Source organism: Leptopilina boulardi, unplaced genomic scaffold, assembly GCF_019393585.1.
Source record: "Leptopilina boulardi isolate dan_hultmark-lab unplaced genomic scaffold, ZJU_Lbou_2.1 LbouV2_368, whole genome shotgun sequence".
Classification (NCBI taxonomy): Eukaryota; Metazoa; Arthropoda; class Insecta; order Hymenoptera; family Figitidae; genus Leptopilina; species Leptopilina boulardi.
In genome coordinates this window covers 614,436-758,614 of record NW_026137938.1, presented here as the reverse complement: position 1 = coordinate 758,614, position 144,179 = coordinate 614,436, and the positions used below count along the sequence as shown (strand labels likewise).

Sequence of the window (144,179 nt, the reverse complement as noted above, 5' to 3'; positions counted from 1 at the left end):
TGCCACTACCAACAAAAGCATGTGGACCAGTTTTGGAATCAGTGGTAAGCTGGACAAACTGAAGTTTTGTTTTGACAATCCGTATGATGAGAATCGCGTTATATACGCAATGTCCGATGTTCCACACTTAATAAAAAATATTAGGAATAGGCTGCTTGAAAAAAGAATACTGAAGGTAAAAAACTTACTAGCTGCTAATTTTATTGTATTTGTTGAAAATAATTTCTTATAATTAGATCTTTTAATAATACTTCTTAATTTTAGGTCAGAGGTGAAGTTGTCAAATGGGAATACTATGAATCCTTATATTATAGGGATTCTCAAAATTCTTTGAGAGTATGTCCAAAATTGACGGCTCATCACATTAGAGTTACCAACGCAATGAAAATGAAAGTCTCTTATGCCACTCAGGTAAAACTTTTAGAAAATTTTGTTTCATTCTTAATTACTATTTTATTACATTATTGTTAGAATATTAATATAATGAGAATAATTTAAATTTCAATTTACCTTATTTAGTTTATTTTTTCGTAATTTTTAGATATTTAGTAAGTCCGTTGCTGATGGTTTGGAATTCTATCGACAACAAGAAATGCGAGAGAATGTTGAAAGAAAACATTTTGAAGGTTGTGAAGGCACCATAGCTTTCACACTTCAAATAAATAATTTGTTCGACTCATTAAATAGATCATTTCCAAAAGAAGGAATTAGAATTGGTAGTTCAGATTTAGAGGTGAATTAACAATATAACAATTATAAGAAGTTCATTTTTCTGTTTTTATATCTTCAATATATAAATTTTTATTTTTTCTGTAGGTGATGACAAATTCAATTACTTGGTTGGATGAGTGGGAAAAAAATGTTCAATCTCCAAATGACTTTCTCACAAGTCAAACTGGACATGGCTTACGTGTAACGTTGCATTCAGCTTTAAATCTAACAAAACTCTTACTTGATAAGTATGAATTTCGTTATATTTTAACTGCGAAAATGAATCAAGATTGCTTAGAGGTAAATTGTTATTTTTAAAATTTTCTTATATAAAAAGACAATTTTTAAGGAATATATTTTTTTAGCAATTCTTTGGCATTATCCGACAAGCAGGGTGCCAAAACGACCATCCAACTTTTGTCTCATTCAAACAACTGTACCACTTACTGTCGGTTTATAAAATATTAAAACCACAAAAATTTGGAAATTGTACAGTAAGAGAAAAGGCCGAAGAACGCCAAGAAATCACGTTGCAAGATTTTAAAGAAATATTTAAAAACGATTGTAAATCGTATAAACAAGTACATTTACAAAACTTAAAAGAGAAAATTGATCATCTCATAGAATCATCAGATTGGGAATGCGATGAAGTTATTGAGAGTGATTACTCGATGAGCGAAATTACAGACTGTATAATTTATTATGTTACGGGTTTTATATGCCGAAAATATTTGAAGAAAACAAAATGTGAACGATGTCGAAAAGCCTTCTCTACTAGATACGAAAACGTAATTTCCGGTTGTCAAGAATCACAATTAGTTGCGTTAAAATCACTAGGTGGCTTGATTCATCCAAATCTGCATTTAGTGAGATTATTTCAAAAAATTGAAAACCATTTTCAAAATCATCTCGATTCAGGCAATATTTATCATGAAGTACTATCAGAACTAAGTGAAGGTTTAGAGCGTTTGACATTTCCCTGTGAAGAACACATGGACACGATGGTACCTTCTTTAATTCATTATTACTTACTAGTAAGAATGCGTCAATTTTCAAAATTGAAAAATAAGGAAGAAAAGAAGCAGAGCAGAAACAAAAAAAAATTGCAAAATTATATGACTGTTAGCTGTTACAAAATGTTTAAAACATAAGTAATATATATTTAAGAAATAATTTTTTTTAAATAATGGAAAGAACATGTAGAAAATATAAATTTATTCTACGAATATTATACCTATGTTATAAATGTAAATTAATGATGTTTTACGTTTTACATATTTATATTTTCATGTTATTGATTAAAAAAAGCACCAATTTTTAATATTAGAGGATATAAAAGAAACGTTAAGAATTTAAAACCAAAAAAGTTGCAAAATTAAAGACTGCGTCATAAAATTGTTAGTCATTTTAAGCAATTTATTTATGAGATAAATATGTTTTGTAAATAATTCTTATATATATATTTAGGAAAATAAACATATATTATATATACATTTGTATGAATATATTACAAATGTACATTAATAATAAGAGTGTTCAAAAATTTTCTTACTTTATTATTATTAAAATAATATATTTTATTTCACGAATATATTTGTATAATTGATATTTAATAAAGTGCTAACCAAAAAATTGTATTCATAATAAGAAAAATTTAATGTATAAAGTAATATTATTGGTATTATTTGCATATAGTTAAAATTTTTATACATGTATAATATTACTATATAAATTATTATTACTAGATATACTAAATATAGTTGAATTCTGATAGAAAAATATCATATTCATGTTGATCTGCCTATTTTCTGTAAAATTTGAAGTTTTATTTATTTTCAAATGTGGCGGTATTAGGCGTCACACCATCTACACTTCGCCATCTAGCGGATTTTTGAAAAAGGAAATCTGTAATAATACAGTAGTATGAGTTCAGTCGATTCACCTTTCTTTCTTACACCGTGGCTATGATATTAAAAATTCACGGGATCCAGGTCGTTTGCTATCGGATTTCCTTAAAAATGAATTTCCTAATGGAATATACATATATACAGATGGTTCAGTTAACACCGAACATGAACGTGCAGGGTCGGGATTTTTCGTATCACAAACCAAAATAAGATATGGAGTTCCAATCTCTAAATATTCCTCTACACTAACTGCCGAATTATATGCAATTTATATCGCTATTAAATATGTGATCGCAGAAGGAATTCAAAGATCAATAATCCTTACGGATTCATTGGACTCCATTAATGCAATCGTAAACCGAAGAAATCTTAAACATAATGATTCTAATATCCCGCATAAAATAGCTGAAATACTTGCAAACAATCCTACCAACTATGAATTTTCCTTAATCTGGATTCCTTCCCATCACAAAATATATGGTAACGTAATGGCAGATAAAGTTGCCAAAGACGCCTCATCTCTCATGCTTAATCCGAAAAATGTAACTTCTCTTAATGATATGTATACATATTTTAAAAAATTGAACAAGAATGAGGCAAAAAGAATGTGGCCCTACAAAAAACATTCACATGCTGCCAATAGAATTTTGTACGAATTAAAGTTTGAATCACGAAGACCTTGGTTCAAGGGATTGGAATTGCCAAGAGGTCCAACTAATTTAATCACGCTCTTAAGATCGGCACATACATGCACAGCTGAACACTTCATGAGGATGGGGTGGAACATACCAACGGAATGCGCGTGTGGAAGAGATGATGATAAAACATTATCACATCTCCTTAATGATTGCTCCTTATTGTCCCCAGGACGCCCTCAATTATTTAGTTTTTTAAACACCCAAATAAGGGATTTTGTGACCCCTATATATAACCTGGATAAATTTGTTTTTAAACCAACAAAAGAACTTGCAAATGAACTATTCCATCATCTTAATAATTACTCGAGATGAAAGCCTGTGAAGTTCTTAATTTCAACGAGATTTTTGGTGCAATATGTGATCTGGGGATACAATTTTGATAACACTAACCTCTCTGCCCCACAACTCGGGTCAGCCCCCACCATCACACCGAACTTACCTCTGTATGTGTACATATATAGTGCATGTAAAGTTCATAGCTGACTCGACAAATCCATGAAAACTTGCCGTTCTTGCTTACTTAAGAATAAAGCAACATTCACATGGTATATGCGTGGCGGAGTAGTGAAGTGTTAATTTCCAAATTAATCATTTTTAATAAACGAGTAATAATGACGACTAATAAATGTATAAAATGCAAAAACTTCTAAATAAAAATTAACATTTATACCAACAAATAAATGAATAAGTGAATTCGTGATAATATTCTGGATACATAACTGGAACAAAAAGTGAAACTCTATAAAAATACGTGTAATCTATGGCCCAGTGACTTTGTCAAAAGGCCACTAAAGCAAAGAAGAAGAAGAAGATCCAATTTTGATTCGCTCTGCGACCGTCACAAAGTATAGAGCTCAAGCATCATATCGTGAGGCCTTTCCTCACACGACCCATGTGCTCAATCGCTACATCATAATTTGATTGCCTACATAGTGCTTTGAACGATTAATGTGGATAAAAGGATAGACCGTACTAGACATTTTTCTCTTTCTTCTGTGATAAAGTTGACTCATTTTCATCAACCAATTGTCAGCATCATTCAAATATATATACTCGAGGACTGTTTTATCTGGAATCTAACTTGGTATCATTCACCTAAACTATTTAATCATTTTGGAGGAGTAATTGATTCGATTTTCAACTGACGCTCTGGATCTTCTTTTAAAAAATATTCAAATCTCAAAATTTTATTGCTGTTACAAGGTAAAGTCGTTCCTTTTATTTCCACATCAAGTTTATAAACACACCCTAACACTAATCCTTGTCACCTCACCTTGGGTTGTAATTCAAAACAATAACATTTTCGCTCAATTCTATTTCAAATAATATAACAATTAAAACTTTGATTTTATTCTGTTTTAAACACAAAATTTGTAGCTTCAATATTTAATCTTATTTTATCGATAATTAATTATAATAATTATTTATACAGTTTATTTAAATATTGGACTCCCAGCTCCAATATTCATCTCGTTTTAATATATGGGAATTATTTGCTCGCAATTGACTGACATAATTTGACATCTAACTATTCAATCTTATAATTTAATCTTATAAATAAACAATATAAACCAATTATCTTTACAATTTTACTAATATCCTTCAATTAAATAAAATAATACCAATTACATTTGAACCTATTTTAAATACCACAAAGATTAAAGTTTTGATTTTATTTTATTATAAATACAAACTCACAATTCAACACTTAACCAATTCAATTCCGTGTCGGTTAATTGCTTGCAACAGTCTCACTAAAATTTTATTTCAAATATAAAACTTATAGTTTCAACTTTAATTCTATTCAAATCCTTGATAATTAATTATTTGCTACTGTTTACATGTTCGATATTCATTCTGTTTTACATAGTTAAATTTAATCCTACTCACTCACATTATAAATTAATTATTTTTTAATATTTTGTTTAATATCCTTTTCTTTGCTTACCCAAGGCAGAGGATTTTATTTTATATTTTGTTTTTCTTACACTTACAGTAATTTTATGAACATGTTTTAAATATTATATAAGGTACTATTTAATATAGACGACATCTGGGACCATCTTCGGTTTCATTTTTGCCTCTTATTTCTTTTCATTTTATTTGCTTTCAGATTCTATATATTTGCTCATTTTTTATTTTATTTATTTATTTATTTTTTTACATTAATGGCTCCCTCCCCCCACCGAAAACTCACGTGCTTGCAGTCATCACCCGCACCGGGTTCTGCCGCTGCCTCATATCTGCCATCTCGTGGCAGATCGTCAAATAAACTTAAAAATACTAAAAAAAACCCTGGATCAGCTTAATAAAAAACCAGGATTTTCCAACTCGATAATAAATACAATTGTCGCCCTGGCACAGTCTGAATTTCTCGATTCGCCTCTTCCCTCACCCCTACCATCAACATCATTATCAAACATGGAATCCACCTATGTTGCTGGTTCCTCACCACCCGTCACAAATCCAACTCAGTCAAATCCAATATCCTCTCCCTTACCTAGCTCAACACTTCAACCATCCATAGATAACTTTATTCCACCAACATCTGCTCCAATAACATATGGTCTCCTCTGGCTTAACGAAAATTTTCAAGATGAACCGAGATTTTCATCAACCTCACCCCCACCGTTTACTATCTTAATAGAATCCATACATGAAAATAGAAGAATAGGCAAATATAATCGTATTGCTTTTGCAGATTGTCTGGAATCCCTGGTGAGCGATCCTGCTCGCTCAATCGTGTCCAACGGTCTCAACCAACTTCGTGTTTCCTCTTCATCTTGGAACTTGGCTAACGATCTTCTCAACTCTGCTATTCTTCGATCTAAGGGTTACAAATTGTTTATCCCTACATCTTTAGTTAGCAGAAAGGCCCTGGCTCACGACGTCGACCTGGATCTGTCACCTCAATCCATAAGCACCAAACTCCTACCTGAAACTCTTGATAAAATTATCTCAATCCGTAGGAGAACCCTGAACCCGAGAGAAATATCCGGCTTGGTTGAGTTTGTCTTTTCAGGAGTTACTATTCCTGATTCAATCTCCATTTCGAGAGCCATCTTCAAGCTCACTTTATGTGTCCCTCCACCCAAGCGTTGTCATAAATGCCAACGCTTCAGACACATTAAGGACCAATGCAGATCCACACACTTTACGTGTGAATTTTGCGGCGACCCACACGAGGCCAAAGAATGCCCCAAGAGAAACTACATTTCACACTGTTCTAACTGCTCCGGCAAACATGCGGCCTCTGCTCATGTGTGTCCCCTATACAAATTCGAATTTTTGGTAATGAAACGCAGACTTGAGCGCAATATAAGCTATGAAGAGGCTGAACTCCTTCTATTGAATGAAGGTATTCCAAGACCTGGTTATGAAATAGTGTGGGATAGTGAGGTGAACTGTATGGGCACCAATGTCGTTCCCCCCAACGGTAACGATTTCACACCCTCACCCCACCCTGATAACAACTCTCAATCTCAACCGTCTAACTCATCCTCTAAGGATGACAATGAACTCTCTAGCGCAAATTCATCTTTAAATAACAATAGCGCTACAAAGATGGAAGAAGATGTCGTCCTTACTAATTAATAATAGATTTTTCCATCTTACTATCTTAAAACTATATTAAAATTTGATTTATCTGTATTATTTATTTATTTGTCTGTCTGTCTTGTCGATTTTATTCCATTTGTTCCATTTATGTTATTGATCATAGATCTCTCCTATCTAAAATTTTAATCTCTGACAATCCTGGTTTTCTATTTCTAAACAGACTGTCTTTTAATTGATTACCCAATTTAAGGCTTATAAATCAATCAAAATCCTCAATTTTATCTATTTACCGTCCATAACTCTTTAACTAACATGACTTACAATCAACCAGGATCATTACACAAATCTTTTAAACTTCTTTTATGGAATTCGAGAAGCATCATACCCAAAAGACCCGAACTTGAGGTCCTACTGTGGACCCATAATCCTGATATTGTTTGCATTACAAAGACCTGGCTTTACGCTCACTCTCATTTCGAGATACCAGGTTTCATTACCGTCAGACAGGATCGTGTCAATGGTAGAGGGGGCGGTGTTTTGATCCTCGTTCGCAGGGAAATATCTTTTCTTATATCTAATACTTTCTCCCACCATTTACCGAATCTGGAGATGAATCTCGTTTCCATAACCGTTCCAACCCTATACGGCAAAACCCAAATAACCTGCATCTATGCCCCACCCGGGGGTGATATCTCCCCTAATACTTGGGATAATATCTTTGATATTCTCCCTCCCGCCACTAACCACATATTTTGTGGTGATTTCAATGCGCGTAATACTTGCTGGGGAGATACCTGCAACAATATAAGAGGTTCATCTCTTTTAACCTTTTCCCTATCTAGAGACTTGTATGCAGCTAATTCTTTTTTTCCAACAAGATGCCTAGATCCTAATGTTCTAGGTAGCAATCTCGACCTTATCTTCTGCTCCGCCACCATTTTGCAGACATCGTCTACTGATGTCATTTCGGATTCTAGCTCTTCTGATCATTATCCTGTCCTCTTGACCGCTGATATTGTACCCAAAAAGATCACACCCTCGAGCTCCATTTTTAACGTTAAAGAACTTAATTGGCTCGAATTCCGTACCTCTATGGAACAAGCTGCCTTGGACCTGTCTCTATCTCTGGGCACCTCGGATTCACCATCTACAATCTACGACGAATTTATGTCCACCATGAAGCAATGTTTGTTGTCTAATGGCGCGTTCATTCCTCAAGATAGCACTTATAAACCATTTGCCAAACCCCTATGGTGGAACTCTATTTGCGACAAAGCTTTGTCCGAACGCAGAGAAAACTATAGGTGGTATCAGGCGAACCAATCAGCTTCCAATAGGTCCGAATTCAGAAGGAGAGATACAATCATAAAACAGACACTTAGATCGCAGAAGACTCTTGCTTTTAGAAACTTCTGCGAATCTATGTCTCCAGAGCGTGGCTCCTCCGCCTTAAGGTACGGTCACACGACTTTTGGAAACACCATTCTTGTCTTTCTCTCTCCTATTACAGACGCATAAGTTTGTCTCACTCTGCATTTTCCGTCTTTGGGAAATGTAAGAAAATGCAGAGTGAGACAATCTTATGCCTCTGTCTTAGGAGAGAGAAAGACATGAATGGTTTTTCCAAAAGTCGTGTGACCGTACCTTTATGGCGTACTCTTAAAGCACTTTCTACTCGCTCATGTCAGTTATCCACTAATATATCCACTGATTCGCAATCTCCCAGCTTCACAAAATTCTGTAATGATCTTATATGCAAGGACATTCCACCTGTCAATGTTCTTTACATCGTCACACCCAGAACTTACGGTGATTCCAATTTTATTCCTTTTACCAGTTTAGAATTCAAAGCGGCAATTTCTTCTTGCAAACCCAAAACTGCTCCCGGTCTTGATGGCATCACTGGCGAAGTGATTAAGGGTCTCAGTCCCACTACGCACGAATTTTTATCCACTCTGTTCAGTCGCATGGCATTGCTGAACTCCTTTCCAGCTTCATGGCTTTTGACTCGCGTGATTCTCTTGCCCAAGCCTGGTGGTCGGGGCTACCGTCCCATCGCCCTCACCTCGGTTTTTTCGAAAATATTCGAAAAACTCATCCAACTGAGATGGTTTCCGTAAGAGGAGGTCCGGCGTCGATTCGGTGGCAACATTTGTTACCGATATCTACAATGGCTTCGCGAAATCCCAGGGCACGCTCGCTATTTCAATAGACATTAAGGGAGCCTTCAACAATGTACGTCCCAATATCTTAATCGATCAATTAAAAAACTTAAACATTAATGCCCACACAATTAATTTTATCAACTTTATGACCACCAAGAGATACATCTCCTTCAGACCTGACGGTTCCGACTTACAGGTCTGTGGTGTGGGTGTTCCCCAGGGAGGTGTTCTCTCTCCGATTCTTTTTAATTTATATTTCCGTAACATTCTTAACATTCTCCCGCCTGACATGAAGTTCACAATGTATGCAGATGACCTCCTTTTATACATCAGATTTAATAAGGATGAGGACATCTCGGGTAAGGTCAATACTATTCTCCGAGACCTTGTGGATTGGCTTAAGACCCTAGGAATGGATGTGTCCCCTTCGAATACTACTGCTTGTGTCTTCTCCAGATCGAGGGCAACTTTCGACCACCTTCATATTAACATCTCTGACGTGGATATCCCACAGACGTCTCACCTGGAGGGACCACATCCACATGTTGGCCGACAAGGCTTCGAGGGCTCTCGGTATTCTCAAGATTGTATCAAGAGCTACCTGGGGCACCTCCCCCAGTATTGCTTTACTTGCCTACCGCAACCTAATCAGAGCTATCATGGATTGAAGTGCTCCCCTTTTCGCAGACGCATCTGCCTCAAATTTGAAAATTCTGGACAGAGACCAGTCGGCTGCCCTGAGAACTGTTTTGGGAGCAATAAAATCAACCCCTACCTATTTGCTATTATTGGAAACCGATGAGGTCCCTTTGTACATCAGACGCTCACATCTTTCTAACACCTTTTTTGTTCGCAACCTGTCTTGGAGCGAGAACCCGCTTATTCCCAAAATCCGTTTGTTGGATGAAAGGGAGTCGTCGGGCTCCTTCTCCTTTAAAACTGGTAACATATCCCTGCTTAACTCTTTTCTCCGCATTGCCCCCATTGCGATATCATTATTTAAAACTAAAAAACCGTTTTATTTTGATTGGAGCTGGCTTTCCTTGTCTGCTCCAGTCCCTTGTGATACTCAGGCTGGCCTTCTGCTTCAGACCTCTTCCAACCCTGAAAAACAATTTCGTGATCTCATATCCACCAACTTCTCAGACTTTCATATTATTTTTACTGATGCAACCCTTAATCCAAACACCAATTGCGCTGCTTCCGCCTTTGTGGATGAGAGCCGCGATTTTTCGTGTGGAACTCCACTCCGACCTTTCGTTACCATTCTTACAGCAGAGCTGTATGCAATCTTTAGAGCTATTTTATACTCTCAAAAACTTCGCTCTTCTAAAACTCTGATTGTCTCGAACTCTCTTTCAGCGATCAACAGAATCAGGGACTGTCTCCTTTTTAAAGACAACCCTGAACTTGTTTATAAAATCCGCGATCGAATCTTTCTCGATTTACCCTCTATTAGGGATCTCCGGTTCTCTTTTATGTGGGTTCCCTCACACATGGGCATTTCGGGAAATGAAAAAGCTGACGCGACTTGTCGAGAGGCTAACCTTCATGGTAATAGAATCAGCTTTGGTGCCCCCTTGAGCGATATCAACAAGACCGTCCTGATTCCTGATCGGCTCTCATGGTCCTCCCACCTCTGGCCTTTCACTGAGGTTGATCGAAGTAACCATCGATACCTGTCTAGGGTGACAATCAAATCGGTTAAGCCTTGGTTTGGCGATCTCTCCTTACCAAGAAATTGGATCAACACTATAACGCGTCTCAGATTTTTTCACATGTATACTGTCGACCATTTTGAACGAATAGGCTGGGAGGTGGCCGCAGGATGCCTGTGCGGCGTCGAAAGACGGACCCTCCATCATATTTTACACGACTGCCCTAGATTGGGCCCTTATAGGCCTAATTTCTATTGCTTTCTCAATAAAAAATACCCCAACACAAACCCGCGCGATGTCTCAGTTGTCGATCTTGTCTTTAACCCTAACGACGAAGTGGTAAGGGAGCTGGGAGGCTTTATATGCAGGGACAATCAAATAGTTTAAAATTATCTTATAATTAACTTTGTCTCAGGGGAGTTACTTCCCATTCTCCCTTTTCTTTTTGTCTTCCCTCACGGCTATACTTGCAGCCTGGTTTGAATTTGGCGCCATTGAGACCCATACGTACTCAACGGTGCACCGCCTTGCTGTTGGAAGTGTCAGCATTTTAAACTTGCCTTAATGCATCTACTGCAGCACTCAATTTATGTACGAAGCTTGATACTCATTCTAACCCTCTTCTTCATTTTATGGTTGTTCTGACAGTTGGCTATGCCTCAAGTCATTTAAGAAGAAGAAGATCCAATTTTCGTGTCATTTTTGTGTGCTGTTTAAACTTACTTACTTTCACAGACCAACTTTGAAAACATATTTTATCTATTATTTTCATTTTTTTACTTAATTAACAAACCCCCACAAAAAAAATTTTGTCCGTCAAAATAGACTAGTCATTCTTACGTATTTTGGGTGAAAAAATTTTTGTATGATACTGCGATAGTGTAATTCCATGTATTTTTAGCCAGTGATTCTGAATCCAAAGTTAGAATTGTTATATTTGCTGAAATGTTTTGAGATAATTGCAAAAAACTCAATAAACAAAACATTCAAAAAAACTCAATCAGTTTTTTGGCATTATCTCCAAAATTTAAGCTAATCTCTCAATTCTGACTTTGAATTCGAATTCAGTGGAAAAAAGTACAATGTACATGGAAATACAATATAGTAGTGTTTCGGCAAAAAATTATCTTTGTCCCTAATTCAGGATTTTTATCAGATATTTCCGATTATCTCTAAGAACTAACAATAAGACGTAAGAATGACTACCCTACCGAAAGAGTGGTACTGGATTGGTACTGGGAAATTGGAACTGAGGGCTCAGTACCAACTCAGTACTAATTTGGTGCATTTTGGTACTGAAATGGAACTGGGAAATTTACCTGCGAAAAGGGTCGAGTTACCGTTAAAACCCTCATAAAAGTGAAAAGCGACTAGCTTTTTCAATATGTTTAAACTAATACTTTATATTTATTTCAATATTTTATTTGTTATTCCTGAATTTATATTATTTTCATACATTATTATGCATATGATATGTCCTTTGGCAGCTAAATTCAAAAATGATGTCCATTTTTTTGTCAAACTTAAGGTATACGAGATAAATTATAACTTTTTTAAATGTAATTATTTTTTGATAAATTTTAGATATTCATAATCTGGAAATATTAACGAATCTCAATATATATTTTTTAAAGTTGAGTTATTAAAATTATAAATTTTTTAAGCAATAAAACTCGGGTTAAAATGTTAATCCTTCAACAAAGGACCTAGGGGTCTATTGTTCAAAGAGGGATGGCAATATAATTTCCAAACTTAACAGAAATTTTCTACGAACTATTATGTTTTTTTTGCTGTTTTACACGTATATCGTGAGAGACGGTTTGTTGATCTTATATACCTTTAAAACTATTGTTAAAGTACTTTAAAAATGTCTTCTTATGGGTAATCAGGTAGTGGTACTGAAGTGGAACTCAAGCCAAGTCCAATTCAGTACCATTCCAGTACCACTCTTTCGGTAGGGTAGTCTATTTCGCCGGACAAAATTAATATTTTTTCTGAGGCTGTGTAATCAATAAAAGATAATAAATAAATTAATTCTGAACAAGAGTCAGTAATACATTGTACATTTTAAAAGAGTTGTCTATATTTTTAATAATTTTTCTAATTGCTGAAAAAGTGAGTTTTCCATATCTTCTCCATTTTAAACTCATATTTCAAGATAAATAATAAAAATTTTGACTTAATTGTTTTTATTTCGTTCTCTAAATATCATCCAGAATCATTTCGGAAAGTATCTATTTTTTAAAAAATTAGGCCTTAACGACTTTTGATATAAAATATAATGATTGAGCCAAAAATTTGTAATTACCTCTATTGCCATTTAAATGTTCGAAAATTCTTTACTTTTATGGTATAATTTTAATTTTAACTAGCGATGTATTCCTCGCTCGACAACGCTTGCTCGGTTATAGTTGTACTTATTGTTGTTTACTTATTGTAGTTTATGAATATTATATATATAATTTATGTTTTAAATTAATATCTTATTAATATTGTATAAAATTTATCTTAATTTTGATCAGTATCATTGAAGAATGAAATGACAATATTGTTAAATATTAGATGTTTTTGCTTCCTCGTGGAGGAAGCTATGTAGTCCTTTCGTTTATAAACTTTTTAAAAATGGTGAAAACAAATTTTCCTCTATATAGAAACATGTTATATGAGATCCTGATCAATTGTCCGGATGTATGTATGTGTGTGTGTGTGTATGTGTGTGTGGATCGTTTGTGTGAACACGATATCTTTAACAGGTTTTAATGGATTTGGATAAAATTTGGTAGGCTTATTTAACACATTAATCTCTCAAAAATGACGAGAGGATTTTTAAAAATACCCCAAAAAAAAAATTTTATCGTCTTTTTTCCAAAAATTTTTTTTTAATTGAAAAAATTTTTAAATCGAAAAATTTAAGGTAATATATAATATAATCGTCTTCTTTATGTCAAGATGAATCGATTGATATATATAAAGTATAGATTTGATTGAAATTTAAAGAATTAAAGAAAGTTAAAAAATCAAAAATTCTCATTTTAGCTAAAAAATGATGTGTTTATTTAAATTCATGTTTATATATGAAATAATTTTATTCTCTGCATTGAAACGAATTGGTTGGTATATATAAAGTATAGATTTGATTTAAAATTTGAGAATTAATAAAAATTGAAAAATCGAAAATTCATATTTTAGCTAAAAAATTTTGTGTTTTTTTTAAATTCAAGTTGATGAATAAAATAATTGTATTTCTTGCATTAAAACGAATCGATTCGTATATATAAAGTTTATGTTACACTCAAAATTAATTAAAATTTTCTTTATTTTTCAAAAAATTTAATTAATTTAAAACATTTTTAACTCGAAATTTTTTAAATCAATCAATTGAATTGGACAAATTCATTGCTTCCTTCACGAGGAAACGAATTTTTTGCTTCACACAATGAGGAAGCATAATGTTTATGAAATAAACATAAAGGACCCCCTCCTTGTTTTTATTTTAATTATGACAACAATATTAATTATATTATATTATAATATATTATATTATATAATAATATATCATATTATATTATAATATATTTTTTTATCTTAAATTATATTATATTATATTATATTGCTGTAAATTGCCCCACAAACACATGGAGATTTTGCAAATTTTTTAGAGAAATGTTCGTTATAAATCGAAAAACCTTTTAAAATATCGGTTTTTATTTTTATTATCCAGCGTAAACCTTTATAAAGAGATTCTTGTTTGATTTTACATATATTACTTGTTGTCCGGAATTAAGTGCACCAAAAAAGGTTCCTTTTGGAAGACATCATCTACACCTACAAAATTAAACTAAATACTCTCCAACAGTTTTATAAAAAATTGTCTACATAATTTGCAACAATATTTAAAAGAATTTTTTATTTTTTTGGCACAATTACAATATGACAGATGATTGTAGTCAATGTAAAAGCGATAATTGTGCTATGTGATACAGGATGCAGGTGTCCATCTATATTTTGAGAATAATTTCAATTCTATGAAAAAAAATAGAAAAGCAGATAATAGATTTGTTGTGCCGTATAATCCTTATTTGCTATTACTTATAGAGGCACATGGCAAAGTATTTTGATTTATTTGAAAATAAGTGAAAATAGATTTTCCAAGGACGGTGTCGAGGTCACGGGGTCGGTGTCGTTTTTGGAAATTTGTTAACTTAATATAATAGAAGATGTTTCGGTTTAAAATAAGAAATGTTAAAATTATTAATTTAAAAACAATTGATTTCAATGACACTTAAAATTAGGCACAATATTATAGGTTCCTAACTAAAAATTTGAAAAACAACAATAAATAATTTAAAAAATTGCATAAAATTGCAAAATAACCCTTTATTTGGGATGAAAATTCAAAATAACCCTTTTTCGGGTTAAAATTAAAAAAACATGTTACAAAAAAAAGTATGTAAGATTTTCTAAAAGCATATGGCAAAGTATTTTGATTTATTTGAAAATAGATTTTCCAAGGACGGTGTCGAGGTCACGGGGTCGGTGTCGTTTTTGGAAATTTGCGAGAAATTTGTTAACTTAATATAATAGAAGATACCCTAAAAACTAAGTATTATGCAAATTATTATGTAAATTAAGTGTTGAAATTTAATTTTTTAAAATTAAATACAATTTAATATATAAACTACACATATTTTTAATTTTTTCCGTAGGCTACTTTTTTACTTTTCAGGCTACTTTTTGCTACTATTTTTTTACTGACTAATGAGTGCGAAGCCTGCTATGTCTATTAGAATCAAAACATTCAATAATAACTTATTTTTATTTTACATAATTAAAAATGAACAATAATAGTTCAAGCTATTCAAAATGGCGATTTTAAAACAGTGACGTTTTTAGGTCGGTGAAGTTCACATCGATTACGATCATCGAAATTTTAAAAACCAAGATACTGCATAAACACAACAAAAAATTACAAAAAAATTCAAAAAAACATTATACTTAACAAAAAAAATTAAGTTCAACCCTAAATTCATTAGAAAAACTCCCCTACTATAAATTTATGCAGTATCTTGATTTTTAAAATTTCGATGATCGTAATCGATGTGAACTTCACCAACCTACGTTTTTTCGTACTTAAATCTCGCGAGGGTAGAAGGGTTCATCCATGTCATGGATAAGGGATCTTGGTAGTTGTCATTTTAATTATCATTATTATTGTCGTTATCACCGTCATTGTCTGTCAAGTTATAAAAATCATTATTGCTATATCTGATGCTATATTATTATTACTTTTATCCACTAAAATGTTGTCATCTCCGTTTCCACCGAGACATACATATATATATCCTCTACTTTTTCATCATCTTTTTGTAGAATCACTCTAAAAAAACACAAACATAACCTAAAAGCTGTTTGCAGCTAAGGTCCCTTTCACCGTGGAGCGACACATATATTTTAACTTGTTATATATTTAAAAATATTATCATAATTAAAAGTTGCAATTAAGCAATTTTTTTGTATTTTTTGCCAAATTTTTAAAACATTTGTAAAATTTCCCTGCACTGCATATATATATATACCCAGATAACCAAGCGTACTAATCGTTATTTACGAGTACGGCGTACTAGTATTATACTAGTTTTATACAAGTACAAAATAATTATATATGTCGTACCAGTACGGTTCTAGTACAATAAAAGTATGTCGTACTGTTAGAATTGTAAAATATGATTACTCGATAAAAGTATAGTACTAGTACAATATCAGTACGTCGTACTTCTGAAATAAGAAGCACAACATACTTGTACGATACAAGTATAATACTGGTACGTCGTACTGGGAATCTTTGCTGGTAATGCCAACCCAACCTCACTTTCTTGACAATTGTCAAATATGAACGCGTCACTGAAAACGGTGCATTAAATGTTGGTGAAAAAAGTCGTTTATGATGCAGCAAAAGAGTTTTAACGTTTGTAACTTGTGCTTCTGTACTCATCTTGAATATCCGAGATTAAATTTATATTAAATTATCGATCTTTATAAGATTTATATTCTTTTACTTTGACATGGTGCCATGGTGTTATTTCATTGAAAAACATCAAAATCTTTTACATTTATAATGAGAAAAATTCATAAATTCGGTCTTGATCATATTGATATATTTTTAAATTCAATTGTGTGTTATTTCGTTATAGTTTTTCTTATACATATAACATATTTATAGGTTAGGATGTGATAATATGTTTTTCAAAGCAAATTTCAAAGCAATTTATAACATCAAGTTTAAAATTCTTTTGAAATAATGTTTAAATGTAAAGAAATAATCAATTAATATTTGATAAAGTTAAGTAATTAAAATAATATAAAATACCAGATATTTTAAGATAAGTGAGAATACAAGTTACATATATGATGTAAATAAAAAAAATGATTCAATAAAAATGAATTATTATTATTTCAGTTCTCCCACAGATTTTCTTTTGAATAATAAATGAAAATAATGAAAATACTATTGTGGGAAGAGAAAGGGGAGGGTATATAATATTTTATATTGTACATCATACTAGTATTGTACCAGTACAATAACAGTACGTTATACTAAGTCACAAAAGTTTTCAGTACGTCGTACTCGTATAGTACTCGTATTCTACCGATATTGCATACCGGTACGCCGTACTAGTACAGTACCTGGTACCGTGCGAAGGTACATGGCTGGTACAGTACTAGTACGTCTAGTACGTCGTACTAGTATTATACTACTACCGTACTAGTACGTCTAGTACGTCGTACTAGTATTATACTACTACATACTTTTATTGTACTAGTACCGTACTGGTACGACATATATAATTATTTTGTACTTGTATAAAACTAGTATAATACTAGTACGCCGTACTCGTAAATAACGATTAGTACGCTTGGTTATCTGGGTATATATATTATAGTCGCAATGCAGACGAATTAATTTTCTCCTGTATTTTAATAGAATTTTTTAATAAACATCCCATAACATGAAAAATCGATTAGTAAAGAATCCGATAATTTGTAGAATAGGAAAAATTTGTTTAATTAGATGAGATTGAATTGCGTTCTTGCTATTATTGTATAAATGTCTTTTCAGTTTTTTTATTTGATATTTTTTTATCGGAGTTTCACATCTGGTAACATCGAAAGAAAATGTATATTGTGATGTGATCTGAAGAAAGGGACCTAAGAAGAAAAAAATTAAAGGTTAAATTTTAAATTTTTTAAGTGAAAATACCCAAAGACGTTCAACTTGTTATGCAAACTTATGATATTTAGGTCTTCATTACATCCAAAATATTCAATAAAAACTGATTTCAGTTTTACAAAAACAAAAATAAACTTTTAGTTCAAGTAAAATTGTCGTAAACATAACCTATAATTCATTTGCTTCTAAGGTCCCTTTCTTCAGATCGCGACGTCGCATGTATGTAAATAGTAATAACCCATTTTAATTCTAAATAAAATTACAATTAAAATAAACCTTCCAAATTTTTAAAAACATTAATCCATTTAAAGAAAAACCGTGAAAATTAATATAAATTAGTTTCTATAATAATTATTATTTTGTAAAAAGGAATTATACAATACATACATCTGATGGAATAGAAATCCGACATTATGAATTTCTTATACACATTATTAGTTTATTGTGAAAATAATTTTTCATTAATTAGAATTTTCATTTTCCAAACTAAAATTTGCTAGATTTTCTTTATATACGAATTTTTACATAACAAAATTTTAAGCTATCAAATTTTTGTTTTGCATAATTTTAATTTTATAGTCATTTTCTTTGCATAAGTATTTATTTAAGAGAATTTTAATTTAACAGAATTCTCATTCAATCGAATTTTTAAATGACAAAAATTCAAATTTGTTCGAATTTTTAATTTGTACGAATTTTTAATTGTTAGAATTTTAAAGACGCCGAATTTTCATTTGTCCGAAATTACAAATGACCGAACAAACAATTGACACAAAGATTTCGGCGTAATTTTTAAAATTGACCAATCACGATTTTCTTGATCATTTCTAATTGGTTAATTTAAAAAATTGCGCCGAAATCTTTCTGTCGATTGTTTGTTCGGTCATTTGTAATTTCGGACAAATGAAAATTCGACGTCTTTAAAATTTTACCAATTAAAAATTCGTCCGAAAAAAATTGGGACAAATTTGGAATTCAGTGAATTGGAATTTCTGTTATTTAAAAATTCAAATCAAATAAAATTCGTTTAAATGAGAATTGTGTTAAATTAAAATCCGTTTAAATTAAAATTCCTTGGAATAAAAAGTTATGTAAAGAAAATGATTACAAAATAAAAATTCTGCCAAATAAATATTCGATAGTTAAAAATTTTATTATGTAAAAATTTGGATAAAAAAATCCTGTGAAAAGCTAATTCAAGAAATTAAAAATTTTGAAATTATTCATTTTTTAATAAATTGCTTCTAAACTTATTGTAACTGGGTATTTAATGCTCAAAAAAATTAAAAAATCAATGTTTTAAGTTCTCAAAAAATTGAATGCTTAATAATTGTAATCGAATACTGAAAAAAAATTTATTTGATTTAAATACTCGATTACTTGAGTATTATCAAATAAATATTTCTTTGAGCCAAATAATTTTTCTTTGAATTAAATAAATTGTATTTGAATCAATAATTTCTGTATTTGAAATAAATACTATTTAATTGATTCAAATAATAATTATTTGATACAAATAAATATTCATTTCATAATAGTCAAGTAATTGAGTATTTAAATCAAATAAATTTTATTTTCAGTATAATATTAACTTTATTTCTTATGATTTATTCCCCCATTAAGAAGGCAATGGTAAATTCCATGAATATCTGAATTAAAATTTTAAGACCGCTTCTTTGATTTTAAAAAGAAAAAAATCTATTTTTATGATTTTAGAACAATTTTTGGAGGATCAAAGTAGAACTATAAAACAAATATTATTTCATGTATAATTTTGATGAAGCTGAAGTACGCAACGTTTATAATAAACGATTTTTAAAAAAATAATTTTTTAAAATTAAAAATTCTATAATTTTTTGCCTAAAAGATATTTTATGTAGTTTTCATTAATCAACAAATTATAAAAAATATTTTTTAGGCAAAAAATTATAGAATTTTTCATTTTAAAAAATTATTTCTTTAAAAATCGTTTATCATAAACGTTAGGTATACTTTAACTTCGTTATTTTTAACTATAACCTAATATACATTAAATAATCAAAAAATTTAGGAATTTCAAAAAAAAATTCAGAAAATAAAGAAAAAATAGAAAAATAAAGGAAATAATAACAATTTTGAGAGAAAAAAAATCAAGAATTCCAAAAATTTACAAAATATAAATGAGATAATTTATCAGAATTTTTTTTTAAATGTTAACAGGCCTCGGATCGACTTAAAGGCACAAAAAAGTCGTTTTAGTCGATTTATATTTAAAAAAAAGTCGAAAAAGTCGATTTTTTTTATTTTAACTAAAATATTTTACAGATTTTTAAATAAATCTTTTTTTAAATAATAATACTTTTGGAAGGGTTAAAGTTGAAATTTTTAGAAATAATTGAATTTCAAAAGATTTTGTTAATTTTCAGACAATTATTAAACTTTACAGAACTAAAAATAATTTATCAAATAATTTTAGATAACATTTTTTAAATGTAATTAAATATTCAAAGATTTACAATTGAGATTTTTTAAATTAATTGAACTTCAAGTGATTTTAAATAAAAAATTTTGGATGATTTCAATAAAAAATTTATTAGAAATTGCGGACAAAAATACAATAATTTAAAAACCATTTTTAATTGAAAAATGGTTTCAGATAATTGAATTTCCTTAGAGTTATAATTGAAATTATAAAATTTCAAAAAATTAAAAAAAAATTAAATTTTAGAAGCTTTTAAATTCAAATTTTTGAAAATAATTGAAATTGTGGATAATAATTTAATTTTAGTTGGTTTTTGATTTAAAATTTTGATAATAATTAATTTTGAATTGAAATTTTTAAAAATAATTGATTTTCGTTGATTTTGAATTAAAATTTTGAAAATAATTGAATTTTAATTGAAATTTTGGATAATAATTCAATTTTAGTTGGTTTTTGATTGAAAATTTTGATAATTATTAATTTTGAATTGAAATTTTTAAAAATAATTGAATTATTTTTGATTTTAAATTAAAAATTTTAAAACTAATTGAATTTTAGTTGATTTTGAATTTAAAATTTTGAAAATAATTGAATTTTTCCAATTATTTTAAGAAATAATTGAATTTTAATTGAAATTTTGGATAATAATTTAATTTTAATTGATTTTTTATTGACAATTTTGATAATAATTAATTTTGAATTGAAAATTTGGAAAATAATTGAATTTCAATTGAAATTTTGGATAATAATTCAATTTTGGTTTGTTTTTGATTGAAAATTTTGATGATAATTAATTATTAATTGAAATTTTTAAAAATAATTGAATTTTTTTGATTTTAAATTGGAATTTTGAAAAAGTAATTGAATTCTAGTTGATTTTGAATTTAAAATTTTGAAAATAATTAATTTTTCCAATTATTTTGGGAAATAATTGAATTTTAATTGAAATTTTAGATAATAATTTAATTTTAATTGATTTTTTATTGAAAATTTTGATAATAATTAATTTTAAATTGAAATTTTGGAAAATAATTGAATTTTATTTGATATTGAATTGATTTGATTTTGAATTAAAAATTTTTGGTAATTTTATCTGATATTTTTTTAAAATTATAAACAATTGTTAAATTTCATAAAAATTTTAATTGAAAAATAATTTTAAATAATTGAATTTCATTTCATTAAAATTATTAAAAATAATTAATTTAGTGAAAAATTTGTTAAATCATTGAAATAAAGAAAATCTGAAGATCTGCATTTTATACTAAAAAAAATATATTTTATTTACAAATTTTTTTTTAAAAAATGTAAAAAAAGTCGAAATAGTCGCATTTTATTAAAATAAGTCGAAAAAAGTCGTATTTTTGAAAAAAAGTCGGAAATAGTCGAAAAAGTCGTATAATCCGAGGCCTGTGTTAACAATTTTAGGAATTCCCAAAGAATTCAAACAAATTTAAAAATAGTTTTCAATAAGAACATTGTGCGCTTGTAAAAGTAAATAATTTAAAAAATTTTCAAAAAAGTAATTTTAATTAACTAGAAATTCTCGAAAATTGTTCTCTATAATTATACTTCGCGAATTATTTGACGTAAAAACATTAGAATTCATAAAATCTAATATAACAATAATAGATCATGCTCTATACTTAAAAATAAAAAATTATTTCGCGCATCAATTAATTTTGAGATATTTAAAATTGCCATACAATATTTATATTTAATAACACTAATTTATAAATAAATAAATCGTACTTACTTTTACTTAAAGAAACACGAAGCTCAAGATAATTCAATCTTATCTTGCATTTTGCGTTACCATAAGACAGAATTTTATCGATTAATAAATCATTTAAAATTGTACAATTTTGAATTTGATCATAAATTTCGTTAACAATAATACAAGACAAATATTTATTTTCTATGTCCATAATTGCTTGACATCAACTACGAATTCTAGTGATTTCTAAAATATGCAGTGATGGGTCACTACCACTAGCGATGGAGTTACTGTTACGTATTTTACGTACGTAATTTACCTTGTGAAGGCTGTGTTTACAACTTGAGAATTCGAATTTAATCAAATCAAAGCAACGATTGTGAATTTAGCCTAACTATCAGTTATATTAATTAAAATTTGGTGGAATTGGAAAACGTTTTAATTTGAATTTTTTCTAATTGTTTATTTCTTGTACAAGTTTAAAACTTTTGTAAAAATTTTCCAGCCCTATCGGTTGTTATGGTAACGTACAAGAGTAAAAGAGAAAGACAAATTCACTGTCCCTTTTACGTTACTATGATAACTTACCTTATAGAGCTGGGAAACTTGTACAAAAAATAAACAATTAGAAAAAAATCCAAATTTAGGACGTTTTCTAATTCCGGCAAATTTAAATTTGGAAAACTGAAAGTTAGGCTAAATTTACAATCGTTCCTTTGAAAATTCGATCAAATTCGAATTGGCGACTATAAAATTTTGTTCAACATAAAATTCAAATAAATTCAAATTTATACAAGGTTAAATTATATTCATTCAGTTATTTTAAAATTATGGAAAAAATATTCATTCGCAAAAAATTTGAATTATATATACTTAACTGCACAATTCTGCTTCCTCCCAAAAGTGTCACATTTCGGATGTTCCTTCTTACTCTATTACCTGTTTATTACCGACTTTGGTCAAAGTCTATAACCTCTATTTTGCAAATGAAGAATATCAAGAATGAACCTGGTATTATTTATTGTTTGTAAACAAAAAGCGGCATTCACTGTAACTTCCTTAAAGTTATTGATTTAATTAATTTTATTTTTTTTATAATTAAACATTATTTAAGTTGCCAGGATATGCCCGATAACGAGAAACACTTGTTTACTTGCAAAGTAAGTGTTTATTTTATATATCTAAAAAAGCTTGGAGAATAACCTTCTTACATACATAAATATTTAATAAAACGCACTTTCAGTAAATAAAAAACAAATTTTGTTGCATTTATTTATTTATAAAATAATTTTAAAGCAAAAAAATTTCTAAAATTGTTTTACAATATTTCATTTTCGTAAAACTTTTCTTCTTTGTTTAAATTTAGTTATAATAAAATTTGCCTTTTTTGGATGTTAGTTATGGTTGAAATATAAATTTTACAGGGTATTGAAAGTGAAATTAAATATGGAAATGACTCGCAAAACAATATTTTTCCATGTGACACAATCAAGTACTTAGAAACCTCTGAAAGTAAGTTTTTATCAAATTTTATTTTATTTGTTAATTTCTATTGCTACCTATATTGATTATTTGGAGATAATTTCCAATATTTCTTTTCTAATTTTTAGATAATTTCAATTATTTGATTAAATATTTGAAAATAATTTTATTTATTTTATTCATTATTTGTAAATAATTTCAATTATTTGTTTAAATAGTTAGAGATTATTTTAAATATTTTGTAATTATTTCAATATTATTTGATTCAATATTTGAAGTTAATTTCAAGTATTTGCTAGAATAATTCAATATTTATATTTTTTATTATTATCCTATTTACATTATTTATTAATAAAGATTTTTTAAAATTTATTTTGTATTATAAGTATTTTTAAAAAATTTTATATGCTCAAATCCCTCAAAAAGTTTATTTATAAAATTTAACTTTTTTAAAATTTAATTCAATTGAATTTTATTTATTGAAAATTGTAATTGGAATCCAAAAGTAGAATAATTTTCATTAAACAAAACATTTATTATTTAACAAAATTAATATTTAAAAAAAAGCAATTAAAACATTTATTAATTGAAATTTTAATCGTTCCTATATTGTATTTTTTCAAAATTTTACACGATATAAAGTACAATTTATTTTTATTTTAATCAACTACAAATTGAAACAACCTCTAATTATAAAAATTTTAATCTATTTAAAAATTTTAATCCATTTAAATTTCAATGAATTTAAATTTTTTATTGATAGAGATTTTGATAGTTTCTTAATTGAATTCAAAGAAATTTCAATTAATTCGATTAAAGATTCAATTAAGACTAATTTTAATAAATTGATATTGATTAGATTTCGAAACATTTGAGTAAATATATTTTTATTTTTTGTCCGAATGTTTTCGTTTTTATTCATCTAATTTTATAAAAGATCTCGGTCGTTAAAGATTAATTTTACACTTATAAATTAGTTATTTTGAATGTCAATTGCAGATTTTGCAAAATTTAATTATTAACAAATTTTTAACTAAAATTCTTCCCTAAATTAATTTTTTTTCAATAATTTAAATAAAATTCTTCAAAAATCTCAATTTCAAATCTTTTAAAATTCATTTATTTTTAAAAATTTTAATTTAAAACCTAAAATTTAATTATTACTTCTAAAATTTTCGGTAAAAACTTTCTGAAATTCAATTATTTATAAAAATTTTAATTACAACTCTTCCAAAATTCAATTATTTTAAAAAAATGTTATTTTTAATTTTATTAATTGTTAAATTACTCTTAACTAATAATTTTCATAAAATTCTTCGAAAATCGATTTATTTAAAATATTTTTAATAAAAAATTCTGTATAATTTAATTATTGTCCGATATTTAAAAAAAATCTTAAAAAATTAAAATTTTCGAAAACTTGAAATCTGTTGAAATTCAATTATTTCTCAAAATTTCAACTGTATCTCTAACAAAATTAAATAATTTTTATTTATTATTTTTTTTTAAATTTAATTATCTAAAAAAAAGTTTCAAATAAAGAAATTTTTTTAGACATCTGTCCTACTGAATTAAAATCTTGAAAGTTTGTCTTAGTTCTATTCTGAAATATTTGAAATAAATTTTTTTGATAATATTCCTATAGAATTATTGTTATTAAGAGAATTAATAAAATTAATTTAATATCTAGTTACTTAAAAAAAATAATTATTAACTAATTAATTTTATTAGAAATAAAAAATTGATTTTCTCGACTTTTCATGGATTAAAACGCCTTTTTTTGAACTTTAAAGTCGATCCGAGGCCTGCTTTTTTAATTTATTTTAAGTAAATAATTAATATTCAATAATAAAATATTTATTAACTTATAAAATTTACTGAAAATTAAAAATATCGACTTTTTGGGACGCATGAATTTCTAAGAAAAAATCAGTAATTAAAATTTTAACTTTAAAGAATTTTATTAGATAAAATTATTCATTGGACAAAAAATTGTCAAATTAACGTTTGACAGAATTTTTTTTTAAACAAATTTTTACTTGACAAAATTTTTATTTACCCAATTTTTATTTGTCAGAATTTTCATATTAGAGAATTTCTCATTACCGAACTTTTTATTTAAAAAATTCTAATTTAACCAAATATTAATTTAGCAGAATTCTCTCATTCAACAGAATTTTTAAATGACTTGAATTTTCAATTCATCAAAAACTTAATTTGTCCGAATTTTTATTTGCACGAATTGTTATTTGATAGAATTCTTAAATCGCCAAATTTCCATTTGTTCGAAATTGTAAATGGACGAACAAGCAACGAACAAAATGATTTCGGATCAAATTTTAAAATTAACTGATCACAATTTTCTTTATAATTACTGGTTGGTTAATTTTAAAATTTGATCCGAAATCTTTTTGTCCATTGTTTGTTCGTCCATTTACAATTTCGGACAAATAAAAATTTAGTGGTTTAAGAATTCTATCAAATAACAATTCATGCAAATAAAGATTCGGACAAATAAAAATTCAGTGATTTAAAAATTCCTATCAATAAAAATTCTGTTGAATGAAAATTCTGCTAAATTAATAATCGGTTAAATTAGAATTTTTTAAATAAAAAGTTAGGTAAAGAAAAATTCGGTACTTAAAAATGGTGGTGTTTAGTAAAAATTAGTTTAAAAGAATTTTTTTTAAATGCTATTACGAAAAATGAAAATTCGTCTAAAAAATATAATTATATCTATAGTTAAATTGTTTAAAATGAAAATTTTAGTTAATGATTTTTATGGAAAATTCATGCGTCCCTACTATTATCTACTTTTACTTATAATGTAATGCAATTAAATTTTTAAATAATATTACAATAAAAATTTAATATTTATTATTCAGATACTACTGACCAAGATATTGAAGGTATTCTGGAAGCAATGAGTAAATTAGCCGATTCAGTGAGTGTTAGTTCAATGTCAGAACCTATTAATTTAGAATCTACACAAAAATCTTCTATTCAAAAGGAAAAATCATTAGAAGAATTATTAGAAGAAGCTACTGAATTAGTAAGAATAAATGCCTATTGTCTATCCGAAAGAATGTTAAAATCAGATTCAGAATCTGAATCAACTGAATATTTTAATGCAAAAAAATATGATGCAAGTATTTTTGAAAAAATTGAAGAGGAAATTCATAGAGGTTTACAAAATCATAATGATAGTGTATTTAATGAAAATAAAAAACAACAAAGCCAAAGAGAACAATCACCAAATATTAGTAATTTATCAATGAGAAATTTATTTGAAAATATTGAAATTTTAGATATTCCAAATAATAATTTACAAAAGGAACTCATCGATGTTGATGAAAACTTTTTTGATCATGCGCTGAATAATTATGTAGCCGATATTGAAAATGTAAAATTAGATGCTTTTCATTTTGATGAAGATAAAACTATTGTGTCTTCCAAGCCGCTTCAATTAACATTAGAAGATAATGAAAATATTTCATGTAAATTAATGTCTACTTTAAACGAAAGTCCAAAAATGCTTGATGATAATTTTCATAAATTGTCCATATTAAAAGATGATTACAGTGAAAATTTAATGCAAAATGTTCCAAGTACTTCCTATGAAAATACAAAATCAGTTAATTTAGATGTCGCACCTTCAGAGTCGATTATATTTTCCCAAAATGATTCCGAGCCAATAAGAGCAAGTTCCAGTGAATTTGATAGATTAGAAAAAGAAACTATAAATAATGAAAATATTTCATCAATTTCAGAAAATGGAATTAATAATAATGTAATTTTATCAACGAATTCTGTAAATAATGAAAATTGTTCCAGCACAAATGAAATCTTCCCAAATTGGATTTCTTCCGAAAATTGTAAAACAAATTTTACATTTCAAAAATCACCAAAAGAAATAATTGAGCACAAAAAATCTTCCACAAAAACAAAAGGAAATATTATTAATAAAGTGAAAATACCATTAAAGCCAAGAAAAGAATTATTTTCCCTAAAGAAACATAATATTGTTTTAAAAGAGAAAAAAGATGAATTATTCCTTAAGAAAAAGTCTGATTTAATAAAAAATAAATCACCAAATAAAACAATTGATATTAAAAAATTAACTGATTCCTATGAAGAAGAGAAAAGGGAATTTATAAAAAACGCCGATATTTTAAATCAAGAAATTAAAAATTTACAAGAAAAAATTCTACCAGAAAAAATTGAACAATTACAACGACAAACAAAAGAAATAAAAGAATTACATAAAGAAATTAATGAACTAAATATTGAAATGTCAGAATTAAAACAACAAAATTTGGATTATTTACTAAATTACGATGATATGAAACAACAAAATTGTCTATTAAACGACGAATTAAAAATATTTAAAGAACAATTGACGGAGAAAAATAATTTTATCACCGAACGTCTTCAAATATTAACAACAAGTGAATTGAATCTTCGAAAAGAAATGGAAACTATACAAAAAGAATTGAACATAAAAACTGAATCATTAAAAATAACAAAATTAAATTACGAAAAACTTGAAGAAACAATTTTACCACTTGAAAAAGAACTTTTGGAATTACGAATTAAAGAGGGAAATTTTCAAGAGCAATTAAAAATTTCCAAAAGTCATATAGAAAGAGAAAAACAACTTTCACATAAATTAAAAAATCAAGTAATATTAGACAGTAAAAAAATAATGGATTTAATGCGACAATTACGTGAAATGGAAAGAATAATGATGAAAAAAAATCCCGATTCTGTTTCTGCATTACTATTATCGGCAAATAAAGAAACAGATAATATAAATTTGGAAAAAATTAAATTACTTGAACTAAGAAATGCATCATTGGAAAATGAAATTAAACTAAAAGAAGAAAATGCACAACAAAGACTTTCAATATTTCGTAAAGATTTCGATGAAATGATTAAGAAATATGCGACACAAATTCTTGATTTAGAAGATAAATTATCAACTAAAACAATAAAAGAAAATGAAAATTACATCGACAATAGTACACAAACAACTTTTACTAATACAGAAGAAAAAACATCAATTGAAACAACAATTCCAAACGATGATCACACAAAACAATTAAAAAACAAATCACAAAGCAAAAAAAATGACGTTCATTTAATAGCAACTATTTGTAAATTAAAATTTGAATTATCAAATAAAACAAAATCATTGTCAAAATTATCGAAAGAATATATGGAATTACAAAAAACAAATAGAAGACTACAAACGGAACGTGAAAAACAATTAAATGAAGCGCGTTGTTCTGTAACGAAGAATATTGGTCTTAAAAAAAGTAACAGTAGTTCAAGTATTTTAAAATCTAAATCATCTGATATTAATTATAATAATTGTGCAACACAATGTGATTGTAAGGATAATATTCAAAATCGACAATCAAAAACATATAATCCACTTCAATATCATGAGAATACGGGAAATAGTAGTACGGTGAAAAATTTAACAACCGAAAATAATATTCTCCGTGAGGAACTTTTTAAAATGAAAAAAGATTTTATGGCATTGAAAAATAAAAGATTACACGATTTAAATTTATTACAAGAGGAACATGAAAGAGAATTAAAGGAATTTGTGTATAAATGCAATGCGAAAGAAGAACAAATAAATATGCTGAAATTAGAGGTGAGTTTAAATTTTCTTTTTTTCTGGTTTAATAATTATTTATTTATTTAGACAAATAATAATAATTAATGTTGTCTCAGTGCTAGACTAAATTGTTTCTACGGTGTTTAAAGATCCACCTTATTATATACTCTCTCGCTCGACAAAATAATTAATAATTAATATTCCAACAAAAACATCATTGATGCAAAAAGTTTCGCCAAATAAAAGTTATCTCAAATGACAAAAAAATTTGTGAAATGAAAATTTGCCTAGTAAAAATAACTAAGTTGAATGAGGAGCATGAATTTCCCATAAAAAACAATTACAAATTTTTTTAAAAAGTATTTTATTAGAAAAAATTCATTTTTTCGACGAATTTTAAATTTTTAAATTAAAATTTAACAGAATTTCTTTTCATACGAATTTTTACATAAAATTCTTAGCTACTGAATTTTTGTTTGGCATCAGTTTTATTTTACAGTCATTTTCTTTACATGACTTTTTGTAAAAAAAAGAATTTTAATTTAAGCGAATTTTAATTTTAACACAATTCTCATTCAGTTATTTTTAATAATTTAAATATTTCATTATTAAAAATTCAATTATTTAAAAAAGTTTCAAATAAAAACTCTAAAATTTAATTGTTGTCAAAAATTTAGGAAAACAATACAGCAGCATTTTAATAAATTAGTTATTTAAAGTAAAATATTCATTAACTAATGAAATTGGGGCGCATGAATTTACCATAAAAATCATTCATTATAATTTTAAAGTATTTTTTAGAAATGATAATTTTTTAGACGAATTTTAATTAAGCAGAATTCTCAATTTTTCAAATTTTATGTGATTCGAATTTTTAAATGACATAAATCCCAATTTATCGAATTTTAATTTGTCCGAATTTGTATTTGAACGAATTTTTGAGATGCTGAATTTTCATTTGTCCGAAATTACAAATGACCAAAAAAACAATCGACAAAAAGATTTTAGCACAATTTTTAAAATTGACCAGTCACGATTTTCTTGACAATTTCTAATTGGTTAATTTTAAAATACCCGTCGAAATCTTTCTGTCCATTATTTGTTAGGTCATTTGTAATTTCGGATAAATGAAAATTCGGTGAATTGGCATTTCGGTCATTTAAAAATTCGAATCACATAAAATTCGATTGAATCAGAATTTTGTTAAATTAAAATTCGATTGAATTTAAATTTTCTTAAATAAAAAGTCATGTAAATTAAATGACTATAAAATAAAAATTCTGCCAAATAAATATTCGATAGCTAAAAATTTAGATAAAGAATTCTGTGAAATAAATAAAAAGAATTTCTGTTAAATTCTAATTCGAAAAATGAAAATTCTTCAAAAAAATAATTAGTTCTATTAAAATTCTTTAAAATGAAAATTCTAATGAATGATTTTTATGGAATAATCGTGCGCCCTGGTTGAATTTTTAATAATTTCTCCAATATAACAATTTTATTGGTAAAAATGAGTTTAACTAAATAAGTTTAATGAAAAATAAGTATTTTATTAGAGATAATTATTTTTGTATCAATTTTTAATTTTTCAATTAAAATTTGACAATTCTTTTTTATAAGAATTTTTACATAAAATTTTTAGATATCAAATTTTTGTTTGACAGAATTTTTAAATAACAAAAATTACAATTCATCAAGTTTTAATTTATAGAATTTTTGAGATGCTGAAATTTCATTTGTCCGAAATTACAAATGACCAAAAAAAAAAATCAACAAAGATTTGGGCGCGATTTTTAAAATTGACTAATCACGATTTTCTTGATAATTTATAATTGGTTAATTTTAAAAATCGCGCCGAAATCTTTCTGCCGATTATCTTTTTGGTCATTTGTAATTTCGGACAAATGAAAATTTGGCGTCTTAAAAATTCAAACAAATTAAAATTCGGTGAATTGGAATTTCTCTTATTTAAAAATTCGAATCACATAAAATTCGATTGAATGAGAATTCTGTTAAATTAAAATTAAGCAAAATTCGATAGCTAAAAATTTTTTTGTTTTAAAATTCGTAAAAAAAAATTTGTCAAATGCTAATTCGGAAAATGAAAATTCGTCTGAAAAATAGTTATTTCAAATAAATTTATTGTAGGTATAAAAAAACAGAAATAAAAAATTTTTAATTGTCTAATTGATAAGTGGGTAGACCCCTTAACAAATTATCAAAACATAAGTAATCCATTTTCGAATTTTTCTTTTTGTTACTAATAAGAGAAAAACATTTATCAAATTTATATGGTTTTTAATAATTAATATTGTTCATACTGCAAAAGAAATAATTTTATTTTATTTAGGTAAAAAAAGTCATCGCAGTTCATTCTAATTCACATCCAGGATCTAATGTTGAATTGTCTAGTTCAAGACAAAGACTCCAAAAGTTATAACGATTATTTACCTGAAATTCCTATACTAAAAGAAAAAGAAGATTAGAATTTTAATCTCTTATCAATCGAATCGAATTGTACAAAATAGATTTATGACTAAAAAATTATTTATTTGCACAATTAAACTAATTGATTTAAGATGATATTAAACGTTTTTTACAGAGCATTTTAACGAACAAGACACATTTAAAAAAAATAAGATATTTTATTGTCTATTTCAATTTCTCTGTTTCCTTTTAATTCTATATTTTCTAAAAAGATGAAAATAAATTTTAACCTTTATTCCTTTAATATTCTTTTCTTAGTTCTTAGATCTTTTTATTTTTCCGTTGAAAAGCCCTGTAAAACAACGTTAAATAAGATAAAACGGATGTAAAAAATATCATCATTAATCTACTTTTTATTCACTTGAAATCATCATTTTATATCTCACTTTTTATATTTATTATTATTATTATTACGATTTTTGTTAGTTATTATTTTTTATACATATTTTTAATTTTACCCAATAAAGCACTTATACATATACATATTATTTATTTAAGAATAAAAATTATTCAAATATGTTTTTTTTTATATTTAAAAAAATGATAATTTAACAGTAATACTGTTTTTTAAAGAAACTTCGTTATAAAAAATTATTTATTTGAATGTGAAATTTTAAGTTGCTGAGTGTATTTCTTAAAATGGGACGCATGAATATTCGCCACATTAAATTTGTTGTAATTTTAACATTTAAAAATTGTTATTTAACTGTATTCATCTTTAGAATTGAGAGAAAAATTATAGATAAACATTAATATGTCATTAGAAAATGTTGATTTTTTAAATAAGAATTACTGCACAATTTTTTTGTTTTAATTGCATAATTATCGCATAATTATATGCGATTTTAGCGCATAATCAAGATGTTTAGATCCGTGAAATACAAAAATTAATTAACCATAATATAAAATAATATAAAGAAAAACTAATAACAAGGAAAACATTGTATTGTGTTAAATTTCTCGATCTATCTGGTCGATACGACGTATTTTATTAGTGCGTCCTTATAGGAAGATAAGGACATATGAAAAAAAATCCAAATCAACGTTACGATGTGAAAATTATGTGAAAATTAATTATGAAAATTTTGCAAAATAGAAATAATATTAATTAAAAATTCGATCAACTAGAGAATCTTTTGCATAAAAGTTCGACTAAATAAAAATGCCTTTAAATATGAATTCAGTTAAATAATAAAAATTCTTAAATATCAAAATTCAATTAAATATTAATTCTAACTTTATAAAATTTGGTAACGTAGAAATTCGAACTTATTAATTTCGAAACCGTAGAAATTCCAACAAATTCAAGTGTGGGGAATATTCATGCGTTTCCTTAAAATAATATAATGTTACTGGAATTATTAATAAAATACATGTATGTTTGTTTGTAAAAATCAGGAATTTATTTTAATAGCTTAAAAAATCTGTCATTTGTGCACTAATTTAATTGTACATTTTCTTCATGTCATTCTAGCGCTCATTATGGAAAAAAAACAATTATCTTTTAACATTGTACATAAACAACAATACATATATAATATGCGAAGCAAGGAATAATTTTTTTTAAGCATCAAGCATTTTTAAAATAAAATATATTTAATCTCATATTTTATAAAACTAAAAATACTTTTAAAAAGTCTTTTTTTTAAAAAAAAACTTATCCTAATTTATACAGATAAAAATCTGAGCAATAAATTGTTGTTTTTTTTTAAATTCTATTTTTCTAATTTAAAGTCATATTTGCGTTTGACTGCCCCAGATTCTCGATTTTTCAGTTCTCATTACTTTTTTGCCAATAGTCTGTACAATAAATCCAATTTTTTGTAATTCATCATGATTTAAAATCTTTCGTCCATCAAAAATATGTGCTGGTTTCATCATATTTGAGTATATTCGTTTATAATCTAATTCCTGGAAATAAATAAAAAAAAAAATGAAGGGAAAATTAATTTTCTTTCAATTTAATTTTGAGTTGATAAAATTTTTAAAAATCGTTTCTCTAAAAACAAAAAATTTTTTTTACAAAATTATTAATGCATTTTTCACAACAATAAAAGTTTTAGAAATTATATTTGTTAATTGTTAATTAGTTTGAATTAAAAAAATAAAAATTACCAAAAATTCATCCCATTCTGTGCATACAACTATTGCGTGTACATTTTTCGTTGCTTCATAAGCATTATTGTAAATACTGATTTTTTGTTTCACCAATTCTGGTTCAACTGTTATATATGGATGAGTTAAGTCTTCTATTATTTGCGCCTCTTCAACCTAAAATGCAAACAAAAAGTTTACATACAAATTTGTTAAAACTATTGGTCAATCGACGATTCTAGAAATATCAAGGTTGACACAAAAATATTATTTTTTTTTCCTTGACTTTTCCCTGACCCTAATGAAAATATTTCAAGAGGTTTTCAATAACAAGCCTCTGATTGCACGAATTTTTCAAATTTTTTTGTTATTTTTTAAAATTGAATTATTAAAAAAATATATTAACATGAATTGTTTGCAAAATCAATTATTTTCAATAATTTCAAACAATTTCTTCGAAAATTACATAATTTAAAACAGTTTTCAATTGAAAATTCTCTGAAATTCAATTATTGTCTAAAGTTTTTAAAAAAATTTCACCAATTCAAAATGAAAGTTTCAATTAATAATCTCCTGATATTCAATTATTATTTCTTAAAATTGTTGAATAATTTAATTTTAATAATTTTAATCAACATATTCGAAAATTCAATTATTTTAAACATTTTTCAATTCAAAATTCTCCAAAGTTTAATTATTGTTTAAAGCTTATAAAATATCTACAGAAATTCCAATTTACGAAAATTTTAATTAAAAATCTACTGAAATTAAATTAGTTTCAAAAACTTGAACTATTGCTCTTCCAAAACTCAATTATTTACCAAATTTTTAACTTCAATTTCCTTTTCAATTAATTATTTCTAATAACATTAATCAAGTTTTTCAAAAATTCAAACACATAAAACGTTTTTTAATTATTAATTCTTTAAAATGAAATTTTTGTTTATATAATTTTTAAAAAATTTCAATAATTCAAGTTTTTAAAAATTTTAATTGAAAATTTCAAAAATCGAATAATTAATTGAATGTTAATTCCATTGAAAATTTTTTTCTTTTTTTTTTTGCTTTTAGTAGCATTTTTAGAAATTTAATATTTTTCCAGTACTTTTCATAAAATTCCCTGATATCCCTGACCCGTGGCAACCTTAAATATTATATATTAACTAGCAAAATTAAACGCGCGCAAGCTCGCCAAATTGAGTATTTAATTGTTTGTTATAAAGAAATTAAAGATTAATATTATCAATAATAATTTAATTTATTAGAATATTATTACATATTAAATGATAATAATGAAAATTATATGTTTACAGGCCTTGGATTATACGACTTTTTCAGACTTTTTTCAAAAATACCACTTTTATCGACTTATTTTAATAAAATGCGACATTTTTTTTACATTTGAAAAAAAAATGTAAATAAAATACATTTTTTAGTATAAAATGTAGATTTTCTTCAGATCTTCTTCAATTCAATTATTTAATAAATTTTGAACTAAAATGATTCTTCACTAAATTAATTTTTTTTAATAAATTTAATGAAATACATCACAAATTCAATTATATCAAAATTATTTTTCAATTAAAATTTTTATGAAATTTAACAATTGTTTATAATTTTAAAAAAAATATCACAATAAAATTGAATTATTTTTTAAAAATTTCAATTCAAAATAAACTAAAATTCAATTATTACAAGAAATTTTAATTCAAAATCAATTAAAAATCCAATAATTATCCAAAATTTTCAATTTAAAATTTAATTATTTACCAAGTTTTCAATTTAAAATGAAATAAAATTCAATTATTTTCTAAAATTTCTATTCAAAATTAATTATCCAAATTTTCAATCAAAAATGAACTTAAACTAAATTATTATCCAAAATTTCTATTAAAATTTAATTATTTCCCAAAATTTTCAATTCAAAATGAACGGAAATTCAATTATTTTCCAAATTTAAAATCAAATAAAATTTCATTATTCTCAAAAATTTGAATTCAAAATTAATTGAATTTTCAATAATTTGAATTTAATTATTTCTAAAATTTTCCATCGAAAATTTTTTTTTTGAATTTTAATAATTTCAATTATAACTCTAAGGAAATTCAATTATTTTGAACTATTTTTATAATATTCTTTGAAATTTCAACTATCTGAAACCATTTTTTAATTAAAAATGATTTTCAAATTATTGTATTTTGTCCGCATTTTCTAATAAATTTTTAGTGAAATCATCTAAAATTTTAATTAAAAATCACTTAAAGTTTCAATTAATTTTAAAAAATCTCAATTTTAAATCTTTGAAAATTCAATTAAATTTAAAAAATTTTTTCCAAAAATTGTTTGATAAATTATTTTCAGTTCTGTAAAATTTAATAATTGTTTTTTTTTGCTTTTAGTTGCATTTTTAGAAATTTGATATTTTTCCAGTACTTTTCATAAAATTCCCTGATTTCCCTGACCCGTGGCAACCCTGAAGATTATATATTAATATTAATATTAGATATATGGGTGAATCTCTCGAAAAGGACAAATGCTGAATTAAGAAAAAAAAAAAAAAAAAGTTCAAAACCACTGTTATGACTATTGCTATGTGAAGAGAAGGACCTAAATAAGTCTCTAAAATACGTTGTTACGATCTTTATGAACATTATTGTTTAAAAAATAATTGTTTAATATAAAATAATTGTTTAATATTTTGTCACCGATACAATGATCGAATCCGTTTAAATCTTGTTACTCGAGGGTTTTTGGGGTCGCTAAACACGAATCCGGTGTTAGTTTTTCAAAATTCAAAATGACAGATCCAATATGGCGGACGACAATTTCAAAAATCAGTCCAATTTACTTGAAAATGGTTATTCGGGGGTTTTCGGGGTCGCTGATTACGAATTTAAGATCCGTTTTTAAAAATTCAAAATGGCGGACGACAGATTTAAACATCCATCCAATTTACTTGAAAATAGTTACTCAGGGGTTTTTGGGGTCGCTGATTACGAATCTGGAATCAGTTTTAAAAAATTCAAAATGTCGGACAATTATCTTTTAAATCTATTTAATTGGCTTCAATATCGTTAATTAGGGGGTTTCAATAACGGTGAACACAAATCTGAAGGTAACCCAAGTAACCATTTTCAAGTAAATTGGATTGATTTTTGAAATTGTAGTCCGCCATATTGGATCCGCCATTTTGAATTTTGAAAAACGGACCTCAGATTCGTAATCAGCGACCCCAAAAACCTCCGAGTAACCATTTTCAGGTCAATCGGATCGATTTTTTAAATTGTTGTCCACCATATAGGTTCCGCCATTTTGAATTTTTGAAAACGGACTTCAAATTCGTAATCAGCAGACGAAAATCTTGAAGGAACGATTTCGTTTGATTTTTTTAACATTATTATTCGATAATATTACATGTTCTTTTTTTTTTGACATGGACCCCTTTGACCCCCTGTAATTCCGAAAGGGGGCATATGCTCATCTTGAAATTTTGCAGGGATTATTGGGTCATCATATGTTACCATTTGGCATAAAGAAAGTTTCAAAATTCGAGGTACGAAAAAGGTGTATTTTTTTGCATGAGGCTTTATAATCGATGGATGTGACTAGCGATCACGAACATTGCGAAACTGAAAATCTTTCTGACACTTATTGTTTTCATTTCTTTCATGATGTTGTGTACTGACCAAAACAACATCGTCACTGTAAACACTTTTGAATTCTTCATTTCTCAATTATCATTTTTTTTTTCATTTACTCATTATATTTGTAATTGGTCACGGAGGGGAGTTTACTTTGCGAACAAAACTTATTTAATTCTAGGAAAAAATATTTTACAAATATTCTGTTTTACACTTTATAAATCAATTATAAATAATGTAATTAGTAGATGTTACTAGACAAAAGATGTTTTCCTATTGCAGTATGAATGCAATAATTCTTCTTTAAATAAAACTTACTTCGCGAACGGTAACGGAGGGGAGTTTTTACACTATATAAACATGATTATATTCAATTATTTAAAATTGTCAATTTTTTTTTATAAAATCTTATTAAATTCTGTTGACTTCTATAATAAGGCCCGCAACATTTTCAATTATTATAATTATTTATTAAAAATAATGTCATGAACGTGTCATTTGTCCTTTTTGTGAGAATGACCCATATATATTAATATAGCAACCCCTAAAATAGTCGAATAATTCTATTTAAGAAAATAAAAATGAAATACCTTTGGATCGTATATGTGCAATTTTGCACCTTCATCCAATAGTGCCTTTGCCACATGAATTGCCGCAGATTCACGAGTATCACCAGTATTTTTTTTAAATGCGAAACCTAAGAGTGCAATTTCCTTATCCGTAACTGTATTAAATAGAGATTCAATGATTTTAGCGGAAAATCTCAATTTTTGATATTCATTCATGTCAATAACTTGCTGCCAATAGGCCGCAACTTCAGGTAAATTTAAACATTCACAAATATAAACTAAATTGAGAATATCTTTTTGGAAGCATGAACCACCAAAGCCAACTGAGGCTTGTAAAAATTTTGAACCTATTCGTGAATCAAGACCAACAGCACGTGCCACTTCTGAAACATCAGCGCCAGTAGCTTCACATACTGCTGATAATGAATTAATACTGGAAATTCGTTGTGCTAAAAATGCATTTGCAGCCTGAAAATAAATTTATTAATTAAGAAAAAGGGATGCATGATTATCCTTTAAAAATCATTTGTTATAATTTTGATTTTAAAGAATTTTATTATTATTTTTTAGCCGAATTTTCATTCTTCGAATTAAAATTTGATAGAATATTTTTTTAAACAAATTTTTACTTAACAGGATTTTTATGAATTGAATTTTAAATTGTCCGAAATTGTAAATGACCGATTTCGGCGCCATTTTTAAAAATAACCAATCACAATTCGGACAATGAAAAATTCGGCATTTTAAGAATTCTGATGAATAAAAATTACCTAAAAATTCGTTTAAAAAGAGATTCTGTCAAATTTTAATTCGAAAAATAAAAATTCAACGAAAAAATAATTATATCTAATAAAATTCTTTAAAATGTAAGAAAAATAAAAAAAAATTTTGCTTTCTGTAACTAACCAATTTTGAAAGTTCAGAACTCCAAGTGTTCATCGTTATAATATTTTTTCGCGGTAGCCAATGCTCGTAAACTTTGCTTAATTTCTCAATTGCTGCTTTACCCTCAACAGAATCTTCACCTCCAATTAATACTCGATCGGCATTAATTAAATCATTAATAGCAGTTCCTTCAGCTAAAAATTCTGGATTAGAAAGTATCTGTAAATATTTTAAATTATCACTTATCCTGATGCGATTAAATTTTTTTAAAAAAATTTTTTGTTTAAAAATACTAAAAATATTTAATTTTTTTTTCTTTTTCACCTGATATGAAACGCCTGGTTTATGATTGGCACGTAATATTTTCATAATACTTTCAGCAGCACGTACAGGAACAGTACTTTTTTCCACAACAATTTTATGATCTGTTGCAATTTCAGCAATCATTCTTGCAGCACTTTCAACATATTTTAAATCGGCTGCTCTTCCTTTACCAATGCCAAATGTTTTTGTTGGTGTATTAACGGAAATAAAAATAATATCAGCTTCTTTAATTGCAGTTTCAATGTCAGTTGAAAAAAATAAATTTCGACCACGACAATTTTTTACCACTTCATCTAAACCGGGTTCATAAATTGGTAATTTATCCGAATTCCATTGTGCTATTCTATCTTTACTTTTATCAACGACAGTAACTTGAATTTCGGGACATTTTAATGCAATAACACTACACGTTGGTCCACCTACATAACCAGCCCCGATACCACAAATTTTTTTTGTTGTCATATTGTCTATTTTTCTGAAAATGTAAATTACAGTTTACTTGTTTTTTTAAACAAAAAGTATTATAATTTTTGTTCTACTAAATCTAAATTAATGCAGGCATCGGATTATACAACTTTCGACATTTTTAACAAAATTAAAATATACAATGTAAATCTTCTTCAGATCTTCTTTATTTCAATTATTTAACAAATTTTTAATTAAAATTCTTTTCTAAATTGAATATTTTTAATTTTCATGAAATTCTTCACAAATTCAATTATCGTTAACTATTTTTCAATTCAAAATTTAATAAAATTCAGTAACTGTTTAAAATTTAAAAAAAAATCAGCAAATAAAATTTCCAAATATTCTTCAAAAATTTAATTATCTGAAAGCATTTTTCAATTTAAAACATTTGAAATGCAATTTTTGTCCTTAATTTATAATAGGGTCAGCCGGGGTAAATCCGAACGCTTTTAGTAAGTTTCAACAATAACATAAGTTTTCTCTTTTAAAAGACAATACAATACGAACGCCACTGTATTTCAGAAAAATCTTAGGGAAAATAAATTTAAAGTATTGCAATTGTTAAACTTATATAAAAACTCAAAAAAAATACGATAATAAACCTATTATGTAATAATGCATCATATATAAATACAAAAATCAAACAGGTTAAAAATTAAAATGCATTACACAATTAAAACCTTCAATAACTTTATCAAATCATAACGGATTTTTGCAAAACTTGGTACAGAAAGTATTTTGGAGTGATTGAATGTAAATACAAAAATAAAAGTGAAATTTTTTAAATTCAAAATGGCGGACTTTCCTAAAACTTATTTTTAAAAATGATCAAATTTGCTAACCCTGAAACCCCCCGAGTAACAATTTTCGAGCGAATCCAATGAATTTTTTAATTCTCGTCCGCCATTTTGAATTTTGAAAAACTGACTTCAAATTGGTAATTAGCGACCCCAAAAACCGTAGAATACCAAATTTTATTAAGATCCTGAAAAACTTTTTTCAACAAACCATTTGGCAAAAAAATTGAAACACTCCTTCGAGAGAACAGAGATTAAGTTTCTGCTTATTAATTACTAACGAGGATACGTATAGAAAGAAAAACTTTTTTCTATGTACTTTTATAATGTTAAAATAATAGTGTAATCAAATAAAAACAGTTTTGTGTGGCTCTGATATAAGAAAAAATTATTGAAAATACCGTTCGGATTTACCCCGGTTTTCCAATTTTCCGGGGTGAATACGAACGGTCTGATATTATTAATAAAATTTTACAGAAGGCAAAAATCAAAAATAGTTTCTGTTCTAATATTCATAACAAACAATTATAAATAATAAAATGAATTTTTAGCTTCTTTTTCTTCAAATACGAGACAAAATACTGAAAGAGTGTCATCTTTGATTTTCAATCTTTTTTGCAATACTTGTTATCTTTGTTTATGCTGTTGCTAATTAACAAACAAAAAATGGGATAATACTTAGAATCTCTTGAAGAGGATCTGAGGTAAAAATTCTCATGTCTAACTTATTTTTTTAAATTTTAATTAAGCTGAAATAATTAGCGTTCGGATTTACCCCGACTGACCCTACATTCTTCAGCCACTGAAATAAGCAAAAATTTTAATTAAAAATCACTTAAAGTTCAATTATTTTCAAACATCTGAATTATAAACCTTTGAAAAGTCAATTACTTAAAAAAAATGTTATCTACAATTATTTGATAAATAATAAATTACTTTTAATTCTGTAAAATTTAATTTTTATCTGAAATTTAACAAAATCTATTGACATTGAATTATATTTCTAAAAATTTCAACTATTTCCAAAATTCAATTATTTTTAATAATTTAAATATTTATTTAAAAATTCAATTATTTGAAAAAGTTTCAAATAAAAACTCTAAAATTAAATTGTTATCAGAAATTAAAAAAAAACTACAGCATTTTTTTGGAGAAAATTTATTTAAAATTTAAAATCTTCTGTAATTCAATTATTTTAAAAAAATTTAATTTAAAATTCTGTAAAACTTACCGTAAAATGAGGTAAAGTCGGCCGGCGCTTTAAACACTTAAATATTGTATTTCATTTATTAATTTACATTAATTCTAACTACATTTTTAATAAAACTCGGATTTCTTCTGGAAAAAAGTAATAGTTAAACTTTAAAATGATTTAAAGCGCCGGCCGACTTTACCTCATTTTACGGTAATTATTATTCAAAATTTTTTTGACTATAACTAAAAACTATGACAAAATTTTTAATTTGAATAAATTGCTTAAATCAGACTTTAAAAAATGTTTTAATTTGAACTTTATGAATTTTTTTTTAGTAATAATTTATCTTAATTAAAATTTGAAAAATTTGACTTGGATTCTGAAATATTTGAATTAAATTTTCTTAATAATATTCTTATATAGAATTATTCTTATTAAGGAATTAATTAAATGAATTTATTATCTAATAACATTAGTTATATTTAAAGTAAAATATTCAGTAACTAATTAAATGGGGGCACATAAATTTACCATAAAAATCATTAATTAGATTTTTTATTTTAAATTATTTTTTTAGAAATAATTATGTTTTAGACGAATTTTAAATTTTCGAATTAAAATTTGACAGATTTTCTTTTTATACGAATTTTAACATAATAAAATTTTTAGCTACCGAATTTTTGTTTGGCAGAATTTTTATTTTACAGTCAATTTGCATTTACATGACTTTTTATTTAAAATAATTTTAATTTAACAGAATTCTCAATCTATAAAATTTTATGTGATTCGAATGTTTAAATGGCAGAAATTTCAATTCACTGAATAATAATTTTTCCGAATTTTTATTTGTACGAATTTTTAATTGATAGAATATTTAAGACGCCAAATTTTCAAATAGCCGAACAAACAATCGACAGAAAAATTTCAGCGCAATTTTTAAAATTAACCAATCACGATTTTCTTGATAATTTATAATTTGTTAATTTTAAAAATCATGCCGAAATCTTTCTCTCGATTGTCTTTTCGGTCATTTGTAATTTCAGAAAAATGAAAATTCAGTGTCTTAAAAATTCAAACAAATTGAAATTCGGTGAATTGGAATTTCTCTTATTTAAAAATTCGATTGGATCAGAATTTTGTTAAATTAAAATTAAATTAAATTAAAATTTTTTTAAATAAAAAGTCATGTAAACTAAATGACTAGAAAATTACAAGTTCTGACAAACAAAACTTCGGTAGCTAAAAATTTTGTTAAATAAAAATTCGAACAAAAAAAAAGTATATCAAATGCTAATTCGAAAAATGAAAATTTGTATAGAAAATAATTATTTCTAATGAAATCCTTTAAATTGAAAATTTTAATTAACGATTTTTATAGGATAATCATGCGTCCTTTTAAATATATTTAAAATAAAAAAATCAACTAAAACAACTTTTTGCGCCTTAAAGTCGATCCAAGTCCTGTTAGTAAAAATAGTGTGACACTAATTCACATTAGTAAGAATTTTAACTACTTTTTCGGCACTTTTTCATAACAACTTTAATAAATAAAAAAATTTTTACTAACAAAAAAATAGCGTAATTTTTTATTAGTCTGACTTAGTGGTTCACTTTTAACTAAATTCAATTTAGAGAATGTAATTCTTTCGTTAACAGAATCGATTTGCGTTTTTCGATAGCTTTGAATTTATCAAAAGAACAGATTAGCATGAAATTGCACGTGATTGCAAAGTAAACAATAAAGCTAAGAGTAAATTATATTTTTCTTTGGTACATAAATATTGGTTTCAATAATTTTCTGTTTATCTGAACTTCTTTATTAATAAATATTTTTTAAAAAAAGAAATTTTTTTTTTTTTTTTTTAATAATTTAATTTAAATTAATGATTTTGAGAAAAATGAATTAAAAACAAAAATTAAAGGGAGCGACCAGTGAAATTTTAACACTTTAAAATTTACGTTTTTTAATAAAAATAGTTTAAATAATTCTTGATATATTAAAATTATGAAATAATAAATAAATCTAAAAAAAGTAATGGTCAAATCTGAATCATTTAAAATCTTTAAATAAGAGTCTTTATCACTCTCACAATAATCAATCTAAAAAGAATTAAGATCATATCATGTTGTTAATCACCAAAATAAATTAAAGCCTATTTTTACATTGTTTTTTAATTGCTTCACGTTTCTGATAAGGTCATATCATATCAAAACTTGTAAACTTAGTGTATTATTCAAATTAAATTTTATAAACATTTACTTTGAAAAAAGAAATTAAACAATGTTTTAAAATTTCAATTTAAATATTATAAAATAAATATCATTTGATGAAGAATTTATTAGAAATTACATTCAAAAATTGAATTTTAAAAGTTTTTAATTGAAAATATTAATAAAAATATATTATCTTCTTACATGAGGTTTTTCGAAGAATATTATAAAAATCATTAAAAATAATTGGAATTTTTGCAAATAATTAAATTTCAAGTGATTTTGAATTAAAATTTTTTGGTAATTTTATTTGCTAATATTTTTAAAATTATTAATAATTATTGAATTTCATAAATTCTGTAATTCAACAAATAGTTAAGGATAATTGAGTTTGTGAAGAATTTCATTAAATTTATTAAAAATAATTGATTTAGTAAAGAATTTTAGTTAAAAATTTATTAAATAACTAGCAAAATTAAACGCGCGCAAGTGCGCCAAATTGAGTATTTAATTGTTTGTTATAAATAAATTAAAGATTAATATTATCAATAATAATTTAATTTATTAGAATATTATTACATATTAAATGATAATAATGAAAATTATATGTTTACAGAATTATTTTTTAAAACATTCAATTGAAAATAAACTAAAATTCAATTATTAGCCGACTTTTTAATTCAAAATCAATTAAAAATCCAATAATTATCCAAAATTTTCAATTTAAAATTTAATTATTTACCAAGTTTTCAATTTAAAATGAAATAAAATTAAATTATTTTCTAAAATTTCTATTCAAAATTGATTATCCAAATTTTCAATGAAAAATGAACTTAAACTAAATTATTATCCAAAATTTCTATTAAAATTCAATTATTTCCCAAAATTTTCAATTCAAAATCAAATAAAATTCAATTATTTTCAAAAATCTCAATTCAAAATCAACTCAAATTCAATTATTACCAAAAATTTAAATTCAAAATCAATTAAAATTCAATTATTATCCAAAATTAATTATTATCAAAATTTTCAATCAAAAATCAACTAAAATTAAATTATTATCCAAAATTTCAATTCAAAATCAAAGAAAATTCAATTATTTTTAAAAGTTTCAATTTAAAATCAATTAAAATTCAATCATTTTCCAAATTTGCAATTTCAAATCAAATAAAATTCAAATTATTTTCCAAATTTTTAATTCAAAATCTTTTAAAATTTAATTATTTTCCAAATTTTCAATTCAAAATCTTATAAAATTTAATTATTTTCTAAATTTTCAATTTAAAAGCATCCAAAATTTAATTATTTCTTAAATTTTCCATCGTAATTTTTTTTTTTTGAATTTTAATAATTTCAATTATAACTCTAAGGAAATTCAATTATTTTTAACTATTTTAAAAATATTCTTTGAAAATTCAACTATCTGAAACGATTTTTCAATTAAAAATGATTTTCAAATTATTGTATTTTGTCCGCATTTTCTAATAAATTTTTAGTGAAATCATCTGAAATTTTAATTACAAAACACTTAAAGTTTCAATTAATTTCAAAAATCTTAATTTTAAATCTTTGAAAATTCAATTAAATTTAAAAAATGTTTTCCAAAAATTGTTTGATAAATTATTTTTAGTTCTGTAAAATTTGATAATTGTTTGAAAATTAACAATATCTTTTGAAATTTAATTATTTCTAAAAATTTAAACTTTAACCCTTCGAAAAGGATTATTATTAAAAAAAATAATTTTTATTTAAAAATCTGTAAAATATTTTTGTTAAAATAAAAAACAAATCGACTTTTTTTTGGAATATAAATCGACTAAAACGACTTTTTGTGTCTTTAAGTTGATTCGAGGCCTGTGTTTTTATAATTAATATTTGTTGGCCCCTGATACCTTAAAAATTAATTTTAAAAAATAAAGTTTTTTCAAATTACTATCTTGTACGAAATTTCCTGGCGCATCTTTTTTCTCATCATAAATTTTTTGTATTTGTATACAATTTTTGAATGAATATACAACTTTAAAAAAAATTTCGTTGGTAAACGAATTTTGGAATTTGGAATTTTAAAAAAACTTATTCCGAAATTTGGAAACACAATTATACAACTTTGGCAAAAATGAGAAAAAGAATTGTCAAAATTTGACACGTCATAAGATTACTATTCAAAAAAACACGTGAAATCAGAAAAGGCCAACTTCAAGTTAGGACAGAAGGACAGACCAAGCATTTTATTATTATTATTATTATAATGTAACATAGATATATATTATCTTTTTACATGAGGTTTTTCGAAGAATATTATAAAAATCATTAAAAATAATCATTGAAATTTTTGCAAATAAGTAAATTTCAAGTGATTTTAAATTAAAAAATTTTTGGTAATTTTATTTGCTATTTTTTTTTAATTATAAACAACTATTAAATTTCATAAAAATTTTAATTGAAAAATAGTTCCAGATAATTGAATTTGTGAAGAATTTCATTAAATTTATTAAAAATAATTAATTTAGTGAAGAATTTTAGTTAAAAATTTATTAAATAATTGAAATAAAGAAGATCTGAAGAAGATCTGCATTGTATACTAAAATAACATATTTGGTTTAAATATTTTTTTAAAAATGTAAAAAAAAGTCGAAAAAGTCGCATATTATTAAAATAAGTCGAAAAAAGTAGTATTTTTGAAAAAAAGTCATATAATCTGAGGCCTGAAAATTTTTGCAAAAAAAAAATACTTGTGACTGTAATAGATTTTATTTAAAAAATAAAATAAATGAAGTTTTAAAAATATGTATGTAATAAATTTAATCTTTTTACTTGAAAAAGACGTAAATAAAATTTTTAAAAATTACATAGTATTCATTAATTTTTAAGGCACAGTTTGTAAAATTTCTATAATTTTTTCGTTTATGAAAAACAAGCCAGAAGCCTTTTTTTTTCTAGAAACAAAATCATTTTATGGGATTAAAAGCATATGATGCTTAAATTAAAATGAAAAGAAAGAAAAAAGAAAAGAAATAAATGAATTATGAATAAAAAAAATTTAGTGAAATTAAAATTTGAAAACAATCCACGTAGACAATTTACTTGCGGTTAACTAAGATGTTAGTAAATTTAAGAAAAAAAATGTAATACTTTTTTGATCGTGTGCTTCAATTGATTTTTATTTTTTTTAAATTACTTATTTTAAAAATGATTTTAATTGAGTTACTTACGTTATAAATCACTGCTTGCATTTATAAAAACATGAATGATTTTTCTAAGGGTGGATGTAAAAGTCTTTATATTCCTTCGAGTAACTTATACAATATTTAAAATAAGAAAAATTGAAACGTGGTATGTATTACAAAAATGAAACGTGGTATATTTATATTTACAATATAATATAATAGATTAATATCAAGACTATTTACTAAAAAATTATCATTTTAACCGGAACTTCGTTGGTTGATTGACAGCGAGGTATATCCACAATGAATTAATCAGTTTTAAATAGTGTTTTGACGTACATCGAAAAAACCTCCCACATGTGACACTTCTGATAAGGGCTCTGTAAAGGTGGTTCCACAACTACTTGCTCAAAGTTTTGCTTCGCATTTGACTTGCTTTATTATGTCAAAATGGTGCTCGTGCTCATTTTCCAGTTGTCGAAAATAAATTAAAAACGAGTTAATTAGTAATTAATTAAGTAGTCTTTAATTAATTATAAATTAAAATTAATTAATGTCAAGTGCAAAGCAAAAGCTTAAGCAACTAGTGACAAAACGCAACGCAAAACGCTGCCATGGGACTGAAGCCTAAGGCTGCAGTCCCATGGCAGCGTTTTGCGTTGCGTTTTGTCACTAGACCCTGAGTGTAAACATAGCAAACATATATCTGCATCTCTTTTACACTCATGGTCTAGTGACAAAACGCAACGCAAAACGCTGCCATGGGACTGCAGCCTAAGGTTATTTTATAATTATGGAAAAAGTATGTAGGGGAAGTGTCACATATGGGGGGTTTCTACTTATGTTTTCTTATCATTCCCAACACTGAATTCAGTTGACTATTCCTTCTATACTCAATGTCTATGGATTAGTCACATGTGTATGTAGTTTTTTTTTATTATAAAGAAAAGAAAAATTTTTCTCATGGATTGTTGTTTTGTACTTATTTATTTTTTTTTATTTAAAAATTCACTAAAATTTTAAAAAAATTTCTGTAACAATAAAAATTAAGACATTTAAAATTGTAAACTTTTTTAAAAAAATTTTTACACAATATATATATATATTAAACATTGGAGTATGGAGCAAGTGCCATGATTATTCTTAAATAGAGAAGATTTTAAAGAAATTTAATAAAAAAGTGTTTATAAAATTGAATTATTCCAGTATTTTTTTATTTAAAAAGAAAAATTACTCGCTAATTATTTGCGAAGATGACTTCTTCTAGTTGGGCGAGTAGTATCAGTAACCCAATTCCGAAATGGCAACTTGCTTTAGTTGTTGGTGCACCGGTTGCACTTGGACTTGGTTATGTGTATTACAAGAATAATTCAAAATCATCATTAAAATCACCGAGAGATAAATCAAAAGATGGTCTTAATGAACATTTAACAAAATCAGATAAGCAAATATCCATTGATGGTGATGTCACTTCTAATTTAGCGGAACATCCAAGTGAGGTTAAGTTTTTATTTTCGCAAATATTTTATATTATAATACTTTTAATTTTAATTTTGTTTATTGCTTTAAATTACTATTTTTTATTCACTATTTTTATCTTTATTCATTTTTTTAAGTTTGCGGGGAAAAAATTGTAAAATTTTTTAATAACTAAATGGAGAAAATATAAATTCTAATCTAATCTAATATTTTAAAATATTCTTCTTCTTCTTCTTTTAAAATGACGTTATTTATTTTTTTCTTTACAAAATTTGTTCGAAGTTTTACTTTTTCTATATTTATTACAGTATTAATAATTTAATTACAATATTAATATAAAAATCTGATGTAATATAAATTTCGTCTGGATAAACAGAAATGATGCGCAATTTATTCAAATTGAAATTGCAGGTAGCGGCTTTATAACATTTTTTCCCAGATCTTTTGATTTATTTTGTATTTTAATCAGATCAATTTTTATTTATTTATTTGTAAAAACACAAGTATAATTTTCTATAATATAAAAATTATTATTATATAATAATAAAATGCTTGGTTGCTTGGTCGGAATAAGTTTCTTTAAAATTCCAAATTCGAAAATTCAATTCACGAAGCTGAAGTACACAACGTTTACCAACGAAATTTTTTTTAAAGTTGTATATTCATTCAAAAATTGTATACAAATACAAAAAATTTATGATGAGAAAAAAGATGCGCCAGGAAATTTCGTACAAGATAGTAATTTGAAAAAACTTTATTTTTTAAAATTAATTTTTAAGGTACCAGGGGCCAACGAATACCTATTAAATATTAATTATAAAAACACAGGCCTCGAATCAACTTAAAGACACAAAAAGTCCGTTTAGTCGATTTATATTCCAAAAAAAGTGGATTTGTTTTTTATTTTAACAAAAATATTTTACAGATTTTTAAATAAAAAATTTTTTTTTTTTAATAATCCTTTTCGAAGGGTTAAAGTTTAAATTTTTAGAAATAATTAAATTTCAAAAGATATTGTTAATTTTCAAACAATCATTAAATTTTACAGAACTAAAAATAATTTATTAAATTTATTTTAATTTATTTATTAAAAAATGCGGACAAAATACAATAATTTGAAAATCATTTTTAATTGAAAAATGGTTTCAGATAGTTGAATTTTAAAAGAATATTATTAAAATAGTTAAAAATAATTGAATTTCCTTAGAGTTATAATTGAAATTATTAAATTTCAAAAAAAAATTTTCGATGGAAAATTTTAGAAATAATTAAATTTTAGATGCTTTTAAATTCAAATTATTGAAAATTCAATTAATTTTGAATTCAAATTTTTGAGAATAATTAAATTTTATTTGATTTTAAATTTGGAAAATAATTAAATTTCAGTTCATTTTGAATTGAAAATTTTGGGAAATAATTGAATTATAATTGAAATTTTGGATAATAATTTAATTTAAGTTCATTTTTAATTAAAAATTTGGATAATTAATTTTGAATAGAAATTTTAGAAAATAATTTAATTTTATTTGATTTGAAATTGAAAACTTGGTAAATAATTAAATTTTAAATTGAAAATTTTGGATAATTATTGGATTTTCTTTGATTTTGAATTGAAATTTTGGATAATAATTTAATTTTAGTTGATTTTTGATTGAAAATTTTGATAATAATTAATTTTGAATCGAAATTTTGGATAATAATTGAATTTTAATTGATTTTAAATTAAAATTTTTGGTAATAAGTGAATTTGAGTTGATTTTGAATTGAAATTTTGGATAATAATTTAATTTAATTTCATTTATGATTGAAAATTTGGATAATTAATTTTGAATAGAAATTTTAGAAAATAATTGAATTTTATTTGATTTTAAATTCAAAACTTGGTAAATAATTAAATTTAAATTGAAAATTTTGGATAATTATTGGATTTTTAATTGATTTTGAATTAAAATTTCGGGTAATAATTATTATAATTATAAACAATTGTTAAATTTCATAAAAATTTTAATTGAAAAATAATTTTGATATAATTGAGGTTTTGATGTTTTTAATTAAAATTATTAAAAATAATTAATTTAGTGAAGAATCATTTTAGTTAAAAATTTGTTAAATAATTGAATTGAAGAAGATCTGAAGAAGGTCTACATTTTATACTAAAAAAATGTATTTTATTTACATTTTTTTTCAAATGTAAAAAAAAATGTCGCATTTTATTAAAATAAGTCCATAAAAGTCGGAAAAGGTCATATAATCCAAGGCCTGTAAACATATAATTTTCATTATTATTATTTAATATGTAATAATATTCTAATAAATTAAATTATTATTGATAATATTAATCTTTAATTTCTTTATAACAAACAATTAAATACTCCACTTGGCGTGCTTGCGCGCGTTTAATTTTGCTAGTGATAATTAATCTTTGTGTTTAAAATAAAAAGAATTTTTTTAGAGGAATTTTTATTTTTCGAATTATCAATTAACATAATTTTTTTTTAATTGAACAGTGTGTCTAACGGTCACGGAAGTCAGGGAATTTCTTTAATTTTCTGGAATTTTTTATAAATAAATTAAAGTAATTATTAGTTTCAAAATTTTTTTTACTTTTTTCCCAAAGCAAATGCAAATTAAAAAGTTGGCCTTCACACTCAATTATTAAGCATATGATATTGTTTATATTCATTAAGTAATTAATTAGTCACTAATTAATTAATTATTTCAGTGAAATATTTGGTTATTTAATATAAATAAAAATTATTTGATACAATTTTATTTTATCGGTTCAACTTCAAATAAAGTAAATTATTCATTAATACGAATAATTTATTATTTACTGCTAATACCCACATTTAACTTATAAAAATTTATACGGCGTCGAATATTAAATTATCGAATTTATATTTAGCAAAATGGTATAAAGTGGATTTTATATTATGCCATATTTTCATATCGAAGAATTTACATTCAATTAAAATTCGATTTAAAAGAATTTCTATTTAGCAAAACTCTTATAAAGCATTTTTTCTAATACTTTTTTAAAATTTTAAATTACTATAATTTCAATTTAATGAAATTTATATCTATAAAAATTGACAAAAAAAGAACTAAGTTGAATTTTTCTTAAATGATAATTCTGTTAAATAAGATTTAGTTCGAATTAAATTTTCTTTAATAAAAACTTTGTTAAATAGAAATTCTGTTAAATTTATTCAATGACAATTCTGTTAAGTAAATATGTTGATAAATCAAAATTTACTAAAATAACAATCCTGTTAAAAAAAATTTTCTTTATTTTTTACGAAACATTATTTATTTGGCACAAATACATATTAAATTAGTGAATAATAGACAGGTAAATGATTTTATTGTATCAAAATAAATTTTATTTGATCAAAATAAAAATTTTTTAGTGTAATTTAGGTCAGGGAAAAGTCAGGGAATTTTTTTCCTAGCAGTTGTTAGACACCCTGTTGAATTTTTAAACATAATTTTTATATACAGAATTTTTAAATGCAGAATTTTTATTTCACTGAATTTCTCTTTATCTAACTTTTTGTATAAAAGAATTCTAATTTTACCGAATTTTAATTTAACATGATTCTCATTTAACAGAATTTTAATACTGAGTCGAATTTTTAAATATCAGAAATTCCAATTCATCGGAATCTTCATTTATCCGAAATTGCAAAAGAATAAAAAATCTATAGATTTGAAAATTAGCGCCTAAATTATTCTACCAGATATTTATTCTGTAAAAATTCTAAAAATTCTGTAAAAATGTATTACAATAAAATTTCTGTCAAATAATTAGAAAAATGAAATTTCTAATTCATGATTTTTATGGAATAATCATGTTTTATTTGAAAATAAAATTTTAAAAAAGGCCAAATTGATCAAACTGAAAAATAAAAGTTAATTTCGTTAAAAAGGAGTGAATTTCGTCAAAATTTTATTACTACAATTTTTTTTAAAATAAGTTAATATTTTGGATATTAACCGTAAAAGATAATTTAAATTATTATTATTTTTTATTTCAGGATCCTATGGAAAAGGCTCAAAGGTTTAAACAAATGGGAAACAAGTACTTCAGTGATGGAAAATATGACGAAGCGATTTTACATTATACCAAAGCAATTGAAATCTGCTTAGAGGAAAATCCATCAGTGCTTTCAATTTTTTATCAAAACAGAGCAGCAGCATATGATAAATTGGTAAATAATTTTAATATATTCATTAATTAATTTCTTTATAGCATTAAAAATTTACTATATATTTAAAACGAAAGTTACAATGAATAAGCGAATATATAAAACAAATAATAAATAACATAATAAAGATTATATTGTAGAAATTTTTTTCAACTGTTACAAAAAATTATTATTTTAAAGAATAAATATAGTGCAGTAAAGGCGGATTGTAGTAAAGCTTTAGAGCTAAATCCCAGATATGTAAAAGCCTTAATACGTAGAGCACGTGCTCTTGAAAAATGTAAAGACTTGGAAACAGCATTAGAAGACATCACTGCTGCTTGTATACTCGAGCAGTTTACAAATGAATCTTCATTAATATTGGCTGATAAATTATTAAAAGAACTTGGTAAACATTCAAATTTATTCCTATTTAATTAGTGGAGAGGATCCCAAGATGGACATAGTTTTGATTTTGTGCTCTAGAATTTAATTAAAAGAAATTCCTTTTAATCAAATTTTTATAATTTAGAATTCTAAAAATTAATTTTTGGAGCTTATTCATACGTCTTAGAAAAAACAGTAAATTTTTCATTGTACATGTTACAATTTTACAGGTAGACAACATGCTCAAGAATTTATGGCCACAAAAGAATCGGTCATGCCTAGTAAACATTTTATTAAAACATATTTTGAAGCTTTACGTGATGATCCAATTCTAAAAGAATATGATCTCATATCTCAGAATCTTACATCGTAAGCATTTTTCAATAATATTTTAAAAATCATTCAAATTGTAAATTTAAATTGACTTTTATATATGAGAAATTAATTTTATACTTTTTAGTGAGTACGCAAAGGCTGTTCAATGTGTTAAAAATCAAAATTATGAAAATGTTATTCCACATTGCAATAAGGAATTAGAAAGTTCACAAGCAGATGATGATCTTCAAATGAAAGTTCATCTTCTTCGTGGTACATTTCATCTATTACTTGGAGAACACGATAAAGCAATTTCCGATCTTGATAAGGTTATAACGAGTGATTGTGCGAATAATGATTTAAAAGTAAATGCATTAATTAAAAGAGCTAGTATGCATGTTCAACTTGAGAATCCAGAAAAAAGTTTTTGCGACTTTACCATGGCAGTTGAACTTAATCCCAATTGTGGTGACATATATCATAATCGAGCACAAGTATGTGAATTTCTTTTTTTTTTAATTTTTAAACTATTTAAGGTACTATGTACTTAATATAAATGTAATATTATAAATTAATTACACTCTGTTACAAAAAAGAAGTTGAAAAAAAACTTTTTATCGGACCTACTGGAGTTTGTAGGGAACAAAAAACTAAGAAGAATGGTATATTAAAAATTTCCCTAACACCCTCTAATTTTGAATTTAGAACCAAAAAACCGTTTTCACGTATGTTTATGAAAAACCCTTGTAATTAAAAATTTTTTTTTTTATTTTGAAACTGAAAAGCAGGGCTTTTCAATCCATATTTGTTATGTTTTTTGTTAAAAGTAATATTTACAAAAGAAAAGTCCAAAGAAAGTTCGGAAATTGTCATTTTTTCCTTATTTTCCTTTATGGCTCTGAAATCAAAATTGGGGGGTGTTTTTTTGTAACACTGTGTCATTATAATATTATAAATATATAAAATAATATAATATTAATAGGCCTCGGATCGACTTTAAGGTGCAAAAAAGTCGAATTTTTAATTTAAATTAAAAATTAGTTAAAAGTATTTTACTTTAAATAACTAATGTTATTAGACATCAAATCAATTTTATTAATTCCTTAATAAGAATAATTCTATAGGAATATTATCAAGAAAATTTATTTCGATTATTTCAGAATCGAACTAAGACGCAAATTTTTAAAATTTTAATGAAGTAGGAAAAATTTCTAAAAACAAATTCTGAAAACAATTCAATTTTAGAGTTTTTATTTGAATCTTTTTTAAATAATTGGATTTTTAAAGAAATATTAAAATTATGAAAAATAATTGAACTTTGGAAGAGTTATATAGTTAAATTTTTTAGAAATAATTAAATTTCAAAAGATTTTGTTAAATTTCAGACAATTTTAATTAAATTTTACAGAATTAAAAATAATTTATCAAACAATTGAACCGCCGGCGACAAAAAGGGCTTACGCGAGGTTTTCATTGGCCCCCAGAATAGCTGGAGACTCGCTGAACGCGGGGCCAACGAAAGTCACGCTTAAGCAATTTTGGTCGCCGGCGGTTCAATTTTAGATTACATTTTTTAAAAAAAAATTAAATTTTTTAAAGATTTACAATTCATATTTTTGAAATTAATTCAACTTCTAGTGATTTTTAATTCAAATTTTTGGTGATTTCTGTTGATGAAAAATTTATTAGAAAGTACAGACAAAAATGGTTCTTTAAAATTTTTTAATTTAAAAAATGCTTTCAAAGAATTGAATTTTTGAAGAATATTATAAAAATCATAAAAAATAATTGAATTTCGGAAGAGTTGTGGTTAAAATTATTAAATTTCGGAAAGTTTTAGATGGAAACTTTTAAAAATAATTAAATTTTTTTTGGTAAAGAATTTGATTAAAATTATTAAAAATAATTAATTTAGAGAAAAATTTTACTTAAAAATTTGTTAAATAATTGAAATAAGAAAGATTTATACTAAAAAAAGACATATTTTGTTTAAAATTTTTGTAAAAAAAAATTAGAAAAAGTCTCATTTTATGAAAATAAGTCGAAAAAAGTCGTATTTTCAAAAAAAAAAAAAAAAAGTCGAAAAAGTAATATAATCCGAGGCCTGTATTAATAATTAATAAATATAATATAATGTTCTTCTCAAACGCAGGTTAATCTTCTATTGGAGAGAATAGATGAGGCTAAAGCTGATTTTGAAAAAGCTTCACAACTCCATCCAAACTCTGGTCTTATTTATGTACAAAAATGTTATGCAGATTATCGTTACGCAGCTACAAAAAAAGATCAATATTTATTGGCATCAGCAATGTCAGATTTTCAAAAGGCATTTGAAAAATTCCCGGATTGCTCAGAATGTTACACATTATATGCACAGGTATTTATCATTCTTTTATTTTCTTATATTTTAATTTTACTCCCTTCCCTTCTTTAATTCTGTATCATTCTTATTTTAGATTTTATGCGATTCCCAAGAATATGAAAAAGCAGATGAATACTTTACTAAAGCTATGGAAAAAGATCCACAAAATGCAACAATTTATGTTCACAAAGGTTTATTACAACTTCATTGGAATACAAATATAGATAAAGCTGTGGAATATATAAAAAAGGCCTTAGAATTAGATGATAAGTGTGAATTTGGATATGAAACTTTAGGAAGTATTGAAGTACAAAGGTACAAGAAATCTAAATTACTAATTATAGCATATTTTTTTCTAAATATATTTCTTTGTTTAATATATAAAAATTCTTTTTTATTAATAGGGGTAATCTTAAAGAAGCTATTAATCTTTTTGATAAGGCTCTCATGTTAGGACGAACAACAATGGAAGTGACACATATTTTTAGTCTAAAAGATGCTGCAAAAACTCAATTAACTGTTTTTGAAAGACCAGGAATGAATCTTGTTTCAAACATCCATTGAATGTCTCCAAAAGAAGAAATTTTTTATTTATATTGTTGATATTTGTTGTTTTAAACATTAAATACAAAAAAAAAAAACTTCATATAATGCACTCAATAGATGAAAATATAATTTTTATGCATTTATTTAGACTGACATGCAAGTTTCGCATCGGAAGATTCACAATAATAATTGTACTTGTAAATTGTAATTATAATTTTTCAATAGACTATAATCAAATCTAATTAATGAAATTTATTCTAGGTGCCGTTTGCATTTAAATAAGATCACGATATCTTTGCATTGTTATGTATATACGATGATATTGTTTATTTTTTAAATTGTAAGCTAAAACCAAAAAAAAAAAAAGAAAAAAAAATATACACCAGTTTCTCTAAATTTATAGTTATTACATTTCTAAATTTATTTATTATTTGTAAGTTAAAAAGAATTATTAAAAAATTTATCAAAATTTTTATTATAGTTATTTTAAATCTGAACATATTCTAAATCTAAAATTCATCAAATTATCGTTGCAACTACTACAAAAAAACAAAATTATGAAATGGTATTTCAATAGTAAAAAATTTATATTTAAAAAATTATAAATTTATAAAAATTATAATAAGAATTGAGATTTGACTAATTTTAAACGGAATATAATTTCAAAAATAATAGAAAAAGAAGGAAGATTCAGGATTGCCACGGGTCAGGAAAATCAGGGAATTTTATGGAAAGTACTGGAAAAATATCAAATTGACTAAAAAAAAATAAAGAAGCCTCGAAAAAGTGAGTGGAAGGTATAAAAAATATTTAACAAAATTGTAGATTAGTAACAAACTCATTTTATTTGAAATTTTCAAATTACAATATTCTTTGAAGCAAATCTTTCTTTTTTCTTTATTTATATATAAACAGTGTATTAAAAATTTTCCGACTGCATTGTGATATATATATATATTTTATAAAAAGAATTGAATCTGAAAATAAGTATACATACTTCGGATGTAGTTTCAATGCATTATGATTAAAATTATGATGAACGTGCATTATTATGCATGTGGTCCTATAAAATTAAATCCAAATAAACTTATTCGAATCAGGCAGTGTCATGAATACTTAGTCGAAAAATATCGTGTTGACAAAAGAATGTAGTGTCTAATGGTTTCAATACAAAAAGTTGAATAAAAGCATGTGGTCGATCTTCATCAGTCTGTAAAATAAATAAATTTTAAAACTTTATTTTCAGTAAATTTAACAATATATTTTTCAATTAATAATTTATTTAATGTTCTAATTCAATCATACTTTTTCTTAAATAACTAATTAAATTAAAATAATAAAGGCCAATATTTTTTTTTAATTTATCACAGTTATTCATAAAACATATAATGAGTAATTTTTCAAAAATTAATGACCTTTTTTTGTTTTTTTTTCAAAAATTAGTTTAGAAATTAGTTTCTTTTTAATTTAATGCTTCAGTAAAGTAAAAAAATAAGGAATAAAAAAATTGTAAATTTACAGGAAGTTTCTGAAATATTAAAGAATTTTATTTAAAACTGAATAGAATAAATAAAAATTAAAAATATTTGCAAAACAATAATTGCAATTATTTTCAATATTTTAATTTAATATTAATATTTAATAAACGGTTTAAACTTTTTAAAATATTAATATATATGGAATATTTTTGTGTCAAACATTTAAAAAATAAATTTTTTTAATGGGCTTTGCCCGTATATTTTCAATAAATAAATAAATTTTATAATTCTTTAACCTAAATATTTAGAGATAATTTGTATTATTTGATTGAATTTTTCAAAATAATTTAAATTTTATTAAATGTTTTTTATTTTTGCATTTAATGAGATTATTATTTAAGAAAATTTGCATTTCACCGTCTTTCATACGATTAAATTTTCCTTTAACGGATTTTTTATTTTGACAAACCTACTTTATTATATAAAATTCTATGTTCTATGTTTGTTAATTACAAATATTTGTTATATTAAAATATTAAAATTGTTATATTAAATATATTTATTCACAGTGTTATGTAAATAATTAGAATAATTACAGGCCTCGAACCGACTTTAAGGCTCAAAAATATCGTTTTAGCTTCTAAATAATTGTGTTATCTCCTTAAATTAAAAATCAAAGTCGGAGGATACTAAATACGTTTAGGATATGAAATACCCGATTTTCGTCATTATTGAAAATGAAAAATGAAATGAAATAAAAGTATGATTCACTGTTAATGAAACTAATATTATTTTTAATAATTTTTCATTGTTAATGTTAAATTCAAAGTCATAGTTATCTTTATTTGGAATCCTTGTTGTTTGAAATTACGATCTCCAAATAATTTGACATTAATGCAATTAGCATTGTGTTTTATTATTTCTTTAAATAATTGAAATTCTTGTCATTCCTGTTAAGTTCATTTTAACTATATAGCCAAATAGTTACTTTTTTTTAGTGTAATGTTTACAAAACCTAAGTGAATAAAATCAGGTTTCAAAAATTATGCGTATTGCCGGGAAATCGATTAATTTCACTTTTAAATAATTATAAAAATGAAAACGATACAATATCGATCATTCTATCACTATACTTTAACTCACAATTATCAATATAGTATCATTTTTATTAATGAAAATATTACCGAGTGATAAATTCAAAGTATTATGATAAATAGAATAATTTTCATATTTTTTGATTCAGTTGTTACAAAAATAAAATAATAATAATAATATTAATTGAAAATACTCACTTGCAACCTTCCTAAAACATTAATTAGTATCCCACCATCCAACATTGGTTGAGAATCAACGGTCGTGATCATTCGATTGATTTTTTGAAACCTCAAATTCTGAAATAAATCGCAATTTATTTTTCATTTTTTGCATTCTTAAAAGCTTCTGTATATTTGAAAAGAGAAAAATTATATTCAGAGAAAGTAAATAACAGGGATTACAGTAGATTTTGATTTTGATTTTAGATTTTTTGTTCAATTTTAGATTAAAAATAAGAATATTTAGCCAATTCAAAAAAAGAGATTTTAAAAAAAAGAAATAGTCTATTACATGTCAAGTTTAATTTAAAGAAATTATATTTTTTTATCAGCTGCACCTTTTTTACATAGTTCAGATTTGAACCCAATTTTTCTTTTTCTTTTTTACTTTTGGAATTTTCTATGTTTTTACTTGTTTGTTGAAATAAAAATTTTGTATTGAGCAAATTTTTGGGACCCATGAATAAGTTCTAAAACAAATCTGTTAGAAGTTACATTTGATAGAATTTTAATCAGCAGAATATTAATTTGACAGAAAGTCAATTTGATTGAATTTTAATTGTGCAGAAAATCATTTTGATTGAAATTAAATTTGGTCGAATTTTAATTTGCCAGAAATTAAATTTCACCGAATTTAAATTTTCCCGAAACTTTGTTTTATAGAATATTAATAGTACAGAAAAACAATTTGACAGAAATCTACTTTACCAGAATGTATATTTGTTCAAATATTAATTTCCCACAAGGTTAATTTGACCGAACATTAATTTGGTAGAATTCCAATTTGATAGAATTTTAATTTGCCAGAAAGTCAATTTGATCGAATTTTAATTTGCAGAAAAACAATTTGATCGAAATTTAATTTGTGCGAAACGTTTTTTCATAGAATTTTAATTTAGCAGAAAGGTAATTTAATAGAATCCTAATATAGCAGAATCAAAATTTGATAGAAATTTAGTTTACAAGAAAGTACATTTGTTCGAATATTAATTTGCCAGAAACTCAATTTCACCGAAAATCAATTTGACCGAAATATTTCGGCGCGAATTTTAAAATTAACCAATCACAATTTTCTTGATTATTTCCTATTGGTCAATTTTAAATTGATTTTCGATGAAATTGAGTTTCTGACAAATTAATGTTCGAACAAATATACTTTCTGGTAAGGTAAATTCATGTCAAATTTTGATTCTACTACATTAGGATTCTATTAAATTACCTTTCTGCTAAATTAAAATTCTATGAAAAAACGTTTCGCACAAATTAAATTTCGATCAAATTGTTTTTTTGCAAATTAAAATTCGATGAAATTGACTTTCTGGCAAATTAAAATTCTATCAAATTGACTTTCTGGCAAATTAATATTCTGTTGATTAAAATTCTATCAAATGTAACTTCTAACAGATTTGTTTTAGAGCTTATTCATGCGTCCCAAATTTTTATTATTATCCATTTATATTCTAAAAAAGTCGAAAAAGTCGATTTTTTTATTTTAACAAACTTTATTGGTTAATAAATATTTTACTTTAATTAACGAATGTTATTAGATATTAAATTAATTTTATTAATTCTGTAATGAGAATAATTCTATAAAAATATTATGAAGAAAATTTATTTCGAATATTTCAGAATCGAACTAAGACAAATTCTCAAAATTTTAATTAAGTAGGACAAATTCTAAAAAAATATTCTTAAAGTTCCATTTTTATAATTTTTTGAAGTCTGATGTAAGCAATTTATTCGAATTTAAAATTTTTTCAGTTTTTAGTTTTGATGGTCAAAAAAATTTGACGCAATACTTAATCAAGTGTTACAGATTTTTAAATAAAATTTTTTTTTAAAAATAATAATTTTGGAAGAGTTAAAGTTGAAATTTTTTAGCAATAATTGAATTTCAAAAGATTTTGTTAATTTTAAAACAATAATTAAATTTTACAGAACTAAAAATAATTTATCAAATAATTTTAGACAACATTTTTTAAAAGTAATTGAATTTTCATTGATTTACAATTTAGAGTTTTGAAATTAATTGAACTTTAAATGATTTTTAATTGATATTTTTTGATGATTTTACTAAAAATTTAATTAGAAAGTAGCAAAATTAAACGCGCGCAAGCGTGCCAAATTGAGTATTTAATTGTTTGTTATAAAGAAATTAAAGATTAATATTATCAATAATAATTTAATTTATTAGAATATTATTACATACTAAATGATAATAATGAAAATTATATGTTTACAGGCCTCGGATTATACGACTTTTTCCGACTTTTTTCAAAAATACGACTTTTATGGACTTATTTTAATAAAATGCGACATTTTTTTTAAATTTGAAAAAAAATTTAAATAAAATACATTTTTTTAGTATAAAATCTAGATCTTCTTCATATCTTCTTCAATTCAATTATTTAATAAATTTTGAACTAAAATGATTCTTCACTAAATTAATTTTTTTTAATAAATTTAATGAAATACATCACAAATTCAATTATATCAAAATTATTTTTCAATTAAAATTTTTATGAAATTTAACAATTGTTTATAATTTTAAAAAAAATATCACAATAAAATTGAATTATTTTTTAAAAATTTCAATTCAAAATAAACTAAAATTCAATTATTACCCGAAATTTTAATTCAAAATCAATTAAAAATCCAATAATTATCAAAAATTTTCAATTTAAAATGAAATAAAAGTCGTTTATTTTCTAAAATTTCTATTCAAAATTAATTATTTAAATTTTCAATCAAAAATGAACTTAAATTAAATTATTATTCAAAATTTCAATTCAAAATCAACTCAAATTCAATTATAACCAAAAATTTTAATTCCAAATCAATTAAAATTCAATTATTATCCAAAATTTCGATTCAAAATTAATTATTATCGAAATTTTCAATTAAAAATCAACTAAAATTAAATTATTATCCAAAATTTCAATTGAAATTCAATTATTTTAAAAAATTTCAATACAAAATCTTTTAAAATTCAATTATTTTCCATATTTTCAATTTAAAATCAAATAAAATTCAATTACTTTCAAAAATCTCAATTAAAAATCAACTAAAATTAAATTATTATCCAAAACTTCAATTCAAATTCAATTATTTCCCAAAATTTTCAATTCAAAATGAACTAAAATTCAATTATTTTCCAAATTTAAAATCAAATAAAGTTTAATTATTCTCAAAAATTTGAATTCAAAATTAATTGAATTTTCAATAACTTGAATTTAAAAGCATCTAAAATTTTCCATCGAAATTTCTTTTTTTGAAATTTAATAATTTCAATTATAACTGTAAGGAAATTAAATTATTTTTAACTATTATAATAATATTCTTTGAAATTTCAACTATCTGAAACCATTTTTCAATTAAAAATGATTTTCAAATTATTGTATTTTGTCCGCATTTTCTAATAAATTTTTAGTGAAATCATCTGAAATTTTAATTACAAAACATTTAAAGTTTCAATTAATTTCAAAAATCTCAATTTTAAATCTTTGAAAATTCAATTAAATTTAAAAAATGTTTTCCAAAAATTGTTTGATAAATTATTTTTAGTTCTGTAAAATTTTATAATTCTTTGAAAATTAACAATATCTTTTGAAATTTAATTATTTCTAAAAATTTCAACTTTAACCCTTCGAAAAGGATTATTATTAAAAAAAAAAAAATTATTTAAAAATCTGTAAAATATTTTTGTTAAAATAAAAAACAAATCCACTTTTTTTTGGAATAAATATCGACTAAAACGACTTTTTGTGTCTTTAAGTTGATTCGAGGCCTGTGTTTTTATAATTAATATTTAATAGGTATTCGTTGGCCCCTGGTACCTAAAAAATAAATTTTTTTCAAATTACTATCTTGTACTATTAAAAAAAAACACGTGAAATCAGAAAAGGCCAACTTCAAGTTAGGACAGAAGGACAGATCAGGCATTTTATTATTATACTAGCAAAATTACACGCGCGCAAGCGCGCGTCCAACTTTAATTGCAATGGTTATTTTAAAATAATAATATTAATAATAATAATAATAATTCTGCATCAGTGGAGTATTAAATTAATAATAGGTATATTTCTAATTTTCACGTTATCATTTATTTATACACAGAAAAAAATGAGTTTGATGTTATATAAATAAATAAATTTAAGTAAAAATTTTAAAATATAAATATTAAAATTTTAGAAATAAATATTTTTGATAAAGTCAATGTTCGATGAATTTTTTATAATCTTTTAAATTACAAAAAATTAATTATGCTAAATATTTTTTTGTATTTTCTATAAATATTTCGTTGCAAATGAAAATTTTAAATTTATGTTTTTTTTCAAAAAATTTAATTAACTGATAATTAATAAATATTAAAAAATTATGTAATCAAAAAGAAGTTTAAATTAACTGAAAATTATTAATTATATTTTAAAAAGTATTAAGCAATTAAAAAATATTTAAAAATTTTGAAAAAATAAAACCTAAAAAAAATTTGTAATGTTTTAAACTTTAAACTTAAATTAAAAATTAAAATCAAATAGAAATTTTTTTAAAAAAGCAAACTATTTTTATATTGTTTATAGATAAAAAAATATAACAATTTAATAATTAATAATAATAAATTTATGAATAATAATATATAATAAATAATAATGAATAATGAAAAAATAATGAAAGATAAATAATAATTATAAGTTAAAATGTTCTAATTATCTGTAATAATCATTATATTTAAAAAAATGTATATATAATATAATAAATTTATAAATAATAATAAAAATTATATTATAATTGAAACTTTTTTTTCTATAAATACCAAGTAGGAAATATACTGGTGCTGCACGCAATGAACAATATTTTTTTTTACTTTAAACTGTCACTTAGTATATGACTTAATTAATGACGATGAATAAAAATATCCGTCGTGTTAACCATAAAATATTACGAAATCAAGAATTGTCAAAATTTTAGAAAAACAAAAGGAACAAAATACGACTAACTTCAAGTGTGGACAGACGGAATGAATGAATGAATACGGAAATTATTATAGTTAATAATTAATAATATTATTATAGTTAATAATAATTGCAGACAAAAATAAAATAATTTGAAAATTTTTTAAGCGAAAAAATGTCGGTGAAGTTCACATCGATTACGATCATCGAAATTTTAAAAACCAAGATACTGCATAAACTTATACTAGGGGAGTTTTTCTAATGAATTTAGGGTTGAACTTAATTTTTTTTGTTAAGTATAATGTTTTTTTTGAATTTTTTTGTAATTTTTTGTTGTGTTTATGCAGTATCTTGGTTTTTAAAATTTCGATGATCGTAATCAATGTGAACTTCACCGACCTGCGAAAAATAGTTTCAGATAATTGAATTTTTGAAAAAGATTAAAAAAAATCATTAAAAGTAATTGAATTTTAGGAGAGTTATAATTAAAATGATTAAATTTAAAAAAATTTTAGAAGTAATTAAATTTTAGAAGCTTTAAAATTGGAAAGTTTGAATATAATTGAGTTTTTCAAAAGTAATGTTAAATTTCAGATAATAATTATGATAAGAGAAATTTCTAGTAATTTCTTTTAATGAAGAATTTATTAGAAATAACATACAAAAATTGAATTCTAAAAGTTTTTTATTGAAAAATGCTTTCAGATAATTGAATTGTCAAAGAATATTATAAACAAGTTGTAAATTCAGATGTTCATTACATGAACATTTTGCTTCCTCGTGGAGAAAGCAAAAATTCATTGCCAAAATGTGAATTTTTAATTTTTTAACTTTCATTAATTCTTTAAATTTAACTCAAATGTATACTTTATATATATTGATCGATTCGTCTTGACGTAAGGAATACAATTATTTCATATATAAACTTCAATTTAAAAAATCACAAAATTTTTTAGCCAAAATGTGAATTTTTGATTTTTTAACTTTCATTAATTCTTTAAATTTACCTCAAATGTATACTTTATATATCGATCGATTCGTCTTGAAGTAAGAAATACGATTTTATTATATATATAACCTTAAATTTTTCTATTTAAAAATTTTTTCGATTAAAAAAAAATTTTTGGAAATAAGACGATAAAATTTTTTTTTTTGGGTATTTTTTAAAATCTTTTGGTCAGATTTGAGATATTAATTTGATAAATAAGCATACCAAATTTTGTCTAAATCCATTAAAACCTGTTAAAGTTATCTTCTAAACAAAAAAGGGATCCACACACACATACATACATCCGGACAATTGATCAGGATCTCATATAACATGTTTCTATAAAGAAAAAAATTTGTTTCCGACACTTTGAAAAGTTTTATAAACGAAAGGACTACAAAGCTTCCTCCACGAGGAAGCAAAATCTTTAAAAATGATTGAAATTTTTGCAAATAATTAAATTTCAAGTGATTTTGTATTAAAATTTTTTGGTAATTATAATTTTAGTAGCATTTTTAGAAATTTGTTATTTTTTCAGTACTTTTATAAAATTCCCTTACCCGTGGTAAGACTGATATAAAATCTTTTATATTTTCTGAAAGCGTTTTTAAAAAAATGAACCGAAAAAAATTTAATATATTGTACGCTGGCTCTATACCTATGCTAACGTAAACTGATTTCCAAAACTATAGTTACGCGAAGTGTAAATACACTTCATCATTACACTAGCGTAGTAAAAAACATGTGAATGCAAAATAGTAAACACGTAAGGTACTGCTCGATTTTCTTTTTAAAAAAACCTTGGCGAGAGGGGGTGGATGTGGCCGAAAGTATTTTGCGAAATTCCTTGGATCCTGAATAATGGTGAATTTTTCTTTTTTTTACGATAAGTGAAAAGTGAAACTTACCCCACGGGTGTCACTTTTCGAAACTTTTTTCATTTCGCGTAGGTTTAGTTTTGGGAGATCGGTTTACGTTAATTTTTCATTTCCCTGTCACTTCGCGTAGGTTTAGTTTTGAAATATCAGCTTACGTTAGCGTAGAAATAGGCACTTCGTATATTGTATAGAAAGTAAATATTTAAAAAAAAATACTGAAAAAAATTTAATATATTAAATAGAAAGAAAAAATTTGAAAAAAATGTTAGTAGACAGTAATTAACAATAAAAAGAGGAAAATTTTAAAAATGAAAAATATCTTTTACAATGCTGTTCACAGAACATAACCTAACTTTTTTTTGTAACGAGTTTAATGACAGTTGTGTAAAACTTTTTTCACTGATATACAGACAATTTAGATTTCTATACTTACACTCAATTCTTCCATAATTTTTGTAACACCTTGGATTTGTTTGCCTTCAAATGTCATGAATGATTCATTCTAAAAATATTTTAAATATATATATATATATTTTTTTTTTCACCAATTTAATATATTTATAAGAATAAAATTTAAATAACATTGAGCTTACTCACGTTGTACATAATTCGTAAATTTCCTCTCTGGTTAGGATCATCAAACAATGCATAGTATTGTTGTACAAAACCTTTTCCAATTGCTTCATACTGCGGATTTAATGTCATTTTGCTAATTTATTTATTTTAACCTATATTATAAAGTATTTGTACAAATAATAATGACAAAATTCTTAAACTTATACAATCACTTCGGTTGCGTAGGTTGTGTCATTGTCACATAATATTATATATTTCCTTTTAATTCACGTGGTTTGACGCTTTAGGGTGCGTACACATGAATACGTATAATGGATCATTCACACGTCTGGATGCGGAAATTTTTTTTTTCTCAAACAAAATAGACAAAATTGATTGCATTTATTAATAGAAGATTTTTTTTATTCTCTTGAGCCTGAATGTGGAAAATAAATAAGATTTGTAGATTTTATTTGAAATTTTTTTGTGCCAACTGAGGTGTGAATGCTCCTTAAAGTAAGTAGGGTCGTCATGGTAACGTATAAGAGTAAGGGGAATAAAGAATGTTTTTTATTTCTCTCACTCTTATGTGTTACTATGGCGACCCTACTTAAGTAGCTAAGCAGTGGTCGTACCTTAAAGGTGCTTTTATACCTTCAGTATTTTGGTCAAACAATCGGCTGGATTCAATTTTCATGGAAAATATAATATTTGTCAGAGCCAATCAAATTCAGTGATTTGACCGGGAAAATTAATCGCTTTCCAAAAATCAATCATCTCTGGACTCCTTTCAGCATAGTGTCACATTTCGAACATTCCACCACTTTGGTTATGACGACGCGCTAATGCCCATCTCTGCCTAAATAAAGTTTCCAGTCTTGTTTTTAAATGGTTTTTAATATATATATAACCTTACCGGTGTTAGTAAATGAAATATTTGGAATTTGGTTGTTGTTTTAATGTATTATTATTTTTTGTTTTTAAAAAATGGAGTGTGTAGTTGCTAATGTTGATCACATGCGATTTGATATTGAAATAGCATTAGACGAACAATATGGGGCTCTTCCTTTACCATTCACAGGAATGGATAGTAAGTATTTTGATTAAATTTAAAAATTTATAGGTTATGATCATTTCATATTGTTCTACTCATTAGTTTTTATAACTTAGAAAGAATTTTTATATTAAAACCTAACTATTTTATGGAAAATTAATAAATTATTATCTGGAGAAATTTTAATTCATACTAACATGCACAGGGTATTTTTTTAATTATACAATAATTACTTGTACACTACAAAGTTAACATTGACAACCGAAATTGATGTTTATTATTACTTAATTTAATTTGAATGATTGTTTGACTCTTAGATGTAAATAGTTTTTTTAATTAATTTATACTATGAAAACTTATTACCGAATATTAGAATTTTTACGGAGAAAATTTTTTTATTCATAATATCAATATTTTTTGTAGATTGTAGATTTGATACGTCTAAAAACATAAATATTTTAATTAAAATACAGAATTTATCATATAATCATAAGAACGATTTTTAGGTTTCTTCATAAAGATTAATAATTTAAAATCTTTATAATTCAATAAATTCGTTGTAAATCGATTCTAAAGTTTGCAAAAACTTTTTTTTTTACATAAAACTAAAAAAAAAAAGATTCAAATAAAAACTCTAAAATTGAATTGTCAGAAATTTAATAAAACTACAGCAGTTTAAATTTTGCAGAAAATTTATTTCAAATTTAAAATCTTCTGGAATTCAATTATTTTAAAAAAATTTAATTTAAAAATCTGTAACTATTAATCATTGTCCGAAATTTTTTTCACCATTTAAACTAAAAACTATGCCAAAATTTTTAATTCGAATAAATTGCTTGAATTACTAATTGAATTTGGAAGAGTTCGAGTTACATTGTTTTTGGAAGTAATTAAATTTTAGAAGATTTTAAATTTAAACTTTCATAAATTTTAATTGATAAAATTTTTTCTACAAACTTTAAAGAATAATAGAATTTTGGAGTATTTTTAATTAAAAAACTTTTTATTTTCCTGAATTGTTGAAAAACTGTATTAAAGTAATTAAAAAATTAATTTAGCAAAGAATTTTAAATAAAATATTATATAATAATAAAATGCTTGGTCTGTCCTTCTGTCCTAATTTGAAGTTGGTCTTTTCTGATTTCAAGTGTTTTTTTTGAATAGTAATCTTATGACGTGTCAAATTTTGACAATTCTTTTTCTCATTTTTGCCAAAGTTGTGTAATTGTGTTTCCAAATTTCGGAATAAGTTTCTTTAAAATTCCAAATTCGAAAATTCAATTCACGAAGCTGAATTTTTTTTAAAGTTGTATATTGATTCAAAAATTGTATACAAATACAAAAAATTTATGATCCGCCAGGAAATTTCGTATAAGATAGTAATTTGAAAAAAATTTATTTTTAAAAATTTATTTTTAAGGTACCAGGGGCCAACAAATACCTATTAAATATTAATTATAAAACCACAGGCCTCGAATCAAAAACTTAAAATTGAGATTTTTGAAATTAATTGAAACTTTAAGTGATTTTTAATTAAAATTTTAGATGATTTCACTAAAAATTTATTAGAAAATGTGGACAAAATACAATAATTTGAAAATCATTTTTAATTGAAAAATGGTTTCAGATAGTTGATTTTGAAAATAATTGAATTTTAGTTGATTTTGAATTCAAAATTTTGAAAATAATTGAATTTTATTTGATTTTAAATTGAAAATTTGGAAAATAATTGAATTTCAATTAAAATTTTGTATAATAATTGAATTTTAATTAATTTTGAATTAAAATTTTGGGAAATAATTGAATTTTAATTGATTTTAAATTGAAATTTTTAAAATAATTGAATTTTATTTGATTTTAAATTGAAAATTTGGAAAATAATTGAATTTCAATTGAAATTTTGTATAATAATTGAATTTTAATTGATTTTGAATTGAAATTTTTGAAAATAATTTAATTTTATTTGATTTGAAATTGAAAATTTGGAAAAATATTGAATTTTAAAAGATTTTTAATTAAAAATTTTGAAAATAATAAAATTTTGTTTAATTTTGTATTGAAAATTTTAAAAATAATTGAATTTTCTTTGATTTTGAATTGAAATTTTGGATAATAATTTAATTTTAGTTGATTTTTGATTGAAAATTTTAATAATAATTAATTTTGGATAATAATTGAATTTTAATTGATTTTGAATTAAAATTTTTGGTAATAATTGAATTTCAATTGAAATTTTAGATAATAATTTAATTTTAGTTGATTTTTGATTGGAAATTTTGATAATAATTAATTTTGAATCGAAATTTTGGATAATCATTGAATTTTAATTGATTTTGAATTAAAATTTTTGGTAATAATTGAATTTTAATTGAAATTTTGGATAATAATTTGATTTTAGTTGATTTTCAATTGAAAATTGTGAAAAATAATTGGCTTTTAGTAAATTTTAAATAGAAATTTTGAAAAATTAATTGAATTTCAAATTGAAATTTTGGAAAATTATTGAATTCCACTTAAAATTGAAGAAAATAATTGTATTTTAAATTATTTTGAATGGAATGCTTTGAAAATAATTGAATTTTAGTTGATTTTGAATTGAAATTTCAATACACTGTCAATTGAAATTCAATTATATACAAAAGTTTCAATTCTAAATCACTAGAATTCAATTATTTTTCAAAATTTCAATTCACAATAAACTACAATTCAATTATTTACCAAATTTCAATTGAAATTCAAATATTTAAAAAATTTTCTATTCAAAATCAACTGAAATTCAATTATTTTCAAAATTTTCAATCCTAAATCAACTAAAATTCAATTCTTTTAAAAATTTTCAATTCAAAATAAACTTAAAATCAACTATTTTCAAAAATTTAAATTTGAAATTCAATTATTTTTCAAAATTTAAATTGAAATTCAATTATATTTAAAAATTTAAGTACAATTCAGTGAAAATTACATTTTTCAAAAATTTTAATACGAATTTGTAAAAAACGGACAAACATTTTAATTATTTTCAAAGATTTTGGTTCAAATTTTTCATAAATTTTATTATTTCTAAAATATATTTTGTTTTCTTTTAAAAATACCATTATTTTTTGAAAAATTTAATAAAAGCTCAAAGATTCAATTTTTTTTAATTGCTCCAATAATCAAAAATTGTTGTGATCACATCCCATGGAATTGCTCATGAACAAAAATATTTTGAAATTCAAAGTTCAAAATATTATAATAAATGAAACCATCCAGGAGCAAATTGTCGTCTCAAAATTTTCGAAGAAGAATCCATGTTGAATCTTTAATTTTCTACTTTAATTTGGTATATTTAAAATTTTGAATAAAACGACGTTAGAGAAATTTTTTTAAATAGTTAAAATTTTTTTTACATACCTGGGAAAAATATTTATTAGAAATATACAATTAGAAAAAACGTTGGTGACTAATACTGTATTTTATAATATTGTAAATTTTTGTATTTTAGAATCCATTGCGGCAGTTTGTCAGTTTTATCCACGTGGAACTTGTAATAAAGGTGCTTCTTGTCCCTTTAGACATGTTCGAGGAGATAGAACAATTGTGTGTAAACATTGGCTACGAGGACTTTGTAAAAAAGGAGATCAATGCGAATTTTTGCACGAATACGATATGACAAAAATGCCCGAATGTTATTTTTACTCACGTTTTAGTAAGTATTTTAAAACTTATATATATAATAATGATGATATTTATTACAAAGAGCTCGTTTTCATCGTGTGGATAAATTTAATCCAGAAGTTCAAGGCAGTAGATATATTCTGCGTCTGCGCAGAATATTTTGTTCTACGAAATCTATTCATATTCGATTTTCTAAAAATATCATTAATTTCTGAGATGAGAGTAAAATAATTCAGAATTTCTTTATTTGTACCAGAACATTTTTTTTTACAAAAAAAATTACTTTACGAGTTCTTGGGATAAATTAGTTTTTTTTTATTTTTTCGATTCGCTTGTGCATCTTTTTAGTTTGGATGGCAGAATCAGTGACCTTTAATTTTGTGTTCACGATATAAAATTTAATTGGGTATCTTTATTTTCAGATGCATGTCACAATAAGGAATGTCCCTTTTTACATATTGATCCAGAAACAAAAGTTCGAGATTGCCCCTGGTACGATAGAGGATTTTGTAGGCATGGACCTCTTTGTAGGCATCGTCATGTTAGAAGAGTTCTTTGTATGGCTTATTTAGCCGGCTTCTGTTCAGATGGAGGGACTTGCAAATTTATGCAGTAAGTACTAAATTATAGATGTTGCAGAAATTTAATACATCTAAAATTTTACATTATCTAAATTCTGGATTAACTTTTACTTTCTAGAATATTGAAAATAATTCGAAAATATAATAAATATAATAATTTTTTAGTCCACGCTTTGAATTACCAGCCATTCAAGATATGCAACCTAAAGAAGGCAAAAAGGTGATGATCACATGTCACTTTTGCGGTGAAACTGGACATAAAGCGATATATTGTAATAAAATGCCACCAGATATGCGAGAATCACAAGTCAGACAACAAGATATGGATAGTGGACTTTATCCTCAGCATCATGGACCAATGCATGGTAATATGCCACCATCTAGAGGTCCACAAAAACCACTTGAAGAAGTCACTTGTTACAAATGTGGTACAAAGGGACATTATGCCAATAAATGTCCAAAGGGACATTTAGCATTTTTAAGTCACGCTGGAACTGCAAATTCTGGAATGAATAGTGGATCAGGAGATAGGAGATAGAATTGTAAATAGTTGTATGAAATTGTAATTTACCAATTTATTTATAAATGTTGTCATACGATAATCATAAAAAAAAATCAATTTCCAATTATATCAAGTCTAGGTTTTACTAGAAAAATAATGATTTGTAAAATAAACATACAAATTTCTTTTTTCATTAGTTTTTTTTTCTCTATTAATTTTTTCAATAAATGTTTTACTTTATTATTATAAGTTGCTTCTCTATACCTTTACTTAACACTTTAAAACATTTCATCCATTCGTCTAATTTTACCTTCCTCCAAACCTCTTTTCTTCTCATACTTTCCCTGTTTATTGCCTTCTATTCTTTCCTTTCCTTGATCTTTTCCACCTCTTACGCTCTTACACAAACCTAGTCCTCCTTTCCTTACCATTTTTCCTGTGTCTCTTATTATACTTCTTCCTTCCTCTTCGATTCTTTTTTCACTCCTTTATACATTCTCTTAATAGTCTAAAAGGTGGCGACAGTTTTGGTGAAGCGTTTTTTATAAGGCATTTTTCCTCAATTGTACGTATCTCCGTTTCACGCTTACCCTAACCGCCCATTGAGAGACTACATCGACCACATCTATTCCTCCTGGTGAACCGGACTTTCTATGGGCGCTTCCGTGGAAGACTGGTGAACCAGGTTACCCACTCACTTCCACCAGGACCGTCCTTGTCGAGTAGAGTCGCTCCTCTCTTGACAAAGATGATGCACTAGGTCGATTCCCCATCTCGAGGCGCTTCTCAGGTGGAGGAGACACCTAGTGAATATTACTTTGCACTAGCTTCGCGTCGGGCATGAATATTGGAACCGAATCCAATATCTAGCTTCTTCCCGATTCTAGAAAGTACCCCACGCGAAAGTAATATACGTCGTCCTAATCAACATCTTCGCGAACGTGGTAAATATGTTTAAATCCATTTTATTCTGCATTAATGACGAGCGCGATCGGAGCTCAACGAATTCTCCTCTAGAATAGCTAATTCTTTCTTCCTTACGTTTTCTAGAGATTAGTATTTTATTTGCATTGTATAGATTCTTTCGTTCTTATATTATTTTATGTAATAATCCATTTTTGTATATTTTATTATTCTTTTATTTAAAAAATATATTCTCTTTCGAAGGTTTAAATAAAGACTCGTCAATGACTACGCCTCTCCTCTACATCATAATAAGAAATAGTTCCGAAATTAATCAAAACATAGATGGCGCTTTAAAGTAACTAGAGATTTAAGGGATCGTTCACATATTACGTCACACGCTTAGGGGGGGGAGGGGTCTGTTGAATGTGTGACGACCTGTAGAAAAAATGGCGCTAATGTATAGAATAGTGTGTGACGTGGGGGAGGGGGGGGGGGTTAAAAAATAATGAAAAATAGCGTGACGTAATATGTGAACGATCCCTAAAGTAACTAGTCAAAATAGGTATCCGGACTCCATCCGGCGAGCAAATCCTTTGGCAATAAAAGTCAGATCATTGCAGTAGATTTTAAGGCGGCTTTCCCGTCAGTAAATAGGGGAGTGTTATGGAGAGTGTTAATATGGACAAAGGGAAAGAATTACACAAGATGGTGTAGATGAGGGAGATGAGACCGAAGTAGTTGGAAAATTTTAGAAGAAAATTTAATTTTACCTCAATATTTTCTTACAAGTGAAATTCTATTTGTCACATACATATAAAGGAACGTTTAAAAAAATATTTTGATGTGCATTACAACATGAATTCGAACAATTTTTGTAGTCACAATGGTGTTTACGAAACATAATTCTGGTGGTTTACTTTAAATGTTCATAGTGCCATTTGTCAACTGAAAAAAGAGGATAGTACATATTAAAAAATTCAGAAATAAGTATATAATATTAATAAAAATCATTTCTAAATTTATAATTAAAAATTAATTAGATTTATAATTTCTACACAGAAAAAACTTGGTCTCAAAATAAGTATTAATAATATAATATAAGTATTAATAATATAATGAGTAGCGTTCGCTACTCATTTTGAAGTGCAACAAAAATAAGCTAGGTTGGTGGCACCACTGTCTATGTCGATTAGCATTGGCTCATTTTGAGATGCAACAAAAATGAGACTAGGTTTTTTCTGTGTAGATAATCGGAAAAACAGACAATTTTATAAGCGTAACTTACTTATAGCATCAAGTGGTTGAGGAGATTCATTCAATTCTGGTACTTTTTGCAAAATTTCCTTTGCTGATTCTGGACTGATTTTGAATGGACTTTCTTCTACTGTTACGTTAGAACTGTTAACAAGAAAGAAAATATTTAGTTATGATTTTTATGATATATTTAACTTTAAAAATCAAAATTTTAGAATATAAAACTATTGAAAATAATAAATTTGTAAGAAATTGTTAAAGAAAACAGATTTGGATGCTACATAAACCTTAAATCTAAACTACAAATTATCTGACCTATAAAACATTAGAATATTTATAATTTTAAAAATCCAAAAACTTATTTTTGAATAAATTCTTTATCACTAGAGAAATATTTCTCCAAATATTGTAAACTTTACTAACCACTCAATGCCTCCAGATGGTGTTTTGTTATTGACAAGATTTTGCCAATGTTGATTTACTTCTTCAATTATATTCAAAGCAAAATCTCTTGGTTTAGCTTCGCCATTAAAAGCAAATTGGTTTTCGGGTTTTCCGTCAGGGATTTTATAAATTTTAAACCATTCAACAGTAGCTTTCATCAAGCCTGGAAAATGCTTTTCAATATCGCTCACATCTAGACAAAAAAAAATGTTTTTCAACGTGCAATGAAGAATAGTTTTTTTAGGATCTTCAAAATATACAAATTTATAATCATAAAACAGAAACTTTCTGTGGCCATAAAAAATTTAATTTAGCCTTCTGCTTTTTATAATCATGTGCATAAATATTTCATTTAATTTTCCTGAAATTTTCTGTATTATCAAAAATTTTGAAGCATACCATGTCTAAAAGATTAAATAAATACGAAAAAAAATACTGTACCATTTAATTGGTCGGCTATTGGATCTTTTACATCAATAACAATAATTTTCCAATCAGTTTCACCTGAAATGTTAATAATATAATATTGGATATTTGTTGTGAAAAATAAAGATTAACTAATGAAATATATTTAATGGAAGCAATTAAAAGAATTTTTTTTTCATATTTAAATGTTACCTTCATCTATAAGAGCCAGGCAACCTAGAACTTTAACTTGCAGAACTTCGCCTTTCTTAGCAACCTGAAAAGAGAGCAATGTCACAAAATATAATTTTGCAAACTAATAAACAGTTTTTTTTATTAAAAATCAAAACGAAATAACAACCATTTAAATCATTTAGAACTACCGAAACGCTTGTCAATAAATAACTTATCTCATATAAATAAAATGCTACATAGTTCTAGATTAAAAATAAATATCTGTGAAATATAAGAATATCTTACCCTGTAACCGATCTCCAAAACATCAATTGGATCATTATCGCCTTTACATCCTGTAGCTTTATCAAGAACTTCTGGATTCTCCCACGTCTAATTTAAAAAAAATGATTTTAAGAAATCTTTATGAATATTTTATAAATATTTTTTTGTCCTACCTGCACGGAAAGTGTGTTATTTCGTGCACTTGAGGCGGTCACAAAGTAAGTGATTCCCGCCCAGAGATGGGGTGAGCGGGCGCAAAGTACATTCGCGCCGCACCATTAAAAAATGTATTGTTTTCATTTTTTGTGACATAATAAACATACGTAATATACGTAAACAACTACATGTAATTTACCTTAAGTATTATTATCTTCCCAACCCTGATGGAACATTGAAACAAGCGGACTTGCTTGCACTCAATAATACACTTTGGAGTTCTAACTTGGCAGCGGTATAGTGACCGGACAGAATATGTTCCGGCACTCCATGCATTTACCATCGATTTTGTTCTACCTTTGATTTGTTCAAACAAGTTTTAATTCATTTTTAGCCAAGTTCTGTGTTGTGAATACATATGATTTGTTCTACTTTTGAAAGCAACTATATAACCTTTTTTTATTAAACCATTCGTTCTAACACGTGCTCTCTGAAGTGTTCTTCGAAGTTTGTTCTAATCCCGATCCGTTCTGAGTTTTGTTCTATAAGCGAGTGTGACTTCTACCCTCGCCCATCGTAACCATTTTGTGAAATATCCAAATTTTTGTGTCACCCTGAGAATCCATTTTATTATTTTATTCTGTTCCGTCTGATTTTTCATAAATTTTACTGGTTTTATCTGAGTTTGAGATGACTCACTGTTATTGTGCTGTAACCTCTGCTGTTTATAATGATTTGTAGAACTATGTAAACATCTTTTGTATATCTGCGGTGTCACCTTGCAGTGTTGTGGTCTTCGACAGTTTAATATCTTAACTGTATACCCCTTGTTCAAGGTTTAAGTATATTTAAAGTGTTTGAAACCCGGTGTTGACATTTTCCCTCGTTACAAATACAATTGATGTTTCTCACTCAATTTGAGTTTGTTTCTCATTGTTTTGCCCAGAGGGAGCTTGACTACAGTAGTCTTACTTTAACCTTCCATTGTGTTATTTTTCTGATTGAAAGTTAGAAATTGTTATTGAGATCAATTATATATATCAATGTATGGCCTATACGCTTTGAATTCAATTCTCACATGTATTCTTCTCATGGGAGTTTATTATGATTCATGAACAGATTCAACGTATGGCAAATTCATTTTCCTTGTACTCGACTTGTCCGTTTCCAAAGTTTCTATAACTTTTTCGTCTTCTAAGTTTATTGTTCTGACAGTTGGCTGTGCCTCAAGTAATTTAAGAAGAAGAAGAAGAATAATACACTTTCCATGCAGACAGGACAAAAAATGTTGTTCGCAGCACGGGCGCAAAAGGTGATAGTGTCTCAGGCGAGATTATGAAGAAACCTCGGTGACCCTAGGCACCCTCGGCTTCGCCACAATCACCTATTTTGCGCCCTTTATACGAAAATAACTATTTTATCTGGATCTATTTTTGTCCTAGCAAGTAATAAATATTTTTTTTTTACTATAAAAAAAATCTTTGAAAAAAACCTCAAAATCACCGTAATCTCCCCTTAAAGTATATATTTAAAAAAAATTTGTGGACCTGTGTAATAATTGAAAAAAACATTGTTTCTTACTTGCGGTAGAGCACCATAATTCCAAATATATCCATGATGAGGAAAGCAATTCGCCACGAATCTTAATTTGCCCTTTTTTACATCTTGCTTTATTGGATTTAAAGTTTCCTTAACATTAATTTCCATTTTGGCATTTGTCCAACGTGGTATTTCAACAATCATATTGACAGTTTTATTCGCATTATCGACATAAAGTGGAATGTCATGAAAAGGTGAAATTGGAGATTCATCTTTTACTAAAAAAAAATATAAATTATCTAAATTTTATTTATTTAACAAACATATACGGGCAACAGCCCTTGAGATACATGAGTATAGTAACAAATAATAAGCGTGCTATGATAACATTATTCATTATTATTTAGTAACAAGCAACGTAATCTCGAGCAAAATATATTTTTGCTTGGTTCAAAAAAATCAATATCATTGGAAATATCATTCGCTTCAATACATATTCTACTAAAGACTGAATTTTTACCATAGTTTGTTTTGTGTATAGGTACACGAAATAATTGATAATGACGAAGCGCAACAGATGGAACATAAAGATTAATTTTAGACACAAGTTCAGAACTGTTTAGTAGGCCATGTAATAATTTGTAAAAGAATGCTAAATCAGAATACAGAAAGCGAGCAGAAATTTTCGGTATATTTAACTCATTTCTGATATTGGTATAATCATGACTGTGTCTGTCATAAGTATCAGTCATACCCAAGCAAAAAGATGCGAATCTAAGAAAGCGGTTTTTTACCCGTTCAAATGTAACCGTTGCAAATTCCAGAATTGGTCTCACCAATGAAAAAAACAATACTTTTAACACTAAAGAATTTTTAAATAAATTAGCGTTTCTGGTGATAAAGCCAAGAACTTTTAGAGCTTTAAATTCTTAAAAATATATAAAAAATTACTATACAAAGCATTTATTAATTGTTAGAAAATTATTTTGTATTATTTGTTTTATTATTATTTTGTTACGAGAGTTGACATATTTTAGACATTGTAAAAATTTTTGTCGGCGAAAAATTGATCTCAGTTTAATTCGGTTATTTAAAAAAAAAATTGTTGAAAATATTTTTGTGAAACATTCTTATTAAGAAATTAATAAATTTGATTTTATTTATAATAACAAATTGTTAATAATAATAAAATGTTTATGAACTAATTTAATTTATTGAAAATAAAAAAATGGACTTTTTAGACTTTTTTTGTACCTCCATAAATTTGGCGTTGTCGCTCGGCGTCGAAATTTATTTTTCACGGGACCAAAAATATCAAATCATTTTTAAAAAGGTTTTGAGTCCACATACCTTGAAAAGTATTTCCCAAGGCATTATTTGGATTGAAAATTTAAAAAAAAAAATGACACTTTTGGTCCTGTGAAAAACAATTACTTTTTTTCTTTTAAAAATCGATCCGAGGCCCACAATTATAAAAATGTAAGACAATAATTTTTAGAAGCAAAAGTTTGAATTAAAAATTTTTTAAATTATAATTTTAGTAGCATTTTTAGAAATTTAGAATTTTGATTCAAATTCCATCTTCCCACAGAAAGCAAAGTTTTCATTTGTAGCCATTAAGAAATAAGTGTTAGATCTTATCACTATTTTTTTTTTTAAGTTTGAATCTTTTTTCCATTTTGAAGGCTTCAAAATAAAACTTTACTTTTTGTGAAAAAGAGGAGTATAAATCTTGTTTTCATTTGTTTATTTTGTTGGTTTTATGAAATCCAAGGTAATGATTAATTGGTACAGATGGAGTATAAATTCGTATTGTGAAGTTAGAGATGAAATTCTTAGGCCATCGCAAGATGGACAGAAAAGAAAGCATTTGGCAACAATGTTTTCTTTAATCAAGAACGAAAGTTAGAAGACATTCTTAATTGGTGGGGCAATTTCTCTGGTTGTTTGTTAAATGAAAAAAAACATTACATAATATAATCCAAAGGTCGCGAAAATTGAACATTTATTAACATTAAGTGACAGACCACTAAAGTGCACTATCATAAGCTGATATAAATTTTAAAAATAGTTTTAAGTCTTTAGCAAATAGTAGAAAAGAACAATAATTCCTTTTTTTTATATATTTTTCTAATAAAATTCTTTTATATTTCTTTCAGATTATTTTAATGATTTTTCAATAAAATATTTTTTTATTAAATAAATAAACCTGAAGGTGATTCAAAAGGATCAAAACATGTTATTTATAAACATACTTAAAAAGTGGCACTTATTTTCACAACTTTATCAATAAAATGAACTTTAATCTTTACTTTTTGCGGTATGTATATTTTTATAACTTCTACATACATGGTTGTGAAAAAGTATAGCAACAGTCGAATATTTAGATTAGGAAATATGTAGAAAGTCGAAAATATAATTAGAATTTAATTCAATCAATTGAAAATTTTTCTTTTTTAAATTACTTTATAATGGTAACCTAATTTTGCAAAATGAACTTAATTAAGTTTTTCTGAATATCAAATTACGAGATAAAAATTTTTCTATTTTCTTTCGGGCAATTGTTCTATATTTAACTTATCTGATAAAGCAAGTTCCTTATCTGCATAATATATCTTAATGCAGTTTTTTTTATTTATATTAAAAAATTACAGTTTATTTTATTATATTGAGAATAATTATCAAAAAAAATTTATTTCGAATATATCAAAATCGAACTAACTGTAAGTCAAATTTTCAAAATTTTATTTAAGTAGGACAAAATTTCTAAACAAAATTGTTAAAGTTTCATTTTTATAATTTTTTGAAGTCTGATTTAAGCAATTTATTCGAATTAAAAATTTTGACATAGTTTTTAGTTTTGATGATCAATAAAATTTCAGGCAATACTTAATTAAGATTTATTGATTTTTAAATAACAATAATTTTGGAAGAGTTAAAATTTGAAATTTTCACAAATAAATGAATTTCAAAATATTTTGTTAATTTTCAGAAAATTATTAAATTTTACAGAACTAAAAATAATTTATCAAATAATTTTAGATAACGTTTTTTAAAAGTAATTGAATTTTCATAGATTTACAATTTAATTAAAATAATTATAATAATAATTAAAATTTAATTATTTCTAAAATTTTCCATCTAAAATTTTTTTTTTGAAATTTAATAATTTCAATTATACCTCTAATGAAATTCAATTTTTTTGAACTATTTTAATAATATTCTTTGAAAATTCAACTATCTGAAACCATTTTTCAATTAAAAATGATTTTCAAATTATTGTATTTTGTCCGCATTTTCTAATAAATTTTTAGTGAAATCATCTAAAATTTTAATTACAAAACACTTAAAGTTTCAATTAATTCCAAAAATCTCAATTTCAAATCTTTGAAAATTCAATTAAATTTAAAAAATGTTTTCCAAAAATTGTTTGATAAATTATTTTTAGTTCTGTAAAATTTAATAAATGTTTGAAAATTAACAATATCTTTTGAAATTTAATTATTTCTAAAAATTTCAACTTTAACCCTTCGAAAAGGATTATTATTAAAAAAAATAATTTTTTATTTAAAAATCTGTAAAATATTTTTGTTAAAATAAAAAACAAATCCACTTTTTTTTGGAATATAAATCGACTAAAACGACTTTTTTGTGTCTTTAAGTTGATTCGAGGCCTGTGTTTTTATAATTAATATTTGTTGGACCCTGGTACCTTAAAAATTAATTTTGAAAAATAAATTTTTTCAAATTACTATCTTGTATGATATTTCCTGGCGCATCTTTTTTCTCATCATAAATTTTTTGTATTTGTATACAATTTTTGAATCAATATACAACTTAAAAAAAAAATTTCGTTGATAAACGTTGTGTACCTCAGCTTCGTGAATTGAATTTTGGAATTTTAAAGAAACTTATTCCGAAATTTGGAAACACAATTATACAACTTTGGCAAAAATGAGAAAAAGAATTGTCAAAATTCGACACGTCATAAGATTACTATTCAAAAAAACACGTGAAATCAGAAAAGACCAACTTCAAATTAGGACAGAAGGACAGACCAAGCATTTTATTATTATATAATAATAATTTTATTTTATTAAATAAATTGAGAAAATCGTCTTTTTTTAACATAAGTCGAAAAAAGCGTATTTAAAAAAAAAGTCAGAAAAAGTCTTACAATTCGAGGTCTGATAATTTTAAAAATTATACATGTGCATAAAATTCTGCGTCTATTAATGTAAACCATCAATTAATATTTTCATGCGTGCAAGAAGCAAGTCATTCATTATAATGTTGTTGAGTAGTAAAGAATAAATATCTTCTAAAATTTTTTTATTTTTTTTGTAAACAGTAAATTTTTTAATTCAACTTTACAGATAAATTAGTTTAATTTAAGTATGTATGTTATATCCAATTAAACGAATTCTGTATTAGAAAATAATTTTTTTTTTGTAATATAAAAAAAAGGAAAAGTAGTGAAATCCTATAGATTAAATATATAAAAATTATATAAGTAAAATCTATTTGCCTTTGATAGTAGAACAAGCGAATTGAAAAAAAAAAATAAATTTCTTATCTCCGTTTCCTGTTTACAAAAAAAAAAAATTGCATATAACTTACACAATTTCACTCACATTAAACATTTAAAATTTATGTTTTCAAGAAATTTTCTTTATGAAATTAAAAATACACACTTTTTTCCAACTTATAAGTGAAAAAAAAGGAATTAACTAGTAAAATTTCTTTTAAAAAATGGTTAAGTTCAATAATACTTACAAAAATAAAGCCTATAATCCAGTGAATTAATAGAACCACGTTCAACTACAGAATATGACATTTTGTTTGGAATATTTTGCAGTAATGATAGAGATCGTTTAAAATTAAATACTTGATATGCTAACTTAGATCCAGACAGAACATTAATCCTGTTTAAAATCCTGTAAACCAGCATTTGCAACACACGTTGTACCCACGAGGCAGAGATAGGTAAGTAGAAAAAATTGGTTTTAATACTTGGAACGTCCCAAATGTTACATATTTGAAAAACGACCCCTATTCTAGTCCCAACGACTTAAAAGCGAATTTCCCTAGATTTCATTCACATTAGTCTAGTAATTTTTGAATTTTCTTAATTCACAAGTTACCAATAACATCACTAGAGGTGTGACATTCACATCTGTGAATTTTAATCTTTGACAGTTCCATGACAGTTCTGACTTTTGACTGTTGACCAAGCCTAAAAGTCATTTAAGGAACAAAAATAGATTTTTATGTTTTTTCAATTAAGAAAAAATAATAATTTAGAAATAAAATATTAAATTTGATAATTGTTATTAATGTTACTTTGATTTTAATATAAATAATTATGCCTGTAAGTATTAAAATTATTTTCTGTATTTTTTTTTTAATTTTATAAAAATGTTTTTATAAACGAAATAAAAAATCGGTGTGTAAAAAAAAATATTTAGCAATATTTCTATGGAAAAATCTAATTGTCATGATGACAAAAAAACTAAGTAAATGTCTTTTGACAGATAAATATAACCTTAAAAATATTTCATCTGTCGAGATAATAAATGAATTGCATTCTTTGAAAATTCTTTAAATTTTAATAAATTTGCACTAACAAAATCCAAAATTAAATACAAAAGTTCTGACATTTTTACACAATTAATAATAACAATAATTTCATAAAAACAAATGGCAAAAAAATAGAAAAAAAGTTATTTTAGATATAAATTTTTTGAACTTAAAATTTAATTATTTGCAAAAATTTCAATTTTTTAAAATGATTTTTATAATATTTTTCGAAAATTCAATTATCTAATAATAATAAATAAAAATAATAATTCTTTATCAACAAAAATCACTAAAAATTTATCTCATTGTAATTATTGTCTGTAATTTATTACAATCTTTTGAAATTCAATTATTTTCAAAAATTTCAATTTAAAAGCTTCTAAAATTTAATTATTTATAAGCCAAATGTTCTGAACGTTTAAATGAAAAAAAAATATTTTTTTTAATCTGTAAATTATTAAAAATTATAATATTAATTATTATTATTATTATATAATAATAAAATGCTTGGTCTGTCCTTCTGTCCTAACTTGAAGTTGGCCTTTTCTGATTTCACGTGTTTTTTTGAATAGTAATCTTATGACGTGTCAAATTTTGACAATTCTTTTTCTCATTTTTGCCAAAGTTGTATAATTGTGCTTCCAAATTTCGGAATAAGTTTCTTTAAAATTCCAAATTCGAAAATTCAATTCACGAAGCTGAGGTACACAACGTTTATCAACGAAATTTTTTTTTTAAGTTGTATATTGATTCAAAAATTGTATACAAATACAAAAAATTTATGATGAGAAAAAAGATGCGCCAGGAAATATCATACAAGATAGTAATTTGAAAAAATTTATTTTTAAAAATTAATTTTTAAGGTACTAGGGTCCAACAAATATTAATTATAAAAACACAGGCCTCGAATCAACTTAAAGACACAAAAAGTCGTTTTAGTCGATTTATATTCCAAAAAAAAGTGGATTTGTTTTTTATTTTAACAAAAATATTTTACAGATTTTTAAATAAAATTTTTTTTTTTTAATAATAATCCTTTTCGAAGGGTTAAAGTTGAAATTTTTAGAAATAATTAAATTTCAAAAGATATTGTTAATTTTCAAACATTTATTAAATTTTACAGAACTAAAAATAATTTATCAAACAATTTTTGGAAAACATTTTTTCAATTTAATTGAATTTTCAAAGATTTAAAATTGATATTTTTGAAATTAATTGAAACTTTAAGTGATTTTTAATTAAAATTTTAGATGATTTCACTAAAAATTTATTAGAAAATGCGGACAAAATACAATAATTTGAAAATCATTTTTAATTGAAAAATGGTTTCAGATTGTTGAATTTTAAAAGAATATTATTAAAATAGTTAAAAATAATTGAATTTCCTTAGAGTTATAATTGAAATTATTAAATTTCAAAAAAAAAAAATTTCGATGGAAAATTTAAGAAATAATTAAATTTTGGATGCTTTTAAATTCAAATTTTTAAAAATAATTGAATTTCCATTGAAATTTTGTATAATAATTTAATTTTAGTTGATTTTTGAATGTAAATTTTGATAATAATTATTTTTGAATAGAAATTTTGAATAATAATTGAATTTTAATTGATTTTTAATTAAAATTTTTGGTAATAATTGAATTTGAGTTGATTTTGAATTGAAATTTTGAATAATAATTTAATTGGAGTTCATTTTTGATTGAAAATTTGAATAATAAATTTTGAATAGAAATTTTAGAAAATAATTGAATTTTATTTCATTTTAAATTGAAAACTTGGTAAATAATTAAATTTTAAATTGAAAATTTTGGATAATTATTGGATTTTTAATTGATATTGAATTAAATTTTTGGGTAATGATCGAATTTTAGTTTATTTTGAATTGAAATTTTTAAAAAATAATTCAATTTTATTGTGATATTTTTTTTTAAATTATAAACAATTGTTAAATTTCATAAAATTTTAATTCAAAAATAATTTTCATATAATTGAATTTGTGATGTATTTCATTAAAATTATTAAAAATAATTAATTTAGTGAAGAATCATGTTAGTTCAAAATTTGTTAAATAATTGAATTGAAGAAGATCTACATTTTATACTAAAAAAATGTATTTTATTTACATTTTTTTTCAAATGTAAAAAAAATGTCGCATTTTATTAAAATAAGTCGATAAAAGTCGTATTTTTGAAAAAAGTCGGAAAAAGTCGTATAATCCGAGGCCTGTAAACATATAATTTTCATTATTATTATTTAATATGTAATAATATTCTAATAAATTAAATTATTATTGATAATATTAATCTTTAATTTCTTTATAACAAACAATTAAATACTCAATTTGGCGCGCTTGCGCGCGTTTAATTTTGCTAGTATAAGATAAAACAGTAAATTAAACAAATGTTAAATTAATAACTTCTTTTGAGATATTTAAAACAATATTTTGTAATAAATTTCGTACTTAAAGAAGTTGTAAAAAAAATGTTGTTTTTTTTTTGGCTCATAATTATTTCGAAAATTTTCCGTCTAAAATTTTTTGAAATTTAATAATTTCATTTATAACTCTTCTGAAATTCAATTATTTTTAATGAATTTTATAACATTCTTCGAAAATTCAACTATCTGTAGTCATTTTGCCTAAAATAATAATAGCTCCTATTATTATACAAAAATCAAAATTTTTTTGTTCTATGCTTAACCAAAATAACAAACATTTTTGTTTATTGAAATTGATTTTTTTTTTAAATTTCAAACAATTATTTAATTTAAATATTAATTTAAAAAACATTTTCAGATAATTGAATTTTTGAAGAATTTTATAATAAATAATTGAAAATAATTAATTTAGCCAAGAATATTAGTTAAAAATTTGTCTTAATTCGATTCTTGATAATATTCCTATATTGTTATTGAGGAATTAATAAAATTAATATCTAATAACAATAGTTATTTGAAATTAAATATTAATTAATTAAATTTATTATAAATAAAAAATCGACTTTTCTTAGTATGTAAATCGACTAAAACGATTTGTTTTACGCCTTAAAGTTGATCCAAGGCCTGAAAATAATAATTCGAATCATTTCTTAAAAAATTCACATAAATATTAATTTTAAAATAAATAAAAAAACTTTTTATTTTAAGGCATACCATTCTAGTTTTACAAACAATGACAAAGCAATTGGTAACTTAGCATTGTTGCCAATAAAAACGCAGTTTCGAGGTCCAGCTCCACCATTCGCCGGTGATGAATTAGATATTATTGATGAAGCATTATATTTTTTTCGAGCAAATGTTTTCTTCAGGACCTATGAAATTAAGGTACAATATTTTAATTCACATTTTTATTATTCTTATTATTATTATAATTTTTACGATGTTAAACATTTAATTTAAATAACACATAATAATAATAATAGAAAAATATTTATTAAAATATTCATTAAATTTATTAAGAATTATAAATATTTTAGGAAAAAAAGTTAAAGCCTGCAGGGATGAAAATATTTATTTGACTTTTTTGTATTTCAGAGTGATGCTGATCGAGTTCTCATATACATTACTCTTTACATTACAGAATGTTTAAAAAAATTGCAAAAATGTGGAAATCAAAATCAAGCTCTCACTGAATTATATTCATTGTCATTGTCAAGATTTGACATACCAGGAGATCCTGATTTCCCTTTAAATCTTGTTTATGCAAAACCAAATAATACTACAGAAGCAGGTATAAATAGTTTTTACTCTAGACAAAATGTCGCCGCCTATTAGAAAAAGAAACGAACTAAATTTTAAAAACTTGGAAATTGTTTTTTAAATTATATGTAAATTTTTCTACTTAAAATGTTCTTTAAATGCAAAATAAGAAAAAAATTATACTTTTGAAAGCACTTTTTCCAACTAGCAAAAAAGCAGAACTTAATATTCTATTTAACTAAATTATTCACAAGGTTTATAGTACATTTTTGTTTCAGAATTAATGAGACAGTACTTACAGCAAGTTAGACAAGAAGTTTCTCAACGTCTTATCAAAAAAGTATATGGACATGATGGAAAGCCAAGTAAATGGTGGTTGTGCTTTGCCAAAAAGAAGTTTATGGATAAATCATTGTCAGGACCTGGTCAATAATAAACTTTTCTTATTTTTCATTTACAAATAATTTATATTATCTTTTGTAATATTTGAAATATATTTGATATTCTTTATGTTCCTCGAACGAAGCGATCAACATAAAGAATAATGATTATCAAAGATTTATATATTCATTTACGATTCCAGATCTTGAATTAATAAACATTTTCAGTATTAACAACATTGAAAATAAACTATTATTTTATTAACTAAAAGGAACCGGAAATTAGTAATAATTTCGATTTTTGTTAATTGGTGTATAATAAATTTCAACTAAATTAAAATTGAATTATTAAAATTTATTAACATAAAATTAAATTGAATTATTAAACAATGTAAATATTCTCAAATCCATTATTTACAAATTCATTATTTTGTTAGTAATACCTTATTTCTATTGAACGAGTCACTGATAAAAATTTTTTTATAACAAAAATATTATTCAGTTAGTTGTTTTTTTGTGACATAACAATAAACATATTTTAATAATTTTTCCCGTGCACTGCACTCTTTGTTCATTTATACTATTATATATTTTTAATATCTTTAATTTATTTGTGGTAAATTCATTCTATTGGTAAATTGATTATTCTACAGATCTTGCATCGTTGATACTAGAAGGTACAAATACTTCAAGTCCATCAAGCTCTTTGGTCATTGTAATTTGACAACCAAGTCTGGATCTAAAATAAGAAAATATTACATTTTTTTTTGTTGAACTTAACAAGTCAAAATTTCTAAAATTCAATTATTATTTCAAAAAATTTTAACTCAAACTCTTCTAAAATACAATTATTTTTAAATTTTCTATATGAAATTGAAATTGAGGAATAATTAAATTTTAATAATTTTAATCAACATTTTAGAAAATTCATTTATTTAAAACATTTTTCAATTCAAAATTCTCCAAAGTTTAATTATTGTTTAAAGCTTATAAAATATCTACAGAAATTTCAATTTACGAAAATTTTCATTAAAAATCTGAAATTAAATTACTTTCAAAAAAATGTTATTTCCTTCCAAATTCAATTAGTAATTGAATGTTAATTTAATAGAAATTTTTTCCCCAAATTTTTATCTATTTCATTCTTTTTTTAATGTATTATTTAGAACTCATTTGTACAAACTCCATTGTATAGACTTCAATGTCATTGAGCAATTAAAATAAATAAATTCTTTTTTTAATTAATTATTTAAACAGTTTTAATCCAATTTTTCAAAAATTCAATTATTTAAATCGTTTTTCTAATTAATGTTTATATTTAGAACAAAATTATAATTTTTTAAATATCAAAAAAAGGCAGTTATTTCTAAAAATCCTAACTAGGTAACTACATCAAAATTCAATTATTTAGAACATATTTCAGTTGAAAATTCAATTATTCCTAAAAATTTCATTTAAAATTCTTCGCTAAATTAATTGTTTTAATTACATTAAAACAGTTTTTCAACAATTCATAGAAAATAAAAATTTTTTTAGTTTAAAATACTCTAAAATTTTATTATTCTTTAAAGTTTATAAAAAAATTTTTATCAATTAAAATTTATGAAAGTTTCAATTGAAAATTTTCTGAAATTTAACTATTTCCGAAAAAATATTAACCCGAACTTGTCCAAATTTAATTAGATATTGAATAATTAATTCAATGTTAGCTAATTCAATTGAAAATTTTTTTCGGTGATTTAAAAAGAAAAATTGTTGAAAATATTTCTGTGAAACAATCTTATTACGGAAATAATAAATTTGATTTAATTGCTAATAACAAATTATTGGATTGGCATTCTTTGCTAATAACAAATTATTAATAACTTTCAAAAATCGTTCCGAGGTCTATAATTATAAAAATGTGAGACAATAATTTTTAGAAGCAAAAGTTTGAATTGAAAATTTCAAAAATTATAAGTTTAGTAGCATTTTTAGAAATAAAATATTTCTCCAGTACTTTTCATAAAATTCGTTGACTTTTCCCTGATTTCTCTGACCAATCACCCTGTTATAATTGACCAATTTTCAATTTTTTTTTTTTTTTTTTTTTGATTGAAAATTTTAACCAGAATAAAAAAATGAAAACAGTACTTTAAAAATTACAACTTACGTGTCGGTTAAATCATGTACTAAATCTAACATGTCAATTTCATCGGTGGAAGGTTTTTCCGGCAAACTGTCATAAACGTCTTTTGGTATTATTAAGTGACACGTACTACATGTTACTGTCCCTTGACAAGCGCCTAATTAAAAAAAAAACAAAGAATAATTATTTTACTTAGGTCACATTTTTCAAAAGTTAATTTCAAAATTATTTGTTATTTATAATATTGAATTGAATTTTCATATTTACGTATTTTTATTTAACTGAATTCATAATTACAAGAATTTTTATTTAGTCCAATTTTTATAAAACAGATTCTCTAGTTCACTGAATTTTTATTTAATATATTATTACTATTTAATTAGAGAGATTTAATAGAATTTTTATTTTCCAAAATTTTCATAATTCACTTTCTAAATCTGAATTAGTAAAAATGTTTACTAATTTGAATTCGTGACTCTCTTTTTGCTTCGCAATTAGTAAAATTTTACTAATTATTACTAACTTTTACTAACAATTAGTAAAATTTTTCTAATTCTAAAGCAAAAAGTGAGTCACTAATTTAAATTAGTAAACATTTTTACTAATTCAGATTTAGAGAGCAAAGAATTCTTAATTTGCCGAAATTCTATTTGATAGAATTTTTATTTGTACGAATTCTCATTTGATAGAAATTTTGAAAACGCCGAATATTCATTTGATCAAAATTGCAAATGATCGAACAAATATCGGACATAAAAGTTTAAATATATATTCTTTTAACTAATTATAATAGTTTTGACATAATATAAAGATTTATAAACAAATATTTTAAAAAGTTATGTTTACAAAATTTTATAATTTCAAAATGTTAAATTATTGCAGTCCTGAAATTTACATTGATAATATGTTTCATATACATATTTCGTAACATGTTATACAAAAATAATATTAAAAATCTTTTACTAAAATAACTTACCAAATCCATCCAAATCTATTTCATTATTTATAACAATATCCAATAACGTATCACCAATTTTTCCATTGGCTTCAATTCGTTCTCCATTTGCCCTGACAAATACTACTTTGACTCTAGAAAAAAATATTAAACAATTTTTTAATACAGTTGATAGTAAAAAAAAATATGCGTAATATATTATTTTCTTAACCTTACGCATAAAAAATGCCATTTTTATTTATTTACAGTGATTTTCAATTAACTTTAATTAGCACATCTCGGTTTTATTTTTTAGTTTCGTTTCTGGAATACCTTCTGGTCTTTTTTTAGCCTAAAATCAAAATAATCAATTAGGCCGTTTTGAAAAAAACTTATTTTTTGAATTTTTTTTAAAAGTTAATCAATTTTTACGAAAATATAAGTGCAAATAGTAGTTACATCGACAGAAGTTATTAAAAATAACAGAAGAAAGTCGGCTCTTTAAAAAATTGAAAAAATAACAACAAGACTTTCCAGAAATGAAACAAAAAAAAAAAATTAACTTTGTACTTTTGTATTGAAGTTAATTGAGACCAATAGTGTATTATAACTGACTGTATTTTTTTGTTCACAATTAATAAAATAAAATTACAAAAATATATTTTAAAATTTTAAAATTTTCAATATTAATAATATAATAAGCTTCGTAAAAAATATTTATTCTTTTACTAAGTGTAGTACATTTAAATATTAAAATAAAAAAGAAAAATATCTCAACCCAGAAAAAAATAGTTACTGCCTCTTTGATATAGTGATTGACCTTCCATACACTCTGCATATAACAAATTTTCATGGGATCCAAATTTCATAATTTAAAATTAATATTTGTGTATAAATTTTATGAGAAGTGAATTATAGTGTAAAATTCATTAATTTAAATAAATATTTAAAGAAATTAAATTTGTATATAATTATTGTATTTTGTTAGAAATAATTTAAAAATGAAGCATTAACAAAAGCATATCATCCAAAAAATAGTTTAAACCAGTAAATTTCATGCAAAAAATAGTAATAAATTTTTATTTTAGAACGAATTAAAAAAAAAATTAAGTCTAAAGAAAAATGTAGTATTTTGCGTTTTTTTTCTCTCTCTCAAAAACTGTGTAGGATATAGAAAAAAATGTTAAGAGAAAAAAATAGATGTGCCAGAAAATTCCCTACCAGATAAAATTTCATGTAGGTGAGTATGTATATCCCTCTCAAATGTTATAATTTTTTTTTTTATTCCAGATTTTCGATATATTCAACTTACATCATTTTTAGGATATCTTTCTTTTATTAAAGGACAAATGTACCTATGATTCAAAATATGTAAAATGATTAGAACGAGGTTTTTCAGATAGAAAAAAATGTAGTTAAATTTAGTTTTGCTAATTCCCTTATTATTATTTAAACTATTGAGAAAATCCCATTAATAAGAAAATAATAAATAAAAAAAAATTATAAAAAATTTAAATTTGGAATATATTTTTAAAATATTTTGAATTTTTCAAAAATACTTGGGATTTCTTATTTTAACCCTTAAAGGAACCCAAATTATCGATTTCATAAAAATTTATCAAAATACCACAAATCGGTGCGATCACTTGACGTGGAATCGCCCAAATGTAAAATTATAAATATATGAATATGAATGATACTATTTTATTTTCTGCAGACATCCATAAAATTTTATAAGAATGTTAAATTAATATTATCTTATAAGTAAAGACAGCTACTTGATTAATATCGGGCATTTCATATTAAGTTGGACACTATTTTGGGTAATTATAATTATTTTTCATCTCTGATTTTTTAGGAACATTCTTTCTTTTACGTTACTTTTTTTGAAATGTTCATAACTGAGCAAATTAAAATTTTTTTTATGAATTCTTTTTTATTTTTTATTTTTCTTATTAAACATACGCAGACCTTGGATCGAATTTAAGGTTCAAAAAAGTCAATTTTTCTTATTTTAATTAAATTGAATTAGAATATTATTATCAAGAAAATTTATTTCGCATATTTCAAAATCGAATTAAGACAAATTTTCAAAAATTTAATTTTCAAAAAAATTACAGATAATAATTAAGTTTTACAGATTTTCAAATAAAAAATTTTTTTTTTAAAATAATTCAATTGTAAAAGATTTTAAATTTAAAATAAATTTTCTGCAAATTTAACTTGCTGCAGTTGTTTTTTTAAATTTCGATCAAAAATTCAATTTTAGAGTTTTAATTTGAAATTGTTTTCAATAATTCAGGCCTCGGATCGACTTAAAGGCACAAAAAAAGTCGTTTTAGTCAATTTATATTCCAAAAAAAGTCGAAAAAGTCGATTTTTTTTATTTTAACAAAAATATTTTACAGATTTTTAAATAAATTTTTTTTTTAAATAATAATACTTTTGGAAGGGTTTAAAGTTGAAATTTTTAGAAATAATTGAATTTTAAAAGATTTTGTTAATTTTCAAACAATAATTAAATTTTACAAAACTAAAAATAATTTATCAAATAATTTCAGATAACATTTTTTAAATGTAATTGAATTTTCAAAGATTTACAATTGAGATTTTTAAAATTAATTGAACTTCAAGTGATTTTTAATTAACAATTTTCGATGATTTCACTAAAAAATTTATTAGAAATTGCGGACAAAAATACAATAATTTGAAAACCATTTTTAATTGAAAAATGGTTTCAGATAGTTGAATTTTCAAAGAATATTATAAAAATAGTTTAAAAAAATTGAATTTCCTTAGAGTTATAATTGAAATTGTTAAATTTAAAAAAATTTTCGATGGAAAATTTTAGAAGTTTTTAAATTCAAATTTTTGAAAATAATTGAATTATAATTGAAATTTTAGATAATAATTCAATTTTAGTTGATTTTTGATTGAAAATTTTGATAATAATTAATTTTGCATTAAAATTTTTGAGAATAATTGAATTTTAGTTGATTTGGAATTGAAAAATTTGAAAATAATTAAATTTTATTTGATTTGAAATTGAAATTTTGGATAATAATTTAATTTAAGTTGATTTTTGATTAAAAATTTTGATAAAAATTAATTTTTAATGAAATTTTGGATAATTATTGAATTTTAATTGATTTTGAATTTAAATTTTGGGTAATAATTGAATTTTATTTGATATTAAATTAAAAATTTAGAAAATAATTGAATTGAAAATTTTAAATTGATTTATGATTTTGAATTAAAATTTTTTGATAATTAATTAATTAGTGAAGTGAATTAGTGAAGAATTTTAGTTAAAAATTTGTTAAATAATTGAAATAAAGAAGATCTGAAGATCTGCATTTTATACTAAAAAAATATATTTTATTTAAAAATTTGTTTAAAATATTAAAAAAAAAAAAGTCGAAATAGTCGCATTTTATTATAGCTATATTTATAGCTATATATATAATAGCTAGAATTTTAAAAGATTTTATTATATTTTTAAATAATAATTAAATTTTACAGAATTAAAAATAATTTATCAATTAACTTTAGATAACCATTTTGTTTTAAATTGAAGTTTTGTAGATTTACAATTTTTAAAAATAATTGAACTTCATGTGATTTTTAATTGAAATTTACGGTAATTTCTGTTTCCGAAGAATTTTTTTTATAAATTACAGACAGAAATTCAATTAAAGTTGAATTTTTGAATATTATTATTATTATTATTATCATAATTTTATATAATTTATCAAATAATTTTAGATAACCAACTTAAAAAAATTGAATTTTTGAAGATTTACAATTTAGATTTTTAAAAATAATTGAAATTTTTGGGATTTTTAATTAAAATTTTTAGTTATTTCTCTTTCTGAAGAATTTATTAAAAAGTACAGAAAAAATATTTAACTTTAAATGTTTTTAATTGAAAAAATTATTTTTAAATAATTAAATTTTCGAAGAAAATTATAAAAATCATTAAAAATAATTGAATTTCTGAAGAGTTATACCTAGTTGAAATTATTAAATTTCAGAAAGTTTTAGATGGAAAATTTTAGAAGATTTTAAATTAAAATTTAAAAAAAAAATTGTTTTTAGTGGAATAAATACACTTATGAAGGTCTAAATTGTGACCAAAACTTGTGCAATAATTAAAAATTATTTCATTACATCCTAAATCTCATGCAAAAACAAAAAATTATAATTTTAAACAATTATTGAATTTTATAAAATTTTTAATTCAAAAGTAGTTTAAAATAATTAATTTGTGAAGAATTTAATAACAAATTGTTGAAAATATTTAATTTAGAGAAGAATTATTTTAGTTAAAAATTTGTCAAATAATTGAAATAAATAAAATTTTAAAAGAATTAGAAATAAAAAAGCAAAATAGTGTCCGATTTGACGTGGAATGCCCCATATATAGACCATATAACCAAGAAAAATCCGATCCCTTTATATTACAAAAAAACCCAAGGCCAAAATTACTTGTAACTTACTCATGTTCTTTGAAAAAAGGTTGTGTGGTGCATGTACTTCTAGTTTGAAATTTGTTCTGTACACTATAAATTGCCCTTGTCCTATTAAAAGCATAATTTCTCGTCATGTTTAAAACAGGAGATTTTGACATATGCTTTGATATCAAATACAATTTTTGTAACATTGCCATTGGATTAGATTTTATTTACAAAGCGGAAAGAGTATTTTTTCAAAAAAGAAATTTATTTACAATAAAAATAAATAAATATTTAAATTATTTGACTACTTATAGGAGTATTTGTGATAATAGATCAAGAATAAAGGTCCAACGTTTCAATTAAACTATTATATTCGAAATACACTTATTACACTATTACTATTTATAACCTATACATAAATATTTTCGATTTTTCACTTCAAAATAAAATTGAAAATTATAATTATAAAATAAAAGAACTATTAAATAATTTAAAAAAATTTTATTACAACATATTTAGTTACTATTTTCTCTAATATATGAATCACAAGATGACAGGTCAGAATAAAACTGCTTTAGGTGTTGGCACATGTTTTTTTTCAGCAGTGAGTATTTTTTAATTATATGTAAATTTTTCAATGCCGATAACAATTTTTATCATGGAATTTTAAAAAAAAATTTCTGAAAATGTAATAAACTTTCTAAAAACATTAAAATATCATTAACAATTATGCATAGATGGGTATGTTTTATACCTATAGTTGCATTCCTAAAGCTGATTCTACAATAACTTTCTTTTTCAAACAAGAAAGGAATGAATGTGTGACATCTGGAGCTGGAGTCCTTTTCTAGTAAATTATCTAGGGAATTTCTTCTTTTTATAAAATAAATATTAGGGTACGGTCACACCTCGGTAGATAGCAAGGCTACATGTCTATCATGTAAAGGTGCTTATATACCTCAAATTTCGATCAGATGAACATTATTTCTGGACCGTGAAAATGCGTGAAAAGTCATTTTCACGGCGGGTATTTTTGAATTGTTTTAAACAAAAAATGTTTTTTTAAGAAATATAATATTAAATAATTGTTTTAACATGTAAGAACACTTTAAAATAGTGATAGAAAAATGATTTGATTAAAAAATATAGCAAATTTTGCTTTAAAACGTTTCTGCTACAAGAAAGTGTAAAATGATGATGTTTGTGAAATGGTTTGTACAGTGTACATGTGTACATGTTTATTTCAGTTATTCGAAACAATTAGTAGAATTTAAATTTATTTGATAAACATTTCAACTTACCGATTTATTTTCAGCACTCATTATTTATTACAAGTTAAAAAGAAACGACATAACATAAACAAAACTCTGAGAGACACTCACAAGGAAGAAGCACTGTACAAACCATTTCACAAACATCGTCATTTTACACTTTCTTGTAGCAGAAAACGTTTTAAAGCAAAATTTGCTAAATTTTTTAATCAAATCATCTCTCTATCACTATTTTAAAGTGTTCTTACATATTAAAACAATTATTTAATATTATATTTCTTAAAAAAACATTTTTTGTTTAAAACAATTTAAAAATACCCGCCGTGAAAATGACTTTTCACGCATTTTCACGGTCCAGAAATAATGTTCATCTGATCGAAATTTGAGGTATATAAGCACCTTAATATAACGTATAAGAGTGAGAGAAATAAAAAATGTTCTTATTTCTCTCACTCTTATACGTTATATTACATGATAGACATATAGCCTCGCTATCTACCGAGGTGTGACCGTACCCTTAAGGAGGCACACATTCTTGTATGGGTTCAAATTACTTCTTATTAGGTAGATAATATAATCCCGTTGTGCCGTTACTCAAAAACCTTCGTTAAAAAAGTTATATCAGTTTAACTGCTAATTTGTAGAAATTTTGAAAAAGTTGTCTCGCAAGTTTGAAGCTACATAGTTTTTATTCAATTTGAGGCACATCATTGTTTCATGGATTTTTTAGTTCTTTACACTCCCACCTACTTCTATTGCAAGCCACAAGACACACAATGTTTCGTTAAAAAAGTTACAGTTGATAAACTAAAAAAAACAGTCAATATCACACACTAGAAACTGTCGATTTCACCACTTTAACTTACGTTCGTCATTTCCTACATAATTAAAAAAATTATATAACGCATGATACATTTAAAAAGCCCTATAATTGGTCAAATTATGGTATTGAAAAATTATTTAAAAAATTCTTAAGGTATCATAATGAGCGATAACATAAAGTTTAAAAGTTCTAGAGATATGCCCATATATGTTCGAATAAAAATTGAGATTAATTTAATTCTTTATGAAGTAGAAAAATATAAATATAATTACGTACATTTAAATTATAATAATGCAGTTTATAATATCGATAACTCCGATCAATTGTTTAAATTAGAAAAAAGGAAAAAGAAACTGGGTCTATAAGAACACGTAACTGTGACGTTACTGCTTTTTCTTGACTGACGTCATTTTTTCCCCTCTGACTCTTCTTGCTGCAGCCCACAAGTTTTGGTAAACAACTGCAATGGTCAGAGATGCAATGGTTGGAGGTTCCAGTGTATTAACTTATAATTTCACTTATAGGCAATTGTTTGACTTATTATAAAAATTGTATACCTTCGATCATTGTACATCAAGTTGTGACAAAATGCATTGTTCTCAAGGTACTTCTACAACAACTTGTAATTTGTACTATTGCTTTGAATTTGCTCTCCATTTAACTTGCTTGTGTAATAATTAATTACACCTTATCGCATAAATTCTGTCTTTTTTGTTTGACATTTTGAAAATTCGTGACACTTCTATAATTATTTTATTAGTTTATAGTTATGTTGTAAAGGCCAAGGTTGTGCTGAAGTTTTTTAATTAAAAAATGAAAATATTAGAAGAACTAATCCTAATACTCGTGGCCAGATATGCCTACACGTTTTTGTCTTTTTCTAACGCAAGTGTTGTCATGGCAACATGCGCAGTAGAAAAGGATAAAAAAAGTGTAGGTATATCCGGTAAAGAGTGTACAAGCACCTTTAGGTTTCACATATGGGAGGTTTCTTTGTATTTCGGATGTTCATGAATGCTGTCATGTAAATACAACCTAACTTGATTCTGCGTTGGTCATCTATCACTGGTCTGTACGTTCATTCTCCATGACTAGAAATTTATAAAACAGCTGATTTATTTTTATTAGGGAGCACGTGTTTATAAAGAAACGAGAAATAAAAACCGATCATTGTTTTTAAATATTACAGTTAATGTGTTAATATTGTGTATTCAATGAAATATTAAGAGAGCTCTATATTAAAAAGAAGAAACATATATTTTAGATATGAATTAAATTTTTTTTGATAGTTAAAATTTCCATAGAATTTGAAAGAAGAAAAAAAAATGGCTGACCGTGATAGCGCATCTGAAAGTGATTCAAGTTCAATTGACGGTGGCCCAATTATGATGCCACCGTCTCCAATAACTCGTGAACAACTGCAAAAAAGAATAGAATCACTGCAACAACAAAATCGCGTATTAAAAGTTGAATTAGATACATATAAGCTTCGTGTAAAAGCATTACAAGAGGAAAATCGCAGCCTCCGACAAGCTTCTGTCATTATAGTAAGTTCAATATTTTATCTTTTAATAGGAAAAAAAACTATAATTTTCAATTTTTTTCATTTTTACTAAATTATTAATTGTAATGCATTTTTTAATTTTTTAAAGTCGATTATCAGTAGTCGTAGAGGATTTTATTGATTGTTCACATTGTAAAGGGGATATTCGTCTTAAGTTGCTGTTGAAATACCCGGCGAGAAGGGGAAAATAAAAAAAATTGAGAAAGTTGAAATCTTTCAATTGAGAAATATTTTAATTTTTCAAATTCTTTTTACTATAAATATATTAGAGATTGAATTTTTGTTCAATTTTAATTGCTATTTGTTCTCTTTTTATATTTCATCCCATTTTTCCGCCCTTTTTTCTAATTCTAATTTTTTTTTTTAATCGAGACATATGATTATCTACGCCTCGCCGTTAGATCTAAAAGTCATTAAAAATATTTTTAGCAATTGTTTCATTCGTCTATTTTTTTATTGACTAAAATTTTTAATAAGTCGAATATATTTTCTTCAAAACTTTAATTAACAAAATGTTTGTATAATCTAAAAATTAATTTCTCATTAACCCAATTATTATGTGTCCTAATTTTGAATAGTACAAATTTTAATCATAGTTGCCACGGGTAAGGAAAATCAGGGAAAAGTTAACGAATTTTATGAAAAGTACTGGATAAATATCTTGTTTTTAAAAATGCTACTAAAATTATAATTTTTGAAATTTTCGAAGAATTTGATTAAAATATTATTGAAAAAAAATTAATTTTAAATAAAAATTTGTGAAATAATTGAATTTTAGAATATTTTTGATTTTGATTTAAAATTTTTAGATTTTTACAAATTTTAGACATTAATTGAATTTTAGAGAATTTTCAACTGATAGATATAGATTAAAATTTGGGAATAAAAATTTCAATTGAATTACCTAACATTCAATTAATTATTCAATTACTAATTGAATTTGGATGAGTTCGAGTTAATATTTTTATTGGAAATAATTAAATTTCAAAAGATTTTTAATTGATTTTTGAAATTTTCAATTAAAATTTTAATAAACTTAAATTTTTGAAATTTTTTAAAAATTATATAAACAATAATTTTATTTTGAAGAATTAGTAATTTAAAAAAACATTTTACGTAATTGAAATTTTGAAAAAGTTGATTAAAGTTATTAGAAATAATTAATTGAAAAAGAAATTTTGTACAATAATTGAATTTTAGAGAATTTTCAACTGAAATATGTTCTAAATAATTGAATTTTGATGGAGTTACAGTTAAAATTTTTAAAAATAATTGCATTTTCTGAGATTTTAAAAATTGTAATTTTGTTGTAAATATAAACATTAATTAAAAAATGATTTAAATAGGGTCAGTTGGGGTAAATAGAAACAGATTTGCTAAGTTTCACCAATAATATAAGTTTTTTCTTTTAAATCGCAGTACTTTAGGTTTCTTTGTGTATTAATTGAGTTATTATTTAACTTCCGTGGGACAATTTTATGGGGTAGTAGAAAATATGGATATCATTAAATCGCAATAATTAACTGTTTCTATTTACCCTGAAATTTTTCAATTTTGCTAAAATTTAGGGGTAAATATGAAACAGTCGTTTTTTCTTACAAAATTTAAGAAAAAATTAATTTGAAGTATGCAAATGTTAAAAAATACAAAGAATTACTTAAAAAATGGTCTTATTTATAAAATAATTCAAACTAATAAATAATAATGCATTACATAAGTTTAAAAATAAACCGTGTTAAATACTATGTACTGATGAGAATATAGATGAATACTATTTTCAATGCATTTTTATAGTGCTGAAAATAGTGTTGTAGTTGATAGAAACAATCTTCTCTCTCTCTCTCTCTCTAATAATGTTGAAATTTCTGTTTCTATTTACCCCGAATTTCCAGTTTTTAGGGATAAATAGAAACAGCCTCCTATTTTTAATTAAATTTTGCAAAATGAAAAAATCAAAGTTGATTTTTGTTGTAGTATTAATAAGAGATAATTATAAATAATAATATGAATTTTTAGTTTATTTTTTTTTAAATGCGAGTCAAAAAAGTGAAAGGGTGTCTTCTTTGATTTTCAATTTTTTAGGCAATAGGAAATAATTTTGTATATATTGCTGCTAATTGACAAGCGGAAAATGGGAGAATACTTAGAACCTGTTGGGGATAATCTAGGGTTCAAGGTTTAAGGCCGTATTTTTTTAAAAAAATTTTTTATTCAACTGAAATAACTACTGTTTCGAGTTACCCCTTCTTTCTATTTACCTTGTTTTCTATTGAATTTTTGAAAAATTAGATTGAAACTGTTGAAATAATTAATTAAACAAAGAATTATATAGATAAAAATTTGGGAAAAAGAATTTCATTTAAATTAACATTCAATTACTTATTCAATTACTAATTGAAATTAACCAGAATTTATACTTAACAGAATTTCTATGTAATCAAATTTTTATTTCAAATTTTATTCTTTCAACATAATTTTCATTTAGCATACTTTTTATTGAAAAGAATTTTTCTTAACACGAATTTTTATTTATCAGAATTCTTATTAAACAGAATTTCGTCTAAGTCGAATTTTTAAATACCAGAATTTTCATTAAACCAAATCTTCATTTGTCTGAATTTTTATTAACACGAAATGTCATTTAATAGAAATCTTAAAACTCAGAATTTTCATTTATCCTACATTGCAAATGGTTGAATAATCAAACGGGAGAAATATTTCGGCGCCAATTTTAAAATTGACTCATCACAATTTTCTTGACAGTTGTTGTTCAATTTAAAAATTATTTATTACATTAAATAATTTTATTACTAATTCAGTTTTTGAAAATTATGTAGTCGAATAATATATTTGTTAATTATAAGCAAATGATATTTAACTTTAAGTAATAAAATTGTGTAGTCAAAATTTATTTGGGAGAAAAAAATTAGGTTTGCTTTAAATCAAACTTGAGCGAAACCTGATCAAATTCACTTAGTGATTGATTGAGTTAATCTGTCAGGGAACGTGTCTAATTTATAAAACTTACAAGTCTCATCCCCAATTTTTTTAAAATGAAAATTTATTAATAAAGAAAAATAATGGATATTAGAACGGAATTAAAAGAAGATATTTTCTCATTTTAGCAAGCTAAAGCAGAACAGGAAGAAGAGTTTATAAGTAACACATTGTTGAAAAAAATACAAGCTTTGAAAAAAGAAAAAGAAACATTGGCTCATCATTATGAACAAGAAGAAGAATGTCTAACGAATGATTTGTCACGTAAATTGAATCAATTGCGACAAGAGAAATGTCGTTTGGAGCAGACTTTAGAACAAGAACAGGAGTGTCTTGTGAACAAACTTATGAGAAAAATTGAAAAATTAGAAGCTGAAACACTTGCGAAACAAAGTAATTTGGAACAATTGCGTAGAGAGAAAGTGGAATTGGAAAATACATTAGAGCAAGAACAAGAAGCTTTAGTCAATAAATTATGGAAACGAATGGATAAGCTTGAAGCTGAGAAAAGAATGCTACAAATAAAATTAGATCAACCAGTGTCAGATCCAACTTCGCCAAGAGAAATTAACAACGGTGATACTGCTACAAATCTAAGTACACACATACAAACATTGAGAAGCGAAGTTGTCCGATTGAGGCATAATCTTTTGATTTCTCAACAAGAACGTAAGTTTATTAATAATTTTCATTTTTACAATTATAGTACTAATAGAATAACTGTGCTTATGAGAATGGTCTCAAAATTTTCTTGTAATATATTTATATATATTTTTTTTACAACAGACACAGAAAAAATGCAGCGTTATGTAAATGAGGAGAAACAAATTCGAGAAGAGAACTTGAGGCTCCAAAGGAAATTGCAACTTGAGGTGGAACGACGTGAAGCATTATGCAGACATTTATCTGAATCAGAATCAAGGTATGATACATTTTTTAATTATAGGCATTATTACCCGAAAAGCGTTTCTGGAATGAAGATATTTTAAAATAAATCCAATTTTGAAGTTATAATCCAAATGGTAAATTATTAAGGTCAGCATATGTGTAGCGCTCACTGAACTCTATATTTTTTTTGTTGATTCTATGGCCTATTGCAATGCAGATAGCCAAAACACTAAACACATTATAACTATATAGGGAACTTAATTTCCCAAGTTTTTCACCAGAACTATATTAATGATTGAAATAGTCCGTTAGCATAATTTCACTTTATTAATAAGTTGTAGAAAAAAGTCAAATCCGATAACACTTATTCACTTGGTTTAGATAATAAGTAAAAGTCAAATCCAGTATTAGTATTAAGAGTATCACTTTTGAAAGAAATAAATCCAGAAACAATGTGAATAGTTAAAGTTCCATTCACAACACCACCGAGAATATTTGCATTGTCCAGATTACGAAACTGATGCATTCAAGAATGACTAAAGTATTGTCCATAGATCAGTCCACTTTGCACATTGCACAATATCTACACGGAGAGAAATTTATGCTACTGGGTAACATAATGATGTTAAGGGCAACCATATTTAGTGCTAAATATACAGACAGCGATATATATTGTAGTATTTACTATCAGATGATTATAGAAATTTGATTGTACAATTTACAATCTTTGATGTTAAAAATTTTATACGATCAGAGATAGCTATCAGTACTATCAAAGATATACACTATTAATATAATGATTTTAACAAAACTAAAATGTAAATTGTGAGATTTAAATTTTTTAATTAATACGCTTTTTTAAGAAATGGCAAATTATTTAAATAATATTAAAATAATGAAAGAGGAAATTACTTTGTCAATATTTTATTCATATATGTTTAGAAACAGGGGGTCATTTTTAATGATTTTACAAATTTTTAACTAATTCCTATAATAAACATTTTTCAATTTTTTTAGATTTATTATAAAAACAATTTTCTGTATAGTGAGAATAAAGAATTTCATAATAAAGTTAACAATTTTTTTTTAAATCAAACAAATTTTATCCAATTTTCTTTAATTTTATATAAAATAAAATAAAAAAATTATATATAAAAAATTAAAATTTTAAATAATTTCAATTTAAATTAAATTTTATATTTCCTGAACAGTTTTTGGTATAAAAAATTAATTTTATATTTTTTTACTTTCTTAGTACAACTTATTATTATTGTTGATGAATTTATAGTTTTTTAAAAAAGTTTTTATGGGTATGTAGTTTAACAAGTGATAAAGGATATTCAGCGATAGGGATAAGCACATTAAAAAAAATGCAATTAAATTATAAGAACTATTAATTTTATTCCGTTATAAACGTGGAACAATGTAAATTTTTAAGAAATCATCTCTAAACACTTTAATTTGAGGACTATGTGATCGTAAGTCCGACTGACTAATGAACATTTTTTTAGAACTAACAGTAACATTAAAAGCGCACAAAATTTCGTCGAAAAATTGTGTTTGAAAAATTATTAAATGGAAAATTACATCTTTGTCTTCGTTGTTTAACAAAATGTTTTGTATCTCACCAAAGACAGGATAATCACCATCAGTGTTTAGAGAGACTATGTAGCCATTTTTATAGGTAGTATTATGGACTTTTACCCATGGAACAATCGAAAATTTGTCACTACTTATAGTTTCTCTAAATTCTTCTAAATCTCTATCAATCTCCATACTTTCAATTCGACCATGAGATAAATCTTTCTCAAAACCAGTACCTGATGCGAGTCGATGTGCAAACTTTAATTGCTGTTTCACAGCAATAGTGTGGGAAATATTCACACGACTTGCGACAGGATTTGTGGATAATTTGCATTCTCTATGTTTCGATTCAAATAACATGGAAGAAACATTTGACACGGGACCAATTTTTTTAATTATATCAGGATAATGAAGGAAGAAATGATGTTTCGGCTTAAGTGGCCCAAATAATCTTATGTATAATTCGTGATGCTCCTGAATTAATGTTTTTAAATGATCGCAACACTCGTTTCGGCATCAAAAGCGACATAATTTCTCTTAGTTTAATATATAAAGACCAATAGTCATTATTTTCTAGAATTTTTGAGCCAAAAATTATGCCCACATACGTGACGAAACATTTCATTTCGGCTGCAGACATTCGGAGACTTTTATTTTTGATATTTTCGAATGTTATTTTTGGAGGTTTACAAGACTCAAAACCAAAATTGAAATTAGATAATTTAGCGTCGAAAATTTCATATGGAATAATTTTGTCTACTATAATAAGTCGATGTAAAATTAATCCCACTTCTAATGAGGTTATTCCCTCCCAACCGTCGTGCATGATATCCACAGCATAATTTTCTAATACATGGTAAGAAAATACGTCGTTGAAAATGCAGTTTTCTTTTACGCCGTTTGTTTTTAATTCACAATCTCGTACATATTCCTCGTATGATCTCAAATGTGTATTTTTTACTGATGTCATGAATCGAGCTTCATGACGCGTTGCGTTACAAAATCGGCAATAGTTGGTTGAGTTGAAACTTTGATTATATCCTAAAATCTTATTCATTCCTAAATTATCACCATGAGCCATTATAAAAATAAAATATACTTGTATTTTACGTTCTTTTGTTTCGACCAAAATACCATGCTTCTCCAATTCATTAAAATAATTTATTAATTTTGAAAAAACTACTCTGGACCCAAATTTTTTTAAATCTGCTGTATAAAAATAAGAAGCTGGGAAAATATTCTCGAGAAAACTATTATAAGGTGGTGGTATTCCAGGTATACTAATATAAGCTGCACCAACTTGTTGAATTCCTGAATGAGACTCAACTTAATTTCCCGTCTCAAAATCATCATAATTTAACAGAATTGGAAAGACTGTTTTACCATCAAAATTAGCAATTTTAGTTTTCCATAACTCTCCCTGCAAAATACTGCTAAGAACCGAATTATTTTGATTTTGCAAATCGTTTGCGTACTTTTCCATCGAGTCTAAAACACCATCGATCTCAAGAAACTTTTTTAAATTTTCAGCTATATTCATTGTGTCTGCTTTATAATTTTTTGGAGTCTGTATGCCATTTATATTTTCCAAATTTTCTCCAATGATATGTGGTTCTGGTTTAATATATAGACCATTTTTTTGTAAATATTTTAGTCTTAAATGCTCCGTTCGAAATTTTTCCATATAATATAATTGAAACATTGAATTAACTTTGTTTTTTACCTCGAGTGGGACTTTATACTGATCAAATATTGTTAATACTTTCGATTTTATTATTTGTAATGGTAAGTTTATATTGTTAAATTCATCAATAATGACCTGAACGATGTTTCGCGGTAAAACACTAATACTATAAATAAAAGTTATGAATGTGCACATTTGTTTTTCAATAAGTTCCAAGAGTTCATCGTCAGTAGGTAATTCGTTTACATCGTTTTTCTTACTATTATCAGTACCGATGCAAATACTATCGTTACTTGTAAGGGTTGAATTATTGCAATTATTTAGTGAGGTACCCGGTAAAAATACTTGACTTTCAGATGTAATTGTTGTATCTCGACTTCTAGATTTTGTAGTTGGAGCCGAGTTCATTTTCGGCGAGTGATCTGTTTGTAAATGGTTTCTAAATGAATCGAGTAATGAAAAACTACGCGTACAATTATTTTCTACACACATAGGTACTATTTTTTTCCAATTTATGAACAATTCTATAATGGCATATCAAAAATTTGATCGAATCAAAAGAACGTTTACATAAGTAGCACTTCATTGTTAGATTTCGTAGTACAATAAATTTCGGATTAATAAATATTGCGAGGAACTCTTAAATATACTTGTCAGTATAAAGTTTTTTTTATAATATATCAAAGCATTTTGCGAATACGAATAAAAAATACAATTTTTTTGCAATATTTTCAGAAGTCTTCGTACATATACAAATCTAATTATAAATCTTTCTCTTTTGTAATAAAAATTTTTTTTCAATATTTTTATAATAAAATATTTAAAAACATACTACTACCTAGTTCTCTCTTTTCTAACTACTAATAAACATTTTAAACTTTCAACATTTTTAAATGTCTTAAAAACGTATTTATATATTTTTTTTAAATCTATTATCACCAATATATTATGCAAACGTTTCTCTTAATATTTATTATCACGAACATATAAACAAAATATCAGTCTTTTTTATATACTGTAGTTAATTAAATTCTAGAAACGGGAAACAAGATTTTGAAGGTACTCTATACCTTTTTCTACTGAAATCCTGCTTTTTTTAGATCTGCTAAAACTGAAGAAATTCCGGTGTAATTCTTCTCATTTGTTTCGTGAATGTCGTATACATATCTTTGTAGAAAATTCCATACAGTTATGGATTCTGCACTGTATCCTGCATTCAGCGCAAAAATACTCTTGAAAGAGGAGTCTAACGCTTTGACTACACTTTCCATAACATATTTCTGATCGTTGATCACCAAGTAGATTCTGGAAGGCAGGCTCAGTTTCCCAATGCAAACAATAAAAGGCTGAATAGTATCTCCGTATTTTACTAATTTAGTTTGCCTTATGTTCAGTTCTTGGATATAATCACTCTCATTCTACAAAAAAACACAAGTTGTATAAATATAAATAAAGTTTAAATTCTTTTAAAGATAGGTTAAGATATCCACTTTTTTATGAATTTAAGATTATAAATTTAACTCTAATAGCCATAAAAATTATAAGCAAAATGAATAATCGATAAATAAATTTGTGCACACATTGAGGTGAAGAAAGAAGCTTTTCTGACGTTCTAATCGTGATGGTCTCCAACATTTCTTTCCTTTATCTTTTGTGTTGCCTCGGTTTGTAGTTTGTGGAAACAAATATGTAAAATTATTTAAAGCGATTGCATCTGTATATCAATAAAATATAATAAATCAATAAAATAATACATAATTTAAAATTTTGTTAATAATTCATGGTGATAAATAAATATCAGTAATTAATCATACTTACTAAATAATAAATGCATTACAATAATAAAATTATGTACCTCTGTTTTGAGGAGTAATCGAGTCTTGCGTGAGAATGCTTTTTTCTATCAAGCTTGCACAAATAGCTTGTACAAGATTTTCCCATCGCGAATATAACTTATTGCTTGTTAATACATTAAATTTTTTATCGAAATCTGATAGAAGCAGTCTCAAACCGTCTTGCATTCGGAGAATAGGAAATTCTTCCATATAATCTGAAATACTTTTATTCTCTAGAACACTCCATCTATGGGAGAAAGTTTTTGTCCAATGTTTCAAAATTTCTTCGAATGGTTCCAAATTACTTCTTAAAAATTGCAAAGATGCATTAATGTCTGCAATTATTTCAGGATCAGAAATTTCATAAGTGTTCGCCGATGAGATGTCATTTTCTGTTGGATCTTTTCCTAAACTTTTTTTCAAATAATTAAATCTGCTCCACAATTTTCCGCAATTCAACGTTCTAGGCGATGTTTTTGTTGCCCTTTTATACGGAACAAAATAAATTCCTTTATTTTCCTGTGGAAATGAATGAACTATTTCTTCACTAGCTTGAATAAATCTAGATTTTGAAATTCTGAAAAACGGAAATAATATTAATTTTATATACATATACTATAATTTAGGTAACAGTAATAATAATATTGAAATAATTACGTGATTCCGTCAGTCAAAAAATTCAACAGTAAATGATCTACAACACATTTTGTTATAAGATTTCTGATTTTTTCATCAATCTTATTTTCATTACTCAAAATTATTTTCCCGTCTGCTGACGATTCAAAATACTTGCGCAATCCCTATAAAATTTAATTTGTTATTGCAATTAAAAAATAAAAATTGAAATTTGTATTAAAATTGGCTTTATAAATATAAATTGTTAGTTAATTAAATTTAATTTATAGTTAAACTTACACCAGGAAAGAGTGAATTTGAAAAAGGTTCTGATGATTTGAAGCGTTTTTCTAATTGCCCAAAATTTTCTTTGTCTGGCTGATTATTTCCTACATTATTATCGACCAATTCTACACTGTAAACTTGATGGTATCATTTTAGAATGCAACGTTTTGATTCGATATAAGGTATCAAATTGATCCAAATATTTGGATCATTTTCAAGAAATGATCCAGAATATGGGATCATTTTTTGATACCTGAATTGGTATCAAAGTATAACTGTCATGGCTGGCATGCTCTTATTGACAAGTTTATTAATTAATTTATTCACTGCACTGAATATTAAGATATTAAAAATACTTTTATTATGAATTTTAAGAAAGAGAGAAGCGAAAACTTATAAATTGCGAGCAATTAAATAAGAAAAAATTTATTTCGAAATAAAATAAAATACACTAAGCTTTATTTATGTTTATCACATAAGATTTAAGTTAAATTCACAATCACAACACTTGAAAATTTTTAATTATTTTTATGGTTCAAATAATTATCAATAATTTATTTATTATAAATGAACAAAATTTAAGCAATGCACGCTTGATAAATATTTCTAATTAATAATTTCCTATTACACAATATCATAATCGACATATATTACATTTGTAATCAAACAGGGTTGGGAAACAAGAGCCCAAAATATTTTCGTCCAAAGCAGAGTTGGGTAGGATTGAAATTATGTCCAACAATAATTTTCAGAAAGTGTATGCATTTTCCAAATTCTCGCCATGAGCGCTCAGTTATCACGAAAAGGCTCTCAACCTGTTTATAAAAGTATAGTTTAGTTTCAATGATTGAAACATTAAATTTAAATTAACATTAAACATTTAATTTTAACATTAAACATTAAATTTCATTAGTTAAACCATTGCAATTAAGAGGTGAACGTGAAACAGAATATAGTTTTTCATGTTTTTGATCAAGTCAACGTTCGCCATTCTTATCAGAATTTCTAATTAATAGAGTTTTCATTTGTCTGAAAAAAGATCGCAAGATTTGAATTTTTTTCATTATTTTTACAGTTCAAATTATTTTTAACAAAACTATTAAAAAGTAATTATTCAGTTTTTCCCTATTTCAAAATTACATGTGCGTTAACCTTAAACGTGAAACAGAATCCTACCCAACTCTGCTTTGGACGAAAATATTTTGGGCTCTTGTTTCCCAACCCTGTTTGTTTACAAATGTCATATATGTCGATTATGATATTGTGTAATAGGAAATTATTAATTAGAAATATTTATCAAGCGTGCATTGCTTAAATTTTGTTCATTTATAATAAATAAATTATTGATAATTATTTGAACCATAAAAATAATTAAAAATTTTCAAGTGTTGTGATTGTGAATTTAACTTAAATCTTATGTGATAAACATAAATAAAGCTTAGTGTATTTCATTTTATTTCGAAATAAATTTTTTCTTATTTAATTGCTCGCAATTTATAAGTTTTCGCTTCTCTCTTTCTTAAAATTCATAATAAAAGTATTTTTAATATCTTAATATTCAGTGCAGTGAATAAATTAATTAATAAACTTGTCAATAAGAGCATGCCAGCCATGACAGTTATACCTTATAATCATTCAAAACGTTGCATTAGTTGATCTTAATTCTTGTATCAATTTGATACACCCAAGAAAACTGTGTATAGAATTATCCTCTTCGACTTCATTGGATTCTATTACATTATCCCTTGAAATGATGGGATTTTCTGCAGTCGCCAAAATTTTGTAATTGTTAGACAGATTCTAAAAAAAAATTTGAAATTATTATTTATTTAAAAAAAGAAATATATAATTTATTCTTCCACAATTATTTAATAAATTAGTTTTTCGATTTTTTGGAAGACGTGAAGGTAAAAGAAAAAACAATCTTTCACTTTTCTTTAAATTTTAGACAACGTTTCGGTGGTCTGGTTCGCCACCATCATCAGGTCACTTTAATAAAAATTATATTCAAATAAAAACAACACAAATTTAAAAATTTCAAAATTCTAACATTAAACAAAAAATTAAAAAATAAGGTAATTAGGTAAAAAATTAATTTTTTTATTTTTTATTTAATGTTAGAATTTTTTTAAATTTGTGTTGTATTTATTTGAATATAATTTTTATTAAAGTGACCTGATGATGGTGGCGAACCAGACCACCGAAACGTTGTCTAAAATTTAAAGAAAAGTGAAAGATTGTTTTTTCTTTTACCTTCACGTCTTCCAAAAAATCGAAAAACTAATTTATTAAAAAAAAAGAAAATTGCTCGTGATAACATATTTAAATCTCTTTACGTTCTCGAGTGGCAAATATACACGAACCTAACCTCGCTTTTTTTGTAAACTTAAATAATTTCATTTTATTTTAATAAGACATTTCGATAAGAATTTAAACTTTTTACATAAAAAAGAGTATGTCTATTTTTTCACTCCGTCTATAAAAAGGACTTGCTTAAACATAAATATATTTATCAAACGGTATATTTTTTTCACAGAGTCAATTGAATTTGTATCATTTTACTAATTTTTAAGTTTAAAAAAAGTAAGAAAAAATATGAAAAAGTTTTTTTTCCAAAAAAAAATTTCAATAAACACGTGTACATTTATACAAATGAAAAAAAAACTTACTTGATTTTTGTAATCTTGAAATTTTTTAAAAAATTTTAAGCGAGGCCCTGGTTTTGGAATAATGAGTGATATTGTATCATTGTCCAGTAAATTAAACGTTTCTTCATCAATTTCACCGTCTAAACAACGCAAAATTGTTTTGAGGTTATAAACACGTTCACACTTCAGTCTTCGCTAATTCAATCAAAATAATAAACCTACCTCCAAAAGATGGAATCAAAGATTCCATATTCCATGACATTAATACATTTTTAACGAATTCGTCCATTTTTTTATTCACAACTTTTTTCACTATGTATAAACACGTGCGTGAAAACACTAGGACCCCAATTGAATAGGCGAAGTATACACCACAATCAGCGCATGCGCTCACATTTAATTTTTGCAATATTTGATAGTACTGACTACAATCCAAAAGCTAACACATTTTACGTCTTTGGGTAACATCTTGGATAGTAAAATGTTCATAGTAAATTCTTGTCAGTAACACAATGATGGTACCTTGTACAATCTTTTTTTTTACTATCAAATTCTTACTATCCATTTCTCTCAGTGTAAGGAGGGAATAAGAGAAAAAAAAATTTGGAGGGGGAAGGAAGTCAACTGCTAAAGTCAAGACTTTCGACCCCCGCCAAGCTTATTTAAATTTAAAATTAGATTAATGATAACTAAAAAACAACAGAAATAAGATAACTAAAGAATCACATTCCCAGAATGAAGGTATTTACCCAATTCTATAACAAAATCAACACTTAGCAAAAAAAAAAATCGCCTGAAAATCGAAAGTATCAGTGTTAAAACTAGAATATTTTGTTGACAAGAAACTGAAAAAAGCCGGTCTTCCATTTGAAAGCCTTGGGCACTCAATAAAAAGATGTCTCAAGGTTTTCAGATCAAATCCACATTGACAGCCAACGTCAATCCTCCAATTCATTTTGTTAAAATGCTCACCAGTACACACATGAGAAGTCCTCAGCCTAGTAACCGCATTGATTTCCCTTCTTGGAGCATCATAACCACGAAACCAAGGTCTTTTATCTTTAAAGCCAATACGTGAAAAATATTTAATAGCTGAATTAACTTTCCTTGCATGAGGCCAGAGGCTTCTATACCAGCTCTTATAATCATTAAATAATAGATCTTTAAAATCGAAAACGGAAGCATTTCCAATTGGACCAACATTCAGATACATAGACAACTTAGCCAATCTATCAGCTTCTAAATTGCCCATAATACCCGAATGAGAAGGAACCCATAGTAAACCAATCACCTTCCCCAATTCCAAGATCGAATATACCATCTTAATAATCTTAAGAATTAAAGGATGAGTACTTTTGGTCCTGAAAACATCTTGAATACCCTGAAGAGCTGAACGAGAATCGGTAATAATTATAGCCTTCGAAATTTCAGAAGCAGCTATGTGTTTCAAAGAAGAAGCAATAGCAGTCATTTCAGTGGAAATAGGGGACTTAATTCCATTAATCCTAATCCCATATCTAAAGTTATGCTCAGGGATAAAAAATGCAGCACCAGATGACTTCTTCCGCTCATCGTGAGCACCATCAGTGAAAATAGCAGTGGAGTCATTAAATTCAGAAATTAAAAAATCATTCAATAATTGTTCAGAATTATGTTGACCCTTGAGAGTTAAACCACTGTGAATGTCAATATGAATCTTCTGTGAAATTTCATCCCAATTATAATCATAATATAATACTTTTTTAGATTTTTCCAATTTGCCCAATAAACCACGTATTCTTATATATGAAGAAAAAAGTGACAACTTTACAAAGTTAAAATTGCGAAATTTTTTAGTTAAAGACCTCTCATACAGCAACTGCAACTTAAAAATTAAAGGGTTAGCACGCCAAGCAGCACACCGTAGTAAAAATCTGTCAGTCAACATCAATCTACGAAGGTACAGAGGAGGCTTGTCACACTCAGATAGCAGAACACTAATGGGGGTTGTAATCATATACCCCAAAACAACACTTAACGCGGAATATTGAATTTTATCTAAGATTTTTAAGTTAGTTTGACTAGCACACATAAAAAGGGGAGCCCCCCATTCTAAATGAGCCCTGACAAGACCTCTATATGCCATTAGTAATGATGATGGATCAGCACCCCAAGAAACCTTAGCCATAGCCTTCAACACATTGACCGCAGCAGTTGCTCTACCCGCAATATATTTAATATGTGGGAGCCAAGACAATTTTCTATCCAAAATAATTCCATGATACATAATTGAATTCACAGCCGTCAATGTTTGCCCATCAATAACCAATTCTATGTCTCCTGCATTGATTTGAGATCTCGAAAACAAAGCCAACTGACATTTCGAGACAGAAATTGCATAACCCAACCACCCCGACAAAATTGCAACAGTAGTATTCAAAAGATCAATGGCTTCCGCAGCAGAAGTAAATCTAACATGGATAAGAAGATCATCTGCGTTCATTTCTGCTTTAACTCCCAAAGGAAGTTGATTAAAAAGTTCCCTTAAAATAAGATTAAATATTATCGGAGAGAGAACTCCACCTTGGGGGACACCCACACCACAAGTTTCAGATTTACTCAAATCATGTTGGAAAAAGAGATTTCTCTTCGAAATTAAAAAACCTATAAAGTTATAAATACGAGAAGGCACATCCAGATCGTGTAATTGTCTCATCAAAATAGAGGGTGACACGCAATTAAAAGCACCTTTAATATCTATTGCTAAAGCAAGAGTGCTCTCACCTCTGACAAAACCCTGATTAATATCCGTAACAACAGCTGAAACACAATCTAGAACCGATCTACCTCTTCGAAAACCATATTGGGCAGAAGGAACCCAATCATTGGTTTCAATCAAAAACTCTAAACGTTTATGAACCAATCTTTCAAAAAGTTTGCAAAAAGTTGATGTAAGCGAAATAGGACGAAATCCCTTCCCTCCGGTTTAGGAATAAAATTAACCCTTGTATCCTTCCACACTTCTGGAAAGGAGGACATCAAAAACATCTGATTGTACAATTTAAACAAAAATTCTCTGGCACATTTCGGCAACTTATCAATCAACCCATAGCTAACACCATCTAAACCCGGAGCAGGAGACTTTTTGCAGTATAAAAAAGCGGTTTCCAATTCTTTCTTTGAGAAAGGAAAATTAAAAGAATTAAAATCCCTATCAGCAGGAACCGGAAGAGGATGAAAATCCATTGGAAGAATATTAGCCTGGACCAAATCAGAACGAAGAGCGAGAAGTGAATTTGCATTAGGATCGTTGGATATATTTGTTCTTTTTGGAGCATTTCTGTTTTGAAAAGATCTTACAGATTTCCAAGTTTTATCTAAACCAGTAGAAGAGGGCCCAATGGAATTACAAAAAGAAACAAAGGAACCCTTCTTTTTTGTCTAAGAAACCATTTGACCTCATTATCAACAGACCTAAAATTATCTCTAGTTTCAGGAGTTTGATTCCTTATCCAATCCCTTTTTGCCTCCTTTCTACGAATAATAGCACTCTCGCAATCACCATCCCACCATAAAGGTTCGGCTTTCCTTCTGCCAGAATGATTTGTTGGACGAAAGGCCCAATTTTTTTCAAGAACAAAAACAAGAAGAGTATAAAATTCATCATAAATCTCATTAGGAGGAAGACCAGAATCCAGAGATTCTTCAACAATCCTCAATGGATCCCTCAAATCCTCTTCAAGTTTTATCCAATCTACGTTTTTAATATTAATTCTATTAGATTCCGAAACCACAAACTTAGGTTCAACGTCAAAAGAAGCTAGAACCAACAAGTGATCAGAATTATAGGAATCTTCGGAAACCTCAAAGGAGGCTTGAAAAAGAATTGACTCAGACAATACTATAAGATCCAAGTTGTTATTTGTTCTACCAGACACATCATTTCTTGTTGGAATTTGATCATTCAGGGCAATAAGACCAAACATATCAAATGCTCTAGATAGATCCAAACCTCTCGTAGAATCATAAGTGGAACCCCAAGACAAAGAATGTGCATTGAAATCACCACATATTATCCATTGAATATGAGTCAGACCCTCAAGAAAATTAATCCAAACCACATAAGGAATGCGCTTTGCAGGAGGAACATAAATGGATACAATAAGTTTTTTTCCCATTTTAGTATCCACCAAAACTCCAACAACATCAAAAAAATTTGAAAAATCTTCCCCAAATGAGAATGGACTAGACAACACATTATTCCTAACCAACATTAAAGTACCACCACATGCAATATTATTATTCCTATCTTTACGATATAACGGTGGATATTAATTTAGATAATTAATTGCATCTCCACGTTATCAATATTTCATAACTAATTTCTACACAAAGGGGGGAACCTTCATCGAACATTCCGGGGCGATGCTTACCACGTTTTTAAGTGAGACTGGACGACAATTAATAATATACTTACTATTGACTTCTGCTGGACAAACAGATGTAGCGATGAACAACAATAAAAGAAACAGCAATTCCAAAACCACACCAATGTATTTATTAATCAAAATAACATAAATAACTAATTAACACTAATAATTTGAATAATAATTTGTGGGTGATCGCGTACGATGAAAATATGCGTGTCGCCCTGTACACATCGATTTACGAACTGATATGGATCCTCTTCCTTTCATCCTCTTCCTGTTCGTGGGGGGTCGACTCCCTTCGGTCGGGGTCGGCACCCGGGCCAATCAAAAAGGACTATTGACCCTACCCTAATGGTTACTAATATTCGACCGGAGAGAAATGGCAAATAATAAGAATATGACTTTTGACGATTTACTTCGTCACAACGAAAAGTATTATATCCAAAAACCTCCCACACTGGACATTTATCATTTAACCATGTTTCCGTAATCGACAAAACATCGATATTATTTCTATTCAAAAGAGCTTCAACTTCAAATTTCTTATTTACAACACTACGGGCATTCCATGTGCCAACAAAAAACTTTTGATTATTGTGTACCATAGTAACATTAACTAAAATTTGAAACAAAAACAAAATGAAGAAAGAAAAAAATATAAAAATAAAAAATAAACAAACAAAGGATTATGAACAAAAATAGAGGCTGAGAATCCAAATAAAATGCTCCGTAACGAAAGCAAAAAAAACGATAAAGAAAAAAAAATTCCTTTCCCTCCCTCCCTTCTCTCATCCATCCCATTCTCCCTCCATAAACCACTAAATATTATTTTGACTAAGTTCATCCAATGCATCTGCAGCTACCACTGCAGAATCAGATCCTCCTGAGTTTTCAGAATCCAGAGGGAGAGCAACATTAGGTGCAACATCAAGATCGTAGATCATTTGGAGTTCTTTATTAGGAGTACTAAATACCAATTGAACCATAGATTGATCAACTTGCCTTACGGAATTATCATCCGGATACTCTACATTTTTCTCAATATGAGTCTGAGAACTTTCCTGACTAACTTCCGACCGGAAGGATTGGTCTCTCGATTGTCTATCAAGAGTTCTAAGAGCTCTATTTTTAATAAATTCGGAACCAATGTTCGTCGCAAGCTTAAGAGCAAGTAAACGATTACAATTGTTCAAATATCTGTATTTTGAAATAACATACTCAAAGTCGTATATTGGACAATTAATTGAAACAGATTCATGGGGTCCTTTACAATTTGTACAGATGGGTTCTTCATCATGAGATGGACAGATCTGAAAAAGATGTTTACCAGAGAAATGAGAACATACCGGAGATGTTGACCTACATTGATCAGCCACATGAGTAAATCTTTGGCATTTAAAACATCTCGGAGGTCTGTGAATAATTGGAGTAATTGCAAGACCAAAACTCGAAAGGTCTTTTTTTACAAAAAGATGCCGAGGCACAAATTGTGATCTAAAAGTGAATTCTACTTTATCAGTTACAACACCATTATCCAAGCATCTGTTAACTGATATAAGATTGTCTCTAGATTCGGGAACTAATTCCTGTACTATTTCTGAGATAGATTTAGAAATAGGAAAGTCTCTATTAAACCCCTTCTTAAAAACGGAACTGTCCAATATAAAAACTCTATATCCAGCTACTCTTAAATCGATCGAATCAACCAATTTATTTGCATCCTGACAATTATCACAAAAAAATTTAACTTGATTTTTGCCACTTCTAAAAATTCTTTTTGAACCCTGAGAAACAGCATCCAGATTACCGCATAATGCAAGAGGGTCATATTTACCTAGTGACCTAGTGTGAATAGAGGATTCCATCAAGACTAGGAATGGGGGAAGAGAAGAATCATTATATCTATTTAGATCAATATTGCTGTCTGAACAAGACCAAAAATAAATGGGATTCTTACATAAGAAGATCTAGGAAGAGGAACTTCGTTGTTATCCGTAACAACGGAATTCTCCCCATTCAGATTATCAGGAATCAAAACATCATTGGGCATAGAAGAACAACAAGGGAGAACAACCCCAGTACATCCATCAACATTCAGTTCTCTAATAGAGTCAGTAACTTCTTCAAGGTGCTTCTTTTTTTAATCAGAAACTCCAGGTGATCCAGATGGAGGAGCTGAAGAAGATTCTTCAGAGGATGTCTCAAATAAACTTTTTCTCTTCTTTTTATTCGGAGGGGAGTTCTTCTTCGGCCTCTGAGAAAGAGGAATATATGTTTTCACTCCATAATTACCCGGAGCAAGGTGATCTCTATCTTTAAGGTGAGAATTCTGGAATGAAAAACCTCTGCCTTTTGTCCATCCCTTACCCTTAACATTTAAACCGGATGCATTCTCCGAAACTGAGACGGAGGATTCCTCATATGACTTAGCGGAACCCTGAGACATCTTCACGAACGAATAACTAAAAAGATTTTAAATAAATAAAACAGTAAAAATCATAGATATGGGAAGGTGGAGGTGGAAAACAGGAAAAAAGGAATTACCTTCTCCTTCTCTCCACACTCTTATTTTTTCTTTCCCCTTACTATATTTAAATCATCTATTCCCTTCTAACCATTTCACCGGATAATCAGCCTCAAAAGCAGTTTTAATTAAACAAACATTATAACATCAAATTTAAAAACAGTTGAAAATTCCTTCATAAATCATCTAAAATATGAAAGAAAAATTATAGCGTTGCAAAAAAATATATTTAAAAAAAAGCAAGGCGAAAGCGAAATAATATTTAATTAAATCAAAGGAATTTCTTATAGGAATAGAAAAGATTAATCAACTAAAGTCAAAATCAATTATCACCTTCAGGAAAAATAAAGGACACAAAATAAACAAAGGAGAGATATAAATTGTGCTTAAATACCAAAATTTGACAATAAGAATTGTTTAATAGCTGACCTTCAAAATACAGTGATAATATAAGAAGTTGGTTACCATTTAGATAATATTAAAAGCAGTTGTAAAATGTTCGCAATTCAATAATATAAATCCTTTCCAGAATTATCGATATAAATCTCTTCAAATATGTGGTAAATTATTCCTTCAATTGTAATCAGATGCAAAAAGTTTTTAGTATCAGTCAAAGGAATTTCCTTATAAACCTTTATATTCCTTTACATAAATATTCGATTATTAGAACTTAGTAACAACACTAAAAAACCAAGAAAATAAACAGACAAAAATTTAAGATTGATTAAAACTCCAAAAATAATTTTAATTTAACTGAGATAGAAATCAAAAGGAGAGAATAATTTTCTTTCAACACAGATGCGGAGAAGGACGAAAAATGTCCTATCACCTCGACAGACAAAACGTGAAATCACTGAACTCTATATATCTGGAATGATGTCTGACATTGATGGTCGCGAACCGAGAGAGAAGTCTGAGTCTTGTATCCCTCTTCTTCTCTTGCTAAACTGCGCAAGCGTAGTACAATACGTTCCAAAAGTTTCCTGTTAACTGTGTTATGTCATGTTCACGTATACATACTGTTAAATATTTTCTAACGGACCTTTACCGACAAAGAGGGGGATACAAAAATCAGACCTCTCTCGGTTCGCGACTTTCAATGGCAGACAGCATTCCAGATATATATAGTTCAGTGGTAGCGCTCCAAAGAATCAAAGTATTTTAGGTTATATTTTGAAATTTTTAAGTAAAAATAAACAAAGCGGATCAACTCTCAATGCAAATCAATATTTAAGTATTCTTTACTAAATTTTTTAAACTTCAATTTCACTTGTATTTCAGCCAGTAGGCACCAAGACGTCTCACAGTAGGGTATTTCAACGATTTAGTTGGCCAAAATTAAATTGATGATTTTTATATAATCTGAAGGTGTGTACTTATAGTTTTGGGGTCGCTTTTCACGAATTTTTAGTCACATATTGTTAATGAGCTATCCAAGATTTTCTACGTGTTTTTTTTTAAACTTTACAAAGTGGACTTTTGGACAGCTAAATCGTTGAAATACCCCACGTATCTTTAGGATGACTTCAGAACGCTCCAGAGTGTCATAGGTAATTGCGTCCGTGTTCCGAAGACATATAAAAGACGACTTAAAGTATGTTCTATGTATGCCTCAGGAACGTCTCTAGAATGTTTTAATAATGTCCTGAAATTGTGCCTATTGGATTTAAAAATGTATGTAACACTATCCGAATATATCGGATTCCCGTTTACTTCTCATATTCTTTTTGGTCACTTGAAAAGAGATATATGAGGATTTTACTGCACAATTACAACACGGTGCGCCAGAAGGAGGTTTAAATAAAAATGAGTTGGCACTTAAAAATTCTTTTTGATTATGGTTCTTAAATAAATAAAAACCATTTTTCAATAAATTTTAAAATCAACTTACGTGCCAAATTTTAAAAAAATTGAGTTTTAAATATATAAAAATAGTGTTTTATGAGGAATCAGAATTTATTTAATGTATACTTATATGCGTATAGATAATAGATGTTTTAGATTTGGGTTCATATAAATTTATTAACATTGAAGTTATTTTCTTGTTTTGTTTTTATATTTATGCGCATTAAGAGTGTCGAACGGTATCTGAAATTCTTTAGCAAGAAGAGAGTTTTAATTATCGCGCTCAACGTGAAATAGTATTCATTTTAAAATACTTTTTTCTCGAAACACGAACACTTTTAACAAAATCAGCCAAAATCCTCATCTTCTAAATTTCCTAAATCCAAAAGACGGTACGAATCCATAGAAAAACATGGTTGCAAAACAAAAAGTACAAAAAGTAATCTAATAACAGCTGCGACTTTGTGCGCCCTGCATGCTGCTGCCATCTGATGGCGGCAGGAGGTAATGAACCTGTCATATTACTTTTCGTTTTGCAATCGTGTTTTTGTATGGATTCGCATAATCTTTCGGATTTAGGAAATTTATATAAGATAAAAATATATAAATATATATATTTATATAAGATAAAAGCTGCTTTTGTAAAAAAGTGTCCGTCTTTCAAGAAGAAAGTATTTTAAAATTAATGTTTATCATTTTCACGTTTAGTGCCGTTTTTATAGGGCGATAATTAAAGGTCTCTTCTTTCCAAAGAATTTCAGAGACCATTCGACTCTCTTAAATAAATTTTGTCCTTCTTAAAATAGTTCTTTTAACATTATAATTTAATTTTTTAAAATCGGATACAAACACTACAGCAATATAATTATTTATATGTAAAATTAAAAATAAGTAATTATTTTATCATTTATTACAGTATTTATTAGATTAAATAAATTCTGATTCTCCATAAAATTACTGTTTTTTATATAAAAACTAATTTTTTTTAAATTGGACACGTAAACTGATTTTAAAAACTATTGAGAAATGTTTTTTATTCATTTAAAAATCATAATCAAAAAGAATTTTTAAGTGCCAATTCATTTTTATTTAAATCACCTTCTGGCGCACCGTGACAAGTAATACAAAATAATTTTAAATGGAAATTGTATATTTAATAGTAAAAAATTTAGCCCTCTGACTCCGATTTTGTTTAATTTGTTGATGACCAACTAAGAAGAAAGAATGACAGAACGGGGAAGGGTGATATGATTTTGGAGATGAGAAGGATTTATACGTTAGCGTATGCGGATGATGTGGTTCTTTTGGTTGGGGATGAATGTCGAGTGAAACTATTAATGGCGGAGTTTGAAGAGTACGTGAGAGAGAAGGATTTGACTGTGAATAAAGAAAAAACGAAAGTGATGAGATTTAGGAAGAGAAAAGGAAAAAGTGTGAAAGAATGGGAAAAGAGTGGAAGAAGTGAGTGAGTTTTGTTATTTAGGATATTGGTGTCAAAGTAATGGAGGGCAATAAAAATTGTCATAGTAATCAATTTCACGCATAAAATTGTACCTAACCTATGTGTTCCACCGTTTCCAAGTGCACAGCGTATTGGATTTGATCTCAAATTTCTTGTCATCTGCATTTACTTTTTGCTATCTGATCCGTATTACCAACAATGATTCATTCAGATTATTCTGGTACTTTTTCGTCTTTTGGTTTATTGTTCTGACACTTGGCTATACCAGAAGGCATTTAAAAAGAAGAAAGCAGAGGATGATATAGGGGTTAAAAAGAAGAAATAAAAAATTTTGGAAAGTGGAATAGGGTATGCAGGTTTAGGATGGGGGAAGGAATGAAGGAGTGTAAATATTGGATGGATGCAGAGAAAAAATATTATAGGGTATGTGGCTATGATATGGAAGAATGGAGTCATGTGTTACATGGGTGTATGGAGAGACGGAGGAGGAAAAGGTAGTGGATGAGAATTCACTACCTTTAGAGAATATGAATTCTCATATTAGATGAGAATGAACAAGGCAATTAAAAAATATAGAACGATCACAAGTTCAGACATTCATCACCTAAACTATATATAACATACGGGTTATTACTGTTATTTAATAATTTAATTCTTGTGTAGCTTGGAGATGGAAGAAGAACGTCATTACAATGAAATCGTCATGTCAGGTGGAAACATAAGAAGCCGCACTGTGTCAAGTCCTGTACCCTATAATGCTTCTCCAAGTTCTTCAAGACCTCTTAGTCCAGGTAAAAGATTATTAATAATTTATACTAACGATTTTTAAGAAATCCTAAATTTCTACTTTTGAAATGCGTCTTTTTGTCGATTCAAATTAATTGATTCGAAATTAGAGATTATTTTTCTTTAAATTTATTTTCAGGAATCAATACAATGACTTCAGCTTCTCGAGAAACTGCTAACATAAATCGATGTTATGCTTGTGGTCAATGTGTTAATCTTCCATTTACAAGTTCATCACCTCCTTCAGGAGTGAGTAAATTTATTAAATTATTATTTTTTTTTAATGAATTAGTTTTGTAAAATTGTGTTAATAATTGTTTTTCTATTATTTTAGAGTCACATAATAGCGCCATCCAGTAGGCGTGCTTCAGACAGATTTGTCAAACCAGCGATTCCACCTACTATTGTTAGTCCTGGAAGTTCATCATCGGCTAATATTATTCATGCAAATACATCGGCTGGATGTCCCATGGATATTGCTAAAATATAAACTAACAATTAAGTAATTAATGTTATGATTTAATATAATTATTTCATACGGTGTAGAGAAAGAGAGAGAGAGAGAGAGCGAACGAAAACAACTTTAATTTTTTTTTCGCTAAAGCTGAAAATATTTTTATTAAACTTTTAAGGACTATATCCGATGAAGTAAACGCGACATGAGCTGGTTCACATGCATATCTTTTGAACGTTTAACGAAAAAAAAAGTTTATCATGTTAGCAAAGTACCAGTTGCTGTATAAGTTTCTCTCGTCCACTTTCTAATAATGTTTAATGTGTATCCACAGTCAACAAGGTGCAAAATACACCAACACATGCACGTAACGAGGTACTTACTTTATTAGAAAATTTTCGTTCCTATGATAATAATAAATATCAGATATTAAATTTGTTTTGACAATAGCGTAATTATAAGTGATTGGTTTATAATATATGACTGTGTGCAGGTTTCCTCTTTAAAAAAAAAAAATTGTCACTAAAAATGTTATTTGGAAAAAAAAGTACCATGTAAATTGTTTCTTATTCTTCATGATTATTAGAATTGATGCTGATTATTATGATGGTAATAATAACGAATAATAATAATAATATTAATAAACAGTATTTATGTGAAATTTAAATAAGTTTTGTTCTTTTTTAAAATTTTTGTGATTCGATGCTAAAAAACGATAAGCTATGAAAAAAAAATTTGGTGTGCTGTGTTGATATATTGTTGAAATGTTAATGGCAGATATTAATTTTAATTTAAACAATTCAAAAAACGGTTAATTAAAGAGCCGTTTGAGACTATGATTTTTATACGACGATATTTTAAATATCTTCTTTGATTCAATGTTTATAGTAAAGAGCAACTAATATTATTGATTTGATATTCATTTGCATGTGTATTATAGTTGCTCTTTTATGTTTTTATTCACTCTACACATTTTTTTTCATTTATGTGTTAAAATATATTCATCTTCTATTTCAAAAAAAAAAAAAAAAAAATCTCTTAGTAATCGTGTAATTTTAATTATATAACTAATTATTAATTATAATAAAATGTATTATTTTTAAAATTAAATTTAACATTTAATTTACATGGGTTCTTTGATTTAATAAGTTGAAATAAAAAAATTGTCCCCTTTGAAAATTTGATGCCGAAATTCGTTGTCTTGAAAATATTATTGTTGTCGCCGGAAATTGAACTTCTCACAGAATTTTCTGAAGTCTCGGTCTTAACTTGCTAACAAATAGCAAAATTATTCCTACTGAAAACACCGTCATATTGGTTCGACATTTTGAATTTTGAAAAACTGACACTGGATTCGTAATCAGCGACCCCAAAAACTCCCGAGTAACGAGTTTCAAGTCAATTTTATTCTTTTTGATTAGAAAAAATGTTGTATTTTGTTAATAGGCAAAAAAAAAAAAATTGCGATTATTTAAAAAATTTGACCCGATCTTTGAAAACGGCTAACGCCATTGAATTCAGCGTACCCAAATTAGGTTAATATACTATACTGCCGTACGATGTAAAAACTTAGGTAACCGACATTGTCGCTTTGGCCGATATTTCAGTAGTGAGAACTCGCTAAAATCACCCTAAGCGACAATGTCGGTTACCTAAGTTTTTACATCGTACGGCAGTACGAATTTGTGAAATAATTGAATTTCAGTAGATTTTTAATTGAAACTTTTATAAATTTGACTTATTGTTAATGACATTTTTTTTAAACAAATTTCAGACAATTTTAGAGAATTTTCAACTGAAATATGTTCTAAATAATTGAATTTTGATCGAGTTACAGTTAGGATTTTAAAAAATAATTTCATTTTTTGAGATTTCGAAAATTATAATTTTGTTGTAAATATAAACATTAATTTAAAAACAATTTAACAAATTCAATTTTTGAAAAATTTGATTAAAACTGTTGAAACAATTAATTAATCAAAGAATTTTATCGATAAAAATTTGGGAAAAAAATTTCAATTGAATTAACATTCAATTAATTATTCCATTACATAATTGAATTTGGAAGAGTTCGAATTAAAATTTTTTTGGAAGTAATTAAATTTCAGAAGATTTTAAATTAAAACTTTCATAAATTTTAATTGTTAAATTTTTTTTACAAACTTTAAAGAATTTTAGAATTTTAGAGTATTTTTAATTAAAAAACTTTTTATTTTCCTGAATTGTTGAAAAATTGTATTAAAATAATTTTAAAAAATTAATTTAGTGAAGACTTATTATATATAATAATAAAATGCTTGGTCGAATCAACTTAAAGACACAAAAAGTCGTTTCAGTCGATTTATATTCCAAAAAAAGTGGATTTGTTTTTTATTTTAACAAAAATAATTTACAGATTTTTAAATAAAAATTTTTTTTTTTTAAATAATAATCCTGTTCGAAGGGTTAAAGTTGAAATTTTTAGAAATAATTAAAATTCAAAAGATATTGTTAATTTTCAAACAATTATTAAATTTTACAGAACTAAAAATAATTTATCAAACAATTTTTGGTAAACATTTTTTAAATTTCATTAAATTTTCAAAGATTTAAAATTGAGATTGTTGAAATTAATTGAAACTTTAAGTGATTTTTAATTAAAATTTTAGATGATTACACTAAAAATTGATTAGAAAATGCGGACAAAATACAATAATTTAAAAATCATTTTTAATTGAATTTTATTTGATTTTAAATTGAAAATTTGGAAAATAATTAAATTTTAGAAGATTTTGAATTGAAAATTTTGAAAATAATTAAATTTTAAAAGATTTTGAATTGAATGTTTGGAAAAAAATTGAATTTTAATTGATTTTAAATTGAAATTTTTAAAAATAATTGAATTTTATTTGATTTTAAATTGAAAATTAGGAAAATAATTAAATTTTAGAAGATTTTGAATTGAAAATTTGGAAAATAATTAAATTTTAAAAGATTTTGAATTGAATGTTTGGAAAAAAATTGAATTTTAATTGATTTTAAATTTAAATTTTTAAAAATAATTGAATTTTATTTGATTTTAAATTGAAAATTTGGAAAATAATTGAATTTCAATTGAAATTTTGTATAATAATTGAATTTTAATTAATTTTGAATTAAAATTTTGGGAAAAAATTGAATTTTAACTGATTTTGAAAATAATTTAATTTTAAAAGATTTTGAATTAAAAATTTTGAAAATAATTAAATTTTATGTTTAATTTTGTATTGAAATTTTTAAAAATAATTGAATTTTAATTGATTTTGAATTAAAAATTTTTTAAAATAATTTAATTTTATTTGATTTGAAATAGAATATTTTGAAAATAATTAAATTTTAAAAAATTTAGAATTGAAATTTTTGAAAATAATTGAATTTTCTTTGATTTTGAATTGAAATTTTGGATAATAATTTAATTTTAGTTGATTTTTGATTGAAAGTTTTGATAATTATTAATTTTGGATAATAATTGAATTTTAATTGATTTTAAATTAAAATTTTTGGTAATAATTGAATTTGAGTTGATTTTGAATTGAGGTTTTTTAAAATAATTGAATTTTGTTTGATTTTAAATTGAAAATTTAATTTCCCGTTGTTGTACTGTCCCAAGGCACTGACGGCGAATGCTATGTCCGGTCGTGTTGTTGTCGCTAGATAGGTGAGGGCTCCCACCAGTTCCCTGTACGGAAGTTTCAGATCTTCGGAAGAAGGATTCTCGTTTTTCTTCAATTTGGTTCCAGGATCCTCGGGGGTTGATACGGGCTTGCACTCGTCCATCTCGAATCTGTTTAGTAGTTCTTTCACGTACCCTTGTTGAGATAATGTGATTGATCCCTCGGTTTGAGAAAATTCGATTCCCAAACAGCATTTGGCGAAACCGAGATCTTTTAATTCAAATTCGGTTGACAGCAATCTTCTCAACTTGGTGATTTTGTCGTTTCTTCGTGATGCCAAGAGAAAATCGTCTACATATACGGCAATCAGGATTAAATCCTCCCCTGAACCGATTTTGAATACACACGGATCAGATGCTGTTGGAGTTGCTCCATATTTTCGAAGGATTTTGTCCAATTTGAGGTACCAGCTCCTGCCAGCTTGCCTCAGCCCGTAGATTGATTTCTTGAAAAGACACACTTTGTTTCCTTGGCGATGAGTTGAAAGCATATGACGAGCTTTGTCTTTGATCGTGCTATCACTCTCCGATTTAATGATATTTTCTAGAATTTCTTCCAGATTTTTCGGTGGTTCCATCAGGATCTCCTCCTCCAGTTCACCGTTGAGATACGCTGATGCCACGTCGAACTGACGCAATTTCATCCCGTGACGAGCTGCCAGAGATATTATCAGACGAATTGAGCTGAGTCTTGTTACCGGAGCGAACGTTTCAGTAAAATGTATGCCGGGTTGCTGATTAAACCCCTGAGCCACCAATCGTGCTTTTCGTTTCACAAGGTTACTGTCAGGATCAAATTTGTTGCGCAATACCATGCGAGATCCGATGACTTGACCTTGGTGAGGATGGTTGACAAGTTCCCAAGTGTTGTTCTTGATGATCGAGGTGATCTCTTCAACCATTGCCTGGTTCCACTCACTTGCGTCCGGTCCTTCCATTGCTTGTTTCATTGGAACTTCGGTTAGGAAGATACATTCCGCTCCGCTTTCCTCGTCTTGAGTTTCGTCGTCGTTTTTATTTTCATCGATTTTGTCACTGCTTCGTAGTCCAGTCCTCCGTTGAAAAGGTTCAGTTGGTTTTGATTTGCTCCCTTTTGGACGGCCTGGTGGTCTTATAACATCGATTTGTTCCTCTTGATCCGCAAGGGGAATGTCGTTCACAAAATTCTCGAATCCTCGGAATTCTTCTTGTTCATCAAGACTGGAATGAGTCTCGTTCGTGTCGAAATAGTCGGAAAGATCAGAGTTGTTTTCGTTCTCGAGCACTTCACTTTCAGGTAACACAGGATTTTCACTTCCTTCCGGTTTGGGGGTCCACTCGATGTCCACGAATTTTCGATCTTGATCCGAATTGTTGCTCATCAAATTTGGAAAATTAGTTTTCTCAGTCGTTGTTTTCTTTTCTTGTCCAAGTTTGTTATCTTCGTCGAATTTCACGTCTCGACTCAGTATGACTTTCTTCTTTTCCAGCGACCAAATCCGGAATCCCTTTGACTCATCGGAATAGCCGAGAAATTTTCCCTCACGACCGCGATGATCGAATTTTCCGTTTCCTGGATTCCTGTCGAGATAAAAGACGCGACTGCCGAAAGATCTCAGATTATTCCAATCCGGTAATTCGTTTTTCCAAAGTTCGTATGGTGTGAGACCGTCGAGCTTTTTCGTTGGCAACCGATTCCTGAGATAATTCGACGTATTCACGGCCTCGGCCCAAAAAGATTCTGGCAAATTTGATTCGATGAGGAGACACCGCGCCATGTCGAGAAGTGTTCGGTTATTTCTTTCGGAAGTACCGTTCTGTTCGAGGTTGTACGGTACCGATAATCGCCGAGTGATTCCTTTCTGCTTCAGATAAGAGTCGAACTCCGAACCGATGTATTCCCTGCCGTTATCTGACTGCAGGCACTTCACTTTTCGTCCTTGTTGTTTCTCGATCAAGTCAATAACTTCTTTCGTAGCACTTAAAACTTCCGCTTTCGATTTAATAAGTCGCACTTCACACCAATTGCTTTTGTCATCGATGAATTCCACGAAATATCGAGCACCACCCAGGGAATTGACCCTCATGGGTCCACACACGTCGGTATGTATAATGTCCAGGATTTCGGTCTTCCGATTTGACTTGTTTGGAAAGGAAGATCTGGACATTTTTCCCTGTAAACACACTTTGCAATTTAATTTTTGTGTCGAGTTTTCAATCCGAGACTAAATTCTTTTTCAAAGCGTCCAAAATGTTCTTAGTGTTCGCGTGACCGAGTCTCTTGTGTAATAAATCGAGATTAATTTGTTATTTCAAACCGAATGTCACAACACATGCATCTTCGTTCGATTCACGCACATAATATAGATCACCGATTCTTTTTGCACGTAACTCTATTTTCCCGTCCGCGTTTGTTACCACCGCACAATTTTTATCGAAAGTTACTTTGAGTCCACGGTCGGTAATTTTCGAAAGGGTATAATGATTGACTTTCGCGCGTTATGGGAAACCCGCTTGCACCGTCCACATTAATTGAACGCTAAATACTTATCTCAATTTACTCTGAAAAATACCAAAGGGAGATTCCAACCAAGCCGAACCATCGGTGCATTGATGATCCCAGAACAAGATTAACCATAAAAGAACTCAGCAACGTTGAAATGCCGACACTAAGACGACGTTGACTGACGATGATAAATACAAACTATGATAACGACAAATAACACACATTTAGTTACCAACAAATAAAGATTTATTTAACATATACAACTATTTAAATAATAATTAAGCGTATAACGCGATAATAAATTATGAGTCCCGCGAAAGGGTCTTCCTCTCAATACGATCCAAAATCGACTGACTATTGACGCCGACTTCCCCTAGATCTTCTAATCTGTTAAGAGGGGCGTGCTATCCCTTTTCCTCGTCACCCCTATCGCTCCATCCTTCTCCCTGGACGATTTGGCGGCAGCTCCCCGGAAAACCTAGATAACGACGCTGACAATCGGGCCTTTAGGCGGCACAAACATGCGCAGATCCTCACGCAGAAAAACTGCCAGAACACATGTTCATGGCACGCTGACACGAAAAACTAAACAGCTGATAGATCAAAAGGGGCGAAAACGCTGACAGATACCAACCAATATAAGTAACGATTTACATCGTTACAAACCCCTTCCCTAGGCCGATAATAGCCTGCTATTATCGCCGATAAAACCCAAAACGAAACGAAACGCTGAATTCCGAAAATATTACTTTACAGAGAAATTCATCTAATATTGTAAAGAAAAATTCATTTGTCGCTCCTCCGAAAATTGGGCTCGCGGTACTGGGGCCAATTCCTCTGGCCAACTGGCCTATTGGTTCTCTAGGAACCGAAGGTCCTCCAGCAGAGACTCACTCTCTCTGGACGCTGACATTGATTATGACAACCCAAGACGAGGAGGAATGAAACGCTTTAAGTCGAATAAGAGCGCATTAACGGTGCGACGAATATTATTGGACTTTAAGTCGTAAACCGACACTGATGAAGGTTCAATAAATGTTACTTCTAAAACGCGCAACGCATCCAAACGCTTTATATGATCTACCGTATTAGAACAATAAAGCGCGTTAATTTTTTTAATCAACTGATGTAACATCATCGCTGACATGCTCCGAGGTCAATGTTTCATCGGCGTCGAGTCCAAAACACTGATATGATACTCAGTATGAGTTGTCATCCCGTGCTCAACCGTTTGGGATAAAACTAATTCGTCTACTAACCTCTGGACTTCTTGACGCTGATCAGACGTCGAATCACAAATACCCGCACACTCTGCGTTAATTGTGCCGTCCAGACGCTCATTTCTGTTCTCCGCGAATTCATGCCATTCGCGGCCACTAATTCTCCACAAACCTTTACCTAATTGGACCTCAATGTCCATTTCTTTACAAAAATCATTACCAAGCAACAAATCATGGGACAAAGAGTCGATGGCTATCAACTCAAAAGAGTTGGTGCAACCATCAACAGTCAACCATAACTTCAACTTTCCAAGAGATTTGGTGGATCCGCCTATAGCACTATGTATTGCCGACTTCATGCCTACTAAACGATCCTTGAATTTTTGCGCGAGTTTGGGACCTACAACTGACACTGTCGCTCCCGGATCGAACAACGCTAAATACGGTTGATCCGCTAAAAATATTTTAAAGAAACGTCTGTTGTCGCTGATACTCCCAAAATCCGTCTCGTCGATGATTGGGGACTCAACTGCGTCACTTGCAGTTTCTACCCCCTCCTGGACTACACGTGCTGATTCCCGATCAACACTTGGATCCCCCCCTTGACAGTTTTCCATCCACTGTCTTAACACGACACAGTTCGGACATTGTGAAAACACTGTCCCGCGGGTACCGCATACTTGACAACTCTCAACACTTTGTTGGGGCTGTCCCTTGTCTGGACATTGAGCTGCAAAATGACCTGCCTTATTGCACGCAAAACACACTCTCATTGGGCACGCTGAAGCTCGGTGGCCGACCACCTGACAGGCACTACAGGGGGCAAAGTACGGACGCTGATTTGACGCTGGCTGACCAGCGTCACTCTTAGGTCCCCACTGAGGGCCACGCTTCTGCCCAGAATTAGGGCCAACCTGGGGTCGAGGCGGTCCACTATTGGGAACACCTTGCGCTGATTGAACAGATTTAGGCTGTACCAAATTTGTTCCTCTAGATGGCGTCTCATCTGTCATAAACGCTTCGACCACAGGTTCGCTAACATTATCACTCGATCTCATTCTCTTTGGTGACTGCTTCTTACTCTTTTTCTTCTTGGGGGGTTTGGGGGCACTACTTTCCTCTTCGGACTCAGACGCTGACGTATCTAATAACGCGTCTATTTTATGCGCCTTATTTGCTCCAGAAGGAGCCGCTGAAGGTACTCTCATTTTATCTTTAGGTGGAGGTGGGGCATAATGCTTATCTATGTCACGAACACGTTCGTAGCGATGCAAAATTTTTTCCAATTCGCTAAGCGAAATGTTATCATAAGTTGCTACGAATCGGCGGTACTCCGGTGTCAACCCTCGAAACACGATCTTCAACATTTTAGACGCTGAAATCGGACGCTTAAATTGTTGAGAAATTAAACGAAGACTGGTTAAATAAGAAGAAATTCGCTCTCCTTTAGCCTGAGTGCGCGCTTTTAATTCTTCCCACAAATCCTCTTCGTCGATAGCACCGCTGAATTCTCTTAAGAATAACTTTTTGAAAACTCGCCACGATCTAATTTCTCTTCTGGTGACATGATACCAACGACTCGCTGAATTTAATAAAATGCTAGGGATTGCTGCTAATAACTCTTGGTCGCAAATTTGATAACATTCTCTACAGTCCTGCACGCGAATTAAAAATTCGCCCGGATCTTCTTTATCCGACGCTGAAAATTTCAAATTCCAGCTCTTTAAAAGCTTCGCTGCGCGCGCACCTGAGATTTCACGCGTACCCGTTCCTTGCCCATATTGGGCCTGGTCTGGGCCATATTCGTCTTCCGATCCTGACTCATCCGAAGACAAGTTCAAAAGTGAGTCATAATGGCCTCGCATTGAATTACCGCTATTTTTCCGAGAATTAAAATTTGCCTCTGTATTTCCGACATGGCCCCCACCATAAGACTTAGCTTCCTCCCGTCTACCCCTCTTTACCCACTCGTCTCTCTCAGGCGGGTCTAAAACCTTTTTAATATCGTTGACCAGACCAGACACGCGATCATGACACTGATCTGGGAAACTTAAGGGAGGTTTGCTGAATGAGTTTTGTGGTTGTGAAACTTTAGGTACCGTACCTGAACCTAGGTTACTATCGGTACCCTGCATAGGCGGAGCCGACGCTGAGTTCCGTAACGCTTGTCCCTGACGCTGACTATTTTGTTCGGGAGGCCGCGACGCCCAATTAACCTCGGTATTAGTATTATGGGTAAACACCGTACCGTTATGGGGGAGATAGCACATTCGAGTGTCGAATTGACTAAACCTCCCTATAGGTGGTACAAAACTAGGCGTAGCCACACCAGAGCTCGGTAATGCCCAAGTTACTGTTGGAGACGTCCCGGACGTTCCACTTGTCACCGTCGGCGCTACTGTCGTTACATTAGACACCGCACTGCTAACAGCCGTATTAGCCGCTGATATTATGGCTGGAGTCATACCCGCTGACTCACTAGTCGTTAGTATCTGCTGATCTAACCCGGTGTTATAATCCACGCAGCTCGCCACGTCATCACCTTGATTCACCTCCACTTCGTCATTCGCGTCAATTTGATCGGTTGTCAAATCCACTTCCGGTACCGGTAATCTATTTAGATCCGGCATAGCCTCCACCAGAAAAACTTCATCCGAATCGCTAGCATCAAATTTTTTAATCCACGGAACAAAAACTATTTCGCCATAAACTAGTCTTGCCCGGACACGCAATAAACTCTCGCGCAATACCTGCACCGTACCTAATGTGCTCACATTATGACTCATCAGTTCTCTCACGACGTCACTGATAGGCATACGCGTTATCAATTGCCAATTTGCGCTGATATTCAGATTTTCCAAAAGTTTCGCGAAGTGACGCTGATATACCTCCATTGTCGATGAAAACAAATTTTTCACTCTTCGCGATAACGAAACTAATTCCGGAAAATTATCCACTTTACCCGATCAAATACTAACGCTGACAAAAACAGAAAACACTCTTAATAATAAAAAAAAATTCCCTGGTACTAAATCGCGGCACTCATACGACTCTTTCCGTTTTCTAAAAACAATTGAGTTGTCGCTGAATTACGCTGATTTCCTCGTACCGATTTACCGAATACACAAAATATAATAAGAGTAAGAGAGAAAAGATTTTTCATTGATAAAAAAAAATTCTCTATTCAGTCCCCAAAATAAAATGAATGAATAATTAATTCATTAATTTATTCCAAATGAAATTGGACGCTGACAAGAAACACGCTTTTTTTTCGTATATAAAAAAAAGAATAGTCTCTGATAAATGTTGCACCCGCAACACTAAATTACGTCCAATAAAACATTTTCCAAACGTTCACGACACAAAAAAAAAGTTTTGTCCGTCGCGAACAAGTGTCAAATTAATAAAAAAAATAAATAAATAATTTTCTTTTTTTTTTATTAGAGAAAGAAAGAAAAATTAACACCTAAAAAACGAATTAATTCACCGAACGCTGACTCACACTAAATCACGTGGCAATTATAATCGCTTAATTTCACTTTTCTCAAAAATGAAACTCTCTCAATAAATAATCTCTTCGAGAATTTAGAATAATCTCACTTGTCACCTGACAAGGTTTGTAAATTCGCGAACGAGAAAAAAAAATTAATTTGACGCTGACAAATTCTTTCTTAAAATCCCGATACACACTCACTGAAATAATAGAAAAAATTTAAACACACTGGCCGATTAACTCTGAAAAGGATCTTCACGTAGTTCAAAAGGAAAACGCTGAGAATTCTAAGAACTCATATATGGCGCTACACTACTCAATTCATTTCACTGACAGAGTGTGTTATAAGTCGAGGATATAAATTCTAATACTCGCTCTAATCACACTCGGTAAAATAATAAATAATAAAATAAATCCAAATTCAATTCAACGATAGAAAACTCATAAAAAAATTCGCAAATTGACATTTATTTCAAATTATATTCTCGAGCACTTTCAATACTCAATAAATTTACCCTCGAAAATAGAAAATTATCTGACAGACAATATTTAAAAATCTTTTTCTTCCACACTGACTTTAAACTCTCAGCTGACTGCTGTTCGCGCAACGTCATACGCATGACGTCATATCCGAGCACATGTTGAGAATTAACTTTTAAAAGGACGCCGAAATTCACCGGCACACATAAAAAAATTCACTGATGCTCCACGAACAATATGAAAATTATATTAAATATTACAGTTAATTTTTACTTCTTTTTTTTTAAGTTCGAGAAATTGATTGATTATTTCCAATAATCAATGTACGCTGAAATTATGCCTCGCGACACCATTACCGGCACACGACCGCGCGAAATTTTTAACCGTCACACACGCTGACAAAACAGGAATTTTCTCCTCGATGACAAAACACAACACAAAAATGATCTTGTTTTTTTTATGCTTGGTCAAAAGCCTCCCCACAAGGGATGCCAATGCTTGCACCGTCCACATTAATCGAACGCTAAATACTTATCTCAATTTACTCTGAAAAATACCAAAGGGAGATTCCAACCAAGCCGAACCATCGGTGCATTGATGATCCCAGAACAAGATTAACCATAAAAGAACTCAGCAACGTTGAAATGACGACACTAAGACGACGTTGACTGACGATGATAAATACAAACTATGATAACGACAAATAACACACATTTAGTTACCAACGAATAAAGATTTATTTAACACATACAACTATTTAAATAATAATTAAGCGTATAACTCGATAATAAATTATGAGTCCCGCGAAAGGGTCTTCCTCTCAATACGATCCAAAATCGACTGACTATTGACGCCGACTTCCCCTAGATCTCCTAATCTGTTAAGAGGGGCGTGCTATCCCTTTTCCTCGTCACCTCTATCGCTCCATCCTTCTCCCTGGACGATTTGGCGGCAGCTCCCCGGAAAACCTAGATAACGACGCTGACAATCGGGCCTTTAGGCGGCACAAACATGCGCAGATCCTCACGCAGAAAAACTGCCAGAACACATGTTCATGGCACGCTGACACGAAAAACTAAACAGCTGATAGATCAAGAGGGGCGAAAACGCTGACAGATACCAACCAATATAAGTAACGATTTACATCGTTACAAGGGATAAAAGATTCGTCCTAAGATCCGGAACATGTGCCGCGTTATTGAGCGAAATCACTTTTGTGCCGTCTGATGCATCAACTTTTAATCGAACAGTTCCCTTTCCATTAATCTCGGTTGTCACATTATTCGCGAGGTTCAGCACGCCCTTGTTACTAACACCTATGTCACTGAATTTTTCTAAGTCTTTACACAGGTGTGAGGTAGCGCCACTGTCCAGACACCACTTTGGTTTTGACGCGTTCGAATGCAATCTTGAAATTTCCGCCGAATTCAACACCAAATCCTCCACTAATTTTGCCGAATCGTTTTTGCTTTTGTTGAACCAACACTCCGATTTCTTGTGACCAGGCTTGTTGCACTTATAACAACGAATTGTTTTGGACTTTTCCCCCTTCGTTTCATTCGTTTCAGGTTTGTTCCACTGATCACTTCGTTCCTTGTTCTTTTGAACAAACATGGCATTGGAATTTTTACTACGCGCACTGTTTCTGCGAGCATCACTCTCCTCGATAATTTTCGCGCGGAGAGCTTCAGGTGTCGGCAAATCGTCCCGAGATTCGATTGCACACCTGAAGTTTTCGAAGCTGCTGGGAAGACTGTAAAGCAGCATAATTGCCAGCTGATTGCGATTCATTTCGACATTCATGTCCCCGAGCTTATCGACGGTGTCGAAAAATTCGTTCAAATGATCGCGCACATCACTATTTTCGGCTATTTTATGTAAAGTGAGTCTCTTTAAGAGAGTCGCTTTTCGCGCCGGACCCTGGTTTTGATAAATTTCACTTAATCGTAACCACATTGCACGAGAAGTCTCGATGTTTTTAATTTGTTTCAGCTCGCTTGGAGCCATCGCTAAGATGATTTCCGATCGCGCTTTCTGATCGCTTTTGTCCCAAGCTTGCACTGCGGCCGCGTTTGTATTTTCCGGTTCTGCCACCGGTCTCGTTTTTGCCCCACTGACGTACTCCCACAGATCTTTTGTTATTAACACAGCCTGCATCTGTAGCTTCTAGGTGTCGAAATTATTTTTTCCGAGAAGTTCAATTCTCGCGATTCCCGAAGCGCTCATTTTGAATAACTCGTAAAGACGCGATTTCGAATGTCCACGTTTATACACAACTCGAGGAAGCTAAACACTCTTTGTTCACTATCGCGGTTCTGGGCCCATAACCTGTTAGAATCGAGTGGATTGGGCAGCGGAAATAAATGTGATAATACCCGAATACACAATAAACAGCTTTTATTATAAACGTGATTTGAATAATGATACAAAAGATAATCTGACACAAGTGCACCGTGAAGCGGTTCGTCAGGAAGTGAAGGTCGCGAGCGTTTCGTGACTTTATAGATGTCGCTTTAACAATGGTAAAATGGGTGACTCGCGCTAAATTTAAAAACAGGATTCTAACATGTATTTTAGAAGAATTCAAGTTAAAATTTTGAGAAATAATAATTGAATTTCAGAAGTATTAATTGAAATACTTTCATTTAGAATTGGTGAAATTTTTTTAAAAACTGGAAACAATAATTGAATTTCAGTGAATTTTCAATTGAAAACTGTTTTAATTAAAACTCATTTGATTTTCCAAGAATTTGTTTTCAATTGTTAAAAATAATTTTCAAAAAACCTCTTAAAAAGAGATATTTTTGTGACCAATTTATGGTAAGTATTATAATAATTAAATAAAAGTTGTTAAGTTATTGTAGTTGCACGATGTTTTCAGAAATACATAGAAATTTTTAACATCAATAAATTAATAATATTTTATAATAAAAAGTTTAATAATATGTTGATTTATTTTTAGATATATTCTCTCAGTTATGATAATTTTAAAGTTACAAAAAGATTTTTAAACAAATAAAGCAAAAAAGTCATGTTTTTCAATTTTAAAATGTTAATAGCTCTGGATAAAAGTAAAATAATTAAAATATTCAATTTTTATTTTATTTATTATAAAAGTATTTATTTTCAGATATATATATACATTTCTATAATTTATTTAATAGAACTGGGCCAATTGTGTACTGGTATAAATGAAAAATTTAATGTCGTAGCTTTTTTTTAATTGCAGATGATATTTCACTAGTTTTTATTTGATAAAGTTCATTTAATGTAGGAATTAATTGTTGTCTAGTATGTGATAATATAAAATTTAAAAAAATCTTACAATTTTCTATTAAATCAAGATCCTTTCTTCTTGAAATATCCACAATCTTGTTTGCTGCATCTACTATTTGTTGCATATCGGCTTTTAATAAATTTCCTAATTCTACACTATAACTTTCTTCATTAATTAGCGAATATTCCTTTTTCCAAAAATATATTGGTGAATTAACAGCTGTAAATTGAATTTGAATAAGCTTCATTTTGATTTTTTGTAAAAACATTTCCTTTTCATTGATATTTAGTGAAGAATTTAATGATTCCAAAAATGTTTGTAGAGAATCTATCACAATATATGTAGAATTTAATGTCATTTTATAAATTGAATAAAATTCATCAATTTCATTGTTGCCGTTGGATGTGCTGAGAAGATATTCATCAAGTTTTTCATAAACAACAAGGCCAGTATCGACGATATTTTTAATATTATCGGCAATCTCGATTAAAAATTTTTGTAACTATTTTTTTTGAAAAAAAAGAATATTAGTTATAAATATTAGAAATAAATTTTTATTTTTTTTATTAGAATATGTTATATATAACCTCGTATTTTTCAATTTTTAATGAATCATTATTACTAATATTACAGACTACGAAAAAAATTGTAAAATTAGTAGACAATAATAATAGAAACCAAAATTTACTCATTTTGGATTTCTTCTTTTTCCTCACAAAATACAAATTGTTGTGAATATTTTTTCTTACATATGTATGTATATATACCCGCAAATAATTTAATTACATTACCATAATGATATTATTTCATAATTTATATATGTAAATTTCAGTTAGGTACATACGATAAAATATTTGACACAAATGTTTTTTATTTGTCTATCTAGTCTGCCTCTCTCGCATTCATAGTCGATATATACATCATATAAAATTTTTAAAAATTATAACAAAATTGTTGACGAATGACGTATTGAAAAAAAATATTTCTAAGGTTTTTGTGTATTTACTTATTGAGAAATCGTCGATCAAAATGACGTCAATTTGCACAATTATCTTCACAATAAAATTTTTAAGTGTAAATTATTTCTATTAGTATACATATTGTTAATATGATCAATTTCCTTCTTAGACTTGATAAAGTACCCAAGAAGCACGTAATATAACCTCAATATCAAGGTAATATTACATGTAAGATTCGTAATATAACGTTGTAATATTACAGTAATCTTACAGTGATCTTAAAATGTCCGCCTCAAGGTAATATTACCTGTAATGTTACTGTAATATTACGCGCTAATATTAAGGTAATATTACAGTAATATTGCAGTAATATTATACCGTAATATTAAGGTAATATTACAAAAGAATATTTCAGTAATATTATGGGAACATTTCTTTACGAAAAAAATCTACCCATCCAGGGAATCGAACCCCGAACTCAAAGCACACGAGTCCAGAGTTTTACCAACAAGCCAAATTGACTTATAATATATTTACGTTTTTTATGCTTTATGAACAACTCAAATCAGTCTGTAATATTACTGTAATATTACCGTTAATATTACAGTAATATTCCCGGTAATATTACCTTGAGGCGGACATTTTAAGATCACTGTAAGATTACTGTAATATTACAGCGTTATATTACGAATCTCACGTGTAATATTACCTTGATATTGAGGATATATTACGTGCTTCTTGGGTATATAAACTATTTTGAAGGTTATTCAAATTTACGTTAAATTGACGTAAATATATCAAAATGCATGTATTTAAAAAATATTCGATTAAAAAAAATAAGTAGGGGAGAGTGGTTCTATTTCGGCCCTGTGAGTAAAGTCGGCCCCCCCGGGGTTTCTCAGAGCTGGCGTTCGCGTCGAATTAATAATTTTAAACAAACTCTTTTTTTACATACACTAAAATAATTATTTTAGTGTTTGTTAATATGTCACACCACAAAATTATTAATTCGACGCGAACGCCAGCTCTGAGAAACCCGGGGGGGCCGACTTTACCCACAGGGCCGACATAGGACCACTCTCCCCTATTAATTTATAGTTAAAGCCATAAAATGAGTATAGCTAAATACATGCTTTAAAAAAAATTTAACATTTTTTGACTAAGATAAATTTTGGGATTTAAGGAAACTTAAATCAATTTTTTTTTAAACATAAATAATGTTTTTTCTTAACTATAATAATAAGATGAATTTTATAATTTATTGTTGTATGTATAAAGTTGGTAATTTGATGAATTTTAAAGCACTATGATTATGCGCTAAAAATCGCATATAATTAAGCGACAATTATGCAATTAAAGACGCTTGCACACCTCCGGCTGCCTGCACAGGCAGCCAGTAAGAGCCAATCAGAGAGTCAGTAGATTTAAATTTGAATTTTCTGTCTCTCTTACTCTTGTACGTTTGCTGCGTGGTAGGAGGCTGCCTGTGCAGGCAGCCGGAGGTGTGCAAGCGCCTTAAAACACAGAAATTATGCATTAATTATTCTTTAAAAAATCAAAATTTTCTAATGAAATATGAATGTTTGTGTACAATTTTTCTCTTAACTTTAAAAATATCCCAAAAACAATGAATAACATAAATCACAAAAGCATAGGTCGTATTGTTATCAAAAAATTGTAGATAGAAATACAATTATTTTTATTAGAACGTTAATGCACAGTTAGTTGTAAAATCATTAATAACACCGTGCGACACGATTTTTGACCCATAAAAAAATCAAACATTTTCGGAAACTAGGACCAAAAAAAAATACCCGCGTCTGGCTGTTTTGCTAGATCAAATCGTTTGTCGTTTTTAGGGGAGAAAACAACCCCGTAAATGAAAAGTAACAAGATATCTTTTAAAAATTATTAATACTTTATCGAACTTGGTATCTAGGGCACGGTGCGCCAGGAGGTGGTTTAAATAAAAATGAATTGGCACTTAAAAATTCTTTTTGATTATGATTCTTAGATGAATAAAAAACATTTCTCAATAGTTTTTAAAATCAGTTTACGTGCCCGATTTAAATAAAATTGAATTTTTATATAAAAACAGTGTTTTATGGGGAATCAGAATTTATTTAATCTTATAAATACTGTAATAAATGATAAAATAATTACTTATTTTCAATTTTACATATAAATAATTATATTGCTGTAGTGTTTGTGTCCGATTTTAAAAAATTAAATTATAATGTTAAAAGAACGATTTTAAGAGTAACAAAATTTATTTAAGAGAGTCGAATGATCTCTGAAATTTTTCGGCAAGAAGAGACCTTTAATTATCGCTCTATAAAAACGGCACTAAACGTGAAAATGATAAACATTGATTTTAAAATACTTTCTTCTCGAAAGACGGACACTTTTTACAAAAGCAGCTAGAGATCGTTATCTTATATAAATTTCCTGAATCCTAAAGATTATACGAAACCATACAAAAACACGATTGCAAAACAAAAAATAATATAATGAGGGGTTCATTACCTCCTGCCGCCGTCAGATGGCAGCAGCATGCAGGGCGCACAAAGTCGCAGCTGTTATTAGATTACTTTTCTACTTTTTGTTTTGCAACCATGTTTTTCTATGGATTCGTACCGTCTTTTGGATTTAGGAAATTTATAAGATGAGGATTTTGGCTGATTTTGTTAAAAGTGTTCGTGTTTCGAGAAAACAGTATTTTAAAATGAATACTATTTCACGTTGAGCGCGATAATTAAAACTCTCTTCTTGCTAAAGAATTTCAGATACCGTTCGACACTCTTAATGCGCATAAATATAAAAACAAAACAAGAAAATAACTTCAATGTTAATAAATTTATATGAACCCAAATCTAAGACATCTATTATCTATACGCATATAAGTATACATTAAATAAATTCTGGTTCCTCATAAAATACTATTTTTAAATATTTAAAACTCAATTTGATTTAAATTGGGCACGTAAGCTGATTTTAAAACCTATTGAGAAAAGTTTTTTATTCATCTTAGAACCATAATCAAAAAGAATTTTTAAGTACCAATTCATTTTTATTTAAACCTCCTTCTGGCGCACCGTGGGGGGTTTTCGGGGTCGTAGATTATTAATCTGATGTCAGATTTTCAGAATTCAAAATGGCGGATCCAATATGGCTGCCAGAAATTTAAAAATTATTAATTTTTTATTTTCTATTCACCATTTTGAATTTTGAAAATCTGACATCAGATTCGTCATCAACGACCTCAAAAACCCTAGATACCAAATTTTATATAAAATTAATAACTTTTTAAAATTTTGACCGCTATATTGGATCCGTCATTTTGAATTTTTAAAATCTGACATCAGATTCATAATCAGCGATCCCGAATACTCTCAGATACCAAGTTTTATAAAATATTAATAATTTTTAAAAGATATAACTTGTAACTTTTCAGTTAGGGGTTGTTTTCATCCCTAAAAATCACAAACGTCTTGATCTAGCAAAACGGCCAGACATATTTTTTTTTGGTCCTAGTTTCCGAAAATGTTTGGTTTTTTTTTGTGGGTCAAAAAAAAAGTTGAATCCAATTTTGCTTATTTTAATACCAAAATGGATTAAAATAAGTAAAATTGGATTATAATAATAAGCGTTGCAGCTTATTTTAAGGCCTTTTAATTTTCTGTGCAATGATATAATTTTCAGAAACATTTTTATATAATATTAATTATATTTCTTTAGAATTTATTTATTAGATAGTTTTACTATAATAAATTTTAAATCGTATAGTAATATTCTTATAATATACTTATCATCACTTGAAATATATTAGATAATGTAATGTAATGAATTATAAACTACAATTAAAAAACAAGTATAAAAAGTTAAACCTTCAAAAGTTAAATCTCAAAAAATTTCATAGGAAAAATGTATCACAACTTTGCTCTTGAGGAAAACAATCTTTTTAGCAATTGCTATCTACTTACCATTTTCAAAAATTGCAAATATTTAGTTCATAAGATGTGAGAGTTGATTAAAATGTGAAATGTAACGTCCTCTGGCTGTCTTCAAGTGCTTTATGGAACTTTCAACGTGTTATTAGTAGTAATACATGTTTTATCGTCAATTTTCAATTATACCAACTTTTTCTATATACATTCAAACGATCATAAAAATATGTACATTGCATAAAGTAAAATATTCATGAATAAATTATTTATCTTTCTATTTACGATATCTCACACTTTTGACGTCGTTCCAAGGGATCACAAAAAATTAAAAGGCATTAAAATAAGCTGCAACGCTTATTATTTTAATCCAATGTTGCTTATTTTAATCAATTTTGGTATTAAAATAAGCAAAATTGGATTAAAATAATAAGCGTTGCAGCTTATTTAAATGCCTTTTAATTTTCTGTGATAGAAACAATAATAATAATCTTATTGTTATTGTTAAGAAAAAACATTATTTATGTTTAAAAAAAATTGATTTAAGTTCCTTAAATCCCAAAATTTATCTTAGTCAAAAAATGTTTAATTTTTTTTAAAGCATGTATAAATTAATACCTATTTTTTTTATTCGAATATTTTTTAAAACACATGAATTTTGACATATTTACGTCAATTTAACGTAAATTTGAATAACCTTCAAAATAGTTTATATACTTTATCAAATCTAATAAGGAAATTGATCATATTAACAATATGTATTCTAATACAAATAATTTACACTTGAAAATTTTATTCTGAAGGTAATTGTGCAAATTGACGTCATTTTGATCGACGATTTCTCAATAAGTAAATACCTTAGAAATATTTTTTAACAATACGTCATTCGTCAACAATTGTTATAATTTTTAAAAATTTTATATGATATATATATATCGACTATGAATGCGAGAGAGACAAACTAGATAGACAAATAAAAAACATTTGTGTCAAATATTTTATCGTATGTACCTAACCGAAATTTACATATAGAAATTATGAAATAATATCATTATGGAAAAAATATTCACTACAATTTGTATTTTGTGAGGAAAAAGAAGAAATCCAAGATGAGTAAATTTTGGTGTTTATTATTGTTGTCAACTAATTTTACAATTTTTTTCGTATCGTATTTACAGCAAAGGAAAAAAGTACAAAAAGAGTGAGGAGATATCGATTTATAAAAGGACTTAAAAATTTAATGCAAAACACTAAAGAAAGTAGGTAAATCTTTTTAATTAAGATATTCTAACAATTAATTTTAGAAACTTCTATAATTTTTCTTTATCTAAATATCATGTTGCAAAGTTAAATTACACCAAAATTATCTATGCGGCCCATTTCTATGACTGCAAAAAATTATTTATTTTTTAAAACATGTTTCTTGAAATTATTTCTCTTTAGGTTAATGATACCTTTTGAAATTTTGCAAAAAGTTATTTTTAAACGAAACAAAATTATTTAATTTTTAAGTAAAATATTTCAAAAAGCTTTAAATTTGCATTATATTCCTGAAATTAATATTGCTTAAGTATTTAACATTTTTTAAATTACAAATTGTTGAAACTTTTTAATTTTCTTATCATTAAAAAAATAATTCTAATAAGTAATTATATAAACATATAAAATTTTATGTTATTAAAATTTAATCGATATTTATTTATTTATTAAAATTTCGAATTTTTTTAATTATTCCTGATGTACTGATGGAAAAATTCAACTTGAGCGAAGACTGCGTTCTAGGTCTCTTTGCAATTGCGTTTAACAATGCAAAAGATTGGGAAGGAGGACGCAAGATGAGGATGAAGTTAGATTTTTAAAGTTCATTTCTGTTGTGTTACTTTTTTTCGTTTATATATTGTATCCTCTATAATCTCATTTTGTTTGAAAAAATAAAAATTTACTAACTAAAATGAAAGGGTTAACAATTTTGTTCATTTCAGTATTTTATTTCGATTTTCAATAATTAATAGTAAAAATAATTTATATAAACAAAATTATTACAAAAGTTAATTGTATTAATTATAAATTATAAATAATAATTACTATTTTAATATTTTTATTATAATATTTTTATTCATAAACCAGATATATAATAAAAGAACTGATTTAAAACTTTACCAATTAGAAATTAAAGTAAACAAACATTTCTTTATATAAAATTTATATTTTTCAGTCTAAGGAATCACTAAAATTTCAATTATTAATTATAATTTGTGATTTAATTATCTTTATATGATTAAAATGTTAATGTTGAGCAGGAAGAAAAAATGTAGTTTTTTCAATACTGTCA

At 26.5% G+C, this 144,179-nt stretch overlaps 11 protein-coding genes across 12 annotated transcripts; 5 read left to right on the top strand and 6 right to left on the bottom strand.

The window, feature by feature from the left end:
- Positions 1–23,058: 23,058 nt before the first annotated feature.
- LOC127287255 (centrosomal protein of 162 kDa) lies at positions 23,059–33,201 on the top strand. Its single transcript, XM_051314088.1, has 4 exons — positions 23,059–23,263; positions 23,528–23,615; positions 26,471–29,250; positions 31,565–33,201. Exons 1-4 carry the CDS (start codon positions 23,228–23,230, stop codon positions 31,652–31,654), a joined length of 2,994 nt encoding a protein of 997 aa, XP_051170045.1. The 5' UTR covers positions 23,059–23,227; the 3' UTR covers positions 31,655–33,201.
- A 75-nt stretch (positions 33,202–33,276) lies between these two features.
- LOC127287264 (UDP-glucose 6-dehydrogenase) lies at positions 33,277–47,377 on the bottom strand. Its single transcript, XM_051314104.1, has 6 exons — positions 47,098–47,377; positions 39,215–39,689; positions 38,912–39,109; positions 38,027–38,473; positions 33,817–33,972; positions 33,277–33,612 (listed from the first exon to the last, which is right to left on the bottom strand). The coding sequence occupies exons 2-6, from the start codon at positions 39,674–39,676 to the stop codon at positions 33,436–33,438; spliced, it is 1,440 nt and encodes a 479-aa protein (XP_051170061.1). The 5' UTR covers positions 39,677–39,689; positions 47,098–47,377; the 3' UTR covers positions 33,277–33,435.
- A 660-nt stretch (positions 47,378–48,037) lies between these two features.
- Positions 48,038–56,570, top strand: LOC127287262 (mitochondrial import receptor subunit TOM70). The gene is made up of 8 exons (XM_051314099.1): positions 48,038–48,551; positions 52,569–52,742; positions 52,920–53,127; positions 53,336–53,474; positions 53,566–53,914; positions 55,573–55,797; positions 55,877–56,097; positions 56,187–56,570. Exons 1-8 carry the CDS (start codon positions 48,306–48,308, stop codon positions 56,344–56,346), a joined length of 1,722 nt encoding a protein of 573 aa, XP_051170056.1. The 5' UTR covers positions 48,038–48,305; the 3' UTR covers positions 56,347–56,570.
- A 577-nt stretch (positions 56,571–57,147) lies between these two features.
- LOC127287282 (probable nuclear transport factor 2) lies at positions 57,148–66,777 on the bottom strand. The gene is made up of 4 exons (XM_051314123.1): positions 66,535–66,777; positions 66,371–66,439; positions 59,099–59,197; positions 57,148–57,538 (listed from the first exon to the last, which is right to left on the bottom strand). The coding sequence occupies exons 1-4, from the start codon at positions 66,640–66,642 to the stop codon at positions 57,425–57,427; spliced, it is 390 nt and encodes a 129-aa protein (XP_051170080.1). The 5' UTR covers positions 66,643–66,777; the 3' UTR covers positions 57,148–57,424.
- Positions 66,778–67,354: 577 nt separating this feature from the next.
- On the top strand, positions 67,355–72,535 carry LOC127287270 (cleavage and polyadenylation specificity factor subunit 4). The gene is made up of 4 exons (XM_051314110.1): positions 67,355–67,582; positions 71,031–71,234; positions 71,626–71,815; positions 71,950–72,535. The coding sequence occupies exons 1-4, from the start codon at positions 67,480–67,482 to the stop codon at positions 72,320–72,322; spliced, it is 870 nt and encodes a 289-aa protein (XP_051170067.1). The 5' UTR covers positions 67,355–67,479; the 3' UTR covers positions 72,323–72,535.
- Positions 72,536–73,927: 1,392 nt separating this feature from the next.
- Positions 73,928–82,435, bottom strand: LOC127287269 (uncharacterized). Its single transcript, XM_051314109.1, has 8 exons — positions 82,226–82,435; positions 77,492–77,727; positions 75,776–75,862; positions 75,509–75,572; positions 75,332–75,394; positions 74,870–75,083; positions 74,478–74,590; positions 73,928–74,137 (listed from the first exon to the last, which is right to left on the bottom strand). The coding sequence occupies exons 1-8, from the start codon at positions 82,398–82,400 to the stop codon at positions 74,106–74,108; spliced, it is 984 nt and encodes a 327-aa protein (XP_051170066.1). The 5' UTR covers positions 82,401–82,435; the 3' UTR covers positions 73,928–74,105.
- Positions 82,436–82,628: 193 nt separating this feature from the next.
- Positions 82,629–87,281, top strand: LOC127287277 (actin-related protein 2/3 complex subunit 3-like). The gene is made up of 4 exons (XM_051314118.1): positions 82,629–82,820; positions 86,174–86,350; positions 86,561–86,756; positions 87,004–87,281. Exons 1-4 carry the CDS (start codon positions 82,815–82,817, stop codon positions 87,156–87,158), a joined length of 534 nt encoding a protein of 177 aa, XP_051170075.1. The 5' UTR covers positions 82,629–82,814; the 3' UTR covers positions 87,159–87,281.
- Positions 87,282–87,439: 158 nt separating this feature from the next.
- Positions 87,440–95,329, bottom strand: LOC127287279 (adrenodoxin-like protein 2, mitochondrial). 2 transcript variants are annotated; one of them, XM_051314120.1, is made up of 5 exons: positions 94,975–95,327; positions 94,667–94,943; positions 90,210–90,322; positions 89,258–89,390; positions 87,440–87,844 (listed from the first exon to the last, which is right to left on the bottom strand). In XM_051314120.1, exons 2-5 carry the CDS (start codon positions 94,834–94,836, stop codon positions 87,748–87,750), a joined length of 513 nt encoding a protein of 170 aa, XP_051170077.1. In that variant the 5' UTR covers positions 94,837–94,943; positions 94,975–95,327; the 3' UTR covers positions 87,440–87,747. The 2 variants fall into 2 exon arrangements, with proteins under 2 accessions (XP_051170077.1, XP_051170078.1); XM_051314121.1 differs by lacking the exon at positions 94,667–94,943 and having other exon boundaries at positions 95,133–95,329.
- A 2,468-nt stretch (positions 95,330–97,797) lies between these two features.
- LOC127287266 (coiled-coil domain-containing protein 6) lies at positions 97,798–123,424 on the top strand. The gene is made up of 6 exons (XM_051314106.1): positions 97,798–98,265; positions 101,408–101,948; positions 102,066–102,201; positions 121,722–121,849; positions 121,984–122,093; positions 122,179–123,424. Exons 1-6 carry the CDS (start codon positions 98,044–98,046, stop codon positions 122,332–122,334), a joined length of 1,293 nt encoding a protein of 430 aa, XP_051170063.1. The 5' UTR covers positions 97,798–98,043; the 3' UTR covers positions 122,335–123,424.
- Positions 109,900–113,559, bottom strand: LOC127287259 (uncharacterized). The gene is made up of 2 exons (XM_051314093.1): positions 110,840–113,559; positions 109,900–109,970 (listed from the first exon to the last, which is right to left on the bottom strand). The coding sequence occupies exon 1, from the start codon at positions 113,511–113,513 to the stop codon at positions 111,585–111,587; it is 1,929 nt and encodes a 642-aa protein (XP_051170050.1). The 5' UTR covers positions 113,514–113,559; the 3' UTR covers positions 109,900–109,970; positions 110,840–111,584.
- Positions 123,425–136,842: 13,418 nt separating the features above from the next.
- Positions 136,843–137,664, bottom strand: LOC127287274 (uncharacterized). The gene is made up of 2 exons (XM_051314114.1): positions 137,532–137,664; positions 136,843–137,446 (listed from the first exon to the last, which is right to left on the bottom strand). The coding sequence occupies exons 1-2, from the start codon at positions 137,634–137,636 to the stop codon at positions 136,868–136,870; spliced, it is 684 nt and encodes a 227-aa protein (XP_051170071.1). The 5' UTR covers positions 137,637–137,664; the 3' UTR covers positions 136,843–136,867.
- Positions 137,665–144,179: the final 6,515 nt, after the last annotated feature.

Coding starts and splice junctions, on each gene's coding strand:
- LOC127287279 (XM_051314120.1), bottom strand. CDS start 94,836: ATGGCAATGTTACAAAAATTGTATTTGATATCAAAGCATATGTCAAAA. Junction 90,323..94,666: donor CCTTTTTTCAAAGAACATGA/GTAAGTTACAAG, acceptor ATTTTTTTCTAG/AGTCAAAGTAGTATTTGTCA. Junction 89,391..90,209: donor AATAGATTTGGATGGATTTG/GTAAGTTATTTT, acceptor TTTTTTAATTAG/GCGCTTGTCAAGGGACAGTA.
- LOC127287259 (XM_051314093.1), bottom strand. CDS start 113,513: ATGAGACAATTACACGATCTGGATGTGCCTTCTCGTATTTATAACTTT.
- LOC127287277 (XM_051314118.1), top strand. Junction 86,351..86,560: donor TCAGGACCTATGAAATTAAG/GTACAATATTTT, acceptor TTTGTATTTCAG/AGTGATGCTGATCGAGTTCT. Junction 86,757..87,003: donor AAATAATACTACAGAAGCAG/GTATAAATAGTT, acceptor TTTTTGTTTCAG/AATTAATGAGACAGTACTTA.
- LOC127287262 (XM_051314099.1), top strand. CDS start 48,306: ATGACTTCTTCTAGTTGGGCGAGTAGTATCAGTAACCCAATTCCGAAA. Junction 48,552..52,568: donor TAGCGGAACATCCAAGTGAG/GTTAAGTTTTTA, acceptor TTTTTATTTCAG/GATCCTATGGAAAAGGCTCA. Junction 56,098..56,186: donor GGAAGTATTGAAGTACAAAG/GTACAAGAAATC, acceptor TTTTATTAATAG/GGGTAATCTTAAAGAAGCTA.
- LOC127287270 (XM_051314110.1), top strand. CDS start 67,480: ATGGAGTGTGTAGTTGCTAATGTTGATCACATGCGATTTGATATTGAA. Junction 67,583..71,030: donor ACCATTCACAGGAATGGATA/GTAAGTATTTTG, acceptor TTTGTATTTTAG/AATCCATTGCGGCAGTTTGT. Junction 71,235..71,625: donor TTATTTTTACTCACGTTTTA/GTAAGTATTTTA, acceptor CTTTATTTTCAG/ATGCATGTCACAATAAGGAA.
- LOC127287269 (XM_051314109.1), bottom strand. CDS start 82,400: ATGCTGGTTTACAGGATTTTAAACAGGATTAATGTTCTGTCTGGATCT. Junction 75,863..77,491: donor ATTATGGTGCTCTACCGCAA/GTAAGAAACAAT, acceptor TTTTTAAATTAG/ACGTGGGAGAATCCAGAAGT. Junction 75,395..75,508: donor CCTGGCTCTTATAGATGAAG/GTAACATTTAAA, acceptor TTAACATTTCAG/GTGAAACTGATTGGAAAATT.
- LOC127287274 (XM_051314114.1), bottom strand. CDS start 137,636: ATGAGTAAATTTTGGTTTCTATTATTATTGTCTACTAATTTTACAATT. Junction 137,447..137,531: donor TAAAAATTGAAAAATACGAG/GTTATATATAAC, acceptor CAAAAAAAATAG/TTACAAAAATTTTTAATCGA.
- LOC127287264 (XM_051314104.1), bottom strand. CDS start 39,676: ATGACAACAAAAAAAATTTGTGGTATCGGGGCTGGTTATGTAGGTGGA. Junction 39,110..39,214: donor AACCAGGCGTTTCATATCAG/GTGAAAAAGAAA, acceptor AAATATTTACAG/ATACTTTCTAATCCAGAATT. Junction 38,474..38,911: donor GTTCTGAACTTTCAAAATTG/GTTAGTTACAGA, acceptor ATTTATTTTCAG/GCTGCAAATGCATTTTTAGC.
- LOC127287255 (XM_051314088.1), top strand. CDS start 23,228: ATGCCCGATAACGAGAAACACTTGTTTACTTGCAAA. Junction 23,264..23,527: donor AACACTTGTTTACTTGCAAA/GTAAGTGTTTAT, acceptor TAAATTTTACAG/GGTATTGAAAGTGAAATTAA. Junction 23,616..26,470: donor GTACTTAGAAACCTCTGAAA/GTAAGTTTTTAT, acceptor TTTATTATTCAG/ATACTACTGACCAAGATATT.
- LOC127287266 (XM_051314106.1), top strand. CDS start 98,044: ATGGCTGACCGTGATAGCGCATCTGAAAGTGATTCAAGTTCAATTGAC. Junction 121,850..121,983: donor TTCAAGACCTCTTAGTCCAG/GTAAAAGATTAT, acceptor ATTTATTTTCAG/GAATCAATACAATGACTTCA. Junction 122,094..122,178: donor GTTCATCACCTCCTTCAGGA/GTGAGTAAATTT, acceptor CTATTATTTTAG/AGTCACATAATAGCGCCATC.
- LOC127287282 (XM_051314123.1), bottom strand. CDS start 66,642: ATGACATTAAATCCGCAGTATGAAGCAATTGGAAAAGGTTTTGTACAA. Junction 59,198..66,370: donor AAATTATGGAAGAATTGAGT/GTAAGTATAGAA, acceptor GATTTATTTCAG/AATTTGAGGTTTCAAAAAAT. Junction 57,539..59,098: donor ATGTTTTAGGAAGGTTGCAA/GTGAGTATTTTC, acceptor TTTATTTTACAG/ACTGATGAAGATCGACCACA.